This window comes from Hyperolius riggenbachi, chromosome 1, assembly GCF_040937935.1.
Source record: "Hyperolius riggenbachi isolate aHypRig1 chromosome 1, aHypRig1.pri, whole genome shotgun sequence".
NCBI classification, from domain to species: Eukaryota; Metazoa; Chordata; class Amphibia; order Anura; family Hyperoliidae; genus Hyperolius; species Hyperolius riggenbachi.
In genome coordinates, this window is record NC_090646.1 from 253061101 (window position 1) to 253185458 (window position 124358).

At 43.8% G+C, this 124358-nt stretch overlaps 3 protein-coding genes across 5 annotated transcripts; all 3 read left to right on the forward strand.

Moving 5' to 3' along the window:
• Window positions 1–18434: 18434 nt before the first annotated feature.
• Window positions 18435–41229, forward strand: AMBN (ameloblastin). Its single transcript, XM_068232816.1, has 9 exons — window positions 18435–18488; window positions 19323–19373; window positions 21047–21094; window positions 23910–24023; window positions 30939–31190; window positions 34207–34299; window positions 35636–35677; window positions 38507–38557; window positions 40702–41229. Exons 1-9 carry the CDS (start codon window positions 18435–18437, stop codon window positions 41227–41229), a joined length of 1233 nt encoding a protein of 410 aa, XP_068088917.1.
• Window positions 41230–70271: 29042 nt separating this feature from the next.
• On the forward strand, window positions 70272–116532 carry LOC137504403 (soluble scavenger receptor cysteine-rich domain-containing protein SSC5D-like). 3 transcript variants are annotated; one of them, XM_068232792.1, is made up of 9 exons: window positions 70272–70401; window positions 80129–80195; window positions 80283–80318; window positions 80408–80446; window positions 83309–83578; window positions 85037–85081; window positions 107186–107248; window positions 108641–108784; window positions 115812–116532. In XM_068232792.1, exons 2-9 carry the CDS (start codon window positions 80142–80144, stop codon window positions 116355–116357), a joined length of 1197 nt encoding a protein of 398 aa, XP_068088893.1. In that variant the 5' UTR covers window positions 70272–70401; window positions 80129–80141; the 3' UTR covers window positions 116358–116532. The 3 variants fall into 3 exon arrangements, with proteins under 3 accessions (XP_068088893.1, XP_068088885.1, XP_068088903.1); XM_068232784.1 differs by lacking the exon at window positions 70272–70401 and adding an exon at window positions 70807–70853; XM_068232802.1 differs by lacking the exons at window positions 70272–70401; window positions 107186–107248 and adding an exon at window positions 70807–70853.
• On the forward strand, window positions 86833–90185 carry LOC137561619 (enamelin-like). The gene is made up of 2 exons (XM_068272934.1): window positions 86833–86847; window positions 87555–90185. The coding sequence occupies exons 1-2, from the start codon at window positions 86833–86835 to the stop codon at window positions 90183–90185; spliced, it is 2646 nt and encodes an 881-aa protein (XP_068129035.1).
• Window positions 116533–124358: the final 7826 nt, after the last annotated feature.

The window sequence follows — 124358 nt, forward strand, 5'->3', positions numbered from 1 at the left end:
TGAAATATTTATGTAAGGTAGAGACATTCCACCTGACGATTTACTCCAGTACAGCATGTGCTCTGCTGTTCTGTGTTTTTCCCCAAATTAAATCTAACGTTTCAACTCGGTTTTTGTAACCTAGACAGACAATGTCCTAAATAAATATAAAATGTGTGTGTGTGTGTGTGGGGGGGGGGGGGGGGTAACCATCCTTACTATGTGTATCCTTCCCAGCCATGAAATTGCCTTTAGTAGTGAAGTTGATCTTAAGTGCTCAATTGCCCTTGTCCTCCTTAATGGTACATAGTTTAACTTTTACAGCCTGGAGATGTCATGTAGCAACTTGATACCCAAATCATTTAGGCAAGTGGGTAGCAAATTAAATAGAAATGTGTTGCCAGTTGCTGTGCTGTGACTGGTTCAAGATTAATTGACATCATTTCTGTCATATCGACATTGATTTTTAGGCCAGAGGCAGGGCCGGAGCTGCCATAGGAAAAAATGGGCAATTGCCCCAGGGCCCCAGAGCCTGTAGGGGCCCCCAAGGTGTCCCTCCACATCTTAACTGTTGCTCCCCAGGGACTCTGCAGAGTCTGTTAAGTTGGGAGGTGATTGGGGAGGGTCAGCAGCCAGCTCTTGGGCCCAGGAGGAAAATTTGGCTGCAACAAAGGGCCTAAAATGACGCTTTTTGGTAGAGGGGTGTCTGTTGGGGGGCCTCCAGGCTAATTTTGCCCTAGGGCCCCAATTGTTACTTGAACTGGCCCTGGCCAGAGGCCTACATTTATGTTTTGAGATAAGTGATCTATGTTCTAAACTCAGGTGAATTTACGCCACTCTTTATGCTACATTAGGGCTTGTTCACACTACAAGAGTGTAATGCTGGGGGGGCATACTTTCTGAGTCAGCATGTGAGCTCAAGACTATGTAGCTGGGTAATGGAAGAGGCTACACAGGCGGCCACAGGAGTAATGAACAAGGGAGCAAGATTGCCCAGAGCAACTGCAGCTCTGGGCCGCCTATCATGCTAGATGCTATGTGATACAATACACAACAGACATAGTCAGTGACGGGCTTGGGTCATACACGATAGATCAGATGGCAGTGGTACAGTGGACTAGACAGAATCAGAGTCGGTAACAGGCTAAGGTCATACACGTTAAATCAGAAAAATAACAAACGGCTCAACTAACGGATAAATATATATTCGCAGATCTGCATATATATTTCTCAAGAAACTAGCTCAAGCACAAGTAATAACAATTAACAAGACAAACAACAGACAGACTTAATGCTTTGCCAATCTAGTCGCTGCCCCAGAGACGGCAACATTCACACCTACATAGACTAGATGAACGGGTAGGAGCGTAACTAATGGCAACTGCTGCTTTTGTTACGTCCTCAGGAACAAGGCAAGAAGGAATACTACCAGTCACCAACGTGGTGATGGCAGAATCCAAGCTATCAGGATCAGAAGGACTTTACTGTATCCCCGTGGAAAACGTCCAAGCAAGAATCAAGATTAAACAATGCAATATACAATTCACATGAATGACCTAGCGACAACTCAGGGAGCTGAATGCTATGTCGGGAGGGGTCTGAAATGGGAGGCAGACTTTTATGTCGACATCAGCCAATGGATGCAGGCATGCAAATTCCCACACAGCTGAATGGTAATTATTCAATCCTGAGCAAGCTTGATTACAAGCTGCTAGCCGAAGGACTCTCATAACAAATATATGCAATATTATGCAACAACATGCATGTAGGAAATCCAGGGCTATCTGGCTGCAGTTCAACTGCAGCAAGCAATAGGAGGAGTCATGACAGCATCCTGAGCTGCTCTGAACTGCAGAGTGATTGCAAATGACAATGCGACTTATTGCGAATGTGCAACCGAATGCAAGCAGATAAGTCAGAACTGCCCGGTTGCAGTTTCACTGCAACCGACGGAACATGCTACAGGAGAAATCCTGACAAAGAGCTTTTGTAAGTGTTTTGTGATTTTAAAAGCTCTTCCTGATGTTGTCTTATGTGTGTGTTCTCACTGGAGCAATGTGATTTTGAAAAAATCCCCTATAGCATTGCATTAGCGAGAGCTTTTCAAAATCACTAGCAGATAAAAAGCTCTTGTAGTATGAACAAGCCCTTAAAGAGAAACTCCAACCTAGAATTGAACTTTATCCCAATCAGTAGCTGATACCCCCTTTTACATGAGAAAAATAATGCTTTTCACAAACAGACCATCAGGGGGCGCTGTATGACTGATTTTGTGCTGAAACCCCTCCCACAAGAAGCTCTGGGTACCGCGGTACTCTGGGCAAACTGCCACAATGTAACAATGTTCACAGACAGGAATTAGCTGTTAACAGCTGTCTCTACAGCAGTCTGTGGCGGGGACAGAGCGGCGTGTTCGTCGGGAGCGGCGAATCGTTGCGGCGATTCGTCGGGAAGCGGTGATTTACAGGACCAGCACCCTCTGGTCCTTAAGGGGGCAGAGGGTGCTGGTCCAGAAAGGGTTAATGATAACAATTGAAAATTTCACCTGGGAGAAAACGTAGGAAAAAAAGTTAAGTGAATGAGGGCCCATGAGTCATCTCCAAGCTAATGATCCTTGGAAAGCATAGGTGACTCTGCATACATGCCATGGCCATATTAAAAACTGTCTGCTATCAGCTGGCAAGAACTTGCAAACCTACTCTGTATCATATCTGTAACGATCGGTGTAACACAGAGAGGATCTGATTACCGGTGATCTGCAGTATCACCGAGAATACAGATATATACCTGAGTAATATGAGTGTTTGGTGCAACAGTAATACTTTGAGGAGGATCCCCGTAAAGGGGAAACAAGGCAGTATGGGATACTGTCTAAATGACAGACTCCTTCCAAGGCCTGAGGCTCCCTAAGGGGGGGAGTCAGGCTGAGTGAGGGAAGGACCAGAGTGTGAGTGACACCAAGGGTGGAGTGTCACTGACAGATCTGTGAACTATCTCTAAACAGAGGAGATAGTTCTCGAGGTCGGACTAGCTAGGTCGGCAACAGACAGACAGATAAGGTACAAAGACAAAAGGCTGATTCGGTATCCAAGTCAGGCAGGGTATGGCAACGTGAAATCAGATATGCGTGGTACCGAATCAGAAAGCAGAGGGGTAGCCAGGAGAGCAGAAGGTCATAACAGATAATATACAATGCCTAGTCTTGGTGTGAGCTCCGTGATCATCAACACCCTGGAACTAGTCTGAAGAATAACAGAATGACAATACAAGTCCCTAATCTGGGTGTGAGGTCCGTGATCATCAACACCCTGGAACTAGTCTGACGTATCACAGGTTGGTAACACAAGTCCCTAATCTGGGTGTGAGCTCCTTGATCATCAACACCCAGGAACTAGTCTGAAGTATAACTGGTTGGTAACACAAGTCCCTAATCTGGGTGTGAGGTCCTTGATCATCAACACCCTGGAACTAGTCTGCAGTATAACAGGTTTGGTAACACAAGTCCCTAATCTGGGTGTGAGGTCCTTGATCATCAACACCCTGGAACTAGTCTGAAGTATAACAGAGATCTAACAGAGATATAACAGAGAATCTGACAAAAGGTCTGAGTGCTTCCACGTAGTGATCGCAACGGCCGACAACCAGAGAATGACCAGCACCCAGTATATACTGTATAGCAAAGCGCTCTCCAGGTCCTCCCCTAAGTGCTGGACCAATGGGAAGTGGTACTGCCGTCAGCGGACCGGCTTGGTCAGCTGACTCCCTTCTGGCTGTCATATAAGCTCTGCCTCTCAGCGCGCGCGCGCGTCCTTCTGAACCTGTGTGGACTATCAGTCCCATTTCACACCAGACATGTCATGTAAAGCACCCGCCGCGATGGACGCGGAAACCGCCGCACCGCTATCAAGGCATGCGGCAGTTTCTCCACGTTCGGCCATACTACTGAATGTAGGCCTATGCGTGCAACCTGCCGCGTTGGACGCAGAATCAGCCGCCCCGTTCTGAGTACACGCGGCGGCTTTTCCACGTTTCCTCACAATATCAGACCATAATAAGGATTGCTATAGGGTTCATTCATTAATAATGGTCAAGGTTTCATATAATTTGAGCAAAACAAATCTTTACTGTGTCATTAAAACTATATGCATCTGTTTGGGCTTATCATTCATTTTAGTGCCATTTTTGGACCACTTTTAAAAATAGATTTAAAATACATCCACGTGGTTCTGCTGACTTCCTGTTTTTGCATTTTCAATCCTGTGGGGCTACAGGGCTGTATCAGCGGAGCACACGTTTGTGCTCATTGTGTGCTTGTCAACCTTGCTTTAAAGAGAAACTCCAACCAAGAATTGAACTTTATCCCAATCAGTAGCTGATACCCCCTTTGACATGAGAAATCTATTGCTTTTCACAAACAGACCATCAGGGGGCACTGTATGACTGATTTTGTGCTGAAACCCCTCCCACAAGAAGCTCTGGGACCGCGGTACTTTTGGCAGTTTGTTACAATGTAACAAGGTTCACAGACAGGAATTAGCTGTTTACAGCTGTCTCTAACAGCCAAAACAGCTAGGAGCAGCTGCATAACCTGCCCACAGTAAAAATGTCACCATGTAATAAATGTCAGAATGTAAATCGGGGAGAGGAAAGATTTTACAATGAGCAAACACTGACTAAATCATTTATACATAATTATTGTAAAAATTAAGCACTTTTTTATTACATTATTTTCACTGGAGTTCCTCTTTAAGTAAACCTAAACTCAAAAATTCTCCTCTGGTCTAAAAGATAAGCCACAACATAATAAACTTTAAAGAAAAACATTTCTTCTTTAAAACTAATGGAAATAAAAAAAACAAACAAAAAAAATGGAAGTGTTAACATTCCTGGGAGCACCTTCAGTGTTTACATATTATTACAGAACTGCCCGCAGCACAGCTCACAGCATTGATTTGCACTTGCTGATAACCTGCTTATAACAGCTAATTAGACAGGCTGATCTCCCTAAACACACACATGCCCATATGCAATTCACTTTTTCACCTGAGTTTTCTCCTAGGAGACTGTTTTTAATCTTCAATTTAAAATAACTTTTTAGCACTTTGCAATGGAAAAAAGTACCAAAAAGTAGGTAAACAATACTGTAAAAATATTTTGAGTATTTGTATTCTTGCTGGTGGCTTAAAAGGCATTTTATTTTAAGTTGTAAAAATATCACCTTGAATAAAACAGGTGAAAAAGTGAATTGCAAATGGGCCCATATGCAATTCACTTTTTCTCCTGAGTTTTCTCCTGGGAGATACTTTTTCATCTTCAATTTAAAATAACTTTTCAGCACTTTTCAACTAAAATAGTACAAAAAAAGGATATGAAAACTAATATCAAAATTATTTTGAGTATTTTCTTGCTTTCTGGTGGCTCAACCACTTGTCGACCATCTTAAGTCGATGGGCGGTGGCAAGGGCTGGGCCCAAACGACCGCAATACGCCCATCGGCGGTGGCGGCGGCGGGTGTGGTTATGCGGCGATCGCATCTCTCGTGACACGATCAGCCGCCGGCGACTGGCTCTGCCCCCCTCGCGCTGTAACCCGCCGGCCGTTCGGAAGCGCCGGCGGGTTACTAGCACCCGGATCGCCGCACGCAATATGTATAATAGGCTTTGTAATGTATACAAAGCCTATTATACAGGCTGCCTCCTGCCCTGGTGGTCCCAGTGTCCGAGGGACCACCAGGGCAGGCTGCAGCCAACCTAGTCTGCACCCAAGCACACTGATTCCCCCCCCTTGCCCCCTGATCGCCCCCCAGCACCCCTCAGACCCCCCCCCTGCTCACCCCCAGACCACTGTTTGCACCCAGTCACCCCCCTAATCACCCATCAATCACTCCCTGTCACTATCTGTCAGCGCTATTTTTTTTAACCCTAAACTGCCCCATGCTCCCTCCTGATCACCCACCCCTCAGATTCTCCCCAGACCCCCCCACCCCCCTGTGTACTGTATGCCTCTATCCCCCCTGTAATAACCCACTGATCACCTGTCAATCACCTGTCAATCACTGATCAATCACCCCCTGTCACTGCCACCCATCAATCAGCCCCTAACCTGCCCCTTGCGGGCAATCTGATCACCCACCCACACCAATAGATCGCCCGCAGATCCGACGTCAGATCACCTCCCAAGTGCATTGTTTACATCTGTTCTCTACCCTAAACACCCACTAATTACCCATCAATAACCCATCAATCACCCCCTATCACCACCTGTCACTGTTACCCATCAGATTAGACCCTAATCTGCCCCTTGCGGGCACCCAATCACCCGCCCACACGCTCAGATTGCCCTCAGACCCCCCTTATCAATTCGCCAGTGCATTATTTACATCTGTTCTTCCCTGTAATAACCCACTAATCACCTGTCAATCACCTATCAATCACCCCCTGTCACTGCCACCCATCAATCAGCCCCTAACCTGCCCCTTGCGGGCAATCTGATCACCCACCCACACCAATAGATCGCCCGCAGATCCGACGTCAGATCACCTCCCAAGTGCATTGTTTACATCTGTTCTCTACCCTAAACACCCACTAATTAGCCATCAATCACCCATCAATCACCCCCTATCACCACCTGTCACTGTTACCCATCAGATTAGACCCTAAGTGACAAAAAATAAAATCTTCTATGAACTCACCATACACCGAACGGAATACCTTGGGGTGTCTTCTTTCTAAAATGGGGTCACTTGTGGGGTTCCTATACTGCCCTGGCATTTTAGGGGCCCTAAACCGTGAGGAGTAGTCTAGAAAACAAATGCCTCAAAATGACCTGTGAATAGGACGTTGGGCCCCTTAGCGCACCTAGGCTGCAAAAAAGTGTCACACATGTGGTATCGCCGTACTCAGGAGAAGTAGTATAATGTGTTTTGTGGTGTATTTTTACACATACCCATGCTGGGTGGGAGAAATCTCTCTGTAAATGGACAATTGTGTGTAAAAAAATTAAAAATGTGTCATTTACAGAGATATTTCTCCCACCCAGCATCTGTATGTGTAAAAATACACCACAAAACACATTATACTACTTCTCCTGAGTACGGCGGTACCACATGTGTGGCACTTTTTTGCAGCCTAACTGCGCTAAGGGGCCCAAAGTCCAATGAGCATCTTTAGGCTTTACAGGGGTGCTTACAATTAGGCACCCCCCAAAATGCCAGGACAGTGAACACACCCCACAAATGACCCCATTTTGGAAAGTAGACACTTCAAGGTATTCAGAGAGGAGCATAGTGAGTCCGTGGCAGATTTCATTTTTTTTTTTGTCGCAAGTTAGAAGAAATGGAAACTTTTTTTTTTGTCACAAAGTGTCATTTTCCGCTAACTTGTGACAAAAAATAAAATCTATGAACTCACCATGCCTCTCACTGAATACTTTGGGATGTCTTCTTTCCAAAATGGGGTCATTTGGGGGGTATTTATACTATCCTGGAATTTTAGCACCTCATGAAACATGACAGGTGGTCAGAAAAGTCAGAGACTGGCACCATAGTTTGTAAACGCTATAACTTTTACCCAATCCAATAAATATACACTGGATGTTTTTTTTTATCAAAGACATGTAGCAGAATAACTTTCGCGCTCAAATGTATAGGAAATTTTACTTTATTTGAAAAATGTCAGCACAGAAGGTTAAAAAGGTCATTTTTTTGACAAAATTCATGTCTTTTTTTATGAATATAATAAAAACTAAAACTCGCAGCAGCAATGAAATAGCGCCAAAAGAAAGATGTGACAAGAAAAGGAGGTAAAATTCATTTAGGTGGTAGGTTGTATGACAGAGCAATAAACTGTGAAAGCTACAGTGGTCTGAATAGAAAAAAAGGCTCTGGTCCTTAAGGGGCGAAAAGACTGTGGTCCTCAAGTGGTTAAAATGCATTTTATTGACAAGTTTAAAAATATCACCTAGGTGATAAGTCAGGAGAAAAGGTGAATTGCATATGGGCCAAAGTGAATTGAATAAGGGTCAATGGCCCTTATGCAATTCCCGTTTTCTCCTAAGTTTTCTCCTAGGTGATATATTTACACCTTTTCATAAAATGCTTTTAAAGCACCAGCAAACAACAAAATACTCAAAATAATTTTGATAGCACTTTATCACCAACTTTTATGGACTTTTCAATTGTAAAATGCCTAAAAATTATTTAAAGAGAATCTGAAAATGATCTCCTAGGAGAAAACTCAGGAGAAAAGGTTAATTGGATATGGGCCAATGAGTTTCACAACTTGAAAAGTCCAGTTTCAAGGGTAAAACTTATAACTCCATTGCTTTTAGAAGCAAAGGGGACCGTGTATGACACTCTAGTAAGCTAAACCATATATGGAAACTACATAATGGGCCATATGCAATTCACTTTTTTACCTGAGTTTTCTCCGAGGAGATAATTTTTCATCTTTGATTTAAAATAACTTTCCAGCACATAACATTTTTAGGTACCTAAAAGTAAGTGAAAAAGTACTACTAAAATTATTTTGAGTTTTTGCTTTCTTTCTGGTGGCTTAAAAGGCGTTTTATTGACAAGTTTAAAAATATCACCTAGGAGAAACCTCAGGAGAACAAATGTATTGCATATGGGCCCATGTGTGCAAAATAACATCCAAAAGAAACTCCATCATTTTTTGCACCCAAGAAAGTTGTGGATATCATGCCAATAAATCTCAGTCCCTCCTCTTCTTTTAAAATAACATAATAAATTACATTTACTGTACAAAGCATGTGAACTTAGCAAAAGTAGATGATTTCCCACAGTATAAAGGTTCCTTTAGGCATTTCAGCTCCTAAAAAAGGAAGAGAAAGCAAAATAATAGTTTCCTCATCTGGGAAGAAATGGTTGTAAAGTGTAATGTGAGTTACAGCAGATGATCAGGTGGCTGGATGAAAGGATCCTCTGATTTTCCACAGTCTGTATGTCTCTTTGGTGGTGTTTCTTTTTCCATGTTCCAAGCAAAAAAAAACCTCATCCACTAAGGAATGGGTTCCTTTCACATTCCAGCCAAATGTCCTCACACCATGATGCCTACCTTCCACATTCCTACCAGGATCGTTCAGGATTACCCTCTACTTCTCCCCAGTAACCTGTGAGGCTCAACAGAGCATGGTGCAGACTGCATGCATATTTATCAGAACTGATACAAATCCTTCTTACTTAAAGGACATTTTATTAGAGCTATCAGTAATAGGCATTTTTACCAAGATAGGTTTTGGCGATATTGTCTTCCAATGGGTATACATACATATTATTATTATTTAGTATTTATATGGCCCATTATGTAGACATATTCTGTGTCTTTGCATTTTGCCAGTATAGGGATTCACTTTGTCAAAAATCATATGTTTATAGTTGTCTACTGCAGAGGAAGGTCTTTGAGTATTAAGTACTATTGAATCCATATGTTATGGCCAAAATAACATCACAGCTAGAGAAGTACTTTAAGAATAATGACATTGGGGCCACCTCCCCCGAAATGACCTGGCAAGGTCAAACAACTTATGTAAAATATCTTCAAAAAGGAAAACCCTGCAAATTAAAAGCACACAGGCATAACCTTAATAACCTTCACTTCAAATTGAACAGGCTAACAAAAGGACCCAAATTGCCTCACAACAACCAAACCTTAAAATAATGAAAGACATCTTAAACAAAACCTGGTACCAAAAATGACATTTTAAAAGAGCCAACTAAATTAAAGCATCACAATAGCAGAGATACTGGGCATTATTACAAAATTTGGAATTGGGGAAATTTCCAGGCCTAGATGGTCTAATGACAATCTATTCATCTATCTATCTATCTATCTATCTATCTATCTATCTATCTATCTATCTATCTATCTATCTATCTCCCAGGTTATAGTCACACACCTTGCAAAACTAATCAGTTTTGTTAAATCAGTCAATAAAGTGACCCCAGGAGGTTTTAAACCTAATAAACAATGCCAAAACCCAGCACATTTAAGTGTATATTAGAGTTGCATATGGAAAAGGGATTTGACAGTTTGTCATGGGGGTACATGGTCCTGACACATGTGGGATTTGAGGGCAGCTTCATAAAGATACTGCATTTCATGTGTTCATGCCCACCACCAGCATGTCTTAAAATACCTGCTTCCCTACGCAAGCCAATCACAATAAAAAGAGGTACCAGGTGAGGATGGCCATTTAAGGCATTAGCATGGAACCAAAAGTATACAAAGCAAATTTATTTGCCAATGATCTCATGCTGATTCTTACCTCTAATCTTATCAAGCTCCTTACATTTTTCCAATCAGGCTTGAAGCTTATTCTTGATGAATCAGAAGCAATAACATGCAGAACCCGACAACAAACATACATGTTTTAGAGCAACAGATGCTGCTATCCAGACAATGGCTACTTCATGGAAGACCTTGCTAATTTAAAGAGAACCTGTACTGAGTAAAATTATTTAAAATAAACACATGAGGTAACTTCAAATGAAAATTACATAGTTACCTTGCTATTAGTTCCTCTCAGAAGCTCACCATTTTCTTCTGACAGTGATTGCTTCGAGTTCTGACAACATTTTGTCAGAATTGAAATATATCAGTTGCTGTCAGTTATTTATCAGTTGCTGTCAGTTATAGCTGAGAGGAAAACTGATGTACCAGGTAATGTCTATGTTTTCCTAGGGCTCAAGTGGGCGATATTACAGTTTAACAGTGTGCTGACCAGAAAGCTGTTATGGGGTAATGACCATTTTCAAAATGGAGGACAGAGAATTCCCTTGATCACAGTGGACAAACAGGACGTGGGAAAGGAGAAAGAGATTGAGGAGTAGACTACATGGGAGGTAAGTATGATCTGTGTATGTTTATTTCACTTTTAATTTTCAGTACAGGTTTTCTTTAAGCATGACAATTTCAGACTGAATTTTGCAAGTATTACAACAGCATAGCGTCATAATAAAAGAATATATGGTAAATGCTAAATTAGCCTGTCTATAGAAAGTGATATACTTGGCACTCATTGCTATTCACAATGATGGGATAACCTGTTCAATCGTGCTATAACTAGGTATGCAATATGCTTTAGAAACCAATTAGAAAGAAAACAGAGGGGACCACTCAATCCACTACTGTGATTTATTGCATGACATACTGTTACTGAGTCCATCATCCAATGCAGCATTCTAATATGATGAGACAACAGATCTAAGGCAAGCATGACCTTAAAACTGCAAAAGTGAGTGAGTCATCAGAAGTCAAAGTGCTCTTCCCTTAAAGAGAAACTCCAACCAAGAATTGAACTTTATCCCAATCAGTAGCTGATACCCCCTTTGACATGAGAAATCTATTTCTTTTCACAAACAGACCATCAGGGGGCGCTGTATGATATTGTGGTGAAACCCCTCCCACAAAGAAATTCTGAGTACGTACTCTTGGCAGTTTCCTGTCTGTGAACCTTGTTGCATTGTGGGAAATAGCTGTCTACAGCTGTTTCCAACTGCCAAAAAAACATGCTGCCGCTATATCACCTGCCCACAGTAAAAATGGCACCATATAATAAATGTCAGAATATAAATCAGGGAATCAGGGATTTAAAAGATTTTACAATGGGCAAACTCTGACTAAATCATTTATACATAATTATTGGAAAAATTAAGCACTTTTTTATTACATTATTTTCACTGGAGTTCCTCTTTAAGTGTATGCTCCACTCTCTGATTACCAAGTATAAATACATAAAACAACTTAAAACTTGCCTGCCTGCAATCACATGATCATTGCAGCCAGGCAGAGAGCACCTCTGATTGCAGAAACGCTGCATCTCTGTTTGTATCAGACGGATCCTAGTGCAGAATTAACAACAATAATAATGGCAAAAATAGTGGTAACTAGAGATGGCCTGAACTATTCGCCGGCAGACAGTTCCCAGCAAATTTCCGCTTTTCACATTCTCGGCAAACTGCGAACATTTGGCGTGTTCGATCCACCCCTTATAAATCATCGTGGAGCCAAACTTTGACCCCTTCCCCACAGTCAGCAGACACATGGCATCCAATCAGCTAGCACCCCCTCCTGAACTCCCCACCCTCCCAATTAAAAAGTTGCTGTGGCCATATTTGATTCATTCTCTGCTGATTGCTGTTAGTGAGAGCAGGGTCAGACTTCCTGCAGATAGGTAGGGAAAGCATTAGCTAGGCCTATGTTCTTTTTCCTCACTGACTACTTGCTGAAAGCACCCCAAATAGCCCTTTTGAGGGCTAGTATAATGATCTCCCATTTTTTATTTTGTATGTGACACTCCACAGCTCATAGCTGTGCACACTACTGCTATTGTGGCCACATTAGGTTGCAGGCACAGTACTGCGCCAGTGCTTTTTTTCACTGTATTCCCATATAACTATTGTATTTCTCTGTGTATGACACTCCACAGCCTACTGGCACCCATAGCTGTGCACACTACTGCTATTGTGGCCACATTAGGTTGCAGGCACAGTACTGCGCCAGTGCTTTTTTTCACTGTATTCCCATATAACTATTGTATTTCTCTGTGTGTAACACTCCACAGCCCACTGGCACCCATAGCTGTGCACACTACTGCTATTGTGGCCACAATAAGTTGCAGGCACAGTACCACTCCAGTGCATTATTTGTAGGAATGTAATGTGATTTCTGCCCTTTAGGGATTAAAACCCGACTCTGCGTCAACAATTTTTGGTGAGACTTTTGCCATGTATCCCCCTCTGGCATGCTACAGTCCCGGTGTTAGACCTCTTGAAACTTTTCTATCACTTTTGTGCCCAAAAACAGTCCCTGTAGGTTTTAAAATTCGCCTGCCCATTAAAGTCTATGGCAGTCCGCATGGTCGTGAACATTTTGCGGAAGTTTGCATACGCTGTTCGCGAACCCAATATTTGATGTTCGTGACATCTGTAGTGGCAGACACAGTACCACTCCAGTGCATTTTTGTAGGAAAGTACTGTGATTTCAGCCCTTTAGGGATTGAAACCTGACTCTGCGTCAACTCCGTAATTTTGATGGGACTTTTGTAATGGATCTCCCTCCAGCATGCTACAGTCCAGGTGTTGGAGCCCTTGAAACAACTTTTCCATCGCTTTTGTGGCCAGAAACAGTGCCTGTAGGTTTTAAAACTCGCCTGCCCAGTGAAGTCTATGGTGTATTCGTGAGCCCAAAATTTGTTGTTCGCAGCATCTCTAGTTGCAACATGTAAATAAAAATTAATTTACTTCATAGTGGTGTAAAGGGTTAAAATGTACTTGAGATAAAAAAAATTGTATTCACACATACTTGGGGCATCCTCTAGCCCTCTTCAGGCAATTTGCTTCCTCACTGTCCTCCGGAGCAGACTTGATTCTCCACTGTCCATACCGGTAAATGCGTTAGTTGCTGCCAGTTGTTGCATACTGTGCATGTGCGGGCTGGCCGTGCGTGCTCCCCCATTGCGCTCCTGATGCTGGGAGCATTCTGTGCCTGTGCAGTAGTACTGCACAGGCACAGAATGCTCACTGTGACATGAGTGTGATGGGGGCACGTGGCAAGGCCTTGCATGTGCAGTATGCAGCGACTGACAGATATACCTAGACGGCAATAGGAGAGGCAGCCCGGGAGGACAGTGAGGGAGACAACAGCCTGAAGTGGGCTGGAGGAAGCCCCAGGTATGTTTGAATACTTTTTTTAGCCTGAGGTTTCCTTTAAAGTGGATCCGAGATGAACTTTTACTCCTTGCATAATTGTGTTCCTTACATATAGTTTATAGGGCATTCCTCAAGCCAAATACTTGTTTTGTTTTGTTTTAATACTCTAATTCCCTATAAACTAAACAAGCCACACCCACAGCTTCTCCAGAGTGCCTTGGCGCTTGCAAGGGATTGTGGGATTTCAGTCTGGGCAGGTGAAAAAGGTGTTACTAGCTATAGATTTCAGAGGCAGAGTTTTTACAATCTGAGAGCTGCAGTGCAGATACAGATCAGTTGCCTGTGTAATGGAGGAGATAAGAGTGGAGTTTTCACAGAATATGCAGATTAGCATGCCTAGATACAGATAAGCTTGCCTGTGTGTAATTGTGTAATAGTGACAAGCAGAAAACATGTCTGCTCCCATTGTATCACAGGAAAAAATATTAATATACTGTTGAAGCGGTTTGAAGATAGATTTGCTGTGTAAACTATCTAAACTTTAGATAAGATATATAGACAAGTCACTTGTTATATTTAGTTTTTCATCTCGGATCCGCTTTAACTTAAAGGGACACTTAAGTCAAAAAAAAAAAAGAGTTTTACTCACCTGGGGCTTCCAATAGCCCCCTGCAGCTGTCCGGTGCCCTCGCCGTCTCCCTCCGATCCTCCTGGCCCCGCCGGCAGCCACTTCCTGTTTCGGTGACAGGAGCTGACAGGCTGGGGACGCGAGTGATTCTTCGCGTTCCTGGCCACAATAGCGCTATCTATGCTGCCATAGCATATATCATATACCATATAGCAGCATAGAGGGTGCTAATGTGTCTGGGAACTCGAAGAATCTCTCACGTCCCCAGCCTGTCAGCTCCTGTCACCGAAACAGGAAGTGGCTGCCGGTGGGGCCAGGAGGATCGGAGGGAGACGGCGAGGGCAGCGGAGAGCTTCAGGGGGCTATTGGAAGCCCTAGGTGAGTAAAACTCATTTTTTTTGTTTGACTTAAGTGTCCCTTTAAGTAGCAAAAGTTCACAAGTTCATAAGAGGTCTGCTCAACAAAAACTCAGATAATGATGTAGTGATAAAACGTGGCTGACATGTCAGACAGCACAGGCAGAAAGCATGATGTGTATGCCAATGTGATAAACTTTATCATAGCATAATCCTGTCTGGTTCACCATCCTGTGTAATTATCCTAAAGTCTGCTCAGTAATCTAAAAATGCAAGTAATTAAATTGTCCTTAAATTTACTTAAGGGTGCCCAGTAAAAATTATGTGTGTTGACGATTGCAACTCATACTTATAAATCAGTGTCAATCAATAGTTGCCTTACAGTAAACAAAAGAAAAGTCGTTAAAGGAAATCAGAACTGAGAGTAAAATGGAGGTCACCATATTTTTTATCGATTTGAAAAAAAGGTGATTGCTTGGATTTCATAGTGACCTTTTGGTTTCTGCAGTGCATGAATCACACACTTGGAATAAGAATGCAGCCAGTGGAGTCAAAGTGAAATCAGAATGCCAAGGCTGGACAGTCCAAGGCATCCTTGAGTGTTGGAACCTTACTTACAAGATACAGGGCACCCATACAAAATATCCACCCTGCTCTGAGTCTGCATAATGAGCAAACCAAGTGTGCTGCTGATGACAGAGTAAATGGCAATAGTGTCATCTAGGGATAAAAAGTAATGAATGTGACAGCAAGGGAATCATAATGCTAGAGGGTTTATAGTGGTAGCCAATGTGAGGACAGTGAAAGGGTTAAGATGCCAGCCGGTACAAGGATAGCTAAGGGTCCACAGTGTCAGGTAGAATAGATAAGGATAGCAGGGAGTAAATGTGTCAGCCAGGTGCTGGCTCAAAGTTCTCTGCCACACTCAAAGAATGCCTTGAGGAGGATAACCTATTCTGTGATCATGTTACTTCCTATGGGGTGGGTATTACCTTTTCATTAACTTTAGAGAGGGGCTGGGACTTCAGTGAGTTCAGTGAGATCACTTTGATCAGATAATGGATTTCTCAGATTCTTATTTCCTGTTATTACTTCCTACTTTTGCCTGTTCAGTATTCAAAAGCAACATGTGATTATAATCAGCAAATAAGAACACAACAAATCTATTACCTGATCATCACCATCAGTTCTGCTCTACACAAGCAACTTTGTGTTATGACATACCGTACTTCCTGCTGTGAGTTTTGTACAGCACCTCCAAGCCCTCCGCTGTTTATATCTTTCTCACACTGCATAGACCTAAGAACTAAGTTGTGGCACTTAGTCATGCACTTAGGGCCTATTTCCACTACACGCAGATTGGATGCAGAAAAACTGACTCCAATGAATGCCTATGGGAAAATCTGCATCAGAAAAATCGCGTTTAGTGGAAACAGGCCCATAGGCATTAGTGGAGTCAGTTTTTCTGCATCCATTCTGTATCCAATCTGCGTGTAGTGGAAATAGGCCCTTATTATACATGCAGTGTTGGGGGGAGGAGCGGAATGGGCCCGGAGTAAATCCACAAATCATGGGGCCCCCAGCAAAATGTCGACGGGGCCCCCAAATGTTCACATCCTTTCCCTTGCGTACTTCTGGTGACTTTCACAGCCTGGAGGCCAATCATGCAAGGGTCATAAATACATTTTGGAAATTTTTCACACCCGTAACTAATGTAGCCACAAATAACACCTGATCTGAAGGCTGGACCTCTTTATCGGAGGGAGAGAAGTAGTAGTTGGGTCCCCCTTACAGGTCTGGTACCCCCCACCCCTGGCAGGGGCTGCTCCACTGTAGTTACTGAGTACTTATTTCATAAATAATTATCTGGAAAACTGCCCTCTCTCTTCATCTGACCTGACCATAATCTATATCCCCTCAACTCTAAACTTACTTCTTTATGGCCCCCGTACCCATTGCCCACAATGGTGTGGTTATTTGCTTGCTCAGTTATCAGACATTGAACAAGTCACTTTAAGATTAAGATGAACACCCACATGGGTGTGGCTTTGTATACTATACTATACTATACTATACTATACTATACTATACTATACTATACTATATAACCTGTGCAATATATGTTTTTGCAAGCTATGATTAAGGAGCCATCTCTTGCTCCGATACGCGTGAGCTTTTACCTGTAACATTTGACATGGATTAACGAAATAAAGATTTTTTCACTTTGCCCTACCATCTGGTGTAGCGGGATTTTTTATCATTACCTTTGGATTTTTGGCTTTGGAACTCCCTGCTCCTATTTGGGCAATTGTGTGAGTGTAGCGGTCTCCCCCATCTTTGTACTATTGAACAAGTCACATCACTGACTATGCCTCAAGGGAGCTCACAGTCTAATTCCTACCTTAGCTTATTGTCGGCACCATATTATAAGGTCATCTTTGGGAGAACCAATTAGCTTTCCATGATTTTTGGGGATGTATCGTATTTCAAAAGATGCATTAGGGCTTATTTTCAAGGGGTGTCTTATTTTTCCATGAACAAAAAAATGTTGAACAAAAATCAACATTTATCCAAATATAGTCATCTACTACATAATGAATTCTCAGGGCCAGATTTTTCATAGGGTATTGTGGTGGGGGTTTAGAGCACCAGAATGCCTGCGCTATGGGCCTCTGAGTTGTAAATTCTGGAGCATCATTATTACTCTCCAAACTCTTACATCATGAATTTCCTGTGACTCTACTTCTTTCTTTTTTCTTTTACCAACAACATCTATCGATATTCAAATCAACATTTATTCAAATAGTAGAAAAAGATGGCAGCGCATCTATAACCAAGCTGCACCTGACTGACTCTAGCTGCATAGAGCTGCAAAGCTTATACTGTACTGTGCTTGTTAGGCCTTGTTTCCATCTGTGAGATTCTATCCGCTTTCCTATTTTTCCCCTCAACAGTTATTACCTGTGGCACTGGCTATTCTGATTTCAATAAAGATAAATCCTTAAAGCAACCCCTGAACTGAGAGGGATATGGAGGCTAAGTGGAATTCTAGAAATACTGCATCTGCAGCAAATTATAGATATCTATGCTGTAAGCCCCTGCAATATATTTACCCACAACCTTGCCACTACACCTGTGCACATTCCCTGATATAGCTGTCTCATGGACCCAAGTTCATTTAGTAACCATAATTGTAAGCTTCCCAACACACTTGTTGCAGAGGGTTGCTTACTTACTTGTTAGAATGCGCTACGTAAATATATATTACATGGTAAATCAAACCTGTCTAAGACCTTAGTGTACAATTAAGTATAATCAGATTGTGTGAAATGCTTTGCATGCAGTAAAAATCCCTCAACTAATTACACAAGCAGTACCGTCTTCTGTCTCATGATTGGCTGTTTTATTATTTAAATGCAGTTTAAAATGTAGCCCAAGCAGTTTGTATAATATTTTATTTACATTAAGGAGACCTGTCTTCATTCGTGAAGGAAGCAGACAATATATGGTAACCTATTGGTTCATTTCTTTACTTATATGGTGCACTGAAGACCTAAATATAGAGGAAATTGTTTCCTGAGGTCCTTCTGTACCATTTTATGACAACATGATGATAGCTATTAACATTAGGAACAGCTATTTCATTTGAAGAATTAAGTATAAATACAAACATACATTTTATGTTTTATATTTATTATTAGTCTTATTTGTTTTCTTTCTTCCTTTCTTCATAGGTGATATTTTACAATGTAGTATAAATGCAATGTAAACTTTTTTATTTACACAGATATTTCTGGGAATGATGGAGGAGCTAGCAGCATTGTTGTGCTTGTTAAGCACTGTTTTCGCCTATCCTGTGAGTACTTTACTTTTTTGTGATGTTGCTTCGTATGCTTAACAAAATCCATGAATGGATAGATTGGTGGAAGCAGAGAGAAAAGAATGGATGGATGGATGGATAGATGGATGTTGAGTGGATGAACAGACAAAGTGATTGCTAAAATCTAAACTGTTGTGAAATTTATATGAATTTTCTTAAAGGACACCTGAAGTGAGAGGCATGTGGAAGCTGCCATATTTATTTCCTTTTAAACAATACAAATTGCCTGGCTATCCTGCTGATCCTCTGCCTCTAATACTTTCAGCCATGGACCCTGAACAAGCATGCAGATTAGATGATTGACTGTATTTGTGTGTTCTGGGTGTGTGATTTAGACATTACTGTTGCATGAAAGATCAGCAGGATGTCAGACATCTGGTATTGTTTAAAAGGGAATAAATATGGTAGCCTCCATATACCTGTCACTTCAGGTGTCCTTTAATACTGCTTTCCATCTATTTCACTTCTTCATGATCACTGGTGGGTTGAATCACATGCCACCTTCTGTCTCACGAACAAATTCAGTGGAAGCAGCTAGTATCTGCAACATTCCCAATAAGCTATAAGGAGAATTGATGCTACTGGACTAGTTCAAATTCCCAGCCCTTAGTTTAATCCCCATTATAAAGGGCACTACTTTGTACAGTATAGATAGGTACACTGGTGTTGATATCTTGTCACATTGTTAATAACATTAACTAATATTTTAGTTTGTCAACCACAACATAAAATCAGTTTTGGGTAGAACTGGCCTTTATACAGTAATTTCCTGAATACATGGTGCATTAACTGTTTTATTCACTTATTCAGATGTATCCTCAAGCAGTAGGGACACACGGCATGGCCAGCTTGAGCCTTGAGGTAAATATATATATTTATTTTATTTATTTAATTCATTTTATGGTACTTTTTAGTTTTACAGAAAACACTGAACCATATACATTTCTCAGTTACTTCCCCAGAAGAGCTTAGGAAAAAACTAATGACAAGTAGTTAGCATGTTCTTGCAGCATTGAAGTCCCAGCCAGGAGACTATCCATGTAGAAATTGTAGGTTCACCTCATGTTTCTCCGGGGCTTTTGGCTTCCTCCAACACGCCAAAAACAGATTAGTAGGTTAATTGGCCCCCTCCAAAAAAATAAAAGTTGTAGGCACATTAGATTGTGAGTTTCACTAAGGAATATTAAGGGGTGTGAGTTGTTCAATATACTCTCTACAGTGTTGAGGCAAAATTGTTAGTGCTTTATAATTGCATAATATTGATTATAATAATATTCATAATTCCTTTTGTGATTGAATTATAAAAGGGAAATCAAACCCTGAGAAAGTGCACAGAAATACATGAGGGCAAACAAACATCATGCTTCCATTGCATTGATGTGACATGTACCCAGGATGGCAATTGCAAATGACACTCTGACTGACATCCACACTGGCTACATCAAATCCTCATCATTATTGTCACATGGCAGTGGTACATGCTTTTTAAATAAGTTGTGTTGGAAAAAATTGGATGAGATGGAATAGAATTGCATGCAATGGGATTAAGATCAGATGGTCAATGCATATGTTGAGCAGCTGACCCTATTAATACCAACTTTCTGGTGAAAGTGGAAATCTATTTTAGGGCGTATGTACATGTTTCTTTATTCTTTGTGCTTAATCAGCATTCCTAAAGTACTTTGGATGGAAATTAAACTTATATCTGTAATTGTGAATGAGTTCTTATGGGGCAGTTTTTACCTGCAGTTTGTATTTCATTTGCTTTGCTTTTGGATTTCATTCTTGCTGTCAACTCCTAATTATTTTCTTATTTGCCATGCCATGAGTGTCTGAGGTCAACTTAAAACGAAGAGCCTAGCCAAAGCAAATGGAACACTATTCAAACACAAATTAAATATAAACAGTCATGAACACTTACCCATAAACCAGGGACACTTTATGATATTTAAAAAAAAATAGATCTTAGATTTTCAAAAAAATATGTCTTCGGAAAATCTTTATGAGAAAGGTGGCTCCTGGATTGATGTTGAGTAGTTTTGTCAACGGATTACTGATCAAGAAGGGCTCTTTTGCGTGAGATGAAGCAGGTGGGGGAAGAGGTGTGAAGGTGAGGGGGGTGGAGATACATAGGAGCAGCTGTGGTGGGGGGAACGGTTTTAGGTGTTGCAGTGTGACATGATGGTAAATGATTGCTATTAAGCGGATATTGATAATTTTCCACATCTTAGGGGTATTTTCACAAAACTGGGGTGAGCAGAATAATAGGCTTATAAACTTACAGCACGATGAGTAGAGCGTAATATAATCATTACAAGCAATGTATTACATTGTACTCATTATTCTTTTTATGGTAGTTTTTAGTGAATATACTCCCTAGTTACTATACCTAGCATTAAAAAGTACCTTATGAATGCAGCATCTCAGCAAATAGACATGATAAACAACATACACCTTGGGCTTCTTTTCATGTGATATCTCCTTAGTATCTATATGTGCTCTGATAATGTGGTCATTTTTCTTTTTCCCCCAAGACAATGCAACAGCAACAAGCAGCTAATAAACTCACTGCTCTGCCTCAGGTAAGGATACAAAAGAAAAATGCACTGCAGTTCATCTGTGACTGAGACTATGCCAGGAGTAAAAAGATTATTTTTTTAATTAAAATCTGAAGTTACAGTAATATGGGGAGTGCCATTGTTGACTGTTGAACAATGTGGCCTTCCTAACTGTTGTGCTGATTCTGTTGTGCTGGGCAGCACGGTGGCGTAGTGGTTAGCTCTCTCGCCTTGCAGCTCTGGGTCCCTGGTTCGCATCCCAGCCAGGGCGCTATCTGCAAAGAGTTTGTATGTTCTCTCCGTGTCTGTGTGGGTTTCCTCCGGGCACTCCGGTTTCCTCCCACATTCCAAAAACATATGGATAAGTTAATTGGCTCCCCCTAAAAATTGGCCCTAGACTACAGTACTTACATTACATAATATAGACATATGGCAATGGTAGGGATTAGATTGTGAGCTCCTTTGAGGGACAGTTAGTGACAAGCTATATATATATATATATATATATATATATATATATATATATATATATATATATATATATATATATATATATATATATATACACTGTACAGCGCTGCGTAATATGTCGGCGCTATATAAATACTAAATAATAATAATAATTCTCTGCCTTTCTGGATAAGTGACCTAGAACTAGAACCAGGGGTGTTGCTAGGATCCTAAGAGATCCGGGGCACTTTTGCGCACGCCAGTCAGAAAATAGGTGTGGCCATGCACCAGAATATGGGTGTGGTCATGGGTGGAGCCAAATTTACATGAACTTAACAGTGGTCTTATTAATGGAGAGGGGGCTTCTTCTGTTGGATGAAGCCCCATCTCCATTAATAAAAATAAAAAAAAATTGCAGCATATCACATAAATAGGCAGTGTTACTTAAAGGGCAACTGAAGCAAGAGGGATATGGAGGCTGATATATTTATTTCCTTTTTAACTTTGCACATTGCCTGGCTGTCCTGCTGATCCTCTGCCTCTAATACTTTTAGCCAAAGACCCTGAACAAGCATGCAGCAGATCTGGGGCTTCTGACATTATTGTCAGATCTGACAAGATTCAGACACTTCAGCAGCCAAATAGATCAGCAGGGCTGCCAGGCAATATGTATTGTTTAAAAGGAAATAAACATATTCTTCTCACTTCAGTTCCCCTTTAAACATAACTAGGCAGAGTTACCTGGCTTCTGTGCTGGCTGGTCTGGCTTTCTGCTGTGTGGGCTGGCTCACTAAATGTCCCCATGAAGCCACCACAGCACACAGCATGGCACCACAGCACCCAGCAACCCCCATAGAGGCACCACAACACCCAGCATATCCCTGATTCATGCATCACAGCACCCAGCATGCCTGCATAGAGTTACCACAGCACCCAGAATACCCTAATTGATGCACCACAGCTTCCAGCATGCCCGCCATTGAGGCACCTCAGCTGGGGGACATCTGGGGCACCCCAGAATAGATCCGAGGCACATTCCACTGATCTTTGGGGCTAGCAATGCCCCTGCCTAGAACAAATATACAAATGACATTGGCTGTATCTTATTGATTTTGTTAAGAACATACTACCTAATAAAAGCACAAGTGTCTGCATCCACCTGCGTATTTGTGGACCATGTGGCATATGTGTGTGGGTGTCAGTGCGCTGGCGCATAAGTGGGAGCACATGCAAGGCAGGGCCGCCTCATCTAGCAACTGTTAATAAACAAAGGTGTCTAATGCCTAGTTAAGTTATAAATACACTTCCACAATTCTCATCGACTTGATAGCATCAGTTAGCTAGACTGTTGGCTGCATTAAGGGGATTATCTGTACTTGTAATATCTTTAGGAATATCTTTTACGTATTAGACCTGAAGAAGCTACTTTCCTTTTACTTTGGATATACTATGGTGTGTAAGGCAACAAGGCAGTCTGAGGGTAGCAATGACAGCATTTGTGTTCCTCCTATTTCAGGTTTCCACTGATGTTTACCTATAGTAAAATAAAAACTCTATGCAGCATTGGGCTATGCTGCTGGGGCCTAGCAGTAACCATGTTTTACTGCCTGCTGCTGCATTTTACTGGTAACGATAGAAGGTGAATACCATGGCGTTGCCAGCAAGTAGCCTTCCCAGCTCCCTGCCAGACCAGCTCAACACTGACTGAAAGTAATTTACATAAACCAGTGCCTGAGTGACCTACCACCAGACACAAGTAAAGTCACATGACTGGCATGGAAGGACATGCCAGTTTTGATGCCAGTTCTTTTTCAGCCAGCCCAGAACAGAAAACATTTTAGAATAAATAATACTTTAAAGAGGATTTCCAGTGAAAATAATGTAATAAAATAAGTGTGTACATGTGTGTGTATGTATAAATGATTTAGTCAGTGTTTCCTCATTGTACAATCTTTCCTCTCCCTTATGTACATTCAGACATTTATCACACTGTGACATTTTTACTGTTGGCAGTGGATGTCACTGGAAGGAGATGCTGCTTGCTTTTTTGGCAGTTGGAAACAGCTGTTATTTCCCACAATGCAACAAGGCTCCCACAGTGGGATGTCAGGACCTTCGTGCTGTGAGGCACTGACATCAGTCTGTGGGAGGGGTTTCACCACAAAATCAGCCATAGAGAGCCCCCTGATGATCCGTTTAAGAAAAGGAATACATTTCTCATGGGAAAGGGGGTATCAGCTACTGATTGGGATGAAGTTCAATTCTTGGTTACAGTTTCTCTTTAATCTTAGAGTACTAAAACTATTACTACATTTACTACATAGAAAATATCAGTATTTCTTTGAAATTAACTTATAACATATCTGTGAGTAATTGACTATTGTTTCAGTTCTCAAGATTTGGATACAATGATCCTTACTCAACTTTGTGGCTACATGGCGTTTTACCACAACATCCATTTCCATGGTTACCGCAACGGCCACAGATGCCGGATAACCAGCAGGTAATGACTATAAGGGATGCTGTATTAGAAACCAGCTTCTGTTTTGGTCATCCTAGAATGTGTCATTTGTTTATGGTGTGCATTATTTCTAGAGTATGAATCATAGTCAAAATGTAATAATATTTATTATCATTATGGATAGAGAACAATGAGAAAACAAAAAACACAAAAACACACATCTCACAAATCACCCACAGAAAGCCTAATAAGTCACTGTAACGATCGGTGGGCGCAGAGAGTATCTGATTACCGGTGATCTGCAGTATCACCGGAAATACAGATATATACCAGATTATAAGTGAACTGCAGTCTCACCGATAATCCGATATACAAACTAACCTCTGATCACCTGAATAGAGTGTAGTGTTTGGTGTAACTGTAACACTAAGAGGACAAGGCCTCAATGCAGTAAGGAGTACTGCACAGATTCCTTCCGCAGACCTGAGCTCTCCAAGACGGGAGGAGTCAGACTGACAGTAGGAAGGGATATCTGAAAGTGACCCTCAGGAGGAAGGATCGCTAACAGAGCGAAGAACCGCCTCTAACGGTAAGGTCGGTTCTCGAGGTCGGACAAGCCAGGTCGTACACACACGGACAGATAAAGTACAGGATCAGGAGGCAAAGGCAGAGTCAAAGTACAGGCAGGGTTCAGCAACGGGGTATCAGAAATATCGGGGTACAAAATCAGGAGGCAGAAGCAGAGTCAAAGTACGAGCCGGGGTTCGGCAACAGAGTATCAGAAATATCGAGGTGCAAGATCAGAGTTCAGGAGGATAGTCAAGGCAGGCAAAAGTCATAACAGATAATCACAATCAAACTAGTACTTTAGCTATCAACAGAATCTAGCTTAGTGTAGGATTACAGCTCCAGCTGGTCCCGGCACACTAACGGATCTAACTACGGATCTGGGTGCTCCCACATATGTGAACGCAACGCCAGACAAGGAGCAAGTGAACAACCAGCAGTATATATACTCTAGGACCTTTCCAGGACCTCCCTAATTGCTGGTCCAATGGGAGCAGTGGAATTTGTCAACTGACCCAGCTGGTCAGCCGACACCCTTCTAACTGCTATTTAAATTCTGCCTCAATGCTCGCGCGCGTGTAAGTCTGAATCTTGGTGGACTATCAGTCCCAGCCACACCAGTACTGTTTTGCAATGTATCTAATGCGGGGGTCGCCTCTGATGTGGATTCCGCCGTTACCAATGCGGATTCCGCCGCACTGCCCATGCGGCATGCGGCGTTTTTTCCGCGTTGTGACGCCATGCTGGACGCGGAAACAGCTGCCTCACCTCGAGAGACGGCGGCTTTTCCGCGTTTCCTCACAGTACCCCCCTCCCGAGGAGTGGACTCCGGACAACTCCCACCAGGTTTCTCGGGATGTACAGCATGAAATTCCTTCACTAACTCGTCCGCATGCATGCGGTTCCTAGGTACCCATTGCCTCTCCTCAATCCCGTACCCCTTCCAATGTACGAGGTACTGTACCGAGTTCTGTACAGTACGTGAATCTATGATCTTCTCCACTTCGTACTCGGGTTGGGCATCCACCAACACGGGAGGAGGAGGAGTGGGACCCACCTGGACTGCTGGTTTAAGAAGGGATACGTGGAAAGACCTCACCCCCCGCATGCTGGTGGGAAGGTCAATGGAATAAGTAACATTATTAATCTTCTTGGTCACGGAAAATGGGCCCACAAACCTGGGACCCAGTTTGGCAGATGGCTGCTTCAGGGTCAAGTGACGTGTGGACACCCAGACTAGATCCCCTGGCCGAAACTTCCATTCCACGGACCGTCTCTTATCTGCTTGACCCTTCTGACTCTGGAACGCCTTCTGTAAATTCCCCTTAACAATTCCCCAATTGTCCCTGAGTGATCTCTGCCAATCTTCCAGTGCTGGAAATGGAGACGAGACAACTGGAAAAGGGGAAAATTTGGGTGACCTCCCTGTTACAATCTGAAATGGGGAAAACCCAGACGAGGAATTCTTTAAATTATTTTGAGTGAATTCCGCGAAGGGCAAAAATTTCACCCAGTCACTCTGCGCCTCAGCAACGTAGCATCTCAGGAATTGCTCCAGGGATTGGTTAATGCGTTCTGTCTGCCCATTGGTCTGTGGGTGGTAGCCTGACGAGAAAGACAATTTCATGCCCATTTGGTGGCAAAATGCCCTCCAGAATCCAGACACAAACTGGACTCCCCTATCAGACACGATGTCTTCCGGAATGCCATGCAGCCGGAAGATGTGAATGATAAACAATTCAGCCAGTTCTTGAGCCGAGGGGAGTCCTTTCAGGGGCACAAAATGGGCCATTTTGCTAAACCGATCGACTACCACCCAAATGACCGACATGCCTTCAGACCTGGGCAATTCCCCCACAAAATCCATGGACAAGTGGGTCCATGGCTCACTCGGGGTGGGCAAAGGCTGCAACCTTCCTACAGGTGCCAGCCGGGAGGGCTTACTCTGGGCGCACACCGCACACTCCCTAACATACTCCTTGCAATCTGTTGCCAAGGAAGGCCACCAAGCACACCTGGCAATCAGATCCTGCGTTCTGGCAGCTCCAGGATGACCAGCATTCTTATGGGCGTGAAAGAGTTGCAGAACCTGTAACCGGAATGGTAGTGGTATGAACAAGACCCCTTCGGGTTTCCCTTCAGGAACCTCCTGCTGAAAGGGACCCAAGATCTCTGTCCACTCTTCCCAAGACTCCGTGGCGGCTAACACCAGTTTCTGCGGAATGATGGATTCAGGAGTGGGGGGCTGTGCTGTCTCAGGTTCGAAACACCTGGAGAGGGCATCTGCCTTGATGTTTTTGCTACCTGGAGTGTATGTGATTATAAACCTGAATCTCGTAAAAAACAAGGACCACCGGGCCTGACGGGGACTAAGCCTCTTAGCCCCCTCGATGTACTTCAAGTTCTTGTGGTCGGTGTAAACAGTGATCATGTGCTCTGCCCCCTCCAACCAGTGGCGCCACTCCTCAAATGCCAATTTAATGGCCAGGAGCTCTCTGTTGCCTATATCGTAGTTTCTCTCCGCCGGAGAGAACCTATGGGAAAAGTACGCACAGGGATGTAGTCTTCCCTGTAACCCTGATCGCTGAGACAGCACAGCCCCTACCCCGACCTCCGAGGCATCGACCTCAACAATGAACGGATAAGCGGTGTCGACATGTCTCAGGATTGGTGCGGAACAAAACAATTTTTTCAGACTAGAAAATGCATTCTGAGCCTCCAGGGACCAGTGGGTAGTATCTGCCCCCTTTTTTGTAAGACTGGTAAGGGGTGCAATGATTGTGGAGTACCCTTTTATAAACCTCCTATAATAATTTGCAAAACCCAAGAATCTCTGGAGGGCTTTCAGACCCACAGGTTGCGGCCATTCTAGGACAGCTGTGACTTTAGCAGGGTCCATTGACAGACCTGAGGTAGAAATCACATACCCCAGAAACGTGACGGATGTCACCTCAAAAATACACTTTTCTAACTTGGCATAGAGTCTATTCTGTCTTAATTTGTTTAGGACAAATTTCACATGGACCCTGTGTTCGGGGAGGTTATTGGAATAAATTAATATATCATCGAGATATACCAGTACGAATTTACCCAATACCTCCCGGAATACCTCATTGATTAGTTCCTGGAAGACGGCGGGCGCATTGCACAACCCGAAGGGCATCACCAAGTATTCGTAATGCCCGTCGGGTGTGTTAAAGGCCGTCTTCCATTCATCGCCCCTTCTAATGCGGATTAGGTTGTATGCCCCCCTCAGATCTAACTTAGAAAAGATCTTTGCAGTAGTGACCTGCGTGAATAAGTCGTCTATCAATGGTAACGGATAGCGATTTTTCACCGTGATTTTATTGAGACCTCGGTAGTCGATACAAGGTCGAAGACCCCCGTCTTTTTTCTTAACGAAAAAGAAACCGGCCCCAGCAGGTGACCGAGAGGGCCGAATAAACCCCTTGGCCAGGTTGTCACGAATGTAATCCTGCATGGCCAACTTCTCGGGACCGGACAAGTTATACAGGTGACCCCTAGGGGGCATACAACCAGCACGGAGATCAATGGGGCAATCGAACGGGCGATGAGGAGGTAATTGATCAGCAGACTTGGGACAAAAGACATCAGAAAAATCGGAATACACCTCGGGAACACCCTCCACGTACACCTTGGTCTGACCCAATGTCACCTTTCCTAGACACTGTTGGTGACAACGATCAGACCATCTGGTTACCTGACCCGTGGCCCAGTCGATTTGTGGAGAGTGGGCCTGTAACCAAGGCATGCCTAAGATAATAGTGGAGGTTGACATGTTCAAAACGAAAAACTGTAGCTGTTCCCCATGCAATACCCCTATCGTAACCCTCACCTGCGGAGTCTGAGACAGGGGACGATCCCGTTGCAGCGGGGAATCGTCTACTGCCGTGACCTGAATGGGGGGAATTACTGGAGTGAGAGGAATACCCAACTCCCGAGCAAATTCAAGGTTCATAAAATTGGCCGCTGAGCCAGAGTCAATAAAAGCTTCAGTGTCCACAGACTTATCATCCCACGTAATAGTACAGGGGAGAAGTAACTTCTTCTCTTTTTGGGGTGAGAATGAAGTGCCTAGGGTGTCACCCCCCACTACTCCTAGGCAGACCCGTTTCCCGACTTGTTAGGGCAGTTTCGCACCCTGTGCCCTGCTTCTGCACAATACAGGCACAGTTGTTCTGTTATTCTCCGCCTACGTTCCACCTGGGTCAATCTTGATCGACCAATTTGCATGGGTTCGGGTGGTGGTGAGGCTGGAGAGGGTGACACCGGTGGAGATGCCGTTACTGCGGGTGTACCATAAGGTGCCACATACGAAGTCACCCTGACCCGGTGACTGCCCCTAGTCTGCCTCTGATGGCGTAGTCGACGATCGACTCTGATGGCCGATGATATGGCCTCATCGACTGTTGCGGGCTCGGGTAAGGTTAGCATCAAATCAGAGACCTCCTCCGACAACCCAGATAGAAAATAATCCATCAGAGCAAAATTGTCGAATCTGGCGGTAACAGACCACCTACGAAATTCTGCTGCGTAATCCTCGACCGACCCTCTGCCTTGCCGCAAAAGTTTGAGCTTCCGCTCTGAAGTTGCCGCAAGGTCAGGGTCGTCGTATATTACGGCCATAGCCTTAAAAAATTCCTCGACTGAGGTCAGAGCTAAATTAGTGGGGGACAGGTTGTATGCCCAAGACCATCACAATCACCAGTTAACAGTGTTTTAATGAAAATGACCCGTTGGGTCTCAGTCCCCGAGGATCGGGGTCTTAACTCGAAGTATGACAACACTCTACTCTTGAAATTCCGGAAGTCAGACTTGTGGCCGGAAAATTTATCAGGTACAGGCATACGTATGTCATCACTAGGAGGGGATCGCACTGAATCAACTGACGTCTGGAGGGTTTGCACAGAGCCTGAAAGGGCATCAATCAAAGCTTTGTGCTGGCCCAGTGCTTGATGGAGGTTATCCACCGAAGTGGCAAGCATACCCAGACGACCAGTGTTTGCGTCCATTTTGTTTTTTGGTCTGGCGTTCTGTAACGATCGGTGGGCGCAGAGAGTATCTGATTACCGGTGATCTGCAGTATCACCGGAAATACAGATATATACCAGATTATAAGTGAACTGCAGTCTCACCGATAATCCGATATACAAACTAACCTCTGATCACCTGAATAGAGTGTAGTGTTTGGTGTAACTGTAACACTAAGAGGACAAGGCCTCAATGCAGTAAGGAGTACTGCACAGATTCCTTCCGCAGACCTGAGCTCTCCAAGACGGGAGGAGTCAGACTGACAGTAGGAAGGGATATCTGAAAGTGACCCTCAGGAGGAAGGATCGCTAACAGAGCGAAGAACCGCCTCTAACGGTAAGGTCGGTTCTCGAGGTCGGACAAGCCAGGTCGTACACACACGGACAGATAAAGTACAGGATCAGGAGGCAAAGGCAGAGTCAAAGTACAGGCAGGGTTCAGCAACGGGGTATCAGAAATATCGGGGTACAAAATCAGGAGGCAGAAGCAGAGTCAAAGTACGAGCCGGGGTTCGGCAACAGAGTATCAGAAATATCGAGGTGCAAGATCAGAGTTCAGGAGGATAGTCAAGGCAGGCAAAAGTCATAACAGATAATCACAATCAAACTAGTACTTTAGCTATCAACAGAATCTAGCTTAGTGTAGGATTACAGCTCCAGCTGGTCCCGGCACACTAACGGATCTAACTACGGATCTGGGTGCTCCCACATATGTGAACGCAACGCCAGACAAGGAGCAAGTGAACAACCAGCAGTATATATACTCTAGGACCTTTCCAGGACCTCCCTAATTGCTGGTCCAATGGGAGCAGTGGAATTTGTCAGCTGACCCAGCTGGTCAGCCGACACCCTTCTAACTGCTATTTAAATTCTGCCTCAATGCTCGCGCGCGTGTAAGTCTGAATCTTGGTGGACTATCAGTCCCAGCCACACCAGTACTGTTTTGCAATGTATCTAATGCGGGGGTCGCCTCTGATGTGGATTCCGCCGTTACCAATGCGGATTCCGCCGCACTGCCCATGCGGCATGCGGCGTTTTTTCCGCGTTGTGACGCCATGCTGGACGCGGAAACAGCTGCCTCACCTCGAGAGACGGCGGCTTTTCCGCGTTTCCTCACAGTCACAAGAAAAAAAAATACAAAGACCATTTAGGTATAATAACTAGTGATAAAGTTATTACCGGATGAAGGGGAGTAGCACTGAAATGTGAAAATTGCTCTTGTTCAATAGGTAAAAACCCGCAGTCAGAATTGGTTAAAATAAGATAACCAGAATTTTGTTTGATTTTCATTGGTCTCTTGATGTGTATTATTTTCACAAGGCTGTTTCTCTTTTTTTAGTTTGAATATGCATTGCCGATACACCCTCCCCCATTGCCAGGAGTGTCGCCTGTAGCTCACCCAGCTCAATCAGGACAAGATGGACAGAATAATCCTCATCAGTCACCACCTACATCAGCTAAAGCAGACCAACTCATACAACAGTCTCTGCTGCCGCTGGGCTTTCCAAACATCCAGCAAACTGACCCAACAATGATTCCCCCAAGGGGCGGCTCACCTGATGGTCAAATCCAAATGGTAGCATTGTTTATGGTAATCATTACCCTTGCTTAGATTGAGTATGATGTACTGCACATTTCCATTAACCGTATGTGTTTGTAATCTACCAAGCATTATCTTCTGTAATTAACATTTTGAAACAGGGAGAAATACATAACTTTGCAGGGACAATAAGAGTTATTTGTGAGAAGCAGTGCAAGAAAATAGGAGCAAAACTGGTGCAAACTAGGTGGAAAAGTGGAGTGGTTTCTTAAAGCGACCAGTTGGGATCTTGCTATAGGCATCTACTTCAGGTTTGCACAAGTTTTGCTCCAATGTTTCCATTTTAAGTAAACAGTAGGAAGGTCCGCATGATGTCCAAAAACAAATTACAAAATCTTTATTGTGGATGTATCAAATGTATGTATGTATGCTCAAATTTGTCTCCAGAAATACCATACTTGTTTTGAAATATAAGATCAGCAACCCGAAGGCTGGGTTCACATTGGCACAAAATGTTCAGTTTAGCTGAATTAAATAGAACAGTTCCTGGTGGATACAAAGGGATTCTATGCAAAGCAATAGGATCCACTCAAATCAGTCCATTTGGAATGGATCAGTTTGTTCCAATCTTATGAATGAAACGCAAGTTTTGATAGTCTGCTATAATTCCGGATCGGCCGGACAAAGTGGATTCTGGTGGGTATAACGAGTGGGTGGCGACGGGGATTGGAACACACAAATAAAAAACGAATGCCAAAATGGAACAAACTGATCTGTTTAAAACTGAAAGTAGATCAGTTTTTCAAGGATCAGTTTTTGATCTGTGCAGTGTGAACCCATCCAGAAGAACATGTTTACATACTGTATATCTACATTTAGCTGTATATACACATAAGCAATGCTAGTTTTAATGTCTGAGCCATATTAATGTCAAAGTAAGATGACTGTAGACATGATCGGTGACTACTGGGCTGATATTGTTTTGCTTTCAGTATCATAATTTTTTTTAAGATAGGGTATTTTGTTGTGGAAAAAGAAATGTCGCAAACTCCACTTTAAGGCACTGATATAACCTGTAAATATACAGTGTGAAAGGTTAGTAATAAAAGTGCCCAGAAGTAAAATTTTTGTGTTAAATAGGGCTTCTTCGAGGAAAAATCCAATTTTCATAAAAGGTCACATGACCCGAAGCAGCTACATTATTAGCAGGGTCTATATGAGGAAACAATGCTTGGCTTGTATCACGGTACCCGTATGACAGCTATGGGATGGTTTAGGTACTGACTTAATTGAAAAAATTGCATTCTGTAGCAATGGTAGTCTGTGGTGAAGGAAATGGCTTTTAATTTGGTTTTTGACCAGGTACCATACTTGAAAAGTGACTAATTTTACAGTAACTATTCTTGGAGCTTCTCCACAGACAGAACAAGCTGTGCAGGTGAGTGCCTTCACAGGACTCTTGAAACTGATGGCTTTACATACACTAAAGGCTGGTACAGACCTTCAATTTTGATTGATCAATCACTGACTATTTTTACCAGCTCCATGTAGTATGAGAGTTTACCTACACTATCTTTGCCTAGTATTCAAACTCTGTTTACCCTCATACTATATGGAGGTGATAACATTTCCAATCATTGGCCAATCAAAATTGAAGGTGTGCATCAGGCTTAAATTTAAAGGTCATGTGCAGGAATCTAGCATTCATGCAAATGGAATGGCAATAGAGAAGTCAGGATAAGTTGTACAACTTGTGATAAATGATAAACCATTGGAATCTGCGGGGACAAGTTTATTAAGGAAAGAAACACTACACTTCTAGGGAATCAAGTCCAAAAAGTGTTGGGACAGCACCCATGTATAGGAGATAATGTGCCCAGGCAGTCGGTCTTCCACACCACTGGAGCCGTCAAGTACAGGAACACAGGTTTTGCAGGCACCAATGTAGTAAATTATAGCTTCTTTATTGGTCACATCAGACAACGCAGAGGGTACAACGACAGACCGCTGTTTCGAGCAACCAAGCTCTATATCAAGTTGTTCAACACTGCATAAAAACCACATACAAATCATGTGCTTATATAAGGTCTAAAAACCAATCAAAGTGCAGCGCTGGTATCATCGAATCACTGGACATTATGTCACCAGAGGACCTGATGGAAGACTTAGATGTATCAGAAAAAAACTTCCCTTTTATCGGAAAAAGTCCTATTAGACATTGTATATCTCAAGTGCTTACTCCAAAAAATACACTCTGAATAGCGCTAACAGCACCTTACCATATAGTTGAAACACCGCCAGGTTCAATACAGCCATAAGAGATAAATTGTGTAAAATTAGAGTCAGCCAATCCGCGCGAGGCACCCTCAAAGGGGCCTCCCACATATGGCCAACCATATGGACGGGGTGGATAGACTTAGCCCCACCCTCCTGAAGTGCCGCCGACCAATCAAATGGTCGCAAACTCATGACGCGTGGTTATGACGTATGCGGAACTAAGTACGCATAATATGCCATGACGTATGCGGAAGAAAGAAAGACGCCCGCTAAGCGCATGTAAACAAACATGCGGCGTCTATTGCGGATGTCTATACGTACTAAGTGGGCGCGTCCTACGTTACACAAAACACTAGGAACTCGCCCACCAGAGAAATACGCCCACCAAGTCGTCATAGTAACAATTGGCAACAACTCTATGGGATATCGATCTCAAAACATTAAGGCATAAACCTAACAGTGATCAAAACCAATATGGGGTGGATAACCACCACAAGGGGGGTAAAAATTACATAGATACAAAAATCTAAAAATTTATATTCAAAATTACACAAAAACTTTATTGAAATTTTTTTTTACCTTAGTCCAAAATTGAATAGAGACCAGCACTGCACCCATATCTAAAATGAATAAAAACAATGAACATTACTACAGGAGAACTCACAATCAGCCTACCTGTGTTCCTGTACTTCTAGGGAATCTAAATATATGAATACATATGAACTGAGTATAGTTGCATAAAAAAAATTACATTTGGTAATATTTATATTCTCATGTGTCTATACTCCAGTACCAGACCATAATGAATAAACTACTACAACAACAAGGAGCAGCAGATGCCATGCCAGACCCTGCTGGAGTCCCGCCCATTCATCAACACAACGTAAGTCTCTCATAGCCACATTAAATATTGCATAAAATATCTTGCAGGGAACGTGTAACAAATTAATACCACTTGTTAGAATTATTACTGTGTGTCAGGTTGAGGTTGTCATACTGATATACTGTATAGATTAATTGTTTGTATTAATTCACTTCATGCAGAAAACAGATGATTTTACTGAACATTTCGTAAAATGTCAATTCATAAAGGCTGATACCACATGGCAAGTGAAATTACAGAGCAGTGAGGTAAATTACCGACTTGTGTGGCAAATACCTCAACACGTCAGTAAATGTCAATTTATAAAGATTAGAGCATGCAGTAAAGTCCAGTAACATGTCGGGTATTTACCTCCAGTTCTGATGTGTCAAAAACCAGCTACAGCATGCAATAGCACATGACAGACTGAAGCAGAGAGCCAATAGGAAGAGCTTCCCCCTCCTGCTACTCTCTCTCTATTGGTGCTAACATGTTCTAGGGAGAGATGAGTTTCTCTACCCCCAGGCAGCAGAGAAGAGAGCCACCACACAAAAGAGATTTCCCCTGCAGCCCTTCAGACGTTGACCCTTAAGGTTCTTGTTTGAAGATGCCGAGGATCAACTAGTGAAATTATCCAAGAATGATGTGTCTTAGTGGGCCCTGGCTGCCACTGTGGGTCACACAAAGAGGGGGTGCTTGAGCACCCAGAGCACCCCCCTCTGAACGTGCCTGGTCTTATGTTTCTTGGAAGTTCATCTAAACAAGCAAGCAACTTTTTTTTGGTAAATTACTAAACTTTTACCGCACCTGTGAAATTCTTTTTGAATCAACAAAAAAAGTCTAAAATACCGAATGCAGTATTTTACTGACCATTTTTTTTTTAATCGAACAGCCCTTTATGAATTGAAGTCATTGGAGAAAATAACACAGTGTGAAAAGCAGCCTGTTTCATGCTTAAAATCGTGGCAAAATTGTTCTGCAATTGTGTTCGCAATTCGCATTCAGGGAACGAGAATTTCTCCTTACACGTGCATTGCAAACAGAATTGTGGCAAAATAGTGGTGATTTTGCTCCGATTTTCAAAGGTGCGTGTCTTCACCTAGGGGAATAAAAAAAAACCACCCTCTAGCCCTGCGCACCCGAAGTAAATATGATTCCTTCCATGCTGCATGAGGCACTTTTTCTACACGACACTGACAGGGAAATATGATTTGTTTTCTCTCTTTTGGTTATCTCTTCTTCTCCTCATAACACGCTTTCTTTTCCTTTGTTTTGTGAAAACAAATCTTATAGTACCTCTTCAATTTTATGTTCATATACAGTATTTCTTTAATAAGTTAAATAATTTGTTTTTCAGCCATACCCTGGTCTTTACTTTAATTATGGCAGAGGAGCTGAAGTAAGTGACAATGCCAAGGACATTTATGCAAATAATTTCAAAAGTGAATTATTTAGAACACAACTATTAAAAAAACAGAACACTTGTTTTACAGTCCAAAAGGTCATGGTTTCCACTTAGCTTAGTAAATGAATGTAGTCTTTGTTCCACAGAGTACGTCTATCTCACAGTGAGCACCTAGTTCTGCTTCAGCTGTCTGTATTTTCAAAGGTAATGAGGTTACAGATAATTAATAACCATTAATCCTCAGCTGATACATCTAGTAATGCCAATGTAAAGGATAGCGGAGGGCAGCACGGTGGCATAGTGGTTAGCGCTCTTGCCTTGCAAGCGCTGGGTCCCCGGTTGGAATCCCAGCCAGGTCAACATCTGCAAGGAGTTTGTATGTTCTCCCTGTGTCTGCGTGGGTTTCCTCCGGGTACTCCGGTTTCCTCCCACATCCCCAAAACCATACAGATTGGTTAATTGGTTTCCTCCAAAAAATTGGCCCTAGACTACGATACATACACTATACGATATAGACATATGCCTATGGTAGGGATTAGATTGTGAGCCCCTCTGAGGGACAGTTAGTGACAAAACAATATATACTCTGTACAGCGCTGAGGAAGATGTCGGCGCTATATAAATACTAAATAATAATAATAATACCGCCGCATGGCCAAGCGGCATGGCGGCTATCTCCGCGTGTCAGCCGGCGGCCTCTGCCATGCAGCTACATGCTGCTGCTTTGCCTGGTCCGTCTAGTGCACATAGATTGAGAGCTACGCGCGCGCGCGCACCAGGCGACAGGACCTTTATGCAAGTAAAAGAGTCAGCTGATCAGCCGGTCAGCTGACTCCAGTAGTGCTCCAGATTGGCTGAGTGACTGGGGCGGCGTTGTGGAGCGCTCTGAGTATATATAGGACCTGCCTGTCAGTTGCTGGTCGTCTGCTGTTGCAAACGCTAACGTGCTAGCACTCAGACCTTAGTCAGATCTTACAGTGTGTTAGAACCAGCTGGAGCTGGGAATTCACACTTAGCCAGTTTCCGTTGATAGCTTAAAGTACTAATTGCATTGTGATATCTGTGTACTATTCTTTAGTCTAGATCCCAGGTGTTGAAACCAAGGACTTCAGACCTAGACTAGGATATTGCTATATTGCTACTATTTATCTGTGTAATATTCTTTAGTCTAGATCCCAGGTGTTGAAACCAAGAACTTCACACCTAGACGAGGATATTGCTATATTGCTACTATTATCTGTTATGATCTTCTGCTTTCCTGACTACTCTCCTGTTTGCTGATTCGGTACTTCTGCCTATCTGATTACTGTTGCCGACACTGCCTGAACCTAACTCTGAATCAGCCTTCCGTCTCTGTACCTTATCTGTCCGTACGTTGCTGACCCTGCTTGTCTGACCATCCTATCCTCACTAGTGGGTCTAGCCATTAGTGAGGAATTTCTGAGAGCTGTCACCTACTCCCTAGGTGATCAGTCTTTGCAGCACTGTCTGCAACACTTGCTCCTCGAGTGTCTGCTAGCTGCAGTAGAGTCTTAATCACCCGCTCCTCGGGTGATCATCCTTACAGCTCAGTCAGTGGTCCCTGCTCCTCAGGTGTCCACTGGCTGCAATACAGTCTGAATCTCCCGCTAATCGGGAGATCTCCTCTTTCATTATTGTCGCACCAAAACACAATTCCACATTGGTTGTCCTGTGTCTAGCTATACTAGTATTATTCAGGATTCTGCAGGTCACCACATAATCAGGTATAGCATCTGTATTATTGGTGATTCTGCAGGTCACCACATAATCAGGTATAGCATCTGTATTATTGGTGATTCTGCAGGTCACCACATAATCAGGTATAGCATCTGTATTATTGGTGATTCTGCAGGTCACCACATAATCAGGTATAGCATCTGTATTATTGGTGATTCTGCAGGTCACCACATAATCAGGTATAGCATCTGTATTATTGGTGATTCTGCAAGTCACCACATAATCAGGTATAGCATCTGTATTATTGGTGATTCTGCAGGTCACCACATAATCAGGTATAGCATCTGTATTATTGGTGATTCTGCAGATTACCAATAATCAGAAAAATCTGTGTTGCTGACACCAATCGTTACAGCCAAACCTTAAAATATATCTATGAATAATCTCATCCACCATAGCTTCCATACTATTTTAAGATAATACCCCAAACTTAAACATCTCTGTTACAAAATGTGTTAGTGTGACAAACTCTTACATCTATATTCAATAGAGAAGTGGCCTTCAGTAGTTCCTGCCCACCAATTACTGTACCTCTTGATACAGGCATTTTAGACAAGATCATCGTGAACAGTCTTGAACATCATCAGTGCTTTCTGAACATTTTTACCTTTTAGTTACATAGTTACATACAGTACATGGGCGTAGTAATCACCCCTGCGACCCCTGCCATTGGGGCCCCTCCACCGCCCTCTTCCCAACCGTAAGTGCAGCCAATTAGCAAAGAAACTTCCCCATTCACTCACGAAAATCATCTGCAGGAGAGTGTGTAATTGTTTTCTGCTTCCAGAGGCTGCTTCACAGCAGAACACTCTGCTACCATTCCCTGGCTCCCAATCCTGTGGGGTTCAGGGACCAAGGGGCCCCCATGCTATCATTTTTGAAGGGGGCCCTATTAAGTCTAGTTATGCTCCTGGTTACATAGTTATCTGGGTTGAAAAAAGACATACGTCCATCCAGTTCAACCAGAAAATAAAGTTATAGGATTACATAGTGTATATATTGTGTGTGTATTTAATTTACTATTGTTATTATATTTGTATGCTAACTGATTTATTTCTACTTTAGTTACCACCAGCCAGGCTTGGAGTCATGAGCCAAGAGTCAGAAGAGATGCAGGTACTAAAATAAACTTTATAACTGCAACAGGTTTCTCAGTAGCGTAGGCTATGATGATAAGCACAGAGGAAGTACAGGCCAGTGAGGGTCCTAGAGTGATTTCCTAGAGTACTCTGGGGAAAACGGGCAAATTACAGCATTAATAAAACTGAAGTAGAAGATTGAAAATGTGCGTGTCAATATAAGTAATTAGACAATGCACCTATGAAACTAAAATCAGTTCAACTGTATTAATTTAAGCAATTTTGAACGCATAGTTAAACAACTTAGCATGGGATATGGGATGACCGTGCCGATATCAACCCAAGCACGCACAACCAAACAACCGCCAATCATACACAAGTGACACCAAGGTGTAGATAACCACATGACCTCGATGGGTAAACAAGTCAAAGTAAGCTCATTTTAAGGCTGATAATTACAATTGGTATACTTTATGTGCTGAAATCCAAAGACAAGTCCTAAATGCAACCACAGAGGTCACACTTAGCAGTAACAATCCTGTCAGCTCTTGACATCAAACAACAGTGAGCAACAACAAAGTCCACCCCAATAGCAGATGAGAGGGGTATAGTAGAAACTACAGTACATAACTGTCAAAGCAATAGTTGCCAAGATCTCACCACCTTCCTGGGGACTTGTAACATCCAGAGTCCAATCACTGTTGGAGGTTGTATCAGGCGTGTCAGGTAAAATACTGTCCTCTCACATGGAGTTGATGCTGCCAGCAAGACAGTGGGGCAGGTCACCCTATGATGTGTCAAGTAGCCATGCCAGGATGTCCCAACATGTTTCACCTGAGTCTTCTGGCTTCTTCAGGAGACATGGTGAAAATCACACAAACACATGCACACTCAAGTGCACTGAGCTGTCTAACTGTAGACCCCACAACCTTTCCCATACTAAGGGGGCTGGACGATATACCAACAGCCTGCTATATATATGGATATAAGAAGTACTTCTGCTGCTGTTGAAACCAGGATAACCACGGTAAAAACAGTAAACCTGAATAATTTAGTACAATCTACTATATGTCCCTTTAAGATACAGAGTCAGGAAAACAGCGAACCATTTCATTATGCTCTTACCATAAAGTCCTAATAACAGCCCCGTTACAAATATAATATGTTCTTCGTGTTTGGCAATCATGACTAGTTAATCAAACATAATCCAGTAGTAACATGCTGCCACTTGATGATATTAACCGAACATGGTTCTTAGAAGCTTAAAAAAGTAATCAGCTCATGCTTTCCTCTGTGGTTGTTTGATTTTTTTACACAATGCTTTAATTCTTCTAAATACTTTTTAAATGTGTTGTTAACTACTAGTATCTGTATTTATCTTCACATACTAGAACGTTGACATGCAAAGCCAAACCATTATAAAACTTGCCATATTCAGCACATTTTATTTAATTCGACTTCACTGGACAGTATGAAAATAAAAGCTGGGTATTCTATTATGAACAGCTGGGAGGTAGAATTTATAATTCCATTCTGTTTTCGTCTAATAAATTATTATTACCGTATTTTAATTAGCGTTATCTATAAAATGCTATCATATTATGCAGCACTGTACAGCACTGTGCGATACTGTATATGTATGGAACACATTACAACATAACACAAGGTACAGAGACAGATCACATATTACAAGACAGAGGGTCAGTATAAAACTAAGGCAGCATCAGTACAATGTTCATTTAGTAGCCATCGCCAAAGTGAACTGAAAGAGTGCTCTGACTAAAAAGGCTTACAATCTAAGAGGATGGAATAAGAACACACTAGGTGGAAGGGGTGGCATGTCTATTCAGAGAAGGGGTCCAGTATAAGAGGATGGAGAGTAAGCAAGGATGATCAGGCTAACTTGGATGAGTTAAAGGTGTAAACAAGTCTGATGAGGGAGGAAGGGAGTTCCAAAGAGTAGGGGCTGTTCTGAATTAGTCCTGGAGCCTTGCATGTAAGCAGGTAAATGAGTGGAATAGATATCTGTAAAGTAAAAAATATATAAATAATATATATTTAATAATACATTGTGTGAATTATTGTCTTGTACAGAAAGTGGTGATCAATTATCCTGTTATTTTTTAATTCCATCCTGAATTTTGTATTGCATGTCTTACCATCTTATTTGCTGTGCTGCAGGGTGGTCGAGCTGGAGCCGCACATGCTTTGCATTCCTTGTTTCCAGGATTACTGGGAGGAGTACCTGGTCTAGGAAACATGCCACAGAATCCGGCCATGGCTGGCGACTTCACCATAGAAGATGACACTCTTGGAGTTGGTAGAAAGCCAGCTGGTCAAGGAATTGCACAAAGCCCAGCTGAAAATCCTTCAATTGGTGGTTTGAACCCTTCCATACCCATCTTAGATGGACTATCGCCAGCTCAAGAAGTCCTTCAACTGCCAAACCTCAACCTTCCTAATATGGGGCTTAATCCAGTAGGACAGAGCAAAGGTCCAGCACCAGTAACCCCAGATAACATACCCCATATGACACATGATACACCTGCAGGTTTGGCTCCATATGGAGTTGATGAAGCTTTACTGTTTGGTGTGCCAAGAGAAAATCCTACTAATGTGGACATTACTTATGGAAATAATGGCATGGATACCGCTTTCATGCATAATGATATTCATCATTTACAGAATCATTATTTCCAGGACCCATAATGATAGGTCAGAGATCAGAATCAGAACAGTCCTCGCTGGGTTCAGTCTGCTTTACACCACTTATTAGCTAACAGCTTAGAATGCACTATTAATCAACTTATGTCTGTAGTGTTAGTAATGTTGGTAGTATATGGAGAACCAAGCAACAAGACATACAAAATAAAATTATACAGAAAATTGGAAATGGAAATATCACAACTGTAAGGAGCAATAATCAGCAAATAAAGGGGTCTAGTTATAATAGTATAATATTGGCTCTGTAGGAAATAATTATAACGTTTCAATTTCCAGCATGTTTATAAAAGTGTGGAAAGAAATTTGAGATGGCAGAAATATAAAAAATGTGTCCCAACCATAAGCATGATCATCCTAAATTTGGAGGGAAAAGGGAAGTAAAGTGCAGTAAAAGTGGCAGAAAAATGTGTAGGGGGTGGAAACATTTGAAAAGTGCAAATAGCAGGAACAGAGATGGCCAATGAGATGTTAATCATTTCTATATGCTAATGTTATGCTAATTGTATCTATATATAAGTCGCTTGGAATACTGGCCAATTAACTGTAATAGCTGATGGGTTTGTTTGGTCTTTCTCCAAGCTACATCAATTTCAATACATTTAATATAAAATGTGTAGAGGACATTTTAAACAAACTTGGTTAATAGCATTAAATATACATACAAATGTTTTGAAAACAATACAAAATGTGCATCAATTCCAAATTATTTGTATCTAATTGACCATCTCTGAACAGAACAAGGAAATGTTTGAGGACTAAGGGCCCGATCCAATTCACTTTTTCTCTTATGTTTTCTCTTAGGTGATATTTTCACATTTCAAATCACTATTAAGCCACCAGCAATGTTCACCTACTTTTTGGTACTTTTTCAATTGCAGAAAGCTGAAAAGTTATTTTAAACAGAAGATGAAAAATGAAGAAGAAGAAAACTTAGGAGAAAAAGTGAATTGAATAAGGGCCTAGAAGTCTTGGAAATCCCATGTAGGACTTTAAAGAGAACCCGAGGTGGGTTTGAAGAATATTATCTGCATACAGAGGCTGGATCTGCCTATACAGCCCAGCCTCTGTTGCTATCCCAAATCCCCCTAAAGTCCCCCTGCACTCTGCAATCCCTCATAAATCACAGCCATGCTGCTGACAAACAGCTTGTCAGAGCTGGCTGTGTTTACCTCTATAGTGTCAGTCTGCTGCTCTCCCCGCCTCCTGCAGAACTCTAGTCCCCGCCTGCATCCCTTCCCTCCCTGCTGATTGGAGGGAAGGGACGAGGGCAGGGACCGGAGCTATGCAGGAGGCGGGGGAGCAGCTGAGACTGACACTACAGATGTAAACACAGCCTCGCAGCATGGCTGTGATTTATGAGGGATTGCAGAGTGCAGGGGGATCTTAGGGGGGTTTGGGATAGCAACAGAGGCTGGGCTGTGTAGGCAGATCCATCCTCTGTATGCAGATAATATTCTTCAAACACACCTCGGGTTCTCTTTAAGGAGTCAGTTAGAAGAATTAATGGAAGCACTTGATTTAAAGTCACATAAAATGCCACTTTTTATGTAACATTTATGTTCAGCAGTTTCGCCCTAACTAAAACGCTGCATCCCCGCGGCAGATCGCTACATTTAAACCCCCCAAATCTTAGGGCAAATATCTACGACTTTCCTGGTCGTGGATTTTGCTGCCCGGGGAGGCAGAGCTTTGAGCTGCAGCTCTGCCTCCATTCATGTCAATCCCCGCTGATCTCCGCCTCTCCCCCGCCCCTCTCAGTGAAGGAAGACTGAGAGGGGCGGGAGAGGCGGTGATGAGCGTGGATTGACACGCATGGAGGCAGAGCTGCAGCCTAAAGCTCTGCCTCTATGAGGAAGCGATCCCCGCATTTTCCCACAGGGATTTGGGGGGGGGTTTAAATCTAGTGATCTGCCGCGGGGATGCAGCGTTTTAGTTAGGGCGAAACTGATAAACATAAATGTTACATAAAAAGTGGCATTTTATGACACTTCAGACTTTCTTGAAAGGAAAACTGAAGCGAGAGGTATATGGAGGCTGACATATTTATTTATTTTTAAGGACAACTGAAGCGTGAGGTATATGGAGGCTGCCATATTTATTTCCTTATAAGCAATACCAGTTTCCTGGTTGTCCTGCAGATCCTCTGCCTCTAATACTTTCAGCCATAGACCCTGAACAAGCATGCAGCAGATCAGGTGTTTTTGACATTATTGTCAGGTCTGACAAGATTAGCTGCATGCTTGTTTCTGATGTTATTCAGACACTGACAGGCAGCTGGTGTTATTTAACAGGAAATAAATATGGCAGCCTCCATATTCTTCTCATTTCAGTTGTCCTTTAAAGGGAACCTGCTACTTCTTCAACAAAAGAAAGAAAGTGTTACACTAGTACTGTATTCTTTATATATAGAGAACTGCACATGACCTACTTATTTTAATGGCAGAATAAAGTGTCATAATATTTATCGCTGAGAAACATATCTGTCATGTAATTTCATTTTTAAAATGACTGACCAATCAAATGCTGTAATCCGTGGTAAAGGTACCTCCCTTTCATTCCCTGGGCCCTTTCCCCACTTTAACACATTGGAAAATGAAGGTGGCGATGCAATACTCGGCACTTCTGTTCTGATGCAATTTTTGGCTAATGCAATTGTGTACCCATTCGTTGCAATAAATGGCAATTGCACTGCATTTGTGTATTTTCATCTCCGACCAACCTATTTATCTCTTGGGAGGTAATTTACTTCCTGTGATATCTCCAAATAGCAATTCTCCAGAAGTATAGGGTAAACTATCGACAGAGAGAAATGCAAGAGATAAATGTGAGATAAGTATGAGATAAATGAGTGATAGTTAGTAGTTAGTTTTTCTCCAAATCACAATTCACCAGGGAAGAAAGGGGGTGTGGCCATTCGTTATTTTTTCATCTCTTTATCCCCTGAATGAACCTGGAGATATTGTGGTTTTCATACAGCAGCTGCTGCTGTGGAAGATGGAGCCTTTTGAGCTTACTCTGTTAGGCCTGGTGCACACCAAAAACCGCTAGCAGATCCGCAAAATGCTAGCAGATTTTGAAACGCTTTTTCTTATTTTTCTGTAGCGTTTCAGCTAGCATTTTGCGGTTTTGTGAAGCGTTTTTGGTGTAGTAGATTTCATGTATTGTTACAGTAAAGCTGTTACTGAACAGCTACTGTAACAAAAACCGCCTGGTAAACCGCTCTGAAGTGCCGTTTTTCAGAGCAGTTTGCGTTTTTCCTATACTTAACATTGAGGCAGAAACGCCTCCGCAATCCAAAATCTGCAGCAGCCCGGGAGTATGGGTTTCTGCAAAACGCCTCCCGCTCTGGTGTGCACCAGCCCATTGAAATACATTACCCAAGCGTATCCGCAGCCGCAAGCGGATCGCAAAACGCAGCCGAACCGCTCTGGTGTGCACTAGGCCTTAGAGCTTGCTTCTATTATGAGGAGACGAAGGCGCAGGAGGAGGGTCTGTTTAATCGCCCCTCGTATTTTTCGTGAGAGAACAGTTCTTGATAATTTTACTGAGACAGAGGTGGTGAAGAAGTTCAGACTCACTCGTGATATGATTTATGATATGATCCGGCAGTAAAAGGTGGGAATACTCTGGTCAGGTAGTGGTAAAACTCCGCCTCCTACCCACAATGCTTCACTTTCAAGCTTACAGAGAGGAAAAGTATCCCATGTAAATCATTAATACCGATTACCTAACTCTCTGCTTTCTCACACTTTCCTCATGCATATCTCTCCATTATCCCCTGCTATCGAACACTTTTCTCTCTGTCCTCTCACACTGGTGAATTGACTCGAGTGTTAAAATACCTCATGACATAAACTACCTACCTTTTTTCTCTTAGTAAATCCTCTCTGGTGACATGACGCCATTGTATGGATGGAGACATCAGGCAGTGCAGTCTATGCACGTCTGATGTCCCCTTGGACCGTGTTGCATCGCATTGCCGCAAATAAGGGGAAAAAATATGAGTATGGGGAAGCAGCCTAAGTGTTTCCAGGGGCTGTGCAGCTAGGATTTAGGTGGGAGAACATGGAAGTACCGAATAAGGAGGGAAACAGGAAGACAGGGCAGAGGGAAGAAGTAACCGTAACTACAGCCAGAGGCTCCAGGCATATAATACTGGTTATCAACTTATCAGCAAAAATATTACATTTCACTAAATACCTCACCACAACACAATACAGCTTACTATGGCAGCAAAGGAAAGATACCTGCAAAAGCCAAATCTTAGTTTTATGTTCCCCACTGATAAGAGCTGAAAATGATTATTTTTTTTTGTTTTTTCTTTTAGTGGAAAATATTTTCTGTTGTGGTGTTGGGATTTTTTTTTTCAAAATTAATCTTTTGATTACCTTTTTTTCCATTTTAATAAAATGGCTGAAAAAAATAACCTAGCAATAAATTTCTCCCCAAAAATGGCATGAAAAAACTTCCCAGTGCTTCTTAAACAGACCTTGTATGAACATTGAACATATGAACATTGTATGTGTGTATTTCCATCATTTTGATAAGAGGAGTATCACCTAGATTCCAAGAGTGGTGGGATATATTTTGGACACCATTTTTCAGCCATTCTTATAAAAATGGTGGAAAATAAAACATTGAAAAATCTCCAGAAAAGTGTAATCATATTTTTTCCATTGTAAGCAGGCCCCTAGACTGTGAGTATAAATTGTGGAATTTGATGACACCACTATTCTGTAAGTCTGGATATTGCAAGCATAGCTGTTCCCATAAAGAGCCATTGTATTTTAGGGGTTATAATGTAAGTGCATTATACTAACCAAACACTCCCATAAGTGGTGTGAGTCACACGTGAAAGCACTGCAGTAGTTGGGTCATAGTTTCCTTTGACACACTGAAGAGTAGATTATCCTGAAGGTGCTCATTAACGGTACAATCTCTCGAGCGAGTGATCGTATACCATTAAAGGGAACCTAAAGTGAAATAAAACTGCCAGCTTTATTTCACTTTAGGTTCCCTTTAATGGTGCTGATCAACGATAAACAATCATTCTAGCGATTATCTTGTTTTTCCAAAATTCAGATCAGTTCGATTTTTTTTGGTTGGATTGCTTATCATTTTTTTTCTTCTGTTGGTGGGCCTGAACCATCGTAACGATCCGATAAGACCAGACAGTTGATTGTCCGGGAGATTGTACTGTAAGAATGTCCTCCCCTGTGCTGGGAAGTGTTTCATCACTTTATTGATCAGCGAGTATGGAAGAGTCTCAAACAAAGGAAATGATTTTATCAGATCATACTAGGAAATGTAATAAGACTTATGAGGTTCGATATGCATTTAAAGTGTTAATGTACTTATACATACTTAAGTGTATGCCAGTACTTGGTGTTCCCTGAAGTGATCACACACTCAGTGGTGTAGCTAAAGTGCTATGGGCCCCATGAGAGTTTTACATTAGGCCACCTAAAGCAGGCTATATGTAACCGTACTGTTAACCGTACTTGCCAAGGACATCCACAGTGTCAGAAAGGTTTACACAGGGGAACAGTTTGCTATTGAATACCATTATACAAAGCACATATATAGGGGATCATTACTGGCACAGCACAGAAGAACTAATACAAGGGTTGAAGGAGGGCCCTGGTGTGCCCCTCTAGTCCAAAGGCCCTGGTGTGGTCTCAACCTCTGCATCCCCTATTGCTTCACCACTGCACACACTGCAGTTAGTTTACTATAAGTGTAGGCACAGATTAACAGCCTATTACATTCACACTAGGAGTGGCACGCCAATATCTTTAAACAGGGTTAAAATTAGTAATGCATGCATATTACCTCATCTAAGGGTCCATTTTAAATAATTTTATGTACACCTATAGTATGTATAACTATGTTCACATTTTAAATGTTACAAATTATCAAAAAATGTAACTCTTGTTTATCATAAACCTTCTTATTTTAACACTTATTTTATCTAAACTATATAATGTTGACATTTTTAATATGTTTTTGATGTTTTATGTAGTGTTTGATTTCTATTTAATAATATATTTGCTTAATTTCTCATGTTTCAGTCACTTTGTTGTAGATGTTATGCATCATTCTTTTATCCTGCTTAATAAATACAAAATATGGTGGACATATTCAGTTTTGTAAGCATGAGTGAATTACTTTACAGTCCTCTTATCAGATTGGAGCCCACATTCTCATGATTGGTACAGTGGGGCTGGAAGACCCAATTCTATAGTATGGCCACTGTATCCCATAGCTTCTTATCACAAAGGCACTGGGGAAGCAATGCTAACACCTTTGATCAGGGGTCCCCAACCTCTTTTGGCCCGAGGACTAATTCGTAATCTAAACATTTTTCTAGGGACCGGTGGGGGTTGGGTGGGCACGATTTGTTGGGGGTGGGGCATGACTGTGGTTTTGTCGGGAGGGGGGAGGGGTGTTTGAACTGGGGGAAGGTGGTGCTGGGCACGTGGAAGGCTACTGGGCCTCCTAAACCTCACATTAGCACAATTTAAGTGGGACAGGGTCTCCCTCAAATGAGCACGTCCTCCAACACAATGTGCCCTGTATGTCTATAACACCTGCCCCCCCACAGCAAACTGAGGCCTAACTCCCCTCAACCACCCTTTCAACCCCACCCCCAGCAAGGTGTGGCCAGTTAACCAGCCCCCACACTCCACAGGAAGAACATATCACAAAAATATGTAATATACATCCAATGTAGAGGCAGTTGTCAAATCTAATCAAGCTAGAATAATCTCCATGTGTAGTAGCCTAGGTAAGACAGCAATAATAAAGTGCATAGTACCTGTTTAGAAGTCTTGCTGCAATATTACACTCTCCTGCATAAAAAAAGTGCCACCTAGTGATACTCTGCTGCCCGCCCTCTGCATCAGTGAAATACAGTGAGAGGAAGAGAGAGGGGGCCAGGCCCGCGGACCGGGGTTAGGGGACCCCTGCCTTTGATAGAGCACTGATACTGTCTCACCTGGTCCTATGACTGAAAAGTGTGGGAAATTTTGACTTTTGGTAGAATAAAATGGTAACCTGTGGCAGCAGCAGTGACAAAGAGATTGTGCTCTAAAGGTGACAAAAAATATTTTCTTTATGCTGGCTTATGTTTGGGTACCACTTAAGGCCCCTGTAAACCATGTTTGCAGTGGTCCTAGTGAGGAGCTGTGTACGTGGCCAGACAATGGAAAATAGCACCTGGTTAAAAGGGCACCCCAATCACAGCAATACTAATCTCCTTATTAATGTCGCTAACTATAATATCGGTTCTTGATTAACCCTCTGGGCGATACAATTGCATCGCCCAGGAGGGGGCGCAGCACTTTTTTTTTAATTTTTAATTTTTTAAATCATTTAGCGAGCCCTGGGCTCGCTACATGATAGCCGCTGCGCAGCGGCATCCCCCCAACCACTCCGATCGCCTTCGGCGATCAGAGTAAGCAGGAAATCCCGTTCAGAACGGGATTTCCTGCTGGGCTTCCCCGGTCGCCATGGCGACGGGGCGGGATGACGTCACTGACGTCATGGAAGTCGTGACGTCAGAGGGAGTCCCGATCCACGCCTCAGCGCTGCCTGGCACTGATTGGCCAGGCTGCGCAAGGGGTCTGGGGGGGGGGGGCTGCACGACACGACGAGTAGCGGTGGATCGTCGGCGAGCGGCGGCGATCGGAAGTTACACGCAGCTAGCAAAGTGCTAGCAAAGTGTAACACAAAAAAAATTATGCAAATCGGCAAACCAGGGCCTGAGAAATCCTCCTGCGCGATATACCCCGAGCTCAGCTCAGGATTATCGCTTAGGAGGTTAACCACTTGAGCCCAAAGGCGTTTTTACCCTAATGGACAAGAGCGATTTTCACCTTTCAGTGCTCATCCCTTTCATTTGCCAATAGCTTAATCACTACTAATCACAATGAAATGATCTATATCTTGTTGTTTTTTTTCACCACCAATTGTGCTTTTTGGGGTTGTTTTTTTTCAGTAATTACCGGTACATTATTTTCTATGCATTTTAAAGGGAAAAACAAGGAAAAAATGAAAAAATAAACTATTTCTCCAATTTCATCCCCTATAGTTTTAATATAAACACTGCTACTGTGCATAAAACTAACACATTTTATCTGCCTATTTGCTTTGGTTATCACAAGATTTTAATTATGTCCCTAGTACAAAGTATGGTGACAATATAGTATTTGGAAATAAAGGTGTATTTTTTCTTTGTTTTCTTTTTCCACTATTTTCACGTGCACGGGAATGCATGTGCACACTCGGGAGCGCGCACGTGCACCCACAGGGGCTCGCAGGCACGGAGGCATGCACACACACAGCGGCAGCAGCACTGTCTGACTTATAAAAATGTCCTGGAGCCATTAAGAGGCTCTAGCAGGACGTTTTTATAAGTCAGCTTGTCATTAAGTAGTTAAAGAGGAACTGTTACCAAGGACTGAACTTCATCCCAATTAGTAGCTGATACCCCCTTTCTCACAGGAAGTCTTTACCTTTTTTCTAATAGATCATTAGGGGGCTCTGTATAACTGATATTATGGTGAAACCCCTCCTACAGTGTGATGTCAGCTCCTAAGTACTGGCATCACACTGTGGTAGCCTTGTTGCATTGTGGGAAACAACAGCTGTTTCCAATTGCCAAAAAAGCACCATCTCCTTCCACAGACATCACCTGCCAGCAGTAAAGATGTTGTTATGCGATAAATTTCAGAATGTAAATCAGGGAGAAGAAAGATTTGCAATGGGCAAATACTGACTAAATCATTTATAAACAATTATTGTAAAAATTAAGCACTTTTTTATTACGTTATTTTCACTGCAGTACCTCTTTAAATTACGGCTTTACAGTGGCTCTAATTAGCAGCTTTACAGCCACTCAGTTAAATTGCAGCTTTACGGCTGCTGCTGGGATTGATCAATTTTGTGCAATACGGATCTGAAAAATCTATCCTATTCTTAATCAGGAACAGATAAGAATATATAGTGGGAAGGTTAGTGTCAGGACTAGTGGGGAGGCGGTGATTTTTTTTTTTTTCAACTTTCTTTTTTTTTCCCCTCCTATTTTAAAAAATTTGTAAAAAAACAAACAAAATACAGAGTAAAAGAAGATGTAACATGAAATATCAGCAAAAAGGAACTATTGAATATCAAAACACTGCTCAAATTGTACATGAGGCATCATACAAGGCGCAACCACTTGAGAAAGGCAGGTATACGGTACAAGACAAGGTACTAACGTCCCAATAAAGAATCAGAATCAGAATCAGAATCACTTTATTTCGCCAAGTACAGCAGGGCTATACTCGGAATTGATTGTGGTTCACATGGCATAGACATAGTGTAGGAGGACAGAGGACAATTTCGCAACACATACAGTTAACAATGATACAAGTACAGAAATGCACTAGTGATATAGATATGGGTTTCAGGTGAAAACAGTCCTGAGGCATCAGTTAGTCCAATAGAGCTGCTACTGATAGTGGATGGGTAGTGATGCTACAGTGGTGATAAGAACAGCGACAGAGACCCGGGCAGTGGGGACCAGGCAGGCACGGGCGAGAGCAGGCTGACCGACCCCGCCAGGGCAAGCTAGTGGGCGGGCCTTGTCGGGGGAGGGTTGGAGTTAAGCAACCGAACCGCTTGGGGGAAGAAGGAGTTGTCCTGCCTGGTGGTTTTGGATGTTAAGGACCTGTAGCGGCGGCCCAACGGGAGGAGTTCGAAGTAGCGACTGCCTGGGTGGGAGGGGTCTCGGGAGATCAGGGTGGCTCTCTTCATCATCCTAGCAGAGTGGAGGAGATCAAGGGGTGGAAGTGGAGACCCGATGATCTTCTCTGCATCAGTTATGACTCTCTGCAGTTTGTGCTTGTCGCTGGCCGTTGTGCCCCCGTACCAGACAATGACTGAGGAGCAGAGGATGGATTCTATGGTGGCAGTATAGAAGCTAGTTAGCAGTTTCCGGGGCATGCCGAAGCGCTTTAGCTGGCGCAGGAAGAATAGCCTCTGCTGAGACTTCTTCTGAACTTTGGTGGTGTTCTGCCCCCATTTCAGGTCATTCGTGAGAGTTGTGCCGAGGAACCGTACCGATGACACCCTTGAGACTTCAGTTCCCCCAATGAGGACAGGTGGGAGGGGGGGAGGGTTCCTTCTGAAATCTACAACTAGTTCAACCGTCTTTGCTGTGTTGAGTACAAGGTTGTTGTCTTCACACAAGTTACAGATTCTCTCGACTTCACTGCGGTACTTGTGCTCCCCATTGCTGCTAATAAGGCCAATGATAGTGGTATCGTCTGCAAATTTGATAACCTTCACAGAGTCCGTGGATGATATGCAATGGTTGGTATAGAGGGAGAACAATAGCGGTGAAAGTACACAGCCTTGTGGAGCCCCAGTGTTGGTGATTCTTACGCTGGAGTAGCAGTTTCCCAGCCTCACCTGTTGAGTTCTGTTCGTCAGGAAGTGCTTGATCCATGCCCGGATGGTGGGATCCACCCCAAGCTGTGTCAGGTTTGTGAGCAGGATGTCTGGGCAGATCGTGTTGAACACTGAGCTAAAATCCAGGAACAGTAGCCTAGCATAGGAGGCAGGGTTGTCTAGGTGCTCCGTGACGTATGCCAAGCTGGCATTGATGGCGTCCTCCACAGATCTGTTTGCCCTATATGCAAATTGGAGTGGGTCAAGGTGGGCGTCCGTGAATTTTTTCAGGTGGGCAAGAACCAGTCGCTCCAGCAGCTTCATGATGTTAGAGGTTAGGGCCACCGGTCGGAAGTTATTTTGCTCAGTGCTGCCTGGTTTTTTGGGAACTGGTACAATTGTAGACCGCTTAAAACAGGAGGGGACTGTGCCATCCGATAGAGACCGCTTGAATAGGGAGGCGAGCACAGGGGCTAACTGCTCGGCACAGGTTCTCAGGCAGATCGACGACACTCCATCGGGGCCAGAAGACTTCCTGGGATTCAGCTTACGGAGGAGCCGGAGTACCTCAGTTTCGTGGATGGCAGCAGGAGCCAGGGTGCCGGATTCACCCAAGGGGGGGGTCACCATGGCCGCGGCTGTGCGGTCCGCGAGCTGGGTGGGTTGGCGCTCGAACCTGCAGTAGAACTCATTGAGCTCCTCTGCCAGACGAAGACTTGGGGTCACCGGTTGAGGAACGGGTTTGAAGTTCGTGGCCGCCCTCAGGCCCTTCCAAACCTCCCGTGTGTTGTTAGACTGGAGGCAGAGCCCCACCTTCTCGGAGTAAGCCCTCTTTGCCGATCGCAGCTCTCTTTTCAGGGTGTACCTGACCTAGCTATGGGATATGGAGTGCTGCCCATCCTGACCAGGGATCCCAAATCTTATCAAACCTTGACCCTGACTCTCTAAAGGCTCGTACAAAAGAACAAAAATAATTCCCAACTATTGTCTAAACCTGGTCTGTTCGACCACAGTTGGATGTGTGTACATGTAGCAAACAACTAGGCAAGTGACTGATAACAAGCGATTTGCCCAATCCAATCGGTGATTCACCTCACATGACTGTTGGGCTGATATCATACAGTTGTGTACAAGTCATTTCAACAACTTGTACTTGTTTTGAATGTGGCCATGTCATGCAGTCCATTGTTCCGCTTGCGTGCGCATTATGCAAATGAATTGGTCAATCAGTTGTTTGGTACATGGAGGATACAAGTCATGCAATCGCTTTGTCCTGTGGTCGTTCATGTAGTGGAGTTTGTTGTGCACTTTGTTGGACGTGTGTACGATCCTTAATGTAAGTATGTACGTAAGCATGTAAGTTTAAATGAATTGTATCAATCAGACTAAACCTGGTGGGAGAGGCTGAACACCATGTTTAACCTCCTAATCGTTACCCCGCTCAGGAGGTTTTGTTAGTTTGTGCCCCCAGGATTAAATAATTAGCTCTCATGGCAGTAAAACCTTTAGCTAGCACTAGGCTAGCTAGTCAAGGGGTCCGGCACCCCCCAATCACCTGGGATCCCCCCGATTCCCCGTTTATACATTACCAAGCTTAGATCCAGCAATCGGCGCGGCCTCCCCGCACAGCTCTGGTCTTCACTATGGGGAGGATCGCACATGACGTCATGAGGTCATGCACAAACCCCATCCTCCCCATAGAGAGACCGGAGCTGTGCAGGGAGGTTGTGCGATCACTGGATCCAGGCTGGGTAATGTACACATGGGGGGATCCCAGGTGATTGGGGGGTGCCGGACACCTTTACTAGCTAGCCTAGTGCTAGCTAAAGGTTTTACTGCCTTAAGAGCAAATTCATTAATTCTGGGGGACTCTTGAGGACAGAAAGCGGTATGCCCGACACAGTGTTGGGCATACCGCTAAGGAGGTTAACCAGCAGGGCTTTGGCTGCATTATAGAAGTGACCTACTAAGATGTTCTGATGCTTGCTCACTGATGGAATTGGTTTATGAAAAAGAACCATCCATGGGTCAGGATAGACTGGCACTCCCAGGATATCTGAGGCTAAAGTGAAGAAAAGTATCCAGGAATCATAGACAAACTGACAATACCATCAGTATTTGCTTGGCAGGCCTCTGGCACTCCAGAAATTCATGTCACTTGTAAACAGATCCCATTTGACCAACTTTTGAGGGGTCTTAAACCATGTAAGCGATCATTACTGGATTTTCTCTAGCTGGCTTATACTAGTCTGGTAATTTTTCATAGGGTTTTCTGGTGGGGCATATGGATCCACAAGTAGGCTGGTCTGTCTACTACAAGCCTATTTTACACCTGCAACTTTGATAACCCAAAATTATAGTTTGTGGCAATTTTGGGTGACAGGCTCCCAGTCAAAATCATTGCTTAGCCTCCAGTCAAGCAGCCTGTTGTTCCCTATACAGTTCCGTATACAGAGAGAAGGGGGAAGGAGATCAGGAAGAAGAGTGAAGTCAAGAGTCAAGATTAGCTACCCATGGATTGAACTCAGCTGGGGCAGCCAATATGGACCTCCTTGCACGAAAATCTAGTGTGTGTCCCCCCTGATGTTACCTAAAGATCCTTCCATTGTGCTGCTCTACCCTTCATTCAACAAAGAAGCAGCGCATGCTTTATCCACTCGCGCTCCCTGTAATTCCGTGCTTCTGCCAGAGTGTGCACAGCAGCTAATACTGTTCTTGGCATGCATAACAAAGCACTAAATCAGTTAAATATATTTATTAATCTGAGAGGGAGGCAATAAACTGAGAAATTGCCTTAAAGTGGATCCGAGATGAACTTTTACTCATAGCATAATAGTGTTCCTTTCCTATTGTTTATAGGGCATTCCTCAAGCTAAATACTTTTTTGTTTTTGTTTTAATACTCTAATTCCCTATAAACTAAACAAGCCCCGCCCACAGTTTCAGAGAGCCTTGGCAGTAGCAAGGGCTCATGGGAGCTCAGTCTGGGCAGGAGGAGGGGGAAGTCTTACTAGCCAGAGATTTCAGAGGCAGAGGGGAGGAGGGAGGATGAGGGGGATTAGATTTTTTTCAGTCTGAGTGCTGATGGTGCAGATAAGCTTGGCTGTGTGTAATGTTTACAAACAACATGTCTGCTGTCGTATCACAAGAAGAAATAATCATATTCTATTAAAGCTGTATGCAGACCGATTTCCTGTTTAAACCATCTAAACTGTTCATAAGATATATAGACAAGTTACTTGTTATAGTTAGTTTTTCATCTCGGATCTGCTTTAAAGGGACTCTGAGCAGTGCAGAAACTATGGAAAGATGCATATCATTTTAAAGCTCTCTTTCTCCTCTTTCCAATGATATATAAACCGCTGCCGTACGCCTTTTAGTTTTCGCTATTTTCGCGATTGAAATTGCCGCGGCTGCAATTTCAATCGCGAAAATAAAGAAAACGAAAAGGCGTAGAGCGACGATTTAGGTGTCGCCAGAAAGAGGGGAAAGAGAGCTTTAAAATGATATCCATCTTTCCATAGTTACTTGTATTACACAGGACGACACTTTCCCCAGTGTCAGCAGCTCCATTCAGCAGAAAAAGTCGCCCTGTGTAATACAATGTAACTATGGAAAGATGGATATCATTTTAAAGCTCTCTTTCCCCTCTTTCTGGCGACACCTAAATCGTCGCTCTACGCCTTTTCGTTTTCTTTATTTTCGCGATTGAAATCACGGCCGCGGCAATTTCAATCGCGAAAATAGCGAAAACTAAAAGGTGTAGGGCAGCGGTTTATATATCATTGGAAAGAGGAGAAAGAGAGCTTTAAAATGATATGCATCTTTCCATAGTTTCTGCACTGCTCGGAGTCCCTTTAAGAGAAAATATTATTGTGTAAAGTCCCTGTTTATTCATGTTTCAAATGCCCAAACAATAAAGACATTTTATATAGTTGGAAATTACACATTTTCCCCTCCAATTTCAAAATATTTATTTAATGATAACCTTCAAAACACTTAAAGTGATTTCCATTTTAAGAGAAATATTACCATGCATCATGTTCTTTGCAAATGGACGGAGGACAATTTTTAATTTTAAGCTATAGAAGTTTTATATTTTTAGTGGTAATGTGGACATGAATTACTTCTAGTAAATACAAAAGGTTGTTTCATATAAAGAAGAAATCTTTTTTTTTCCAAACAGATAAAACATGAATCCTACATCTATAAAATCAATGAATTCTAACTGAATTGTTTTTCTCATTCTAGGTGATTGCAGAACACCCGGGTACTTAGCCTAGAGAAGGTAATGCTTTGAACATCATGGCTGAGCGGTCCGTAGGTACAAGAGATGCCTGATGGAATTGGTCATCTATCCTCCAGGTCCTGGGCTTGTGCACTTCCCATTGTTTGTGCAAGCTGCTGGGCAATTTCTTTCAACTCCACCATCCAGGCATCAGAGCATCCCAGAGTCACTGTAGTTCTGGACTAAAAGTTCCATCATGGAGAGACTGTGCTGAAAATGTCATCTACAGGATACCTATCACAATCTATCATGTCCTCCACCTTACACTATAGCTGACATAGGTACACTTTCCTCGCCCACATTTAAATTTCAGTCATTCAGGGAAAATGGGGAGGAAGGGGGCTATAATGGTATTATGAGAGGGATAGTATGGTTAAGTGGACGAAGAAAGGGGTTATTATTGAGGTTTCATAGGGAGTAATAATATTCTGGGGGAAGTACCACTTAAAGGAATACTATCGATCCCCAAGTGTTCTAAAATGACAATGTACAAATAATGTCTAAGTAGCTGTGTAAACGTTTTCCTACTTTTCATGTTAAATATCAGAGGCAAAAGCTGTAATTTATTGAGGGTAGGATTTAGCTATATTGGGACAAATCAATTGCAGAAGGGGTGTCTGTTTCAATGCACAGTCAGAGTTGCATATCAGACTACAGAAAGCAAATATCAAACATATCAAACTCTGAAAGCAAAAACAGTATGAAAAGCTGTGACAATTAGTTACATTTCCTCTGCTCTCTTCAGACACTTCAGTCACAAACAGAGCTCCCAACAGCTGCAGCTCCTGTGTCCTGTCTCTCTCTGCCACACACAGAGCTACACATAGCGTTAACTGATCAAGTGTGAGGGGAATTTCCCCTCTCCTCATGGCTCAGTCAGCCTTCAGTTTTGGCGTCAGTAAACTTCGAATGTATTTTGCTAACAGTAAACAAAGAAGTTGCTACTAAAATGTATACACCAGTACTTAGCAGCACTTCCCAAACAATTCCTGTGTCAATTGAAAAAAAGATGTGAATCGATAATAATTATTTAACTACATTACTTTAGTGTTGACAATGATCCCATTGGGTTATTGCTTGTCAGTTGGAAGAGATAGAAGGTTGACATGGTCCTTCTAAGGAAGTTATAGCCAAATTGGGGTCAGGAATTAATTACAATAGTAGCACAATAATAGGTGGTTGGGGGGAGGGTGGGAAGGAAAGGTGAAGATATATTGTGACCTAAAAGGGCTCCTAACAAAGATCTGAACTTTTATAAAACAAATGCACATACTTGGTACAGGCATAAAAAGGTTCCTTCACCTGTTGAAAATTCTGGATTATGATCGCCTATTGGCCCAGGACCTAGCCTGCACTTGGCTCTGTATTTACCCAGCTTTTCTAACTCAATATCCATGGATTGTTAGATCTTCCACTGTCCTCCTGTCCAGTCGGGTGACCATCTACTGGCCACAGATATCAGATAATTGTCACATCCCTTCCATGCTACATAAAATAGCCTCCACTTTTTTAAAATTTATAGATAATGACACCTCTGTAATTAAATAGTCCAATCCAGAGCCTGTGCTGGCTGACAAAGCTCCACTATTGAGCTGTTTAATAGCAGAGCTTACCTCCAATGTTCTGGGTGAGATGTGACAGGACCACAGTGGCAGTATTGCTGGTTACTTTTTTGTAACCAGTGATCTGCTTTAACCATTAAAATAGTAATACTATCCAGGGGGTGAGATGAGAGAATAGATAGGTTTTTAGGAATTGCCATTTGTTTTTACTCCACTTCCCTAATCTTCCTGCTTCTTTTAACCTCTTGACGACCAGCTAACGCCGATTGCCGTAAACTGGTCGTCTGCGGGTTTCCATGGAAACGAACGAGCGGCCTTTCCATGTCCGTTCACGGAGGGTGTCTCCGTCAACAGCCGGAGAGCCGCCGATCGCGGCTCACCGGCAAAATGTAAATACGCTGGGAAGAAATCTCCGCTGTTTACATCATACGGCTCTGCTGCGCAGCAGCGCCGTAAGGCAGATCGGCGATCCCCGGCCTCTGATTGGCCGGTGATCGCCGGCCTATGATAAGCTGAAGCCTATCCTTCAATGCACAGGATGGATATCCGTCCTGCGCAGCTCACAGGGGGAGGGAGAGGGAGGGACGGAGCGCAGAGAACGCTGCGGAGGGGGGCTTTGAAGAGCCCCCCCGCAAAGCGCAGCAAGCCGGCGGCGATCAAACCCCCCCAACAGGACATCCCTGTCAGGAACCGGCCCGCGGCACGCCTGCGTATACGGTTCCCGACTGCAGGTTTGACCAGATCAAGCGGGGAGCAGCCTTATTTAAGCTCCAAACAAGGCTGTGACCCCCCCCCCCCCCCCCCCCGAACACTTCTCACTGCCACCACTAGCGATTTGCTAGACACTTCCACTCTGCTGTCGAGTCCTCAGCACGCAATCCGCGTTTTCGTATTCGGGTCAGCTTTGCGCTTAGGCCGAAAACGGGAATGCCACGCACCCACACACACACACACAGTTGCAATCTTACACTGTAGTGAAGCAAAACCACTAACAGTCGTTCCGAACGATACTGTTAGCCACTCTGCTGTCGCTACTTGCACTGGCGTTTTCGTACGTTGGGTCAGCTGCGCACTTTAGGCCAACGTATGACAAACGCTCCCACACACAATGCAATTACAATTTCATATGGTAGTGTTGCTCAAGCATACAATTTAGACATGGACTTATACACACTTCAATCTCTTCTAGGCTATGAGTGTTAGTTTAGTACGGCAGAAGTCAAGCTTATTAAATAACGATTTAATATTCCATAAAAACGTGGCACAATGCAGAACTTAATATATACAAAAGATGTACAAAAACAAAGTTAAAAAAGTTACAAAGATAAAAGTTACAAAAATACACACACGGATATTTGCGTAAATATAAACGGGGGAAAAAAGAACGTTATCAGCTTAGGTTAGAAGAACGTTGTTTGACGGGAGGACGCCGTTTTGACCAGGAGTCGCGATCATCCCTAGTTAAAGCGCTACCTCCAAGAGAAGATTCTTTCTAGGTATCTGGCTCTTCTTTTTATACTCTGAAGTGTCCCCTGGGGCATTTAATGTCCAGCCCCCCGGAACTAATGCAATTTCCCCGTTTGTGACCTCACCGAACGCTTGTCATAATCTTCCTGTGATATGCAAATGTCAAAGGGTTCCTGTTTTAGCTTCTTGAAGGTTGCAGAATTCAATAGGTAAGATTGTATCCTACCAGACATCAAAAGGCTTCCTCAACATTATTTCCTAGGTTAAAGGGTATTTTAGCACATACATGAAAAGACTTCCCTAGTCCACATTACAGGTGACAACCCCAATGTTGACAGTATTTCCTAGCTGATCCAAGATAAGGATATAGTTTGCACCTCCACCAATAATTTAATTTCCTCACAACGAAATAGTGTTTAACACACAGGAGGCTCTTCCTCAACAGAAGTGTAAATGTTTCAAGTGTCAATGACTTCCACACTTCACTTCTGCCATTGTCTGATTACCCCAGCTTATTCACTGAAGTCCCTTTAGATGCAAATGTAGTACAGCCAGATGACCATCACTTTAAAGCAGAATACACATGTGAGATATAGCAGACAGAAAAATGACAGAGATATGTTCCTGTACTCCCTAATATCATCAGCACCTCAATATATCACCACACCTCCCCTCTTTAGAATGGGGCAAGGCAGATGATCTTCCCAGATTATCCTGCCAGCACCTACATTGTTGGTTCTGCTTGACGGGACAGCCCATCAGCATTCCCATGAACGCTCCCCTTCCAGATGGCGCTGGCAGGTGATTCTAACGAATCATCCTGCCAAAGCCTACATTGACGGCCTGGCCGGGTGGGGTAACCCTTTAGCATCCTCAGGAGGGTTCCCCACCTGTCAGTTAGCTCCAAGCTATATGAATGGAAAGCTAGGTCAGGTTGCTGCAATGTGTCGTTGCCCTTGGCAACCTGACGTAACCAACCAAGGGAATGCAACAGCTGGGGAAGGGTTCCAACCGTCGCTACACGCACTTTCTCTATAGTGGCAGGAGCTATCTCTCTGTCACTTTGGGGAACGATTATCTGCCGGTCTGCCTCCTCCACTTCGGACAGCTCAGAGGGAATAACTTCCCGGGACCCTCTCAGCCCGCCCCTCCCAGCTGGTGACCTGCTGGCCAGACCCCTGAGCTGTTCCAGGCTGCTGTCAAATCGAACAGCCCCAGAGAGCTCAGTGCTGCCTGTCACACATTCCAGGAAGGCTGCAGACGGAGAGGCTCCTGGGCCCTCAGGGCCAGGTTCCGAAGTGGATGTTGCTGACCCAGCAACATTTGTCACTTCAGTGGACAGTCCCTCTGCTGTAGACTCGCTAGCGCTGCGGGTTACCACGGCAGCTGAGGGAGCGCCCACATTACACACATCATAAATCACGTCACATTTGGTCTTAAAAACATCTGAAGGGGAAAGATCTGGCCTGGTGCCGTCTGCCCCTTCAGTGGGCAATCCATCTGCTGCAGCCCAACGAACACTGCTGGTTACTCCGGCAGCTGACGGAGTGTCCACATGACACACAGCATTATGTAGCACAACACATATGACATCAGCATTATCAGCCCTACATATATTGTCATTTGGGACATCACATAAAACATCAACATTATCTGCAGCATGGCACACATTGCTACTCAGCACTTCACCCGTAGCATCAACAGTTCCGGCATCGATCGCATCAATAGTCCGTGCGTCATAAATGACATCATCCGGTTCTGCATTCCTTGTATCAACATGTCCCCCTGCAGGCCTAGGACCTGGAGAATCACTAGGGCTGGCTCCTAGTACACAGTCTGTAGCCCCTGGGGCCTCACCAGCACTCCCCACTTGCACTGCGTTATCAAACAGTACCTTGCAAGAGTCCTGAACTTCTGCTGGGGATGCAGGCTCCCCGGGGTTTGGAGTAGGCTCATACCAGGCCACTAACCGTCCCAGGTCAGTACCCAGCAAAACGTTGGTGGGGATTTTGTCAGTTACCCCAACTTCTTTCAATCCGCTGCCGGCCCCCCAATCCAGGTGAACCAAGGCGGTGGGTATGGCTGGGGTGACACCCCCAATTCCTCGGACAGCAATCATTTTCCCAGGTATGTACTGCTCCAGGTTCACAAGCTGGGGATGTATGAGAGTCACTTCTGCTCCAGTGTCTCTCAGCCCAGTGGCAACTGTACCCCCAACCGTGACAAGCTGCAGACTCTCTGCATAGCCAGTGGCATTCCTGGTAGCACACAAAGCCGTTGGGACTTCACTGGGGTTTGAGGCCTCACTGGATTTTGGGGCCTCCCTCTTCCTCTCTGGGCAAGTCGTGCTGATATGACCTACCCGGTCACATACAAAGCATTTCCGAGTGTCAGTGGTTGGTTGCCTGAATCCAGGAGACAGCGGTGCTTGCCTCCTCTGGGTGCTGGGTGACACAGGTTTAGCAATCTGTTCTCCCCTCCAGCTGGGCGTAGCAGTCCTCCGGAACTCGGGTGCTCTATGGGCGGTGTAGGAATCGGCCATTTCCGCAGCCTCATCCACTGTCTTTGGTTCTCGATCCAGCACAAACAGCCGGACCTCAACAGAACAGGTGTGAAGGAACTGGTGTTTTATCATCAGCTCCTGCAGGGCATCCAAGGTTTTGACTGACAGTCCTTTTAACCACTGCTGGAAGGCAGTGCGCAGGTTGCATGCATGATCCAGGTAAATGTCATTAGGACCTCGCTGCACTGTCCTGAAACGTTTTCGATACACCTCTGGCGTGAGGTGGTATCGCGCAATGATGGCTTTCTTAATTGCCTCAAAGTCTGTTTCTTCCTCCTGGGGGAGACTCACAAACGCCTCCAGGGCCTTGCCTCTCAGCCCTGGTGTGAGGTATCTTGCCCACTGCTCACAGGGCACCCCATACTGCCGCCAAGTCCTTTCAAACCCCTGTAGGAAAGTGTCTATGTCAGAGTCCTTGTCCGTAGCGGGGAACTTATCCAGGGGGATTCTGTGGACTCGCTCACCTTCACGTTCTGCGGGTCCAGCAGACCGGTTCTGCTGCTGAAGTTTAGCCAGCTCCAGCTGGTGTTGCCGTTCAGCTCTTCCCTCCTCTGCCTGGAGTCTGTCCCTCTCGGCCTGGAGTCGCTGGGCAGCTTGTTCCCTCTCTGCTTGCCGATGTTCCAGGATCAGCTTTAGGCGCAGTTCGGGCTCAGCCGAACCTAGTAGCTGTAGGTCGGCTTCCAGAGATGTCAGCTCCGTGTTCGGTGGATCATCCAGGACATCGGCTCCACTTGCACTCTGTGGCAGGAGCGATTCCTCCTCTGGCGTGTCGTGAGCTGCATGCGCTGACGTTGAAGCACGGGCGACGTTGAAGCACGGGCTTGCTCTGCCTCATCATACTCCTCGAGCGCACGAACTAACTGCTCCTTAGTCTGGCCGCTCACCGTCTCGATGCCTTTGTGCTCACACAGGTTGAGTAGTATTTCTTTGTTTTGCCTTGCATAGCTGGATGCTTTCTGAGCCATCGTGTTGCAAAAAATAAAAAGAAAAAAGGGGGGAAGGGAAAGCAAAATACCAAGTGTATATCTTTGAACAAAAAAAACGTATATAGATTCTGCACTGAGTAGACTTCTGTAGGCTAGTTGCTTCTAGCAAGCTTCCAGCCTTTAGTACTCAGAATAGCAAGCTAAACTGCGTACTAATGTACTAAACGATCCCACCACTGCCAGCCAATTATGTCAGGAACCGGCCCGCGGCACGCCTGCGTATGCGGTTCCCGACTGCGGGGAGCAGCCTTATTTAAGCTCCAAACAAGGCTGTGACCCCCCCCCCCCCCAGAACACTTCTCACTGCCACCACTAGCGATTTGCTAGACACTTCCACTCTGCTGTCGAGTCCTCAGCACGCAATCCGCGTTTTCGTATTCGGGTCAGCTTTGCGCTTAGGCCGAATACGGGAACGCCACGCACCCACACACACACACAGTTGCAATCTTACACTGTAGTGAAGCAAAACCACTAACAGTCGTTCCGAACGATACTGTTAGCCACTCTGCTGTCGCTACTCGCACTGGCGTTTTCGTACGTTGGGTCAGCTGCGCGCTTTAGGCCAACGTATGACAAACGCCTCCACACACAATGCAATTACAATTTCATATGGTAGTGTTGCTCAAGCATACAATTTAGGCATGGACTTATACACACTTCAATCTCTTCTAGGCTATGAGTGTTAGTTTAGTACGGCAGAAGTCAAGCTTATTAAATAACGATTTAATATTCCATAAAAACGTGGCACAATGCAGAACTTAATATATACAAAAGATGTACAAAAACAAAGCAAAAAAAGTTACAAAGATAAAAGTTACAAAAATACACACACGGATATTTGCGTAAAAATAAACGGGGGAAAAAAGAACGTTACCAGCTTAGGTTAGAACGTTGTTTGACGGGAGGATGCCGTTTCGACCAGGAGTCGCGATCATCACTAGCTAAAGTGCTACCTCCAAGAGAAGATTCTTTCTAGGTATCTGGCTCTTCTTTTTATACTCTGAAGTGTCCCCTGGGGCATTTAATGTCCAGCCCCCAGGAACTAATGCAATTTCCCCGATTGTGTCATCACTGAACGCTTGTCATAATCTTCCTGTGATATGCAAACGTCAAAGGGTTCCTGTTTTAGCTTCTTGAAGGTTGCAGAATTCAATAGGTAAGATTGTATCCTACCAGACATCAAAAGGCTTCCTCAACATTATTTCCTAGATTAAAGTGTATTTTAGCACATACATGAAAAGACTTCCCTAGTCCACGTTACAGGTGACAACCCCAATGTTGACAGTATTTCCTAGCTGATCCAAGATAAGGATATAGTTTGCACCTCCACCAATAATTTAATTTCCTTACAACGAAATAGTGTTTAACACACAGGAGGCTCTTCCTCAACAGAAGTGTAAATGTTTCAAGTGTCAATGACTTCCACACTTCACTTCTGCCATTGTCTGATTACCCCAGCTTATTCACTGAAGTCCCTTTAGATGCAAATGTAGTACAGCCAGATGACCATCACTTCAAAGCAGAATACACATGTACAGTGGCGTACCTAGGGCATTTGACACCCGGTGCGAGGTATTGAAAGACACCCCCCCCCCACGGTACACCACCTGCGGCGCGCGAAGTGCGCCGCGGCGAAAAAATGGGCGTGGCTATGACCGGATGGGGCGGAGCTAATTTAAAAGTGCACCCAAGTTTTAGTCAACCTTTCTCCAGAAAATTCACATCATTGCGCAGCTTTTCTCCAGAAAATACACAAAATGTCAGAAGCTTTCAACATAAAATACACGTAATGCGAGAACATTTCACCAGACATTACACGTTATGTGAGCAGATTTCACAAGAAAATACATTCAATCATGTCGGCAGATTTGACCAGAAAAAAATCATTCAATCTTGCGGTAGATTTGACCAGAACATACACAATGTCAGCACCAGATTTCACCACAAAATACACAATATCAGTAGTTAAACTGACCACAAAATACACAATGACGGTAGTTAAACTGACCACAAAATACACAACGGTAGTTAAACTGACCACAAAATACATAATGACGGTAGTTAAACTGACCACAAAATACACAATGTCGGTAGCAGATCTGACCACAAAATACACAATATCGGTAGCAGATTTGAGTGTTGGCAAGCTGATAGCCTGGTGGGTAGGTGGTGAAGGGTGAGCAGCCTGATTGCCTAGTGGGTAGGTGGGCAGCCTGCTGGGTAGCAGTGGTGGGTAGGGGGGCAGCAGTGGTGGGTAGCCTGCTGGGTAGCCTGGTGGGTAGGTGGGCAGCAGTGGTGGGTAGGTGGGTAGCATGGTGGGTAGGGGGGCAGCAGTGGTGGGTAGGTGGCCAGCCTGCTGGGTAGCCTGGTGGGTAGGTGGGCAGCCTGCTGGGTAGCAGTGGTGGGTAGGTGGGCAGCAGTGGTGGGTAGGTGGGCAGCCTGCTGGGTAGCCTGGTGGGTAGGTGGGCAGCCTGCTGGGTAGCAGTGGTGGGTAGGTGGGCAGCAGTGGTGGGTAGGTGGGCAGCAGTGGTGGGTAGCCTGGTGGGTAGGTGGGCAGCCTGCTGGGTAGCCTGGTGGGTAGGTGGGCAGCAGTGGTGGGTAGGTGGGCAGCAGTGGTGGGTAGCCTGGTGGGTAGGTGGGCAGCAGCGGTGGGTAGGTGGGCAGCAGCGGTGGGTAGGTGGGCAGCAGCGGTGGGTAGGTGGGCAGCAGTGGTGGGCAGCCTGCTGGGTAGCCTGGTGGGTAGGTAGGCAGCAGTGGTGGGTAGGTGGGCAGCCTGCTGGGTAGCCTGGTGGGTAGCAGTGGTGGGTAGGTGGGCAGCAGTGGTGGGTAGGTGGGCAGCAGTGGTGGGTAGCCTGCTGGGTAGGTGGGCAGCAGTGGTGGGTAGGTGGGCAGCAGCGGTGGGTAGGTGGGCAGCAGTGATGGGTAGGTGGGCAGCAGTGGTGGGTAGCCTGCTGGGTAGGTGGGCAGCAGTGGTGGGTAGGTGGGCAGCAGCGGTGGGTAGGTGGGCAGCAGCGGTGGGTAGATGGGCAGCAGCGGTGGGTAGGTGGGCAGCAGTGGTGGGTAGCCTGCTAGCAGTGGTGGGTAGGTGGGCAGCAGCGGTGGGCAGGTGGGCAGCAGCGGTGGGCAGGTGGGCAGCAGCGGTGGGTAGCCTGCTGGGTAGCCTGGTGGGTAGGTGGGCAGCAGCGGTGGGTGGGTGGGCAGCAGTGGTGGGTAGGTGGGCAGCAGTGGTGGGTAGCCTGCTAGCAGTGGTGGGTAGGTGGGCAGCAGCGGTGGGCAGGTGGGCAGCAGCGGTGGGCAGGTGGGCAGCAGCGGTGGGTAGCCTGGTGGGTAGGTGGGCAGCAGCGGTGGGTAGGTGGGCAGCAGTGGTGGGTAGGTGGGCAGCAGTGGTGGGTAGCCTGGTGGGTAGGTGGGCAGCAGTGGTGGTAGGTGGGCAGCAGTGGTGGGTAGGTGGGCAGCAGCGGTGGGTAGGTGGGCAGCAGTGGTGGGTAGGTGGGCAGTAGTAGTGGGTAGCCTGGTGGGTAGGTGGGCAGCAGTGGTGGGTAGGTGGGCAGCAGCGGTGGGTAGGTGGGCAGCAGCGGTGGGTGGCCGGTGCACCTGTAAAAGAAAAAAACCTTACCTGCAGATGTCTTCCGAGTCCCAGGCAGCCTCCGCAGCTCCTCTTGAATGTCCCGCGCCGTCTCCTGCTGCGTCATCAGTGCAGGGCTACGGGAAGATGGCCGCCAAAGCCCACACTGGAGACAAAAATAGACGGCAAGATGGCGTCGGCGGCCATCTTGCCGTCTATTTTTGTCTCCAGTGCGGGCTTCGGCGGCCATCTTCCCGTAGCCCTGCTCGGGTAAACTGAGGGCGGCTATCAGCCGCCCTGTCAGTGCCCGTTGCCGGCGCCCGTGGAGGGGAAGCGCCGAAGGAGGAGACCCAGGTGAGGGAGATGTGGGGGGTATTTCCCCCCTCCCCGCCGACGCTGCCACCCCTCCTTCAGCGCTGCTTCCCCTCCTGTGTCATCAAGGCTTCTGGGGAGGCCTTGATGACACCCCCCCTGGAGCTGACACCCGGAGCGGAGCGCTCCTGGCCGCCCCATGGTAGGGACGCCACTGCACATGTAAGATATAGCAGACAGAAAAATGACAGAGATATGTTCCTGTACTCCCTAATATCATCAGCACTTCAATATATCCCCACAATCCTCCTAGTGGGGAACAAAGGGGGTAAGTCTGATCGCCCTGGCTCTATCCTGATTTGTGCTGCGGGCTGGAGAGCCCACGCAGCACAGATCAGCCATAAATCCCCTGGTCATCAAGTGGTTAAGCAGCAGTGTGTGTTTTTTCTTTTCCTAAAGCCTACACGGTACAATTTTCCTTCAGATCAACCGGTGATCTGATAATAAATTGCATCATGTGTAGAAGTCCAAATTGTTTCTGATCAATTTTGCAATAGATTTTGCATTGATAAGAACCCAAAATCTATTGCAAAATCTATCGCAACCCGATTGGACCGGTTGGAAATTATCTAATAGATCCATCGATCTGACGGAAAATTGAATCGTGTAGATGAAGCTTAACCACTTTACCCCTCGCGGTACGAATTTCTGCGTCCCTTTTTTCCCCCCTAAAAAGCCAGGGACGAAGAAATCCGTACCATCCGCGCTACAGCCGCTGTCCACGCTCCCGCCGCTCGTGGGCACATTCCCGCTCGCCCGGAGATCAATGAACGGGAAAATCCAATCCCGTTCGTTGATCTAAGCCCCCGCAATGATCCGCTGCTTCTATTAGAAACAGCGCGATCATTGTGATTTATCCAGCCTCGTACTGCTTCCTGTAAGCGTCCTTCCGGAAACTTACAGGTCGCATGTAAACAAACACACTGTGGCCATCTTGTGGCCAAATAGTAAAACTACACCCTAAAGCATTTTACATATACAAACACATTAGTTTTACACGATAAATTAACTCATTACCTCCCACACTCCCCAGTTGTTGTTTTTTTGTAATAAAAAAAAAATACAATTAAAAAAAACATAAATAGTTACCTTAGGGACTGAAGTTTTTAAATATTTATGTCAAGAGGGTATAACACTGTTACTTTATAAACTACGGGCTTGTAATTAGGGATGGATGCAAAACTGAAAAAAATGCACCTTTATTTCCAAATAAAATATTGGCGCCAAACATTGTGATAGGGACATAATTTAAACGGTTTAATAACCGGGACAAATGGGCAAATACATTTCATGGGTTTTAATTACAGTAGCATGCATTATTTAAAAACTATAATGGCCGAAAACTGAAAAATAATAATTTTTTCCCACATTTTTTCCTATTTTCCCATTAAAACACATTTAGAATAAAATAATTATTGGCATAATGTCCCACCTAAAGAAAGCCTAATTGGTGGCGAAAAAAATAAGATATAGTTCATTTAATTGCGATAAGTAATAATAAAGTTATAGACGAATGAATGGAAGGAGCGCTGATAGGTGAAAATTGCTCTGGTGTTCAAGGGGTAAAACCCCTCAGTGGTGAAGTGGTTTAAGGCGGCCATACACTGTTTGATCTGGCAAGCAGATAGATCCCTCTTCCATCATTAACTGATCAGAGAGGGATCTATCTGCTCTATTCCCTCCACTCACTACACATAGATTTTCAATAGATTTCAGCATGAAATCTTTGAGTTTTGTCTTGGTCTCTGCTTCACCCCCACCAGCTGCTCTGTCTTCTTCATCTCCTTGTCCTGGGACAGATGTGTGATATAATACAAGAGACAGACACAAGGGGCACTGGGACCATTAGAGGCCCCTAGTGTCTATCCCCTGTATTATCTCACACAGGCACCTGGGGACACGTGAGTGAAGAAGACGAAGCAGTCACCAGGGAGAAGAGCAGGCAGGGGAGAGTACCTTTATCGGTTTGTCGAATCAAATTACACTAGCGACGCACTCCCGATCTCCCACCAAATGACCCAAAATTTTCCATCCGGACTGACCAAGCGATTTCAGCCGGAAATCTCTCAATCAGTCAATTGATCAGACCAAATGCTGCACCGGTTTCGGCCATATATCGATGGGAGAAATCGGTGAGTCTATGGCCTGCTTAAAGTAAACCAGATATCTAAAAATCTAAAGAATCGATACTTACCTGGGGCTTCCTCCGGCCTCATAAGCATGTATGAGTTCCTCGCCATCCTCCCCTGGTCTGCTGTTCATCCGCGATCAGCCCTAGTAACAGGCTCAGTTGCATCAGTCCGGGTCTACTGCGCATGTGTAGTAGGTCCGTGCATGCGTAGAAGACCCAGACAGTACCCGACTGAGCAAGTTACCGGGGCTGATCGTGGCTGAACGGCAGACCGCGGGAGGACAGCGAGGGACTCACACGTGCTTAGGGGCTGGAGGAAGCCCTAGGTAGGTATTGATTCTTTAGATCTTTTGATCTCTGGTACACTTTAAGAGAAATTCTTAATCTTACACATTCATTTAGGTTTTGCTTTTTTAGTCAGTCCTTATTGGGGAAAGAGTTAACCCTCCTGGCGGTTTGCTAAAAATCCACCAGGGGGCAGCAAATCCGTTTTTAAAAAAATTATTTTTTTCTTTTTCATGTAGCGAGACAAGGTCTCGCTACATGATAGCCGCTACTCAGCGGCATCCCCCCAGCCCCTCAAATCGCCGGAGGCGATCGGAGATCCCGTTCAAAGAACGGGATATCCTGGAGGGCTTCCCCCGTCGCCATGGCGACGGGCGGGATGACGTTTCCGACGTCAAAGGGGACTCCGATCCACCCCACAGCGCTGCCTGGCACTGATTGGCGAGGCAGCGCACAGGGTCTGGGGGGGGGGGCGGCCGCGTCGCGACGAATAGCGGCGGATAGCGGCGGCGATCGCATTGCACACGCAGCAAGCAAAGTGCTAGCTGCATGTAGCAAAAAAAAAATTATGCAAATCGGCCCAGCGGGGCCTGAGCAGTGCCTTGCGGCGGCATAGCCCGTGCTCAGCACATGCTTACTGCCAGGGAGGTTAAAAAAAAAAAACATTTGGTGTAGCCTGTCACGATCGGGTTCGAATTCCCGCGACTGTCATCTGCTATTTTCCAAGCCACATCTTCCATATAATCCACCAATGCTCTTATTAGCAGGAATAGGAAATGTGACGTTAAAGGACACCTGAAGTGAGATGGATATGCAAGCTGACAAATGTATTTCCTTTTAAACAATGCAAAGTGCCTGGCTGCCCCGCTGATCCTATAATTTTAGTCATAAACCCTGAACAACCATGCAGATCAGATGTTTGACTGATTCGCTGAATGCTTGTTTCAGATGACTGATTTGATTTCAGTCCAGAATCAGGAATACCAGAACTCCAACACTCATCCCTACCTGAAGCATGGAATTAGGCAGAAATAGCCCCCTGTATCTGGAATTGGGGGAAGAGGAGAATATTATTCTGGCTCATCAACAAGTGTATTCCTGACAATACTAATCTGATGGATCCCACCACTCTTTGTGTATTAATAAGTCGCAGAATAAAGGAGTCATATTTTTCAACAAAAACAAACAAAGTTTGCAGCATTACCAGGTTAACAGAAGTAAGGCAAGCACTTTATTTCGCTGAGATCAGGTATAAACAGTTTTAGAAATGTCTGATTTGCAGTCTTGTTCACAAAGTTGTCCATATAAGCAAAATCTACTCACTAGTAATTACCTATAATATAATATGTGTTCAGCAGGATAAACCGATTTGATGAATGGTTTTACCGTACACCAGTGATTGGTCCTGTTTACTTCAAACACTTCATAAATGCTCATATCAAGCATTACTCAGGTGATTTCTTCAGACGTTTACATTCCTTTACCTCTGCACCACATGATCCCAGGTAATGCCTTATGTTCTATTTATCTACTGTTGTATTCAGAATTATGCATCCACTGAATTTGATCATATATATATATATATATATATATATATATATATATATATATATATATATATACTGTATATTCAATTGTAATGATTATAACTCCCTAGGGGTTCTTGCCAATTGTGAGCTGTCTGGGTATTCTATAATGTTTACAGAACTTGAAATGGAAATGTTTTCGATGAAGGTTTTAAGATTAGGGGACAAAAATGTGGTCATTAAACTTTGAGAGGCTCAAAAAGAATTGCATAGGAATTGAGTGTTGGAATTGACACTATAAGACATATGGATACTGCTGCAAATACTGAAAAAGGTTAATGCTACGTAACAAACATCTAATAAACTGTTCACCTCTAGGAATATGTTATCTGGCACCAAGTCAACTCCAGACATCAGCCAACAATGTTACTGTAAGTTGCTTAAAGGTGCATTTGTAGACAGCTACATTATTGTGTTAACCTTGCTGTGCTGAAACACTTTTCATTCTTATTCTTATATACGTATGGTGGGAGATAACTACACGTAGCGTGTTCTTTGTGCGGAACATAGGAGCCTTACCGTCTTATGTCTTAAATGTCACATTTGAAGTAGCACACAGGTTTATTACTGTTGTCGTTTTTATCATCCCCCCCTACTCATTCAACTGACAGTAGCCAATATTTTCAATTAAATTCCCTGCATCTACCTCTAATCACCCACTTAGGACCCCCTATACTAAACCCCTACCATTCCCTTAAACATTAACCATTTCCTGACTCCTCCACCTAACCTCTTTCCCATGAATGTTTCGCTTAAAATAATCCATTCCTGATACCTGACCTTACAGGAAATACCCTAACCCTAAGCCTAAAAAAAAAGTATTTTAACTTACCTGGGGCTTCTTGCAGCCCCTGCAGTCATCCTGTGCAGCCCCTCCAGTCAGCAGCAATGACCCCTCAAAGCTGGCTGTCCATGCGCTTCCTCTTCGTGCCCATGTGCAGTATGGGGAAATTGCTACTGAGCAGAACACTTCCGGGAATGGGAGAGCAATCAGGATCAGTAGCCTGCAACTGGCCACAACCGGCCAATATTGAGGGGGTTGCCGCTGCTGACTGGAGGGTCGTGAAAGGATAGCACAGGCACAGGATGACTGCAGGGGGCTGCAATAAGCTCTAGGTAAGTTAAACTGCTTTTTTCCAGGCTTAAAGAAAACCTGAACTGAAAATTAAAAGTCAAAATAAGCATACACAAGTCATACTTACCCCCTGTGTAGTCTACTCCTCAATCTCTTTCTCCTCTCCCGTGTCCTGTTTGTCTACTGTGATCATGGGAATTCTCCGTCCTCCATTTTGAAAATGGCCATTACCCCATAACAGCTTTCTGGTCAGCACACTGTTAAACTGTAACATGGTCCACTTGAGCCATAGGGAAACATGGACATTACCGGGCACATCAGTTGTCTACTCAGCTATAACTGACAGCAACTGATATATTTCAGTTCTGACAAAATGTTGTCAGAACTGGAAGGGATCACTGTAAGAAGAAAATAGTGAGCTTCTGAGAGGAACTGATGGCAAGGTAACTATTTAATGTTCATTTGAAGTTACCTCATGTGTTTATTTTAAATAATTTTACTCAGTACAGGTTCTCTTTAAATATCACTAACATTTTAACAACAGCTAACCTCACCCAACCCTAACCCTCTTTATCTAGGCATGAGCGTAGGAGGTGCAGAGGCTGTCTCAGTCTGCCCCTCACTCTTCCTTTGCCCTTTTTATAAAGAGTATCATCTGTCTTGTAGTAGTGTTATCTGTACAATCTTGTGGTGGGGAGGAGGTGGCAGTGATTATATATCAGGTTTAAAGAAAACCTAGGGCTTGATTCACAAAGCCGTGCTAACTGTTTAGCACGGGCGAGCTAAACAGTTAGCACATGAAGTGCCGTTCGCGGACTTTTGCACGCGCAAATTGCCGCGATTCGCAGCAATTTGTGCGCGCAAAAGTCAGCGATCGCGCGAATCGCAACACTTTGCACTCGCAAAAGTCCGCGAACAGCACTTCACGTGCTAACTGTTTAGCACGCCCGTGCTAAACAGTTAGCACGGCTTTGTGAATCAAGCCATTAAAGTGAGAAGGATATAGAGGCTGCCATACTTATTTCATTCTAAACAATATCAGCTGCCTGGCAGCCCTGCTGATCTCTTTGGCTGCTAAAGTGTCTGAATCAAACACCTGAAACAAGCATGCAGCCAATTTTGTCAGTTCTGACATTAATGTCAAAAACACCTGATCTGCTACACATTTTTTCAGGATTTATGGCTAAAAGAATTAGAGCAGACAGAAAGCTGATATTGTTTTAAAAAAAATAAATATGGCAGCCTCTATATCCCTCTAACTTCAGTAGTCCTTTAACACACTATAGAGTTAATTCACAAAACTTAATTATTTTTCACCTTAACTGGAAGCTAATGCATGAGATAAACAAATAAGAAGAGAGAATTCATGAGATAAACAGATAAGGAGAGATAAACCATTAGTTAACTCAGTTAAGGAAAGACAAATCATGAGGTAAGTTAAATAAAGAGAGATAAATCATGAGTTAGGTCAAGTAAGGAGAGATATATTGGGCCTGATGCAATTGTCAGACTCGCGAGCGACGATAACGTAGCCTGATCCAATTGCATTTAGCCCTAGGCAGGGTGTTAAAAAACCCAGGCCAGCGAGTTCTTTACATCCTATCCTATTACACTTTGCTTGCCTCCAGGAAGATAGAGTTAGCTTAGACCTGCAAAAAGCAGGTATAAACATGCTAACGCACGTCGCCGCCATTGCCGCTGCTGGGAGTCTCCTTTAATAAGTAGACCCCCAGAGCTCCCTGTCGGGCCGCCGCACATTGCTGAAGTAGTTTCTCCGTCACCCCAGAGCAATTTACCTCCCGCCGCTAATCACCCGCGCCTTTCACCGCAAGTCACGTCATGCAATTACAGTGTTTGTGAAACTGAAATTACACGGAGCCCCGGCAAAGCATCTTTTAACCTCTCGCTGGGGCTCCCCATTGGTCCACAGTCCACTTTCGTCCATTTTCTTAGTGTATGTGATTCAATAGAAAGGATAGGGAAATTGCAAGTCGCTTGAAAAAGCGCTTTGAAAAACAATTTCCAGAGCGCTTTGCAAATACATTGTATATTTTCATTTCTGGGGCAAAGAATTCAATTCCTGACATCAGGAAGTAAGAAAAACATCGCTACACAAAGGCGCTTTTCTAAGCACGAAACGCTTTAAGGCCTCTTGCACACTGCAAGCGATTCCGATTCAGATTCCGCTTTTTAAACAGTTTTTATATCCGATTCAGATTCCGATTTGCAGTTTGCTCCCTGCACACTGCAAATCGGAATCGGATGTAAAAACTGATTAAAAAGCGGAATCTGAATCTGAATCGCTTACAGTGTGCAAGAGGCCTGAAAGCGCTTAGAAAAGCGCTTTAAAAATTGCTCCATAAATCGCTCAGCACTTGCGATAGCACTGGCGATTTATAATGTGAACAAGGCCTTAACCACTTGAGGACCTAGGGCTTTCTACCCCTTAAGGACCGGCCACTTTTTTTCCATTCAGACCACTGCAGCCTTCACGGTTTATTGCTCGCTCATACAACCTACCACCTAAATGAATTTTGGCTCCTTTTCTTGTCACTAATAAAGCTTTCTTTTGATGCTATTTGATTGCTCCTGCGATTTTTACTTTTTATTATATTCATCAAAAAAGACATGAATTTTGGCAAAAAAATGATTTTTTTAACTTTCTGTGCTGACATTTTTCAAATAAAGTAAAATTTCTGTATACATGCAGCGCGAAAAATGTGGACAAACATGTTTTTGATAAAAAAAAACCCATTCAGTGTATATTTATTGGTTTGGGTAAAAGTTATAGCGTTTACAAACTATGGTGCCAAAAGTGAATTTTCCCATTTTCAAGCATCTCTGACTTTTCTGACCCCCTAGAATTCCAGGATAGTATAAATACCCCCCAAATGACCCCATTTTGGAAAGAAGACATCCCAAAGTATTCACTGAGAGGCATAGTGAGTTCATAGAAGATATTATTTTTTGTCACAAGTAAGCGGAAAATGACACTTTGTGAGGAAAAAAAAAAAAAAAAAAAGTTTCCATTTCTTCTAACTTGCGACAAAAAAAAATGAAATCTGCCACGGACTCACCATGCCCCTCTCTGAATACCTTGAAGGGTCTACTTTCCAAAATGGGATCATTTGTGGGGTGTGTTTACTGTCCTGACATTTTGGGGGGTGCTAAATTGTAAGCACCCCTGTAAAGCCTAAAGGTGCTCATTGGACTTTGGACCCCTTAGCGCAGTTAGGCTGCAAAAAAGTGCCACACATGTGGTATTGCCGTACTCAGGAGAAGTAGTATAATGTGTTTTGGGGTGTATTTTTTACACATACCCATGCTGGGTGGGAGAAATATCTCTGTAAATGACAATTTGTTAATTTTTTTTACACACAATTGTCCATTTACAGAGATATTTCTCCCACTCAGCATGGGTATGTGTAAAAATACACCACAAAACACATTATACTACTTCTCCTGAGTACGGCGATACCACATGTGTGGCACTTTTTTGCACCCTAACTGCGCTAAAGGGCCCAAAGTCCAATGAGTACCTTTAGGATTTCACAGGTCATTTTGAGAAATTTCGTTTCAAGACTACTCCTCACGGTTTAGGGCCCCTAAAATGCCAGGGCAGTATAGGAACCCCACAAATGACCCCATTTTAGAAAGAAGACACCCCAAGGTATTCCGTTAGTAGTATGGCGAGTTCATAGAAGATTTTATTTTTTGTCACAAGTTAGCGGAAAATGACACTTTGTGAAAAAACACAATTAAAATCAATTTCCGCTAACTTTTGACAAAAAATAAAATCTTCTATGAACTCACCATACTCCTAACGGAATACCTTGGGGTGTCTTCTTTCTAAAATGGGGTCATTTGTGGGGTTCCTATACTGCCCTGGCATTTTAGGGGCCCTAAACCGTGAGGAGTAGTCTTGAAACGAAATTTCTCAAAATGACCTGTGAAATCCTAAAGGTACTCATTGGATTTTGGGCCCTTTAGCGCAGTTAGGGTGCAAAAAAGTGCCACACATGTGGTATCGCCATACTCGGGAGAAGTAGTACAATGTGTTTTGGGGTGTATTTTTACACATACCCATGCTGGGTGGGAGAAATACCTCTGTAAATGGACAATTGTGTGTAAAAAAATCAAAAGATTGTCATTTACAGAGGTATTTCTCCCACCCAGCATGGGTATGTGTAAAAATACACCCCAAAACACATTGTACTACTTCTCCCGAGTACAGCGATACCACATGTGTGGCACTTTTTTGCACCCTAACTGCACTAAGGGGCCCAAAGTCCAATGAGTACCTTTAGGATTTCACAGGTCATTTTTGTTTCAAGACTACTCGTGAGGGTTTAGGGCCCCTAAAATGCCAGGGCAGTATAGGAACCCCACTAATGACCCCATTTTAGAAAGAAGACACCCCAAGGTATTCCGTTAGGAGTATGGTGAGTTCATAGAAGTTTTTATTTTTTTGTCACAAGTTAGCGGAAATTGATTTTAATAGTTTTTTTTCACAAAGTGTCATTTTCCGCTAACTTGTGACAAAAAATAAAATCTTCTATGAACTCACCATACTCCGTACGGAATACCTTTGGGTGTCTTCTTTCTAGAATGGGGTCATTTGTGGGGTTCCTATACTGCCCTGGCATTTTAGGGGCCCTAAACCGTGAGGAGTAGTCTTGAAACCAAATGTCGCAAAATGACCTGTGAAATCCTAAAGGTACTCATTGGACTTTGGGCCCCTTAGCGTACTTAGGGTGTAAAAAAGTGCCACACATGTGGTACCGCTGTACTCAGGAGAAGTAGTATAATGCGTTTTGGGGTGTATTTTTACACATACCCATGCTAAGTGGGAGAAATATCTCTGTAAATGACAATTGTTTGATTTTTTTACACACAATTGTCCATTTACATAGAAATTTCTCCCACCCAGCATGGGTATGTGTAAAAATACACCCCAAAACACATTATACTACTTTTCCTGAGTACGGCGGTACCACATGTGTGACACTTTTTTGCAGCCTAGGTGCGCTAAGGGGCCCAACGTCCTATTCACAGGTCATTTTGAAGCATTTGTTTTCTAGACTACTCCTCGCGGTTTAGGGCCCCTAAAATGCCAGGGCAGTATAGGAACCCCACAAGTGACCCCATTTTAGAAAGAAGACACCCCAAGGTATTCCGTTAGGTGTATGGCGAGTTCATAGAAGATTTTATTTTTTGTCACAAGTTAGTGAAAAATGACACTTTGTGAAAAAAAAACAATAAAAATTAATTTCCGCTAACTTTTGACAAAAAATTAAATCTTCTATGAACTCGTCATACACCTAACATAATACCTTGGGGTGTCTTTTTTTTCTAAAATGGGGTCACTTGTGGGGTTCCTATACCGCCCTGGCATTTTACAGGCCCAAAACCGTGAGTAGTCTGGAAACCAAATGTCTCAAAATGACTGTTCAGGGGTATAAGCATCTGCAAATTTTGATGACAGGTGGTCTATGAGGGGGCGAATTTTGTGGAACCGGTCATAAGCAGGGTGGCCTTTTAGATGACAGGTTGTATTGGGCCTGATCTGATGGATAGGAGTGCTAGGGGGGTGACAGGAGGTGATTGATGGGTGTCTCAGGGGGTGGTTAGAGGGGAAAATAGATGCAATCCATGCACTGGGGAGGTGATCGGAAGGGGGTCTGAGGGTTTGGCCGAGTGATCAGGAGCCCACACGGGGCAAATTGGGGCCTGATCTGATGGGTAGGTGTGCTAGGGGGTGACAGGAGGTGATTGATGGGTGTCTCAAGGTGTGATTAGAGGGGGGAATGGATGCAAGCAATGCACTGGCGAGGTGATCAGGGCTGGGGTCTGAGGGCATTCTGAGGGTGTGGGCGGGTGATTGAGTGCCCTAGGGGCAGATAGGGGTCTAATCTGATAGGTAGCAGTGACAGGGGGTGATTGATGGGTAATTAGTGGGTGTTTAGGGTAGAGAATAGATGGAAACACTGCGCTTGGGTGGTGATCTGATGTCGGATCTGCGGGCGATCTATTGGTGTGGGTGGGTGATCAGTTTGCCCGCAAGGGGCAGGTTAGGGGCTGATTGATGGGTGGCAGTGACAGCGGGTGATTGATGGGTGGCAGTGACAGGGGGTGATTGATGGGTGGCAGTGACAGGGGGTGATTGATGGGTGATTGATAGGTGATTGACAGGTAATCAGTGGGTTATTACAGGGGAGAACAGATGTAAATATTGCACTGGCGAATTGATAAGGGGGGGTCTGAGGGCAATCTGAGCGTGTAGGCGGTCGATTGGGTGCCCGCAAGGGGCAGATTAGGGTCTGATCTGATAGGTAACAGTGACAGGTGGTGATAGGGAGTGATTGATGGGTGATTGATGGGTAATTAGTGGGTGTTTAGAGGAGAGAATAGATGGAAACACTGCGCTTGGGTGGTGATCTGATGTCGGATCTGCGGGCGATCTATTGGTGTGGGTGGGTGATCAGATTGCCCGCAAGGGGCAGGTTAGGGGCTGATTGTTGGGTGGCAGTGACAGGGGGTGATTGATGGGTGATAGGTGATTGGCAGGTGATTGACAGGTGATCAGTGGGTTATTACAGGGAAGGACAGATGTAATTAATGCACTGGCGAATTGATAAGGGGGGGGGGTCTGAGGGCAATCTGAGCGTGTGGGCGGGTGATTGGGTGCCCGCAAGGGGCAGATTAGGGTCTGATCTGATAGGTAACAGTGACAGGTGGTGATAGGGGGTGATTGATGGGTAATTAGTGGGTGTTTAGAGAAGATAACAGATGTAAACGATACATTTGGGAGGTAATCTGACGGCGGGTTTGCGGGCGATCTAATGGTGTGGGTGGGTGATCAGATTGCCCGCAAGGGGCAGGTTAGGGGCTGATTGATGGGTGGCAGTGACAGGGGGTGACAGGGGGTGATTGATGGGTGATAGGTGATTGGCAGGTGATTGACAGGTGATCAGTGGGTTATTACAGGGAAGAACAGATGTAATTAATGCACTGGTGAATTGATAAGGGGGGGTCAGAGGGCAATCTGAGCGTGTGGGCGGGTGATTGGGTGCCCGCAAGGGGCAGATTAGGGTCTGATCTGATAGGTAACAGTGACAGGTGGTGATAGGGGGTGATTGATGGGTAATTAGTGGGTGTTTAGAGAAGATAACAGATGTAAACGATACATTTGGGAGGTAATCTGACGGCGGGTTTGCGGGCGATCTAATGGTGTGGGTGGGTGATCAGATTGCCCGCAAGGGGCAGGTTAGGGGCTGATTGATGGGTGGCAGTGACAGGGGGTGATTGATGGGTGATAGGTGATTGGCAGGTGATTGACAGGTGATCAGTGGGTTATTACAGGGAAGAACAGATGTAATTAATGCACTGGTGAATTGATAAGGGGGGGTCAGAGGGCAATCTGAGCGTGTGGGCGGGTGATTGGGTGCCCGCAAGGGGCAGATTAGGGTCTGATCTGATAGGTAAAAGTGACAAGTGGTGATAGGGGGTGATTGATGGGTGATTGATGGGTAATTAGTGGGTGTTTAGAGGAGAGAATAGATGTAAACAATGGATTTGGGAGGTGATCTGATGTCGGATCTGTGGGCGATCTATTGGTGTGGGGGGGTGATCAGATTGCCCGCAAGGGGCAGGTTAGGGGCTGATTGATGGGTGGCAGTGACAGGGGGTGATTGACGGGTGATTGATGGGTGATTGACGGGTGATTGACAGGTGATTGACAGGTGATTGACAGGTGATCAGGGGGATAGATGCATACAGTACACAGGGGGGGGGGGTCTGGGGGGGGGGTCTGGGGAGAATCTGAGGGGTGGGGGGTGATCAGGAGGGGGCAGGGAGCAGGGGGGGGGGATAAAAAAAAAATAGCGTTGACAGATAGTGACAGGGAGTGATTGATGGGTGATTAGGGGGGTGATTGGGTGCAAACAGGGGTCTGGGGGGTGGGCAGGGGGGGGGGGGTCTGATGGGTGCTGTGGGCGATCTGGGGCAGGGGGGGGAGAAATCAGTGTGCTTGGGTGCAGACTAGGGTGGCTGCAGCCTGCCCTGGTGGTCCCTCGGACACTGGGACCACCAGGGCAGGAGGCAGCCTGTATAATACACTTTGTAAACATTACAAAGTGTATTATACACTTTGTATGCGGCGATCGCGGGGTTAACATCCCGCCGGCGCTTCCGTATAGCCGGCGGGATGTTGCGGCGAGCGAGCGGTGACAGGCGCCGGCGGAGGATCGCGTCACGGATGACGCGATCGCTCCGCCCATGCCCTTAAATGGACCGCCGCCTCTGTGGGTGAGGCCGTCCTGCAGGGCTCCACTTCCCCGCCGCCCCTGTGTAGTGGGCGGTCGGGAAGTGGTTAAAGTGCTGTGGCACTCATTTACTAATATTGCTTCTGCCGAATGCTAGAGACACTATTGTCCTTACTACTGAAGGAGCTCAATAGGATGGAACAGGTAAGTATAAAGCACATCTAATAATGGTAGGCAATGACTGTCCTGGTTGTTTTTCAAAATACTTACATATTTGCTATAGTAACTACCAATTTTTTTTCTTTAGAGATGACAAAAAGATGACCCCTTTTTTACTGTTCATTTTCCTTCTCCAGTCTGCTGCTGCTATTCCAGTAAGTTACCTAACTTTGCATGTATCTTTACCTTTACTACTCAATATTTCAATTTATGATTTAAAAAAATATATTATTCTCCAACAGATGCCATTCCCATACAGAGGCAGCAACAGTGAAGAGGTAAGAAAATTATACAAAACACTAACAACAACAATAGTGGCTTTATTTGAAACACTATAATAATGCTATACTAATATTATATATTTCAGGGACAACCTTATGGGCCATACAACCATTTAAATTTACAGGTAAAAATAAACAATGTGAGTTTAAAGTGAGTCTGAATGAACACCACGTGTGAGCAAAGCATCAGATATCAGCCTCAGTCTATCACTCAGCCCAATCAGAGAGGAGCAGGAATGTGGGAGGGGAGATGACAAACTTCCCTCTCTCACTTTCTTTCAGCAGTGGCGAGAGAATAGAGCTTGGTACACTGAAATAAGATTATTACAGCAGCGACATTTCTGAATCGATGGAAAAGCTTGCATGCAGGGTGAGATTCCTGGCAGAATTATAAACACAGTGCAGTGTTTAAATGGAATTTGATTTTGTGGCTGTCAATCCCGCTTTAAAGGACAACTGAAGTGAGAAGAATATGGAGGCCTGCATATTTATTTCTTTTTAACCACTTGCGTGACATGCAGGTGTATTAAAACGTCCTGCTGGAGCCTCTTAATGGCTCCAGGACATTTTAAACTGTCATGCACTGCTGCTGCTGCTGTGCGTGCTCCCGTGTGCATGTGCGCACACGTGCATGTGCATTCCTGTAAAAAAGCACCCAAAAAAAAATACACCTTTATTTCCAAATACTATATTGTCATCATACTTTGTACTAGGGACATAATTAAAATCTTGTGATAGCCAGGACAAATAGACAGATAAAATGTGTGGGTTTTATGTACAGTAGCAGTGTTTATATTAAAAATATAGGGGATGAAATTGGATTTTTTCCTTGTTTTCCCCTTTAAAATGCATAGAAAATAAAGTAATTACTGAAAACAAATATCAACCCCAAAAAGCCCAATTGGTGGTGTAAAAAACAAGATATAGATCATTTCATTGTGATTAGTAGTGATTAAGCTATTGGCAAATGAAAGGGATGAGCACTGAAAATCACTCTTGTCCGTTAGGGTAAAAACCGCCTTGGGGTGAAGTGGTTAAACAATACCAGTTGTCTGGCAGCCTTGATGGTCTATTTGGCTGCAGTAGTGTCTGAATAACACCAGAAACAAGCATGAAGCTAATCTTGTCAGATCTGACAATAATGTCAGAAACATCTGATCTGCTGCATGCTTGTTCAGGGTCTATGGATAAAAGTTTTAGAGGCAGAGGAGCAGCAGGACAGCCAGGCAACTGGTATCAATTAAAAGGAAATAAATATGGCAGCCTCCATATCCCTCCCTCTTCAGTTTCCCTTTAAATTGCTTTACTGGTGGCAAAATATTCCCAGAGTACAATGATATGGATGCCACCTTCCCATAGCTGGACATGGCTTTTGAGAAGGCTTTATGATTTAAAGGTTAAAAAATTGACCTTTTGTTATTCATGCGTTAGACACATCCAACTATGTACATTTTCGCTCTACAAAAAAGAAATGCAAGGATGGCTTTTATTGTGTAAAATGGTGTAATCACTCCGATGTACTCTGTCCCCTGAGAAGGAACTGTGAGCGCAAGGAGGCATCAGACAAATGGATAGCCCCAAATTATATGTAGAGGTTATTAAATTCAGTTGTATTCATTCTTTTGCCAACAGCTCACCTCAGTGTGAACAGCTTGGCACTTGTGTATCACCTGCAAACTGTTTCTAAAATAAGTACAAACTTTGAAGGATGAAACTGGCACAAACATGTAGTCTTTGCTTTCAGGAAACGCTCAATGCAATCTTTGGGCCTGATTCACAAAGCGGTGCTAACAGCACGCTGGTGAAAAGCCCTTTATCACGCCTAAACTCAGTTTAGGCATGATAAGTTTAGGTGTGATAAATTTAGGTGTGATAAGTTTAGGCATGATAAGTTTAGGTGTGATAAGTTTAGGCATGATAAGTTTAGGTGTGATAAGTTTAGGCATGATAAGTTTAAGCACCAACTGCGATAGCACCGCAGTGCACAGCTGATCAAAAGTTTTGCGCTAGCAAAGTCTGGTGCACTTCGCATAGAGTTTAATGGCGCTGCTTTGCGTGCGGCACTTTGCACGCTATCTACACTTATCTAAACTTAGCATGCCTAAACTTATCACACCTAAACTTATCACACCTAAACTTATCACGCCTAAACTGGCTTTTCACCAGCGTGGTGCAATGGTTATCACGCCTAAAGTCTCTAACTGGGTTAGCACCGCTTTGTGAATCGAACCCTTTGTGTGCATGTCAGGATTTTAGATAGACTGTTTATAAATAGACACAAAATAATATGAAGCAATCCTTAAAGACATATTAAGACATCCTCATATGCTTTTAGTTTGAAGTTTGATGGATGCATGAAAAGCCTGTGTTTGAAGTCTGGGGAGGCTCAAACTATTTATTTATTCTATAAACTCTGACTTTTAGTCCCCTATAATTTCCTAGCGGTTTTGGGTCACCTTGAGGTGCTTGGTTACTGTGTTATACTGGTCCAAGCCCTATCCCATAGAGTCATATCAATCCCTGCCATGCACTGAGGAAGACCATAAGTCCGAAACAGGCTGGTGTGGCTGTGTAAAATGTAAAGCTATAGGCTTGCTGTACACCAGTGGCTCTGGATGTAAGCCTGGCTTTAGGGGCATAAAGAGAATTTGCATATTCATTAGCGGTGCATTATGGGCAACCACCGATGTTCACTTAAAGCTGAATTATTGCGAATTCCTTGTTTTAAGAAGGCAAATCACATTAATGGTGGCCATACATGGTACAATTTTTTCATACAATCTTACCATTTCTATGTAATATAAGGGAACTGCCTAAATTATCCTTTCAGTATATTCACTTAATTTACCCTTATACTACATAGAAATAGTAAGATTGTATGAAAAAATTGTACCATGTATGGCCTCCATAAGTGTTGAAATATCAGCAAATAAACATCTGTTCTTGAAAATTGTCTTGAAAACTAATAAGTATGCATGATGTTTTAGATGCCTCCTCTTGGTCCTATGTATGGATATGGCCTTCCCAATTACTCACAGTTGGTCCAGATGCAGCAAGCTTTGTCCCGGAAACCAGTCCCATGGCAGCCACAACTGCCGCAGACTAATAAAGAGACTCCAGCCTATCAACCGCCAGGACACCAGATGCAGCAGCAGTTTCCAAGGCAACCATCTCTTCCCCTGCCACAGCCCAACTATCAGCATGTAACGAAACAGCCTCTACAACTACCTACCGCACCTGATCTTCAGATTCCACAGGTACGCAACTTAACAGTCTGGGTTCTATTTAGATAACTATGAATCACAGGGAAACATTTATAGCACAGAAAAGGAATAGGGAGGCGCCCAAGGTGAACATAAAAAAGTTAAAAACAGTATAAAATTAAATGCAAATGTGGGCCTTACTTTTCAGTAAAAAAGCTAGATGTAAAGTTCAGACTTTTATTCAAAATTACACATAGACTACTCACTTCACAGCTCATTGCCACTTCTTCAGGTCAATAAAAAGAGTCTTGAAGGATAAAACATGACGGTAAGTACTCATCATACCTCTACACATACAGTCTCAACACACTACAATGTGTTCTCTAAGATGTATCCATACACACCTGCATAAATAATCCATATATGTAGTGAGCTTCATGTTTTATCATTTAAGGCACTTTTTATTGACCTGAAGAAGCTGCTGTGAAATGCGTAGTCTGTGCAATTTTAACATAACTTTACGCCCAGCTTCTTATTGAAAGGCCCACACTTGCCTTTCATTTCATACTGCATACTTTAACAATTGTATGTTCACCTTGGGTGCCTCCCTAGTCTTTATTCTTGCTTATTAGTTTCACCCCATGCCATGGGGTGCCCACGTCAACCCAGTAACATACTGCACCAAATCGGGCTCACTGTTGTTGCCTGTGTTTTCTTCTTTTGTTTACTATTAGTTTTATTTGTAGTACAGCATCACTTCAGCAGAATACATTAATATACTGTAATTCAAACCCACACAACATAATTCATTTCTTATATGCTTGGAGGAAGCTGAAGGCTATAAGGCAGGCAGGTATATGCAGTAGCAGCACGGCTCATCTAATCCACCGGCTCCAGCGGTGATCAGAGACATCTGCTCTCCCTCACTGCTCCCCTAGTGACGGCTTCTGCTGATGATGCCATTAGCAGAACTCAGCACAAGGGGAGCCGGGAGGGAGGGAGGAGTGGTCTCTGATCGCCACTGGAGCCGATGGATTGGATGAGATGTGCTCCCACTGCATATACTTATACATGGGGAGGTGCGGGGCAGAGGAGCAAATAGAGGGGGCAGAGGACGACAAACTGGGACAGAGGAGGACACACAGGGGGGGAAATTAGGACACATGGGGGGGGGGGGGGGCAGAGGAGGACACACACGGACAGACAGAAGGAGACACAGGAGGACACATGGGGACACAGGAGGACACATGAGGTACAAGGGGACACAATAATTGGGGAAGAACATCTACAAGATGCACCAGGTTTATATATATATATCCCCCCCCCCCCCCCGGGGTTTTGCCCTCTAAACCCAGGTGCGTCTTATAGTCTGGAGTGTCTTATATGATGAATAATATGGTACTTCCCCATGCAGTAAATTGTAGATTCTTCTGGCCAGTAATAGGTAGATTCATGCAATGTTTGTAGATTATTATATACTAAGACCTAAAATGTGTATGTCATTGTTTTCAGATGTTCCCTCCATTTGCAAACCCAATGAACCCATTCTGGCCCCAGGTGTGTTGAAAAATGCTTATTGATTATTTATTGTTGATTTAAAGAAATCAAAGAAAATGTGTTATGCTCCACTGACCTTCTTATTGCCTTGATCTGATGCCTGCATACAATAATATAGTGCAGATTTATATTTACCTATGTAGACATCACATCATTTAAGGTCTACAGTATAATGAAGTACGGATAAAAAAAAAAGTAATTTAAAGATGAGAACTGGCAATTTTACCACTGATGTGAGAAAATTATTAGGCCATATTCATAGTGGCTATTGTGTTCCCTGAGACAGCAGGAACGCAATGCAAAGAGACTGTGTCACTGCATGTTATCTGTGTGTTGCATCAGGTACAGTGAAACATAAAGTCAATAAAAAGTATGCTTCACTTTTACTGTTGCATGCAGTGTGTTACCATAACGCAACCAGTTATACCCCAATGCACCCACTGAACTATGAACATTACTTAGGTGGTGCTTTGCCACGCAATAAGCTGCATTAAAAACAACCATTACACCACGCTGCAGCCCACCACTGTGAATGTTGCCTTAACATTACCATCAAGGCGGGGAAAACTGAAAAGTTGATTCTTCTTTCTTAAATTGTGATAATTTTTTATAATGTAATGAACTTAAGATATTGGTGAAGCGTGATTTATGTTGTAAACAAATGACTCTTTAACCACTTGAAGACCGCAGTGTTAAACCCCCCTAAAGACCAGGCCAATTTTTACATAATTGACCACTTCAGCTTTAAGGCATAGCTGCAGGGTCGCACAACTCAGCACACAAGTGATTCCCTCCCCCCTTTTCTCCCCACCAACAGAGCTTCCTGTTGGTGGGGTCTGATCCCCCCACAGTGTTTATTTTTTTTAAGTAAATATTTACATGACATTTTTATTAATAAATTTAGCTTTCTTAGTTTTTTTGTTTTTTTTCAAAAACCCCTCCCACCCCCCAGCTGGCCAATCCTGGCGATCGGCTCTCATAGGCTTCTGCCTATGAGAGCCGATCGCTCTCAAGTGCCCCAGAGGGACAGCCGTGTGACACGGCTGTCCCCAGTACAGCGCTGCTGCTGATTGCAGCACTGTACTAATAAAAAGATGGCAGTTTCGCCGTCTAACAGTCTCCCGAGCGGCAAGACTGAAGGCAGGGCGGAGCTCCGCCCCCCAAGCAGGAGATGCGCACGCAGCCTGCGCGTGATGCCCTGCAAACTGCAGCCCCAGGACTTGATGCCAATTGGCATTAGGCGGTCCTTGGGCTGCCGCCGCGGCCACGCCCATTGGCGTGGAGCAGTCGTCCAGTAGTTAACCTCTTCCGGACGGCCGTAGTTGAATTACATGCCCACTTATTCCTGCCAGGGTGTAGATTTCAACTTCTGCGTTCGAACACTACTGCCGCTCCCATCGTTCTCGATAATCCAACAACACTGCAGCCCACTTGCTCTGCTGTCTCAGTGACAGCAGAGCTTCTGCATCTCGGTGAGGAGCCAATGATCATTGGCTGCTGACTCAGTGATTAGGAGCGCTGACGGGTGAAAATTGCTCTGTTTTTTGAAAGGGAAAATCCCGCCCAGGTGAAGTGGTTAAAGAGTAGAGACACTTTTTCCCCGTTTTCTGCCACTTTTGCAGCATTTCAATGGATTTAAATGGATTTTCGTTTAGCCTCTCCCTGTCCATATTGCCCTTTTGTTTCATATTTCAATGTATTTCAGTTGAGCTTATTTCCAGATACAAGTCCCTCCAGTACTGCAGGTCGCAATGGTAGTCAAATGGGTATTTCTGAGGCTATAGCTTCTCCTTGCCACCAGCTTAGAATGTTTCCAATATTTATTTTTGTCTCTTTCACCAGCCAGTTCCTTTATTTGATAAATATGGTGAAAAAAACCTTCTTCAAAACATTTTGAAGACTTGATTTTATTCTTTCCTTCATAAATAGGCACCTTTGATTTTATTGTGACCTTCCCCAGCCACTACTATATACTGGCTGTCCTCAATAGCTTGTAGACCATTATGGTGTATTCTCCAGGAAATAGAAGTGTAATTGTAAAAGGATCAAATTTAATCTGAATATTTGTGTAAGTTTGTGAATGAAACCTTCTAAAACCTGGGCATATATACAGTCTTCCCAGTTTTGGCCAGTATGTTTGACTTTTGTCCAATGTTTTTGGTTGGACTAGAAGTTTAACTGGATAAAAGTACTAAGTGTTATTGGTGAAAAGGAATCCTGTATTGTATTGTACATGCAACTGTGGTGGGGCAGCATTAAATGTAATAATACCAACATTTTACTATTTCCAATAGTAGAATATTGGTAATTATTATTAACATTCATGACAGCAGCTAGTGCTACTAAGGTACTTGTCCAAAAGTACAAAAATCCACTAAAGGATCCCTTTAAAAAGAAAAAAAGTGAATGCAATTAAAATGTGTAGGTTTTCCAAAACAAACTTGACTCTTTCTGGATATTGGTCTTTTCACAGGGCAATTATTTTGGGTTTCTTGGATTTGGTGGTAGACCTCCATATAACTCTGAGGAAGCAAATGAAGATGAAGAAGGTCCTAAAGAAAAAGATCCACCAAAACCTGAACCTCCAATTACAGAATCTACCAATACTTCAACTGTAGACACAAATTCAACAACAGTAGATCATGGTTTAGCAAACAGTACAGTACAGAATGAAAGTCTGGTGGGAGATATTCCACAAAGTCCCAACATAAGATTCCCTGGACACAACACGGTTCCAAAAGATGAATTCATGATACCTTCAATTAATGGAAGACAAGTCCGAATATTACGTGGTCCACCACAACCATCTCACCACAATCATTTTCTGGAAAAACAGCGCTATTATACAGGTAACAGAGTGTTAACAGCCCGTGGAGGCAATCCAAGTAACATCCAACCCTCCGATCACTTAATAAATAAACCATCTTTCATACCTCAACATCCAAGGGTGATTTCTGGAGGATCATCTCCAACTCATGGAAATAGAATTTCTGGTAGAGTAGCTTTCCAACCAGTAAACGTAGGTAGAGCTGTTACTCCTGATCCTAAACTGAACATTCCTAGAATTCAACAAGCTCAAAAATATAATAGTTACAATGCAGGGGTCCGAGGCGATTTCCCAAAACTTGTGGATCCTTCTCATGGAACAGAACATTTAGTTCGTCCAGTAAACAGAAATAATGTCCCTGATCATAACATTATTGTTGTCCAACCACAGTATAAGGAACATTTTTCCCAGTATTCAAGATATCCAGTTGCTGATGAAAGACTAGAGCAAAACATTCCCAGAGGAATATTTTTAAGTGAACATCAACCAATACGCAGTGACACAGGTCAAAGCAACAATATTTATCACATAAAAAGTACATCCATGAATCACAACACTGATACAGTTGTGGGAAATGAAGGTCCCTATCTACCAAGTGGAACTCAGGATTCAGGTAACACGTGGCGCAATAGACAAATTTCGATTGGAAGGGAAGGGCTAGGAGAACCTGCAGAGGTTATTTATCTAATAAGCACTTTCCCTTCAGATGCAGAGGCAGCAAATACTTATAATAGCCAGAAGCAAAATCTGTGGGAAAATCAGCCAGAACAAAAAGAAAATACACAATATATAACTGTTCCAAAAGAAAATAACATTTTTATAGAAGAAGAACTTTATGGTACAGCAAGCACTACTTCTCAGCCTGAAAACCATCCTTGGCAAGGGAATGAATTTACTACAACCCCGATGATTGAAAATATGCAGCCTCAGCCATACAGACGCCTTGGGCCTTCACCAAACCCTCAATTCCAAATTCCGTCAGCAGACTACAGTAGGAAGGACTTGTACGCCAATGACTATGATAGGCATCCAAACAATCAAAGACATGTCTTGCTAGTTTCTAAACCTGAGCTTCCAAAAACCCAAGAGCAAGTACAGTTGTCTGTAAAAGGGCCTTCATATCGGTTCAGAGAAACAAACTTAGGCTCCCAGAAACCGTTCAGTACTTTGGATCATGCTGGTCCTTATACAGACTATGACACTAATCCTCAAACATTTTTAAAAAATATGCAGCACACTGGAAGCAGACCATTTGACCCAGTGGAAACTATTCAGAATATAAATGGGGAAGACATGCACCTGAAACAAAATAACCCCATTCATGTGCAACTAGTAACAATTCCTGAGGTACCTTCCTGGGGTTATAACCCACAAAAAGAGACATCAGGACACAAGCAGCTTTTCAGATATGACAGTTATCCTTCTGGTATGAGAGTCCATCTGCCCTATCAGAGAGAAATAATAAGGGACTATGAAAACCAGAGATACTATATGTGTTCTTTGCCCTTTCTAGAAGATCCAGGAAGAGAACTTACTAACTCTTTGCTATACCTTTGTTGCAAACTTGCGCATGTGGATCAAGGAAGTCCTTCAAGAACAGTAGACAATATTCCTGAATTTAGACTTAGCTTAAAGGAGTATAATGAACTAGTGCCAAACCAGGACAGAGCACACAGACAACACACACGAAATGTAGGAGATGCCCCAAAAACTGATTTCAACCAACCTTGTCGCTCTATGATAGCAAATTGTAATGCTACAAATACTCGTGAAAATCCACTGAATTTTAGAAGTGAATCAAGGGGGATGCCACATCCAGCAGAAACATGTGATGATCAAAATATAGAGTATCCAAATGAAAGCTTCAATGCATTTCCTGCAGGACCATGTGGGACTCGTGGTGATAATTATCTCCCGTCTCAGCAGGAAGTACTGAGCTCGCAGAAAAAAACATTTGTTGGCAAAGAAAAGGCAGAAATACCACCACCGAAAAATGTCCACCACAATGAGCAACTTCCTAGGGACAATGATGTGAGAACAAACAAAGGAACAGGAAAATTACTACAAATACTGACATGTCCCCGTGATACTCAAATGCATGTGGCTGATACACCAGCAAGTTTAGATAATAGAAATATACCAGATGCCTTCACTCTAAAGCATAACGTTCCCAACGAAGAACCAGGAGTCGGAATGCATGATGGATCATCAGTACCTCACATGGCAGGCAGTGATCCAGGGCGCAATACACCAGACTGTTTAATTCTCAACAAATAATTTACCATACTTTATTTAATAATGTAAGCAAAGGTTGATGTGGACTACCATGGCAACCAATCAGAGATTGCAGATTAACGTGGATATATGAATAATGCATACATACATGAAATGGCAATAATGAGATCTGTCTACTGAATGGTCACCTGTAAGATTTGTGTGCAAAAGCTGTGGTCTTATATTACCTGTATTCCCACTGCACAGACCCTTAGAACTGGGAAAACAGCAACAATAAGCCTAGAAAATCCAATTTACCTGTTTGACAGTGATATAGTGTCTATACAGATCAGGGAATCCTAAATACCTCTTCTGAAATCACCAAAACAGGCTGGATCAGGCCATTAAACTGTCATGTGTAGTGAAGCAAAAATAATACAAATCAAATATCTCTTATCAGGGATTACCACACACACAGGAGTTATTTCATAAAGACAGCTGCAAAGAAGAGAACTGGAGTAAGAGTTGAGCACTTGCTTAACCACTTAAGTACCAGGGGATTTTTCCCTGCGCTGTGCTCGGTGGGCTCTTCAGCCCCCAGCACAGATCGTGTTTGCTGCAGGGCGATCAGACTCCCCCCCCCCTTTTTTTCCCCACTAGGGGGATGTCCTGCTGGAGGGGGTCTGATCGCCGCCGGCTACTTGTGCCTTGCGGGGAGGGCTCCTCAAAGCCCCCCTCCGCAGCGCTATTCTGCCCTCCCTCTCCTTCTCTCTACGGGCGATCCATCCTGTACCGCCTCTGATAGGCTTCAGCCTATCAGATTCCGGCAATCCCCGGCCAATCAGAGGCCGGGGATCGCCGATCTCCTTTACGGCGCTGCTGCGCCGTACGCGCCGTATGATGTAAACACCGGGGATTTCTTCCCCGCGTGTTTACAATTAGCCTGCGAGCCGCAATCAGAGGCTCGCAGGCTGTTCATGGAAACACCCTCGAACGAGCGTCCATTTCCATGGAAACACCACTGCGATCGGCGTTAGGTGGTCGTTAAGTGGTTAAGCAAATAGTCAGGATTCAGGCTACGTTCATAGTAGGGTGATGTGGTGTGTTGTGTCAGACATATAATCCCATTGCTAACGTGATGCAATTATATTGTAATGGTATGTTTAATTCGACACGTTAGCAGTACGGTGCTTTGGAATCTGTTGCATTAATGCGATGTATTCAGTGTTGTACCACATATCATTTGCATTAACAGTTTATTTTATTTATTTATTTATTGTATTTATAAAGCGCCAACATATTACGCAGCGCTGGACAATAAATAGGGATACATACAATATTTAGGGGTGACATACAGCAAAATGACAATACCTGAATACAAGAAAGACCAGATCATGCAGCACAGTATGAGTACAAGGTAATGCTTAGTCACTGGAGGGGAGCATGGAGATTAGGCAAGTTAGGTTCACTCAGATGCATAGCATGGGGGGTTCACAGTAATGGAGGTGCATGATCAGGTAGGACACAAAAGGAGGAGGACCCTGCCCAAAGGCTTACAATCTAGAGGGAGAGGTAAGGACACAAAAGGTAGGGGACCAGAGTTCAGATGTGGGTTTAGAGCGGGGGTCCCCAACCACCGGGCCGCGGCCCACTGCCGGTCCGTTGGCAGTTTCCAGCTGGGCTGCGGCGGGTCTGTCATCTCCCAACTCCTGCCCCCCCCCCCCCCCCCCGCGCCGCCACTCCTGTTACCTTATGAGCGGTGGAAACCGCTTCCCCGCCTCCTTCCCTCCTACAGCAGGGCGTCTTTGCTGATGTTATCGGAGATGCTGGATGAAGGAGAGCGGCGCCTGATGACAGACTGGGCACTTTACTAGCTATAGCTGGGCACTATACTAGCCATGCTGGGGCACTATACTAGCCATGCTGGGGCACTATACTAGCCATGCTGGGCACTATACTAGCCATGCTGGGCACTATACTAGCCATGCTGGGCACTATACTAGCTATGCTGAGGCACTACCTACCCATACTGGACAATATATTAGCTATACTGGTCACTATACTAGCTATACTGGGGCAACTAAACTCCCTATACTGGGGCAACTATGCTAGCTATGCCGTCGCACCCCAGCCCCCCCCCCCCCCCGTAACCCGCTGCGCACGACACTGTCCACTAGGTCGCACGCGCAATTGAAACCCCCCCCGGGCCCCGGAGAAAAATTTGGTCAGAAAGTGGTCCCCGGGCCGGAAAAGGTTGGGGACCCCTGGTTTAGAGCACTTGTGAGGGGTAGTAGGCCAGAGTGAAGCATACTTTGCATTACTGTATGCTTCACTGTATGTGTCACACCACTGTGTGCTTCATTGTATGTGTTACACCATTGTATGTTTCTTTATATGTGTCACACCACTGTATGCATCACTGTATGCATCACTGACATCACACTGTGGGAGGGGTTTCACCGCAATATCAGCCATACAGAGCCCCCTGATTATCTGTTTGAGAAAAGAAAAAGATTTCTCATGGGAAAGGGGGTATCAGCTATTGATTGAGATGGAGAAGTGGTACAAATAAAGTATTTTTTGCCTTGAAGTCCAGAAGTTCACTAGAGTTTCCACGACTAAAATATTATGAAAAATACTCCTCGGGGCTGATCAGTTATTTCTTTTCCTTGTGTTACCAAATGCTTGATGTATTATACATGGATAAACTGCTTCCAGTAATACATGGGAGACTGATTATGATTAGCCTAACCCTTTGGATGCTTGGGATAAGATATATAAGGGGTTGATGAAGGTTTTTAGATATTTTATTAGATAGAGAAACCTTGAATAAAATCCTCTCTTGGCCATACCTGGTCCTGGCAAACTTTATAATCTGTTCCCTACTCAGTCTTCTAAATGATTTGTCATTTCCAAGATCTGGGCTGTTTCTGCCATACGGTAGGATTGGCAGGTTATCAGCCACCACTAGAATGGAAAAAATCTAACATAGCGCAATGGTGTATGTTATGTCCCTAGTTATAGCCTCATATTCTATTTCAGAGTATTCTGAAATGAAGTGTTAACGTGAAGTGTGCTTACTAAAACCGAAAATGAGGACCTGATCGTTCATGCAGTACCTGCATTACTGATTTTAGCTCTGTTTTACAAAAATGATGTATTATTAGTATGTACTCCAATACTCAGTGTTTGATGAAGTGCTGATAACATCTGCACATAGATAATAAAGGGTAAAGAGAGGATCAATTTAAAAGCTGGGATGGGATGAGGGGGTACTTACTGTATAAAGCAGTGGGAACAACAGGAATCAGCACACACTGAAATCTATGCTGTACACATTAGGGTTGACATATTAGAATTTTGAAATAAAAATGGTTTATTTTTAAAATTGCAAGTAAATTGCATTATTGATAAGGGCACTATTTAGGACTCTGTATACACAATTAACTATATGTACACTACAGCTGAGTACACACATGCAAGAATTGTGGCCTGGCTGGGATCATGAAAAAATCCCTTGGGTGACAATTTGGAGATCGATGCTATACAGACACATTGCTAGCATTCAGGCTAACGATGTGTTCTATTGCTATGGAAAGAGTGAAGAGACGACGATCGGCACATGGCAGAGATAATTTTTGGTTGGGCATCAGGGTCCATTAAGGATCCAGCACGAGGGATCCTTAATGAGCCCCACCTCCCGAGCAGGATCGATCGGAAGCCACTGTACACACAGAACAATTGCCAGATGAATCGGTCATTATTGGTCACTTAGGTTGACGGTTATCACATGTGTGTACATGCCTTAACACTTTCAAATCTTGTGCATCACTTTTCTTCCTATCATTGAACTCATCACCATCTCCCTATTGGTAACGTACCAGTTTTGGTTGGACTGACTTTCAGTACTATTATATAACCATTACTGACACAAATGAGAGTCCTGCATTTCAGTACATACGGAGTTATTGCATGACAGCAAATCAAAGTCTCATGAGTCATGACTTCTTGTAAAAATAAAAAATAAAATTTTCTATGTTTACCCGTTCCACATTTCTCCTGAAGAACAATAACACAACTATCCAACAATCCCTTTGAAAAGGTTATGCATCACCTTTCGTTGGTTTTATTAGACAAGCCTAAGCTTCCAGGCAGGAAATAAAGGCTGTGATGAGTTTGTCATAGTTTCGGCTAAGTCTTCAGTAAACCAGATAGAATTGAAGAACATCCAACTTCCTGATGCTCTGTAATTGGAATTGACTAAATGTGAACAAGATCCACTTATTAGTCACGCTGCAGAAAAATGAGTGTACAGTTGAGGCAACTGTCTATCTAAGCTCTAGATTTCCACAGTAGCTTTTGTGGCATTCACAGAAACCCTTATGTATTCTGAGGAAAAAAAAACGTATAAAACAAAGATCAAGTGATTGATTCTGCATTTGTGGCACACAAAAAAAAAAAAAAAAAAAAAAAAAAAAAAAAAGAATTACAGCCTTTTTTCCACTATTTTTTTTAAATGTAAATAATGCCATTCCTCTTTTTTTTCAACACTTTTCAGTTTTCCTTCATTCTTCACCAAATTTGTGAATGTTGCCATATATACAAAAAGGCAAACCAACCTGTTTGCCAAAAATGGTAAATATACATTCAGACCATTTTTTCACCACTGTGATAGTGATGATGAACATTTATGTACAGAGTGGAGAGCACAGTGAATATTACTCCCAAAGGGTTTTTTTTTTTTGCCACTTTCTCAGCTCAAGCCAGTGGGGCTTCTGTTCAACACTTTTCTCTGATTAGGAACATGCATTGACATGAGACAGAAATAAACACCGCTGAGTATTATAAACAAGTAACATAAAACATAATCATAATTATGCACCAGATAAAAGATAATATCTACAGGGACCAGTGTGATTTTGTTATTACTGTTTGTCTTCGCATTGGGGAGTATTCCTCTCACTTGCAGTGATAGAAAATTGTGCAATTCACCTGGATGTGGGTCTAGATCAGGGTTTCTCACCTCAGTAGTCCTCAAGTATTCCCCAACAGTGCATGTTTTGCAGAAAACCACATTCACAGGTGTGGTTATTAGGGTCTCAGCAGAGCTATTGGGGGTACTTGAGGACTGAGTTGAGAGACCCTGCTCTAGACAAAAAGAACTTAGCAGTGGGTCCTAACCTTTCTTGCCATTTTAAGCCCCCCATAAAAATCTCTGGTTGGCACTAGGCTGTAAGAGTGGGTGTATAATTCACCCAGTCAGGGCTGGTTCTAGACTTTTTGCTGCCTCAGGCAAACTTGTTATGATGTGAACCCCCTCCCGATTTGGAATGGTCGCACAACACCCAACAATTTACTCTGCTTCGGTTAATGTTCTCACATGACATGCTGCAGTTCAACACAATAACACACTGGCTGGCTGTAAGTCTGTGCTAAATAAACTGCTTACTCTCAGCCACTCCATTCCTCCTCAGTCAGGACAGCAGTGCCACCACCTCCCCTTCTGCTGTGCAAGTCAAATGAGACACTGCTGCTCTCCTGCCTCCCCCCTCCTCACTCACTGTTAGAATCCCCACACAGCACAACAAGCCGCTTTCCCCAATGATGAACTTTTCACCTCGCTCTCCTGCTGTAAGTGTAAACACAGTACAAAATGCTGCCCCTGTAATCTCTGCACCTGATGCAAATGTTTCACCTTGCTTCATCAGAGAACTGACCTTGCACCCAGTACTTGTCATTCATTAACTGTTAAAAAAATGCTCTTTATTTTATAATTATATTTTATTCAAGGTGGTTTTGAGTTGATACTATTATTCACTAATAAATGCACAACATCCAAAAATATTTGTGCTTATTTCTATGTTAAAGAGGAACTTCAGCCTAAACAAACATACTGTCAGTTACATTAGTTATGTTAATTAAAATATATAGGTAATATAATCTCTTACCCACCCTGTTTTAAAAGAGCAGGCTAATGTTTAATTTCATGAGGGCAGCCATCTTTTCGGTTGAAAGGAGGGGACAGGGAGCATGAGACACAGTTCCAACTGTCCTGTGTGCTGATCACCCCTCCCAATTGCTAGGCAACATGAATAACAACATAGGAAATCCCATCATGCTTTTCACAGCATCAGGGAAAAAAAGCCAGGGCAGTTTGCTTTGATGGGTGGAGCTTAGCTAAAAATGCAGCTAAAAATGATGCTTTGGTAAGAAAAACAAAGTTCTGATGCTGTGAAACTGTTAAAGGGGAACTTCAGCCTAAACAAACATACTGTTATTAAGTTACATTAGTTATGTTAATTAGAATAGATAGGTAATAGAATCTCTTACCCACCCTGTTTTAAAAGAACAGGCAAATGTTTGTGATTCATGGGGGCTGCCATCTTTGTCATGGGGGCAGCCATCTTTTTGGTTGAAAGGAGGTGACAGGGAGCATGAGACACAGTTCCAACTGTCCTGTGTCCTGATAACCCCTTCCAGCTGCACACACTAGGCTTCAAATGTCAAATTCAAAATGTAAAAAAAAAAATTGCACCAAAACAGTAGAACGAGAACAACATCATCAGAAATCCCATCATGCTTCGCACAGCAGAAGGGGAAAACTGCCCGGGCAGTTTTCTTCTGTGCAGCTAAAAATGAGGCTTGTATAAGAGAAACAAAGTTCTGATGCTGTGAAACTGTTAAAGAAACAAGAGGCCTTTTCAGTGCTGCTGAGTCGATTTTTAGTCTGGAGGTTCACTTTAAGGAAACATCTAGCCTTTTCAGTTCTGCTTAGTAGATTTTTAGTCCGGAGGTTCACTTTAACCTCCCTGGCGGTATGAATGGTGCGGCTGCGGGAGGGTTTTTCTCACTTTTTTTTTTTTTTAGCATGTAGCTAGCCTAGCGCTAGCTACATGCTTCCCCCCTCCCCGCGGCGTCCGCCCGTCCCCTCTGATCGCCGCCGGCGCCGCTTGCCCATAAGGAAATCCCATTCTGAACAGGATTTCCTTGAGGGCTTCCCCCGTCGCCTTGGCGACGAACGGAGTGATGTCATCGACGTCACAGGGAATCCCGATCCACCCCATAGCGCAGCCTGCCGCCGATTGGCCCGGCTGCGCAAGGGGTATGCGGGGGGGGGGGGGGCATGTATCGCGGCGGGTGGCGGCGCATCGGCGGCGGCGATTGCAAAAAATACGCAGCTAGCAAAGTGCTAGCTGCTTGTTTGAAAAAAAAAATGATGCAAATCGGCCCAGCAGGGCCTGAGCGGCACCCTCCGGCGGCTTACCCCGTGTCCAGCACACGGTTACCGCTAAGGAGGTTAAGTTTTGGTTTCAGTAATGTAATTATCTTTAGAGAACAATGGATTTAATAATTAAGATTTATTACAGGCTAATGTTCAGCCCTTAAGCTGGCCATACACTAGGCCGATTACCCGCCGATTGACAGCAGATTCGATCACTGGGATCGAATCTGCTGTCAAATCGTTCACGCAACACGCTAATTTTCGATCTATTTTGGCCCGAAATAGATCGGTCCCGTCGATCGCGCCGTGCGGAAAATTACCGTCGATCGCCGCGGGTAAGAAGTGCATCGCTAGCGGCGTACGACCGACGCAGGTATACATTACCTGAAGCTGGCTCCCGGCATCTTCTCCGCATCACCTCCCGGCTCCCATCTTCTCCGCATCACCTTCCGCATCCAGCATAACTTCCTGTGTCACTACAGTGACAGCGGAAGTACAAATAGAGGGCGCTCTATTTGAACTTCCGCTGTCACTGGAGTGACAGAAAGTTATGCCGGATGCCGGAATGCGGAAACTGATGCGGAGAAGATGCCAGCTGGGAGCCGATGCGGAGAAGATGCCCGGGACCAGGCTTCAGGTAATGTATGCCGGGGGGGAGGCGACAGCGGCAGCTCAGCAGATGGTGAATCAGTTTCAGGCTGAAATCGATTCACAATCTGTTTGCAGTAAAGGCAGCCATACGATCCCTCTCTGATCAGATTCGATCAGAGAGGGATCTATCTGTTGGTCGAATCTGATGGCAAATCGACCAGTATATGGCTACCTTTAAGGTGCGTACACTCGCACTACTACAGCCTTATCAGTCTGCAGACAGACTGTGCACACGCACTACTGTCGGGAGAACGACCGCCCAGCGGGAGGGTCTGATGGACCAGTCGTTCTCTGTAGTAGTGCGTGTGTACGCACCTTTAGAACCTTTATATTTTCTTTATCTTCAGCTAAACAACTCTGTTTTGTCAGGTACAAGTGTGCTGCAAAGTGGCCACTGATACAGCTCAGTGTAGTTTGCCTTTTTAGAAGAGAAGGTATTGATAATAATTCAGCTTTTAGTGAGCGACTGTGGTCTCCCACAATGCATCACTACTGAATATGCAAATTATCTCTTTGAACCCCTGAAGCCAGGCTTACATCCAGAACCGCTGGTCTATATCAAGCCTATAGCTTCTAAAATGTACAGAGCCACATCAACCCAACATGCACCTGATTTGGACTGTTGGTCCTCCTTAGTGCATGGCAGGGATTGATACAGCTGAGATCTTATTTGCTTCACTGGTAATTGCCATCTTCCTGTTTTAAATTAGATGGTTATATTTAAAGTAAGGGCACATGGCAAAAACAATGACTGTGATGTACACATACGTGCTGATTCGTCATGCTAACAGTCTACAGAACCAGGCTAACTAGCGTATGCAAATTTGACAAGGTTAGCCTATAAATACAGTTACGCATGTATTCAAAATAAATATAACAACATATACCGAAAATATGTCAAGGTGGGTTCACAGGAAAGCCAACCTTCCATAGATTCTATCTATACCATTTGTTGTTATTATTCTTCATTCATAGCACCAATATTTTTCACAGTGATTTACATGTACATATTTTATGACATTACAGTTAAACTGGGCTTCTGTCAAAAAACAAGCAATCCTCGCAGTTCAACACAAGACAAATATTAGGATTAATACCACATTCTATTTCAATCACAGTCACCCAGCCGCTCCCTGATGCTAATACAGTCTATTTCAACTCTGGAGTGTCCATGCTCCAGACTATTACTCAGTTAATGCAGGTGTACAAAATAACAAACAAGACCCTCCTGCTTAGTCCATCTGATTACTCATGGAAGAAGAGGAAATACGCGGGCTGCCTGTACTGAACACTAAGTATTCCAGACTCATAAACGAGTACTCTTTGGCCCATATGCAACGGTTTCTCCTAGGAAAGCATTTTTCATCTTTTTTAATACTACTTTTCAGCACTTTGCAATTGAAAAGTACTTAAAAAAAGTAGGTGAAAAAGTACTAACAAAATTATTTTGAGTATTTTCTTGCTTGCTGGTGGTTTAAAAGACAGGAGAAAAAGTTAATTGCTTCAGTGTTTATGGTTTGTTTTGAAACGGGTTGCAAACTGAAGAACAAAAATAACTTAAATAACATTGAAAATAAAAACATTTGGGCAGCATCAATGCCTAGATCTAGGAGTGTATAGACATGTCATTCATGTCACATTCAATCTAAATAGAAAGGTGTTATCCCTTAGTCTAAGGCACTAGAGTAATGATTTGTAGACAATAATTTTAACCATTAAACGACCGCCCACTGCACATGGGCGGCCGGAAAGTGGATCCCGCAAGGACCGCCGCATGTACGAGAGGTGGCGGTCCTTGTACGGGCATGGGCGGAGCGATCGCGTAATTCGTGACGCGATCCTCCCCCGGGGACTGGCTCCGCCCCCCTCGCGCTGTAACCTGCCGGCCGTTCGGAAGCGCCGGCGGGTTACTAGCACCCGGATCGCCGCATACAAAGTGTATAATGCACTTTGTAATGTATACAAAGTGTATTATACAGGCTGCCTCCTGCCCTGGTGGTCCCAGTGTCCGAGGGACCACCAGGGCAGGCTGCAGCCACCCTAGTCTGCACCCAAGCACACTGATTCCCCCCCCTGCCCCCTGTTCGCCCACAGCACCCCTCAGACCCCCCTGCCAACCCCCCAGACCACTGTTTGCACCCAATCACCCCCCTAATCACCCATCAATCACTCCCTGTCACTATCTGTCAACGCTATTTTTTTATGCCCTAAACTGCCCCCTGCTCCCTCCTGATCACCCCCACCCCTCAGATTCTCCCCAGACCCCCCCCTCCCCCCTGTGTACTGTATGCATCTATCCCCCTGATCACCTGTCAATCACCCGTCAATCACCCATCAATCACCCCCTGTCACTGACACCCATTAATCGGCCCCTAACCTGCCCCTTGCGGGCAATCTGATCACCCACCCACACCAATAGATCGCCCGCAGATCCGACGTCAGATCACCTCCCAAGTGCAGTGTTTACATCTGTTCTCTACCCTAAACACCCACTAATTACCCATCAATCACCCCCTGTCACTGCGACCTATCAGATTAGGCCCCTATCTGCCCCTAGGGCACTCAATCACCCGCCCACACCCTCAAAACGCCCTCAGACCCCAGCCCTCATCACCTCGCCAGTGCATAGCTTGCATCTATTCCCCCCTCTAATCACACCTTGAGACACCCATCAATCACCTCCTGTCACCCCCTAGCACACCTAACCATCAGATCAGGCCCTAATTTGCCCCGTGTGGGCTCCTGATAACTTGGCCAAAACCCTCAGATCCCCCTCAGACCCCCTTCCGATCACCTCCCCAGTGCATTGATTGCATCTATTTTCCCCTCTAACCACCCCCCGAGGCACCCATCAATCACCTCCTGTCACCCCCCTAGCACTCCGCGGTATAGGAACCCCACAAGTGACCCCATTTTAGAAAAAAGACACCCCGAGGTATTCTGTTAGGTGTATGACGAGTTCATAGAAGATTTTATTTTTTGTCATACATACACCTAACGGAATACCTTGGGGTGTCTTCTTTCTAAAATGGGGTCACTTGTGGGGTTCCTATATTGCTCTGGCATTTTAGAGGCCCTAAACCGTGAGGAGTAGTCTAGAAAACAAATGCCTCAAAATGACCTGTGAATAGGACGTTGGGCCCCTAGCGCACCTAGGCTGCAAAAAAAGTGTCACACATGTGGTACCGCCGTACTCAGGAGAAGTAGTATAATGTGTTTTGGGGTGTATTTTTACACATACCCATGCTGGATGGGAGAAATCTCTTTGTAAATGGACAATTGTGTGTAAAAAAAAATCAAACAATTGTTATTTACAGAGATATTTCTCCCACCCAGCATGGGTATGTGTAAAAATACACCCCAAAACACATTATACTACTTCTCCTGAGTACGGTGGTATCACATGTGTGGCACTTTTTTACACCGTAAGGGGCCCAAAGTCTAATGAGTACCTTTAGGATTTCACAGGTGATTTTGCGACATTTGGTTTCAAGACTACTCCTCACGGTTTAGGGCCCCTAAAATTTTATTTTTTGTCACAAGTTAGCGAAAAATTACACTTTGTGAAAAAAAACAATTAAAATCAATTTCCGCTAACCTGTGACAAAAAATAAAATCTTCTATGAACTCACCATACTCCTAACGGAATACCTTGGGGTGTCTTCTTTCTAAAATTGGGTCATTAGTGGGGTTCCTATACTGCCCTGGCATTTTAGGGGCCCTAAACCATGAGTAGTCTTGAAACAAAAATGACCTGTGAAATCCTAAAGGTACTCATTGGACTTTGGGCCCCTTAGCGCAGTTAGGGTGCAAAAAAGTGCCACACATGTGGTATCGCCGTACTCAGGAGTAGTATAATGTGTTTTGGGGTGTATTTTTACACATACCCATGCTGAGTGGGAGAAATATATCTGTAAATGGATAATTGTGTGTAAAAAAAATCAAACAATTGTCATTTACAGAGATATTTCTCCCACCCAGCATGGGTATGTGTAAAAAATACACCCCAAAACACATTATACTACTTCTCCTGAGTATGGCGGTACCACATGTGTGGCACTTTTTTGCAGCCTAACTGCGCTAAGGAACCCAAAGTCAAAATGAGCACCTTTAGGCTTTACAGGGGTGCTTACAAATTAGCACCCCCCAAAATGCCAGGACAGTAAACACACCCCACAAATGACCCCATTTTGGAAAGTAGACACTTCAAGGTATTCAGAGAGAGGCGTGGTGAGTCCGTGGCAGATTTCATTTTTTTGTCACAAGTTAGCAGAAATGGAAACTTTTTTTTTTTCTTGTCACAAACTGTCATTTTCCGCTAACTTGTGACAAAAAATAATATCTTCTATGAACTCACTATGCCTCTCAGTGAATACTTTGGGATGTCTTCTTTCCAAAATGGGGTCATTTGGGAGGTATTTATACTATCCTGGATTTCTAGCCCCTCATGAAACATGACAGGTGGTCAGAAAAGTCATAGATGCTACAAAATGGGAAAATTCACTTTTTGCACCATAGTTTGTAAACGCTATAACTTTTACCCAAACCAATAAATATAGGCTGAATGGGTTTTTTTTTTAATCAAAAACATGTTTGTCCACATTTTTCGTGCTGCATGTATACAGAAATTTTACTTTATTTGAAAAATGTCAGCACAGAAAGTTAAAAAAAATCATTTTTTTTTTTACCAAATTCATGTCTTTTTTGATGAATGTAATAAAAAGTAAAAATCGCAGCAGCAATCAAATAGCACCAAAAGAAAGCTTTATTAGTGACAAGAAAAGGAGCCAAAAGTCATTTAGGTGGTAGGTTGCATGAGCGAGCAATAAACCGTGAAAGCTGCAGTGGTCTGAATGGAAAAAAAGGGTCTGGTCCTTAAGGGGGGTAAAGCCCACGGTCCTCAAGTGGTTAAGGGGAAAAGAAAAAGAATTGTATCACCAATATCCTTAAAAATGTATAGTGCTCTGTTCTTCACAAATATAAAATGAAGTATCAAAATTAGCAACAGCCTTAAAAACCGAGGGTAAGTAGTCAACCAAAGCACAAGCACCACCACAGCACTAGTTTCACCATTAAAAATTCACAACCATGGCACAGGTCTTCCATTGCGCCCAAAGCACAAGAAAATGGTTATAACATACTTTCCAGATGGTACTATACTCCATCCTGACCACATGCTATCTTTTCAAACTCATCTCCTGTTGGAGATGCCATGAAGACAGTGCCTCCCTCCTGCACATATTTTGGGAATGTAAGAGGTTGCAGCCTTTTTGGAAGGAAGTTAGATTCTGAATTAAGAAGATAGTTGAGATAGCCTTGCCTAATGATCCTTCAGTTTTTCTAATATAGAACACAAAGCTATCTACTAAGAGGTATGATAGGTCCCGCCAAAAACATCCTATCAAAGCTGCATGCTGATTAGTTGCCAGGCACTGGAAGTCAGCTATCCCCCCTCCAGGAGTGGTGGAAGGAAGTGAATGAAATTCAGGGGGAGGAGTAATTGACACAACTGATCCGTAATCAATTCTAAAGGTATCCAGATACTTGGTCTTTGTGCATCGAATGTAAGGAATCTACCTTATATCACACCCTCCTGCATTGAATGGGGATTAGAGACCTCTATTACTTTTTGGTGTTATCATTTTGCTCATATTGTGAGCCCCTCTGAGGGACATTTAACTTACAAGATAATATACTCTTTATAGCGCTGCATCAGAAGTCGGCACTATATTAATGCTCAATAATACAAGTCAAGACTGGAGCCCTCTTCTGAGACCCAATTCTTTAAGGGCAACATTCATTGTTTCCCCTTTGTCTGGTAGGTTATTTACAGAAGAGATTAACTAGGGCATTTTTCTTTGTTTGTATAGTTGTGAAATGTTAGCATACTGGTTTAAATTTATGCTGTAAAATAGACCCTGTAAACTAGGGTGGATTTAAGCCCTCTATTTTGAAATTGAAGGGATACATATTTTATTGTTTAAAGCGGATCCGAGATGAAAAACTAACTATAACAAGTAAGTGTCTGTATATCTTATCTAAAGTTTAGATAGTTTACACAGCAAATCTAGCTGCAAACAGCTTTAATAGAATATGATTATTTCTTCCTGTGATACAATGACAGCAGCCATGTTGTTTGTAAACATTACACAAAGGCAGGCTTATCTGCATCTTCAGCAAAAAAAACCTAATCACCCCTCCTCCTCCCCTCTGCCTCTGAAATCTCTGGCTAGTAATACCTCCTCCTCCTCCTGCCCAGACTGAGCTCCCACGAGCCCTTGCTACTGTCAGAAAGTGCCTTGGCTCTCTGAAAATCTGTGGGCGTGGCTTGTTTAGTTTATAGGGAATTAGAGTATTAAAACAAAAACAAAACAGTATTTGGCTTGAGGAATGCCCTATAAACAATAGGAAAGGAACACAATTATGCAATGAGTAAAAGTTCATCTTCGGATCCACTTTAAATTGTCTTAAAAAATCAAAAATCAGGATTATTTAAAAAAAAAAATCACTACTATGACAACACATGGGTGCTTTTGCTTTGGTTAACTACTTGCCCTCAGTTTTTAAATCGGATGTGTACTGTCCGATTTGTACAATAAAAAACATACCAATCGAGTCACTGTGATCTCCTGGATCCCTCTTTGACGTTTCCGCCGCAATCCTGGCTTTAAATCGCCTGTGTTAGGCAGTGTGTACAAACAAAAAACATGGCCGCTAACCAGGAAGTGGTGTGTGTGTGTGTGTGTGTGTGTGTGTGTGTGTGTGTGTGTGTGTGTGTGTGTGTGTATATATATATATATATTTATATGTGTGTATATATGTGTGTATGTGTATATATAAAGAGTATCCATAGAATATTTATTTTACAAAGAATAGTCTCGTTAAGAAATTGGTATGACATTTATCAATGTTAAACAAGTAATATTCTAATTTAAAATCACACCAGAAATTTTTTCACACTATGGTAAATGCACTCTTCTGGTGTACTTAAGAGTACAGACTGCCCACAAACTCTTCTAGCAAGACTAATCAGCTGCACATAGCAGGAAACATTGCAACCTTTCTTATACATCTGGTGTTATATTGTAATCAGGTGACTGCAGCAAACTGGCACATTAATCTTATATTTCCTGTTAGCAAATGGCTGTGTTTGCCAAATCATGTAAATGTAAATTGTCACTACACCGTATAGATCTGAATTAAAGAATACATTTTCCTATACTGAAAAACATTTTTTTCTTTATGGCAATTGAATGTGGTATTTATTAATACAAGTATAATGCATCAAAAGTATACATGCATTCATGTACATACAGTATGTATCTGCTCTAAATGTGCTCTAACTGGTTACATAAGATTTTTTTTTTTTCAAATTAAAAAAAAAAAAAATGAAGAAGCTTTTGTTTTGCAATCTATCAGTCTACGGAACTAAGTAAAGTAAATAATCTATTCATCATCATTAAATCTACTCAGTAGTCAAAATGTAGCAATTCCTAAGACAATAATCTTGTTTGTGGCTTGAGTCCTATCGAAACAATATATATAAGGCTCCACAGTGCACATAATCACCATGCACATAAGAATACTGAGTTACCTGACTCGTCAAGGTAAGAATGCATCTAACTACTAGTACTAAACCTACATTATTTGTACCAAGTATATTTTATTGTAAACATTATATATCACTTGTTTTAGCTAGTAATATAAATAAATACAGGTAGAATACAGGTAGAGTTTACTTGTGAACAATTAAATAAGTCTGAAGCAGTACAGTACCCAGGTCTCTTCTCTTCTCTAACTTAAAGAGAAATCGTAACCAAGAATTGAACTTCATTCCAATCAGTAGCTGATACCCCCTTCTCCATGAGAAATCTATTCCTTTTCTCAAACAGGCCATCAGGGGGCTCCGTATTGCTGATTTTGTGGTTAAACCCCTCCCACAGTGTGATGTCAGCGCCTCACAGCATTGAGGTCCTGACATTACAGTGTGGGAGCCTTGTTGCATTGTGGGGAATAACAGCTCCAGTTTCCAACTGACAAAAATGCAAGTAGCATCTTCTTCCAGTGACATAACCTGTCCATAGTAAAAATGTCACCATGTAATAAATGTCAGAATGTAAATCAGGGAGAGGAAAGATTTTACAATGAGCAAACACTGACTAAATCATTTATACATAATTATTTGTAAAAATGAAGCACTTTTTTTATTGCATTAATTTCACTGGCATTCCTCTTTAAAGGAATACTATCAATACCCAAGTGTTCTAAAATGACAATGTACAAATAATGTATAAGTAGTTGTGTAAACATTTTCCTACTTTTCATGTTAAATATCAGAGGCAAAAGCTGTAATTTATTGAGGGTAGGATTTAGCTATATTGGGACAAATCAATTGCAGAAGGGGTGTCTGCTTCAATGCACAGCCAGAGTTGCATATCAGGCTACAGAAAGCAAATATCAAACATATCAAACTCTGAAAGCAAAAACAGTATGAAAAGCTGTGACAATTAGTTACATTTCCTCTGCTCTCTTCAGACATGTCAGTCAGAAACACAGGACACAGAAGCTGCAGCTGTTGGGAGCCTTGCCTCTGTCACACACAGAGTTACACATAGAGTTAACTGATCAAGTGTGAGGGGAATTTCCCCTCTCCTCATGGCTCAGTCAGCCGTCAGTTTTGGCGTCAATAAAGTTTGAAAGTACTTTAATAACAGTAAACAATGAAGTTGCTACTAAAATGTATACACCAGTACTTAGCAGCACTTTCCAAACAATTCCTGTGTCAATTGAAAAAAATATGTGAATCGATAGTATTCCTTTAAAGGACAACTGTGGGACGTGGGAAGAATATGGAGAGGTGTCCATATTTATTTCCTTTTAAACAATACCAGTTTCCTGGTAGCTCTACTGATCTATTTGGCTGCAGTAGTGTCTTGTCAGATCTGACAATAATGTCAGAAACACCTGATCTGCTGCATGCTTGTTCAGGGTCTATGGCTAAAAGTATTAGAGGTAGATGATCGGCAGGATAGCCAGGCAATTGGTATTGCTTAACAGGAAATAAATATGGCAGCCTCCATATCCCTCTCACTTCAGTTGCCCCAAACTCAGAATTTATGTTTGCTTTGATAAAGAAAGACAAGTGTACTTACACAGTGTTGTGAATTGCATTTTACATTCTTGTTATCAGGATCTGAAAATGAAGCAGCTGTTAATGTTGGCCGTTCTCTTCATGGCAGTTTCCTGTCGGCCAGTAAGTATAGTTTAAAGTGAACCTCCGGACTAAAAATCTACTCAGCAGAACTGAAAAGGCTTGGTGTTTCTTTAACAGTTTCACAGCATCAGAACTTTGTTTCTCTTACCAAAGCATCATTTTTAGCTGCATTTTTAGCGAAGCTCCACCCATCAAAGAAAAAAAGCCCGGGCTTTTTTTCCCTGATGCTGTGCAGAGCACGATGGGATTTCCTATGTTGTTATTCACGTTGCCTAGCAACTGGGAGAGGTGCTCAGGACACAGGACAGTTGGAACTGTGTCTCATGCTCCCTGTCACCTCCTTTCAACCAAAAAGATGGCTGCCATCATGAAATCAAACATTTGCCTGTTCTTTTAAAACAGGGTGGGTAAGAGATTATATTACCTATTTATTTTAATTAACATAACTAAAGTAACTTAATGACAGTATGTTTGTTTACGCTGGAGTTCCTCTTTAACATTTATATGATTATCCACTGAAATCCAGAACTTGGATTTTAGTGTTCTAAATCTTTCACCAAAAAGGAATTGTTACATTGGTGTTTCCTAGTACCATGACCTGCTGAGTGACAACTTCCATTTGCTGCTATGGATTGCCATTTCATGTCATGCACTAGGAATATTAATTAAATCTCCTTTCAGGGCATAGCTGTGCAGGACAGTTGTTCTTTTCAAAGATAGACACAAGTCACATCTTGGACCTTGATTGATGAAGTATACACCAGACCGCCCCCTCCGGTCCTCCAACAACATTTGCCTAACGGCCCCACGCATTTCCCACACCCATGCGAACCTGCAGGATTTCTCAAGAGCCACCCCCACCCTTTGGAACTCCCACCACCTATCAGACATGCCCCCTCTTTTAACACATTCAAGTAAGCCCTCAAAACCCACCTCTTCAAGATGGCCTACCCACCCCCTACCACACAGTAACTCTCTATTGAATACTTACTCTACAGCCCTACCTAGTGTGTCCACCTCCCCTCCTCTTAGATTGTAAGCCTCTGGCAGGGTCCTCCCGTCCCTAGTGTATTCTACATGATGGTGTGCTCCTTTCCTATGACAGTCTGTACTTGTATTACTGGGCCTACCTAACCAGACCAAAATTATATGTTCTTGTATTCTGTACCCTGTTTGCCTTGTATAACTTTCTCCTATGTTGTATAACCTTGTTACATTACACCTGTCATCCTTTGTTTCATTGTACGTATTTATTGTCCAGCTCTACTTAAATTTATGATGGCACTTTAAAAAATACAATAAATAATAACAATTACTTATGGGTCCATTTCACTACAATTATTCACTGTGTATCACATTGGTTGATCGATAAATAACTGATTAAAGCGATAAAGACTCATCTCACATGGTTTTCCTTGTTTCCTAATATAGCCTAAAAGACATCATCATGGTCATGGACCCCCACCTATGCGGAGACCTGGTTCTTTTCCTGGACTTCGGCCTCCACTAATATTTCCACCTCACTTTGGACATCCTCCACATAACCATCCACATAGACCTTATCCTCCAAATAAGGTATATTTACTTTGGTAATATTTCAGTATCCATCTTTAGTTAATAGCAACGGTTATGTGCAAATGCTATTATAATTAAATCCAAAGATGAAACAATGCTGTACTGTACTCACACAAGGAGGGCATCATACACTACAGAATACAAAGGAGATCATTTGACACCAGCAAAAAAAGGAAAATCACAAACCTTGTAAACAACTCCAGAATGCATTCAATTCCAGATAAAAAGGCTACATTTTGAGCTTCTTTCATATGCGATAATAAAAATAATCCTAACATTTGTATAGCGCATTTCTTCTGTTGGACTCAAAGAGCTCAAGAGCTGCAGACACTAAGGGTGCGCTCAAGAGGCCGCCTTGCAGTGTTAGGGAGTCTTGCCCAAGGAATACTTACTGAATAGTTACTGACCCTAGCCAGAATGGGAATCCTGGTCTCTCATGTCAAATGCAGAGCCCTTAACCAGTACACGATCCAGCCACTCTGTAATGCTGTACGTCCTCCAGAATACAAACAGCTGCATGGGCGTTTCCATCAATAAAGTTTTTAATGTTATAAGGTGGATAGAGTGGACGGGAGCAGCATGCAATCCACACTGTTGCACTGAACAGTGCAAAGTTAGCGGCGCCACCGATGCGTTCAACATAAGATCAGATCTCACCAAACATCGAGTGTGGCAAATTAGATCACTATCAGGTAGATATCGATCATTTACCCGATCTAACAATACATGCCCAGGGCCGGATTTGTACTTTTTACCGCCCTAGGCCTGCTGTCACCAGCTGCGCGCCCCCCCTACACACACACACAAATCAGTACACAAATGCAAAACAAAATATCTCCCCCCCCACCCCACATCAATCCATAATCTAGCACTGTGTCACTCTCTGGTCAAATAGGTTGCTTTATTGTGTGAGCATGTCCAGTTAAGGTGGCCACTAATGATCCAATATTTTTCAACCAATCTTACCAAATCTATGTAGTAGAAGAGTAAAGAGTGAATATATTGAATATTTACTATAGGCAGTCTCTTATATTACATATAAATGGTAAGAGTGGATGAAAAAGATTGTATTGTTAGTGGCCACCTTTAGGTCACTGCATGCCCAATAGAAGTAAGGTGCTTAGCTTTTTTTCCATCATGAACAAGCACTTTCAGGACAACTGTAAAGAGAGGGAGATTGGGACTGCCATTTTTATTTCCTTTTAAACAATACCAATTGCTGGTCATCCCTTCTGACCCTCTGCATCTAACACTTTTAGCCATAGCCCCTGAACAAGCGTGCAGCAGATCAGGTGTTTGACATTATTGTCAGATCTGACAAGATTAGCTGCATGCATGTTTCTGGTTTTATTCAGACCCCGCTGAAGCCAAATAGACTAGCAGGGCTGCCAGGCAACTAGTATTGTTTAACAGGAAATAAATATGCCAGCCTCCATATCCCTCTCACTTCAGTTGTCCTTTAATTTATCTGGACATGTGCAGACATTACTTGCGCATGCCCAGTACAGATACCGCCTCGGTTACACACTGAAAAGACCTAATCGACCAGAGAGTGACACAGCACTGGAACGGTGGGGTACAGGAAGATATGGGAAGCCTAGTCTAGACTATTCAGAGACTCCCCATTACTAAGGAAAGTATCTATTTGTTTTATGTGTTTCAGGATTGCTTGGTTGTGTGTGCGTATGTGTGAAAAGAAGTCAGCAGTTAGAACTGTATGAGGTCAACTAAAGGAGATGTGTAAATGCAAAGGGGCATTTAAAATTGAGGGTGCAGAGGAGCAGTAACTGAAGAGGTGGTCAGGGCGAGGAGAGAGCAGTGAGGAAAGAAAGGATAAAAGGGGGGCAAGCAGAATTGAGGGATAGCCAGGGCCGGCATTTCCATAGCGGCAAACTGAAAACCACTCCCTGCCTGCCTCCCCCTCTATGAAGACACTACAGCTGTTATCATGCCCCTACCCCTCCACAGAGGCGCCAAAGCTCCCAGGGTGTTCCTCCCCTTCCAGAGGCACTGCAGTTTCCAGCATGCCTCTCCATATAGCACTGGGTTAACCCCCAGGGCCCCAGAGCTGGCTGCTGGGCCCCCAGGCCTCCTCCAATGTGAATAGTGGTCCCCCAAGGCCCCTATAGAGTATTTACAGTGGAGGGCACTCCCTCCTTCTGTGTGCTACATCCTTGTAGACACCTCATCTCCTGGCTTAGCAGCACGTATATACTCATGTGCCGCTGGGTCACGGAGATGAGGCATCTGTGTGGATAAAGCACAGAGGAGCATTGCCGACAGGTAAGTGTGCTCTGTTGCAAATACTCTGCAGAAGCTCCAGGTGGGCCATTTATCACTTGGGGGGGGGGGGGGGGGGGGGAGACCAGGGCCCATGAGGGTTCACCAGCTGGCCCTAGGTGACAACCCGATACTACATAAAGGAGGAGGGACATGCTTGGAACTGTAGTGCCTCTATAGAGGAAGGTGGGAATTGCTACAGCTCTCTTTGTTGCCTCTATAGAGGGGAAGAAACATGCTGGGAGCAGAAGTACATCTATGGAGGGGCATGTTGGGAGCAGTAGTGCCTCTATGGAGGGGCATGCTGGGAGCAGAAGTGCCTCTATGGAAGGGCATGTTGGGAGCAGTAGTGCCTCTATGGAGGGGCATGCTGGGAGCAGTAGTGCCTCTATGGAGGGGCATGCTGGGAGCAGAAGTGCATCTATGGAAGGGCATGTTGGGAGCAGTAGTGCCTCTATGGAGGGGCATGCTGGGAGCAGAAGTGCCTCTATGGAGGGGCATGCTGGGAGCAGAAGTGCATCTATGGAAGGGCATGTTGGGAGCAGTAGTGCCTCTATGGAGGGGCATGCTGGGAGCAGTAGTGCCTCTATGGAGGGGCATGCTGGGAGCAGTAGTGCCTCCGTGGAGTGGGGGGACATGCTGAGAGCTGTAGTGCCTCTATGGAGGGGCATGCTGGGAGTTGTAGTGCCTCTATGGAGGGGCATGCTGGGAGCAGTAGTGCCTCTATGGAGGGGCATGCTGGCAGCAGTAGTGCCTCTGTGGAGTGGGGGGACATGCTGAGAGCTGTAGTGCCTCTATGGAGGGGCATGCTGGGAGTTGTAGTGCCTCTATGGAGGGGCATGCTGGGAGCAGTAGTGCCTCTATGGAGGGGCATGCTGGCAGCAGTAGTGCCTCTGTGGAGTGGGGGGACATGCTGAGAGCTGTAGTGCCTCTATGGAGGGGCATGCTGGGAGTTGTAGTGCCTCTATGGAGGGGCATGCTGGGAGCAGTAGTGCCTCTATGGAGGGGCATGCTGGCAGCAGTAGTGCCTCTGTGGAGTGGGGAGACATGCTGAGAGCAGTAGTGCCTCTGTAGAGCGGGAGGGACATGCTGGGAGCAGTAGTGCATCCAAGGAGGGGCATGCTGGCAGCAGTGGTGCCTCTGTGGAGTGGGGGGGGGGGGACATGCTGAGAGCTGTATTGCCTATAGAGGGGGGGGGGGGGGGCAGTTGCAAGGAGCTGTGTAGTGCCTCTATAGAGGGGACAAAGAGACCACCTAATGCTGCTTTAGAGTGGGTGTAGTAACAAACATGCAGTTACAGCAGAAAGCAGCTACTCACAAACATGCAGTAAGTTGCAGCAGAAGTTATCCCCAGTCAGGAACCAGATGCTCCAGCTTCCTGCTTCGAGGTTCCTCTCCTCTGTCTCTACCCTGGGGAACAGGCCTGCTGGGGAAGGCTGCACAGCCTGCACTAAGAGCCATGCTTCTTCCGATGTGAGCTCAGCCCGCATCAGCTGATCACTCTCTCCCTCCCCCGCACTTTGCTATCGGGACTTGGAGGAGAGGGGAGAAGGGACAAATAGCTGCCTGCCCTGCCCTGGTCCTCCTCCTGATTTGTGCATGGAGGTCTCACTCTGCGTCTGGTCCTGGATGTGTCCTGAAGGCTTCCGATCTGCAGTGTAAGGAGACCTCCATGCACGTTGCAGAAGCCGCTGATTCTTCCTACGTCTGGCCGCTGTTTTCCCAGCAGCTGATTGGCTATCTTGTTCCTGACTTCTCCGTAGCCGCCCGCTGGCTCCCTGCACATACACGCACACAAGGACATGCTGCGGTGTGCAAAGCGGGCGGCTGCGGATGGAAGAACTGCGCACTATGTAACATTGTGGGGATGCAAAATGTCATGGGGTGGCTCCCCACCCGCCCCAAACATTCTTCCGCCCTAGGAACCGGCCTAGGAGGCCTGCCCATAAATCCGGCCCTGTACATGCCTACCATTAGAGGAAAGCTTATTAGATCATGGCAGATTGAGACAGGTATGCCAATAAAGACATTCCCTGAAAATGAAAAGAAAGGTAGCAGGTCAGTCTAAGCATGAATAGTTTTACCCTGTGTAGGAAGCAAGAAGATAAACTTGTTTTTATCTGTTTAAGCCCCTTGAGTTTAAACTTTTATAGTGAAACTATATGTTTGTGAGGGAAAAACAAAAACACATTTTCACCAGCTCACAGCTCTGAACTAGGTGAAGTTTGTGTGAACACCGCTCAACCCACCAATCGCCGGACCGTGCACGATCAGGTCAGCAAAGCCCACAGTGTACAGCAAGAAGGTCTGCACTTGTCCAGGATTCCAAATCTTTATTTAGGACGTATCCAGTATAACAATAAACAAATGCATGAAAAGGCTAACATGTTTCGAGCTACCTCAGCTCTTAGTCATAGCTGGACTAGCCTTTTGATGCATATGTTTATACGTCCTAAATAAAGATTCGGAATCCTGGACAAGTGCAGACCTTCTTGCTGTTCACAGCTCTGAACATTGTAAGGAAGTAGGGCTTGCTAATATTGTAATGTGCACTTCCATTACGTAAAGTTCTTAAAGGGTAACTAAAGTGAAATTTAGGTTAAAATCTAATTGTACTTTACTCTCCCCTTTAGATTAACCATGCTTCCTATTCCGCTGGTCTGTTCTTCATGATTCTTTCTGCTCTGCATATGAATAGCTTTGGCTGGAAGCCCCTCAGTCTTCGGGTACGTTCCTGCATGTACAGACATGGCAGTCAATGAACATACTTTACGGAGCATGCACAAGTTTATAAACCATGCATGTCCAATAAAAGCAACTGCTCATGCAGTGAGGAAAGAAGGGGTGCAACAAGCAGTTCCTTTTACTAAGTGTGCATGGTTCATGAACTCACACATGCTCAGCTCACTAAAAGTATGCTTTCTCATGGCTGCGGGAACGAGCCTGAAGACTGAGGGACTTCGAGGAAAATGGATGAGAAGGATAGTGAAGAACAGAGAGCGTAGGAAGGTAAGATAATTAAGTTAAAATATAATAATATAGTGCTGTCCCCTACACTATATTATTATATTTTAACTTATTGTCAGTTCAGGGTTACTTTGCAACTGGGCATGTCAGAGCATTTCTCCAATCCCAACAACAAGGTCTGCTGACCTGCACAGGCCGCAGTGTTATTGGTATCTCCAGGCAGTCTGTACTTCAGAAAGAGTACAGCTTATAAAGAAGGGCACTTTAAACTGAAAATTGAAATAGAGCAGAGGCGTCACTAAGGTTGGTGTAACCTGGTGTGGCAACTCATGGTGTCAACCCCTTCCCCAAGTAATGCCTCCCTCAGAGAAGTAGGTAGCCCTCCCCCTTTCCTGCTGATAGCAGTAATAGGTTGCAGTGAGATGTCCCTCCCCTGTATATATGTAGCCAGATGATCACCTCAGCATAGGCAGCCAGATGACATCCCTGTATAGTTACAGCTACATGACTCCCTGCAATATAGGTAGGCAGATGTCCTCCCCAGCATAGATAGTCAGATGACACCTCCCCCTCCCAAGTTTAGACAGAGAAACGTCCCACCCACTTATAGTTAGCCCTCCACTTATAGTTAGCCCTCCAGTATAGGCAGCCAGATGGCCCCTCCCCCCAGAATAAGTAGATAGATGAATCCCCAAGTATACATTTGCTGCAAGTCCCCAAACCCCCCCTTCCCCAAGTATAGGAAGCCAGGTGCCCCCCTGCCAATATGGGTGGCCAAAGAAAACACCCCAGCAGAGTGCACAGCAGAGGGGTAAAGAACTCACCTCTCCCAGTCACTCCTCTGTGGTGTGAACATCAGGTGACAGACAGCGCTCGAGTCATAGATGAGGAGCGCCTAATGGTTCATGAAGAAGCGCCTTCTCCCTCTGCTGTGCACTCTGCACATTGGGCCGCGCACTGCTTCGCCCCTTTATTTGATGTTCTGCCTCCTTCGTTCACTGTAGCTCCACCTTTTGAATGACATACCCCCCCCTGGTAGGTGTGCAGTGGAGGGAGAACTCACCCTGCTGAGTGTTTAGGAATAATATCCATTTCCTGGCGGACAGAGGAGTTATTTACCTGTTCAATCGCCAATTCAGTCTTCAGGTATAATGAGGACTAAATTAGCTGTAATGCAAACTTCACTGTATGAGAGACCATTTTGTTTTCTTAATGGCTGACTGAGATGGATGGAGTAGATAACTTTTCTAACAAATGTAAACTCCACCCAATTATGATCCACTGCCTTCCTCAGGCCCGGTTCACAGACTTCCCGCAGTGTCTCATCTAAATGCTTTTATGCACGCTGCCAGAAAATCATTTAGCGGCTTCCAATGGCATTTGACAGTATGCAGCATTTTTCACCCCTGCAAGGGGACAAAGAAAAGCAATGCTGAAAGCTACATGTTGCTTTCAACACAGCCTAAGCACCGGGCAGACGATAGACAAGGGATAAAAATGTGGCGTTTATGCGGATGACTGAAAACTACGGTACCCGTGCTGCCATTTCATTTGCATGAGCAGCACTTAAAGGACAAGAGCTACGGCCGCCGTTAAGAGCCTGTGTGAACTGGCCCTTACAGCTCACCTTGCTGTCTGTAGTGGGAGGAACGCTAACAAGAAAGGCTGAGCAGTCAGTATGTCATTCGTGTGGATGGCACATTAGCAGTCTGTATGGCAGTGTTAAGACAAGTGTTCATATTTGCTTGCATCTTAACTAATGACTGTGCATTTATTTCAGCATCCAAAACCAAGGCCCTGTCCAACCATCAAAATACTCTCTACAACACTGCCAGTGACTACACAGTCTACAACTACTGCTGCAACAACACCAACTGTGCAGTCAACCACCACTGCTGCAATTACTACAGTAACTGGGCAGTCAACAACCACTGCTGCAATTACAACAGCAACTGAGCAGTCAACAACCACTGCTGCTACAACAGTAACCGAGCAGCCAACAACCACTGCTGCTACAACAGTAACTGTGCAGCCAACAACCACTGCTGCTACAACAGTAACCGAGCAGCCAACAACCACTGCTGCTACAACAGTAACTGTGCAGCCAACAACCACTGCTGCTACAACAGTAACCGAGCAGCCAACAACCACTGCTGCTACAACAGTAACTGTGCAGCCAACAACCACAGTTGTTGCTACAACAGTAACCGAGCAGCCAACAACCACAGTTGTTGCTACAACAGTAACCGAGCAGTCAACTGAAGAGTCTACTAGAAATGCTGAAACCACCATTGCAAGAGGAGACAGTCTACGTTCAGTGAAGTAAATTTACTTCTGTACACACTGACTTACCTTCTAAATAATTCTAAAATCATACATAGATAATGTAAACATGCTAAACAAGCTAAAATCATTTTAAAAACAGACAAATCTGTATTGTATCTGTGTCATGTAATACAGTATGCCAGTGTGTGATATTAATAAACAATGGCCACAATTCACTAAGCTCATCTCCAGTCTTTAAAAACATTTTTGAGCTGTATTTATGGGTCAGAGAAAAATGGCGCAGTGACGATGTTTAAAAATGGCGCCACATTGAAAACATAGCCTTAACATTATTTAGCAATATCAATGTTTAATTATGGCGCACAGACGAAAAACTAATTAAAAGGTTAAATTGTTAAGTGGCATATATCGCTAATTATCATTTTACTGTCTTTAACGTTAATTAACCCACCATGAGGAGGGTTTGTTTGGCTGCTGGCTCATTCACTGACACAATTTCCTCATATGTGGTGGCTTCTCAAGTTTCAAAATAAGCAGCAGGAGGGAAAAGAGAGAAGTGGAAGGGTGGAGAGCGGGCAGGAGGAGAGTGCAGGAGCTGGAATGCCACGAAGGCAGCAGTTTGCTGGGTCACCCACACAGGATCGGCTGCCTGACCACTTCAAGCACCACTAGACAGCAGGCTCTGCCAGCCAGCCACCAGCCTGGAACATCATGCTGAAAAAAGAGGGATAGCGCTGCGCCTACACCTGTAGCTGCAGATATCTGTTGAAGGATCCCAATCCCTTACTAGAGAATACAATGTAAAGTAACAGATTGCGCTACTATGGAAACAGATGAATGCTAATAAGTTGTACTAATAATTTTTATTTTCATAAAAATCAGCAAGTAGTAGTAGACTCTCTATTTATTGTCGTTAAAATGAATGGTAATAGACTCGCTATTAGCTGTGCAAATTAGCAAACTAGAAATTGATCCTGAGTTCAAAAAATTAAAAACAATATATGTACATATATTAAAACAAAAATAAAAATTATATAAATAAAAATAAAAATGCAGAAAATTCTATTGATTTGATGCACTAGATTATATTGCATATGGATTCCAAATGATAGCTCATTGGCAGTGTCCAATTCTTATGCAAGAGCCCAAAAGCAATATGGATTTGGCAAGCACAATTAATGCTAATGTTGTGAGTCCAAAATAAGGCTCCAGCGTGTGGTAATAAAGTTCCTTATGAATTACAGTAAACTCAACAGAGATAACTCGGGTAAGTTGTTGAATAAGTAGTTGGATAGATCTCACCCATATAGAGATGTCTTAAGAAATACTTTATAAAGAAAACAGTAGACTACCCAACAATCAGCCAAAGGCAGGAGGACACTTTCAAACATTCCGGGCTGAAGTGTTTGTCAAAATTTAATCCGGTCCAGGAAGCCAGCAAGGCCATGAACACTTTTGAAACTTTTTTTTTTCCAATCAAAAAATATTTATTTAGCTTACATATCTTGTTTTTAGTGTTCACTGTCAGATTTAAGAGAAATGTGATATAAAAAAAAATGAAAATATTTCTGCTGGTTTCCATCTTTTTTTTTTTGAAAAATATGTTTATTGAATTTTACATTTTAAAACAATAACAACAATAGTGTCAGATAACTGACTGACACTGTAACAATCAAACAGTCTTGTCTATTATTAATACAATGCATGACTTGTAAGGGTTTCCGATTACAGCGGATATTAGGCAAATTGTGTATAGTCATAGAGTTCAAGTCAGGAACCCAGATTTAGAAAAGCAGTATATAGCAGTTAATTAGTACACATCGAAGTTTATAGTTCCGACTCGGTTATCACCCCCCTCAGAGAAACTCAAGGTTACTGAGAACACCCTGACCACAGCACTCAGTCATCAAACTGAAGTTTGAAGCGCGAGATCCAGCTAGACCAGACCTTCTGGAACTTTTTGGGGCATTTGCGCTTAATATACACTTTTCGAAGTAGCACCAGCTCTCTATGTACATAAGCAACCCAGTCCTTTTTCTTAGGGCCTATAGGTTGTTTCCATTTAATGGCTATTAGTTTCCTGGCATAGGAAATGAGAGATCTGAAGGCTAGCGCTTTGGGCGCTGATAGCAAGTCATCTGGTATATTCCCTAGCAGCATTTGTTCTGGAGTTAACTCAATTACAACCCCTAGTACCCGTTGTAACTCTGCATGGATCTGATGCCAGTAAGAAAGAACATGTGGGCAGAGCCAGACCATATGAAAGAAGTCAGCGTCAGGTTGCTGGCATCTGTTGCACCTCCCATTGGCAGCCGGATCAATTTTTTGCAATCTCTTTGGAGTTAGATAGCTTCTATGCAGAAATTTCAAGGCAACTAACCTATCACGTGCTGCAACATTAGTAGCTCAGTATCGAGGACCAGGCTTCTGGGGTTAGACCTGGGATATCTGCTTGCCATGCCAAGAAGACTTTATTCATTTTTGGTTGACCCTTTGCAGGAAGTGTCTTATATAGGACTGAAATGACATGCTCCACGTCTTTTTTGATTATTTCTCCCTCGGTGGCATGCGACCGCACCAATACTGGTCTGTTCCTAGATAGGAACTGCGCCTTAAAAGCATGATTCACCTGCATGTACCTAAAGAACATGTGATTGGGGAGGTTATATTCCCGTTTAAGAGATGCATATGATTTAAGTTTATCCCCCTCAATTATATCCCTTAATTTGAAGATCCCACAGTCTGCCCAGGCCTTTGGATCTGGGATCGTTAGAAATTCAGGCAGAGAGGGGTTCATCCAGAGTGGTGTGTGTGGGGAGATTTGGCCTGGTTGGCAAAGGGGTGAGTTGACTTTCTCCCAAACCTGGACGGGCATTAACATGTTTGGTGCAGCTCTAGGGATATTTTTGCTACCTCTAAATGGGAGGCTGGACAGAGCGACCAGAGAGCCCATAATTTCTGCCTCTAGTGCCGTTGCCGGGTTATACAGTGACTGGTCAAACCACCACCGTACCGTGACCAGGGCGGATGCCCAGTAGTAGTGTTCAAAGTCCGGCAGACCTATACCTCCACTGTACTGATCAAGCTGTAAAGTTGTAAGTGCAATGCGTGGGCTTTTAGGGTACTATAACAGCGAGGTAATGGCCTTGTTTATTTCTTTAAAATATTTAGTTGGGATGAGCATAGGACTGTTTCTGAAGTAGTATAGGAATTTAGGTAACATATTCATTTTAATAGCATTGGCGCGCCCCACTAGAGATAGTGGGAGAGTCTGCCACACCTTACATTTTTGCTTACGTTTATAAAGTATCGGTTCTAGGTTTAGGTTGTAATAATCTTTGATGTCTTTTGTAATCCTAACGCCCAGGTAGGTGAATTCCGACACCCATTGCAATGGGGTTGGTGCTGGGAGCACAGACACCTGTGCGTCCAGGGGGGAGGATAATCGATTTGTCCCAGTTTACTTTGAACCCGGAATACTTTCCATAATCCTTGATGAGGGCTAATGCTGTTACTAAGGAGGGGCCTGAGTCTGACAAGTACAAGAGGAGGTCGTCTGCGTATAATGATACTTTTTCCTCCCTTGTACCATATCGTAACCCTTTGATTAAGTTATTATTGCGTAGCAATATAGCCAGGGGTTCCACCGCCAGCGCGAATAGAGTTGTGGAGAGGGGACATCCCTGCCGAGTTCCCCTTGAAAGAGCAAATGGCTCGGACACGGATGGGCCTGTGCGCACCCTTGCCCTTGGAGCCGTATACAGAGTTCTGAGCCAGCCTACAAATCTATTGCCTAGCCCAAAACGCAGCAACGCCTCCCATAAGAAGTTCCAGTCTACCACGTCAAAAGCCTTCTCGGCATCTAATGACACTATTATTCGGTCCCCCATCTGAGTATGCGCAATAGATAGATTAGTCATTAATCTCCGCAGATTTATATCCGTCCCTTTTCCTGGGATAAATCCCGATTGGTCCGGATGAATAATTTTAGTTAGCAATGTGTTAAGTCTGATAGACAAAATTTTAGCTAGTATTTTGTAGTCCTGGTTGAGCAGTGAAATCGGTCTGTAAGATTTGCATAGTGTAAGATCTTTTCCCTTTTTGGGGAGAACCGTAATCAGTGCTTCGCCCATAGACTCTGGTAATTTGTTGTTGTCTAGCGCAAATTTGTAAGTACGTCGCAAACGTGGGACCAGGATCTTACTATACTGTTTGTAGAACTCGGCAGGGAGTCCGTCTGCTCCTGGGGCTTTAGTGTTTGGGAGACCCTTAATTACCTCCCTGATTTCTTCCTCAGTGATGTCAGCCTCCAGGAAAACTCTATCATCAGCTGACACCACTGGGAACGGTATCATATCAAGGAGGTCATTGAGTTGTTCTTTAGTGTATTCAGTATCAGACGTATACAGGGTTCGATAGTAGTTATAAAATTCCGTATTAATGGTTTCGGCTTCTATCAGGGTGTCTCCAGAAGAGTTGCGGATTGCTCCTATGTGATAAATTTGCTTTTCCTCCCCTATGAGATAAGCCAAAAGCCTCCCCGTTCTGTCGCCCTGTTCATAGATTCGAGTTTGGCGTGCAGACTCTACCCTGGACATAGCAATATGTTGCCTGTCGGAGAGGCGCGTCAATGCTATTTGCCAGTCTTCATATGTTTGCTTGGTCTTATTATCTATGTAGGCTTTTTCCGTAGCCTCTGCAGCTTGTTCTGCATTGAATAATATCACTCTATCCTGAAATCTGGCCTCAGTTATATTTTTAATGTAATTTCCTCTGGTGACAGCCTTGTAGGCGTCCCATACCACCGAGGGAGAAGCAGAGCGCTCATTTCTGCCCCAATTTTCATTCAAGGATTGCTGCATTCCCATTTTAACATAATCATGCACTATCCAACCTGGCGAGAGCTTCTACGGTAATTTTGATGTGACAGATGACAGCAACAAGGTGGCCTCTATAGGGGCATGGTCGGAGATCCCCCTGGGTAAAAGTTTTACCTGACCCACCTGCATGGCCATAGACGGGGAAGACAAGAGCAGATCTATCCTGGATAAGGACTGATAGGAGGTAGAGTGACATGTAAACCCTGGTTGGCCCGGGTTACGCATCTGCCATAGATCTAATAAATTGAGTGATTGTGCCCAGTTGTATAATAAAAGGGTATCTCTCTGGCTAGGCGTTAGTCTATCTGTAAGTGGATTCAGGACCATGTTAAAGTCTCCACAAAGTAGGATTTTGGATGTGGGTAGCTGAGCAATTTTATTTATAATATCGTTTAGCACTGACAAATGTGCTGGCGGGGGTATGTACAGACCCACTATGACAATTTCCTCTGAGTGTATTTTGGCATGCAAAATGACATATCTGCCTAGAGTGTCGATGTGTACTTTAATGAGTTGAAAGGGCAGTGTTTTATGTACTAGAATAGTTACTCCTCTCGAGTATGTTGAGTGTGTAGCATTATAGTAATGACCCACCCAGGGTTTCTTGAGGGCGAGGACTCTACTGCCATGCAGGTGGGTTTCTGTTAGTATGCATATCTGAGGGTTATGGGTTCTTAGATAGTTAAAGAGAATCTGTATTGTTAAAATCGCACAAAAGTAAACATACCAGTGCGTTAGGGGACATCTCCTATTACCCTCTGTCACAATTTCGCCGCTCCTCGCCGCATTAAAAGTAGTCAAAAACTGTTTTAAAAAGTTTGTTTATAAACAAACAAAATGGCCACCAAAACAGGAAGTAGGTTGATGTACAGTATGTCCACACATAGAAAATACATCCATACACAAGCAGGCTGTATACAGCCTTACTTCTGAATCTCAAGAGATCACTTGTGTGTGTTTACCTTCTGCCCCCAGCTTCTCTCATGCACTGAACATTACAGGCTTCCTGCAGACAGCTCTGCCTATGTCGTTAATTCCTTAGTATGTGACAGACCAGCTCCTTTCACAGCCTCCAGAGGAGGATTTTTATCCAGCTCTCTTCTATCACTGATAAGATAGCAGAGAAGCTGCTGGCTTATGTAAATAAAACACACACTGGAGTGTGCATAGAGGAACAGTTCAACACTGAAGAACTTGGCAGCCTTCCAGACACAGGCCGACAAGTCTGACAGGGGAAAGATACATTGATTTATTACAGAGATGGTTATAGTAGAAAGAGCTGCAGCAAGCCAGATCACATTAGAATAGGTTTAGGAACTTGTAGGATGGTAGAAAAAACGTTGTAATTTTTGTTACAGAGTCACTTTAAAAACGAGCGACCTCTTAATCTTAGCGTTGAGACCCCTTACGTTCCACAGTATCAGCTTAACCATGGTCTGAAGTGAAGAACATTAAATACAGTATATAAGTAGTCATTAAAAATTGCCAGGGGATTATCTTACCAGAACTCCGGGGAGCAACGAGCTGAGTGCATAATCGAGTCAGAACAACCATCATGTAGCTAGACAAGACTTTGAGGTAAACAAAAAGACAAACATTAACATAACACATATACATGGGCCACAAACCTTGTGTGCCCACCAACCTAGGTATCCCCGTCCCTAAAACTCCCCCCACCCTGCTACGCCCTAACTGCAACTTGGTGTAGCCTGGATCCCTAAACGTGGTCCCTTCCTAACTATCCGCTAGGAATAAGGCCTAAAGAAGGTGTGCGTGCCTGTAGATGCGGCTGCCTGAAGGGGGGGGGGAAGATGCATCCGCTGCCCGGCGGCACCCAGCAATGCTGGGGGTTAAACTTAGAGCTAAAGATGTGGTTTATAGAAGACTCTCATGGACCTGCTTCTAACAACCACTCAACTAATCAGTTGGAATATTATTTATAGACAGTTTTATCCCTTATGGAGAGGAGAGGGGGATGGAGAGGGTTTATGCTATTTGGAAATATACTTTGAAGCAGATAAGCTAGGATCAACGCCTCCAATGCATTAACATTAGCGTAGGGGCCCTCTAACTAGTTCTCTGGAGTCTTAAGAGTTGCTAGCCATTTGTCTCATTAACAGGGATCTATCTGGTCATGTTATCATACAAAAAACACTATCGAATAATAGAGAGGGGGGAGCATCTAAACTGTTTCCCCCAGTCTGCTGAACCTGGATGAGATATTCATGCAGTTGCCAAAAGATGTTAACAGGATGACATAGCATTATACTTCGTGCATACCCTACATTACTTGAAGCTGCCGGAAAATATTTTATAATAAAAGGTGTGCATATCTAAGGTAATTGTGTATCAGAATCTCCAGAGGTGTGGGACATATAACAGTCTATGTTAAGAGATGCATAACTTGGGCATAACCATGTCAGAGTGCTCATGCTTGTAGTATTCCAGGCTCCCTCATCTCTGCGTTCAGAAATGGAGGAAATCGGTCTTTTGTTATGTCCAGGCGCCCTCTGCTGGTGGAAGTATAAGGCATGAGTGGTCTTGAGAAAGGCCATGAGAGTTTTTCCTGCTTGTGACGCAGTTCAAGGTTTTCTTTGCATCCTGTGTATATATGCATAATCCTTTTCAAAATAACTTCTTTTTTTGCAAAGGGGATGGCATAAAGTAAACTTTCAATTTTCATATTACATTAAGGCTTTGGCAGAGTGTCCAGCCACTTTGACACATCACCTGGCTTTTCGAAGATTTTAACTGTTTCTCCGTCCTCCACTCGCAGTTTCGCGGGGAATAACATTGCATATTTAAGATTACGCTCCCTAAGCTTGGCTTTGACGTGTACAAAAGACTGCCGCTGCTTCTGCGTCTCGATGGTGTAATCTGGGAACAGCATGAGCCTGGTGTTTCCATAATTAAGATCTCCCGCAATCCTAGCAGCGTTGAGAATGGCGTCCCTGTCTTTAAAATTCAGCAATTTGAAAATAACAGGGCGGGGGGGGGGGGGGGGAGCGCCCGGAGGGCCCAGCTTAGCCGGTATTCTATGTGCCCGCTCTATGACAAAGTGGGATGAGAAGGTGTCTGCGCTGCGGGTAGCAGATCCTTAAGCAGTGATTCAATAAAAGTCGGAACAGTCTTACCTTCAGCTCCCTCCGGGAGCCCCAGAT

What these genes read in the sequence shown, in the direction of transcription:
- AMBN (XM_068232816.1), top strand. Translation starts at nt 18,435, where the DNA reads ATGGAGGAGCTAGCAGCATTGTTGTGCTTGTTAAGCACTGTTTTCGCC. An exon ending in AACTCACTGCTCTGCCTCAG is followed by an intron (nt 21,095 to 23,909) that starts GTAAGGATACAA and finishes CTATTGTTTCAG; the next exon opens with TTCTCAAGATTTGGATACAA. An exon ending in AAGAGTCAGAAGAGATGCAG is followed by an intron (nt 38,558 to 40,701) that starts GTACTAAAATAA and finishes GCTGTGCTGCAG; the next exon opens with GGTGGTCGAGCTGGAGCCGC.
- LOC137504403 (XM_068232784.1), top strand. An exon ending in GAGGCAGCAACAGTGAAGAG is followed by an intron (nt 80,319 to 80,407) that starts GTAAGAAAATTA and finishes TATATATTTCAG; the next exon opens with GGACAACCTTATGGGCCATA. An exon ending in ACAACCATTTAAATTTACAG is followed by an intron (nt 80,447 to 83,308) that starts GTAAAAATAAAC and finishes ATGATGTTTTAG; the next exon opens with ATGCCTCCTCTTGGTCCTAT.